This window comes from Coregonus clupeaformis, chromosome 21, assembly GCF_020615455.1.
Source record: "Coregonus clupeaformis isolate EN_2021a chromosome 21, ASM2061545v1, whole genome shotgun sequence".
Lineage (NCBI taxonomy): Eukaryota > Metazoa > Chordata > Actinopteri > Salmoniformes > Salmonidae > Coregonus > Coregonus clupeaformis.
The window spans coordinates 18,042,390-18,159,724 of NC_059212.1; the positions used below are offsets into that span (position 1 = coordinate 18,042,390).

A 117,335-nucleotide genomic window follows, 5' to 3' on the forward strand; every position below is an offset into this window, starting at 1 on the left:
CTACATCTCGTAAACTGCTTTCAACACTTGAGCAGCTTCCAGTCTTAGCCTCTGAATACTAATGTCTGATTTGTAGGCCCAGTTCAAGCTGGTCACAGGAAGTAGTGCTTGTCTAGTACAGTGCCTTGCAAAAGTATTCATCCCCTTGGCGTTTTTCCTATTTTGTTGCATTACAACCTGTAATTTAAATTGATTTTTATTTGGATTTCATGTAATGGACATACACAAAATAGTCCAAATTGGTGAAGTGGAATGAAAAAAATAACTTGTTTCAAAAAATTCTAAAAAATAAATAACAGAAAAGTGGTGCGTGCATATGTATACACCCCCTTTGCTATGAAGCCCCTAAATAAGATCTGGTGCAACCAATTACCTTCAGAAGTCACATAATTAGTTAAATAAAGTCCACCTGTGTGCAATCTAAGTGTCACATCATCTGTCACATGATCTCAGTATATATACACACACCTGTTCTGAAAGGCCCCAGTCTGCAACACCACTAAGCAAGGGGCACCATAAAGACCAAGGGGCTCTCCAAACAGGTCAGGGACAAAGTTGTGGAGAAGTACAGATCAGGGTTGGGTTATAAAAAAATATCAGAAACTTTTAACATCCCACAGAGCACCATTAAATCCATTATAAAAAAATTGAAAGAATATGGCACCACAACAAACCTGCCAAGAGAGGGCCGCCCACCAAAACTCACGGACCAGGCAAGGAGGGCATTAATCAGAGAGGCAACAAAGACACCAAAGATAACCCTGAAGGAGCTGCAATGCTCCATAGCGGAGATTGGAGTATCTGTCCATAGGACCACTTTAAGCCGTACACTCCACAGAGCTGGGCTTTACGGAAGAATGGCCAGAAAAAAGCCATTCCTTAAAGAAAAAAATAAGCAAACACGTTTGGTGTTCGCCAAAAGGCATGTGGGAGACTCCCCAAACATATGGAAGAAGGTACTCTAGTCAGATGAGACTAAAATTGAGCTTTTTGGCCATCAAGGAAAACGCTATGTCTGGCGCAAACCCAACACCTCTCATCACCTGAGAACACCATCCCCACAGTGAAGCATGGTGGTGGCAACATCATGCTGTGGGGATGTTTTTCCATCGGCAGGGACTGGGAAACTGGTCAGAATTGAAGGAATGATGGATGGCGCTAAATACAGGGAAATTCTTGAGGGAAACCTGTTTCAGTCTTCCAGAGATTTGAGACTGGGATGGAGGTTCACCTTCAAGCAGGACGATGACCCTAAGCATACTGCTAAAGGAACACTCGAGTGGTTTAAGGGGAAACATATAAATGTATTGGAATGGCCTAGTCAAAGCCCAGACCCTCAATCCAATTGAGAATCTGTGGTATGACTTAAAGATTGCTGTACACCAGCGGAACCCATCCAACTTGAAGGAGCTGGACCAGTTTTGCCTTGAAGAATGGGCAAAATCCCAGTGGCTAGATGTGCAAAGCTTATAGAGACATACCCCAAGAGACTTGCAGCTGTAATTTCTGCAAAACGTGGCTCTACAAAGTATTGACTTTGGGGGGTTGAATAGTTATGCATGCTCAAATTCCCTGTTTTTATGTCTTATTTCTTGTTTGTTTCACCCCAAAAAATATTTAGCATCTTCAAAGTGGTAGGCATGTTGTGTAAATGAAATGATACAACCCCCCCAAAAAAAAAAATCCATTTTAATTTTGCCTTGGGGGGGTGGGGGGTGAATACTTTTGCAAGCCACTGTATGTCTGGTCTTCACAAAAGGAGAGATAAGGAAAACAGTGAGCTCACAAACCGGTGATGAATGAGTGTTTTAAACCCAGTAAGTCCTCTCTGATCAGGGCGACAAGACAACCAACCCTTTTATTATTCAGTTTAGAACAAATAAGTAACCTAGGATGTAATTACTATCGCCTTGGTAGAAACGTGAATAACACTGAATGAATGTGAAACAATTCAGCCAGTAAATAGCCTAAGCCTAGGCTTCCTCTCACAGCATTGTTTTACACCAAACTCTGTAGAGTTCAGCACAGGCCTGCCTTAGTTGTACAGGCTACTCTTAGCTGTGTTGTTATCCACAACAGGCCTAGAGTAGACAGAGTGCCTCCTGTGCTGAAGATGATGTTCTCTTCTCTTTAACATATTAATACCCCCACTCATATACCATGCCCAGCAGAGCAGATGGCACTGCCCAGCAAGCCACCCCTCTCTCTCTCTCACTCTCGTTCGTTTGTTTGTTTGTTTGTAGCACTGGCTGGTAACATTTTATCACTGTCCCCCTCCACATTTCAGCCAAGAATGTGCCAGTTGATTTCTAACACAGGTTGTACAGTGCCTCTTAACTGCTATATTATTGCATCCTTTTCAAGTAGGCTATAAGACAGTAGGGTTCAATAACATATTAAACCCTTCTACTTCTCTACCACCCAAAAAAACTGGAAAGTGAGGTTCTATCTATGCCCTGTTGGACACAAACCTCTCGACTGAGAGATCTCTCTCCCATAGACCAAGGGAAATCCTCTATAGATGGGCTAGATGATGACGGTATTGGGTCAAGGCCTAGACGTTCATATCAGTGACACACACACCTCCACACAGTCACACTAGTGTGCACACTCAGGACCACGGTCTCTGTAGAGCAGACTAAGCAAAAAAATAAACTTCCCTTTTTCAGGACCTTGTCTTTCAAATATAATTCGTAAAAATTCAAATAACTTCACAGATCTTCATTGTAAAGGGTTTAAACACTGTTTCCCATGCTTGTTCAATTAACCATTATCAATTAATGAACATGCACCTGTGGAACGGTCGTTAAGACACTAACAGCTTACAGACGGTAGGCAATTAAGGTCACAGATATGAAAACTTAGGACACTAAAATTGGCCTTTCTACTGACTCTGAAAAACACCAAAAGAAAGATGCCCAGGGTCCCTGCTCATCTGCGTGAACATGCCTTAGGCATGCTGCAAGGAGGCATGAGGACTACAGATATGGACAGGGCAATAAATTGCAATGTCCGTACTGTGAGACGCCTAAGACAGCGCTACAGGGAGACAGGACGGACAGCTGATCGTCCACGCAGTGGCAGACCACGTGTAACAACAACTGCACAGGATCGGTACATCCGAACATCACAGGTACAGGTACAGGATGGCAACAACAACTGCCCGAGTTACACCAGGAACGCACAATCCTTCCATCAGTGCTCAGACTGTCCGCAATAGGCTGAGAGAGGCTGGACTGAGGGCTTGTAGCCCTGTTGTAAGGCAGGTCCTCACCAGACATCACCGGCAACAACGTCGCCTATGGGTACAAACCCACCATCGCTGGACCTGACAGGACTGGCAAAAAGTGCTCTTCACTGATGAGTTGCGGTTTTGTCTCACCAGGGGTGATGGTCGGATTCGCGTTTATCTTCGAAGGAATGAGCGTTACACCGAGGCCTGTACTCTGGAGCGGGATCGATTTGGAGGTGGAGGGTCCGTCATGGTCTGGGGCGGTGTGTCACAGCATCATCTGACTGAGCTTGTTGTCATTGCAGGCAATCTCAACGCTGTGCGTTACAGGAAAAACATCCTCCTCCCTCATGTGGTACCCTTCCTGCAGGCTCATCCTGACATAACCCTCCAGCATGACAATGCCACCAGCCATACTGCTCGTTCTGTGCGTGATTTCCTGCAAGACAGGAATGTCAGTGTTCTGCCATGGCCAGCGAAGAGCCCGGATCTCAATCCCATTGAGCACGTCTGGGACCTGTAGGATCGGAGGGTGAGGGCTAGGGCCATTCTCCCCAGAAATGTCTGGGAACTTGCAGGTGCCTTGGTGGAAGAGTGGGGTAACATCTCACAGCAAGAACTGGCAAATCTGGTGCAGTCCATGAGGAGGAGATGCACTGCAGTACTTAATGCAGCTGGTGGCCACACCAGATACTGACTGTTACTTTTGATTTTGACCCCCCCTTTGTTCAGGGACACATTATTCAATTTCTGTTAGTCACATGTCTGTGGAACTTGTTCAATTTACGTCTCAGTTGTTGAATCTTGTTATGTACAAATATTTACACGTTAAGTTTGCTGAAAATAAACGCAGTTGACAGTGAGAGGATGTTTCTTTTTTTGCTGAGTTTATATCTTGAAAACTTGATTGGTGACATGCAACATTTTTTGGGACCATGTCAACAATGGACTAATGAAACAAATACCAAAATATAGTTTTTGTGTGGACTATTCCTTTAACTGGTGTTATTCAGAAGTCTCCTCAATATAGCCTATTTTGCTATCCACATAACGCAGATCTGATTTTAACCGTTTAGTGTTAGAATGTGTTGGTAGTTTGGTCTAACTACTCAACAAGCTACATGACTAGTCCACAGATAAGGACAACCTTGGTCAGATATATTAGTCTATTTTGTTACTACTACGGCTGTCTGATCGAAGGCAGTCAAGATGACCCCTCTCATGATCTCAGTGTTGTAAAATATTGGAGCTAACCTCAAGTCCTTCAACCCTCTAGTCTAAATTGAAGACTTTACGTTTTTATAGGCTGATATGATGCCGCCGCAGGCTTGTAAAAACAGTCACGGCAGATGTTTTGAAGTCGCAAACGATCTAGGACATATTTCCACCAGATTGTGTTCTCATGCAACGGAGGACAGCATGTGAATAGGGGGGCGCAATCCTTCCTGCTGTCCTATTTAGCCTGGCTCTCTATGTCTTGCTCTCCTCCTCCCCCTCACCGACTCCTCAGCACAGTCCTGCCTGTCACAATGATGCCTGGCCATACAGCACTGACTGTTGATTAAGGGCCAGGCAAAGTCTTAGATCTCTGCCTGTCCAGATGTTGTAAGAGAACATTGCATGATTTACAGAGAAAAAATTATACCAAAAAATATACAATATTGCATGAACAATCTGAAGCTCAGGACAAACGTTTTGTCAGTGCCATCATCTGAATGGGAGGGAGCACGAAGTAATCTGGTGGCCCACGATATATAGGCCTAATACAAATAAAGTATACCTAGATCCTTCAGGGGGTATGCCTCAAAATGTATGAGAAATAAAATACACAGGAATATCAGAATAAACAATACAAAAAATAACATACCAAGGCACAGAGTCCAAACATGAACATACATACCTCAATACTGTATTCACTGTTTACTCGGTTCCAAGATATCCTCTTTAGCACAATCTTGTCAATGTGAACTGCTGCAGGAAGAAAGAAGACCAGGGTTATTTTTTTGAGCAATTCATTGCAGGACATTAGCTTTGAAAATGAAAATAGTTTCCTTAGCCTCATGGCAAAATGTGTAGAATAGCATGAGTTAGCTATAAAACAGCAACTATTTTAACCTGAGCTTCAGATTGTTTATGCAATATTTTATGCCCCATGGCAAAAATGTGTAGAATTGCAGGAGATTTGCTTTAAAACAGGAACATTTTGCACATTTTTCTCTTTGCCCCATGGCAGAATGTGTAGAATTGCAGGAAGTTAACTGTTTTCCAAAAACCTGCAGTACGCCACTGTGTTCATCTCAATGTAATTTTGATTACTGTTAAAAATACAGATAATTTAAAATATATCCTGTCTATTGTATCATATCTGACCATTTGTTTGGGTCTCTTGTTTCACCTCAAATGCACTAGGCTCAAATACATCTTGTTTTGAACAATCCTCTCAACATGGGAATGAGAGACCTCAGAGGACACAATGACAAACAGGATTGAGACTACCTTCTCTCTGGGATGATCTCCGGTTGGGGAGCTGATTGGGAATACAGCAGGCCGACTGACCCATGTCAGTGCTCCTGGGGCTGAGGTCCTCCCTTCGAAGGGCATGCTGCTTCTGCTGCAACCAGGAAAGTGAAGAGATGGATGGTTTAGTATGTAATTGTGCTTTCTCCCCCAATCAAGTTTCAAGTTTTAATGTCACATGCACAAATACAGTGAAATACCTTTCAATCATAGTCCCACCAAACAACTGCCCCCTTACAGCACTGAACAACTGGAACCAATACTAATTTTATTCTCTCCGCATGCTTTGAGAAATACTTTTTTTTCTTCTTATTTTCAGTTTAATTTCTATTCATAAGTCAGCTCCATATGGATTAGAAATACTGCCAATCCACAGGAATGTGTAGGCAAACTAACTGTCTGAATGAGACAAGTCTTTATGCTGAGAGCCAGCCAAGACGGCATTACAGAATGCCCCTTTAAGAGAGCAGTCAGACAGACAGATGAGCAAGAGGATGTCTGTCTCATTAAAACTCTTGGCTTTTTCACTGGATGAGAGAAAGAGAGGGAGGGTGAGAGAAAGAGAGATAGGGAGAGAAAGAGGTTTCTCCAACACAATGCAAAGTTAGATCACAATGCAATCATAAACAAGAATGCCGGGTGTTCGCATTCCTATAGGCTAGCTAGCTGCTGTGGACAAGATGACAGAAGACACAGTAGCCATGGCCAGCATGTCTGCTAAAGCCAGATAAGCTCTCTCTCTATTCTCCTGGTGCACAGGGGGCAATTCCATGGTAACGGAATTACACTGAAATCAGATTTTTCACTTTAAAATGTATACCAAACAAACACCATTGATTTCAAAGTTTAACAAACCATACAACTACGTTTAACCATTTCCACTGAACATTTTACAAAAACACATTTACAGAAAGAACTGTGCAGATACAAAGTTCGGTAACAGAATAAAACTGGGATAGTTTACCGTAATTCTGTTACCAAAATTTTTATCTGCACAGTTCTTTCTGTAAATGTGTTTTTGTAAAATGTCCAGTGGAAATGGTTAAAAGTAGTCCTTGTGCATAGAGTTGTATGGTTTAAAATCAAATGGTGTTTGTTTGGTATACATTTTAAAGTGAAAAATCTGATGAAGAGTGATCAGATGAATTGCAAAGTCCCTCTTTGCCATGAAAATGAACTTAATCCCAAAAGAATAACATTTCCACTGCATTTCATCCCTGCCACATGTCAGTGATTCTCTCGTTAACACAGGTGAGAGTGTTGATGAGGACAAGGCTGGAGATCACTCTGTCATGCTGATTGAGTTAGAATAACAGACTGGAAGCTTTAAAAGGAGGGTGGTGCTTGAAATCATTGTTCTTCCTCTGTTAACCATGGTTACTTGCAAGGAAACACGTGCCGTCATCATTGCCTTGCACAAAAAGGGCTTCACAGGCAAGGATATTGCTGCTAGTAAGATTGCACCTAAATCAACCATTTATCGGATCATCAAGCACTTTAAGGAGAGGTTCAATTGTTGTGAAGAAGGCGTCAGGGCGCCCAAGAAAGTCCAGCAAGCGCCAGGACTGTCTCCTAAAGTTGATTCAGCTGCGGGATCGGGGCACCACCAGCGCAGAGCTTGCTCAGGAATGGCAGCAGGCAGGTGTGTGTGCATCTGCACGTACAGTGAGGCGAAGACTTTTGGAGGATGGCCTGGTGTCAAGAACGGCAGCAAAGAAGCCACTCTCCAGGAAAAACATCAGGGACAGACTGATATTCTGCAAAAGGTACAGGGATTGGACTGCTGAGGACTGGGGTAAAGTCATTTTCTCTGATGAATCCCCTGTCCGATTGTTTGGGGCATCTGGAAAACACCTTGTCCGGAAAAGACAAGGTGAGCGCTACCATCAGTCCTGTGTCATGCCAACAGTAAAGCATCCTGAGACCATTTATCTGTAGGGTTGCTTCTCAGCCAAGGGAGTGGCTCACTCACAATTTTGCCTAAGAACACAGCCATGAATAAAGAATGGTACCAACACATCCTCCGAGAGCAACTTCTCCCAACCATCCAAGAACAGTTTGGTGATGACCAATGCCTTTTCCAGCATGATGGAGCACCTTGCCATAAGGCAAAAGTGATAACTAAGTGGCTCTGGGAACAAAACATCAACATTTTGGGTCCATGGCCAGGAAACTCCCCAGACCTTAATCCCATTGAGAACTTGTGGTCAATCCTCAAGAGGCGGGTGGACAAACAAAAACCCACAAATTCTGACAAACTCCAAGCATTGATTATGCAAGAATGGCTGCCATCAGTCAGGATGTGACCCAGAAGTTAATCCGCCAGGGCGGATTGCAGAGGTCATGAAAAAGAAGGGTCAACACTGCAAATATTGACTCTTTGCATAAACTTAATGTAATTGTCAATAAAAGCCTTTGACACTTATGGAATGCTTGTAATTATACTTCAGTATACCATAGTAACATCTGACAAAAATATCTCATAACACCGAAGCAGCGAACTTTGTGAAGACCAATACTTGTGTCATTCTCAAAACGTTTGACCACGACTGTAGTCATATGGCCATGCATTCAAGACTGTTCTTGGAAATGAAACAGTGCTTTGAATTACTACTTGGCATGAAATGTTTGAACCTCTTTACTTACCCCACAAGCCTATTCACAGTACATGCTATTACAGTCTATTCCTACATCAATTATTTGGCCCCACTTTAGCAGAAATAAATTGCTACATTGTGCCATCTAAACTAAGATGACTGAAATGGAGAATAGTTGATTCTATATAGACTTTGATTAAAAAGTAATCTGTTCATTCCTATGGCTAAGGTGGCCAGTAATATTTTAGAAAAAGGGGTGGTCTTTGTTTTATAATACATATAGTTAATTATTGTCAAAGTAACTGTCCAGAAAGTTTTATTGGGGCCCCCGGAGGGTGCATCTCAATAGTCCAGTAGTGAATTCACTGGCTTTCTTCTCGTTTCCTCACCTGTAATGATCTAATGACATTGGATAGTAAATGTGGTGGAAGCCAATCAGAGGAGTTAGATCCTTTCACCTGCCCAGTTCAATCAAGTCTGTGACAATAAGGAGTGGGTAGCTAAGGAGGTAAACTAAGGAGAGGAGGTAAGATGAGGAAGCCACCTTAAATTCACTTCAGTCAATCACGGGAATCCGCCCTAACCCCGAGACTATCAACTCTAATCACAAGACAAGAAAGCCCTTCCTCCCGCGGTCCCAAATACTACGAGTTTGTTTACAATGGCGGTCACTATAAACATGCCACTGTCAAGTGGTGTTTACCTGGACACTCGTGCGTTTGTGGCTATCCATTATCTCCTCTATGGCCCGTTCCACATTGTCCAACTGGTGTCTGACAGTATCCCTCTGGTAAAAAGGGAACGCAGGGTGCAGCGAGGCCATGGAGAAAAGCAGCGCCAAGTGCTCCAAGGAACCCGACTCTGCCTCCAGTGGAGTCGCGCTGGGATGCACCACACTTCCAGAATCCATTCCAACCTCGCAAGGGCAATGTTGATCAGGTACATTCTGAGTGTTCGCACCACGTGGAGATAATGGAACGCCATGATAAGTATTTAAGTACAGCGCTGGATCTATATTTCTCAAAGCACGATACAGTGTGTCCGCACATTCTCTGTTTCCAGATCGCAAAAGTGACAGGTAGACAAGTAGTTTGGAACGCACAACAGGGTCGGCAACGTCCTTAAGGAGGGCCAAATCGGTTTGACAGTTTGCCGTTATCTCAAAGTCCCGGAGGACGTGGACATCTTTCCGTGCAAGGTCCTCAAGACAGGATCCCAAAAAGCGAATCTCAAGTGGTTGACACATATGAAGTAGTCCGTACATAAACTCTATCCGCTTTGCTGGGCTGAGGTGCAAGCCGAACCACTCAAACACAGCCTTCTTGTCAATTTGCGACAGGCGATATGACTCCCTCGTTGAACGTTTGAACCGGTGGCTCACGCCACAGTATGGAACCGAATCAATACTGTAACTGTTGCAATCGGTATTTTCCTGCTCGTCTTCGACGGTATGGTCTCCTTCTGCTATTCGAATGGGCAGCTTCATTTTCAGCATGATCAACTCTCCGGCAGGACTTGTTAGCGATGATCAATTCATTCAAATGTATCGGAACTTTACACCATACTCGTTCAGTTCACATCCGTACACTGCAGCGGAGTTGATTTTATGTGATATTCGACGGAAATTACTGAGATTATAGCTAGCTCAGTAACTCATTTTCAAGACTATTCTGCCAGCAGCACAAACGATTACGTCAATTTGTATGGTAATAAATCCTCCAAATTAAAGGCCCGTATTTCTAAACATTGCAATGTGGATCATTATACTGAACAAAAATATACACGCAACAATTTCAAATATTTTGCTGAGTTACAGTTCATATAAGGAAATCAGTCAATTGAAATAAATTCATTAGGCCCTATTCTATGGATTTCACATGACTGAGCAGGGGCACAGCCATGGGTGGGAATGGGACTTCTTCTTCGATGAGGTTTAATGGCGGTTGGCATCCAATTTGATGCATTACCGCCACCTACTAGACTGGAGTACAACTCCCTTATATTTTGCTTGGAAAATAAAATAAATACCCTACCATCTAACACTGCACTCACAAATTCAAAAATAGTATTAATAATTAACACCACCCTACTCCACTATTTAAATATACTCATTCCTACCTCATGCCCTCAACCTGAAATGATGGAACATTACCACTTAACACTCCCCGTTACTCTTCTGATGTCAAGTCTCGCACACCCAAATACCTCTCTGCAGTTGCCACCACAACCTCAATTTTCTTAGACTTACGCTCCATCCCTGCAGTACAATTAATAACCATTGCTATAAATGCTAATAATCCAATCTTACGGAAACATACATCACTTGTTGGCCTATCCGTCTGTACTGGTACATATCTACTACTCTCACCACTCCTCCCCCTTGACCCATCTTCCTCTACTTTCCTCACTGCCTCAGCATATGACAACTTATTCACTACTCTTACCCTGGAAACCTCAACCTGCCTCTCTCGCATGGGACATTTCTGATCCCCAGCCCCATGGGCACCCCTACAATTAGCACATACCATTACTTTCCCCAATGCTACACATTCCTTTGTCTCATGCCCTTCTGCACATTCTCACACCTTGGAACCTCACTCCTACACACTGCTGCCACACGGTGGGCATGGGACGTCATAGGCCCACCCACTTGGAGCCAGGCCGACCCACTAGGGAGCCAAACCCAGCCAATCAGAATGAGTTTTTCCCTACAAAAAGGCTTTATTACAGACAGAAATACTCCTGAGCTTTGCTTCTTGATATGCCACACCTGTCAAGTGGATGGATTATCTTAACAAAGGATAAAATGCTCACTAACAGGGATGTAAACAAATTTGTGCAAAACATTTCAGCAAAATACGTTTTTTGTGCGTATGGAACATTTCTGGGTTCTTTTATTTCAGCTCATGAAAATGGAACCAGAACTTTACATATTGCATTTTAGATTTTTGTTCAGTGTAATTCAAAAGATATTTCATTTTAATCAATGTTTTTATTGTGCTTATAAGCAAATGCAAGAATGACTTAATGGAAACTTACAAATATGCTTCTAAAAACATATTTAAGACAACTATTGAAAATACAATGTTCAGATTGTTATGTTCACAACATTGGGCTGTAGAGAACTATTCTATGTGCTGAGGTGAAAGTGGGGATCAGAATACTTAGTAGAGTCTCTGTGGTGTTATTACTTGGGGGACTGAGGTCTAAATACCCAGCAGCACTTTCTACTCCATCCACACCATTGGTCCCAATGCAATACACTATGGGACCAATGGAATACACTATGGGACCAATGCAATACACTATGGGACCAATGGAATACACTATGGGACCAATGGAATACACTATGGGACCAATGGAATACACTATGGGACCAATGGAATACACTATGGGACCAATGGAATACACTATGGGACCAATGGAATGGGTGGAGTAAAAAGTGCTGCTGGCTATTTAGACCTCAGTCCCCCAAGTAATAACACCATATATAGACCCTACAACGGAGTATTCCCAACCCCACTTTTACCTCAGCACATAGAATACTTTTTTCTCTATAAGCCAATATGTAATTCCATGTACATTGTATTGCAGTGAATGGAGTGGGTGGAGTAATGAGTCACCAGCACATTGTATTAAACCCGTTGCCCAGCACAAGAGACCAATTTACGTTTTGCAGACTCAATTGAGTTATTCCAATTACATATATTTGTATTTTATTAAAAGTATATTTATTTAAATATACCCTACACGATAGCTTTCAACATACCAGTATTGGTGTAAACTTTCTAAACAAATTCTGGTATAAATAATACAATATATTTTTTACATTTTTTCAGAGGTGGTTGCAATCACCTTAGAAAAAAGTAAATGGATAATTTGATATACTTAAACATATATTGTATTATTTATACCAGAATTTATTTAGAAAGTGCCAAATTAAATTTAAATTCCCAGTCTAGCGTGTCTTTGCAGGGGGGACTCTTATTTTGAAAAACAAAAATCAGCGATCGTGCTGCCAAGATTATTTTACCTTTATTTAATTAGGCAAATCTGTTAAGAACACATTTGTATTTACAATGAAGGCTAAACCCGGACGACGCTGGGCCAATTGTGCGCCGCCCTATGGGACTCCCAATCACGGCCGGTTGTGATATAGCCTGGAATTGAACCAGGGGGTCTGTAGTGACGCCTCAAGCACTGAGATGCAGTGCCTTAGACCACTGCGCCACTCCTCCCATCTTTCAGTAGATGCTGCTGGGTCCTAACTTCATCCAACCGGGAACCGGGTCGTGACAATGGTACACCCTACCTCACTGCACCCAAGTTATATTCTCTCATGAAAGCCAACAACATATTTTTTTAAATAAATGTTTCAGTGCTGTCACAATACATTATTATTCTATTCTATAACATTTTATTTAATTATATATTATTTTCTATATGTTTCATGAAACTGTTAAACGTGCAATTCACTGAAATATATTCGCACACAATATAGTTTTCAGATACTATAACTAGATATAATTAATGTAAATAAATTGGGTTGTATTATTATGCATGAGTTTTCTTATCTTTGTCAACAGGTGGCAGTATTTCATTACAATCCACTAGGCCCTGTAGTCTGCTACAGTAGATTACACCAAACACTGTGTAGACCTACACTTGTCTTGAATAAATGCATTATCAAACACTACTAGGTAACTTACACATTTCAGCCAAAATGTGATCAATTGGTATACGTGGATAGACTTTTTAAATAAAACACAAATAAATATTTGACAGATGGGATTCACACCTCAAGGATGGCCCAGTTGAGTATGCCAGCAGCAGGTTGTGAGGGGAGAAGAAGGTGGCTAATGCTAAGGTTTGTTGCGATGTTATATGAATCATCATTTTAAGTTTTGTATGATCTACTAACTGCAGTACGAAAATATATGCACTCACTACTGTAAGTCGCTCTGGATAAGAGTGTCTGCTAAATTACCACAATGTAAAATGGGAGCTTCGGATTCAGCAGCAAGGTCTTTTAACCATCTGTTCCACAAAATGCAACCAGATAAACAAGCAAGTATGTTTGACCTATAAAGCAGCATATAATTTCAGCAGCAGATTTGACTCTACAGTGCCTCTCACAGGTGGCTGCAGGCAGGCATGCTTCAGAGGCTGGGTGTAACCCCTCCCCTATAATCCACATCCCAACCCAAAGCCACTAGGCCCTCATTGAGAAGTCTCAAGTCCACGTCACAGTTTGGTGTGGTATAAAAAGGCTTCCAGGAACATCTATTCATGTCTGCTAGCTATGTTCCAGCCTGTCATCTTGTACAGCAGGGAGTAAGTAGCCTGTTGGAGTAAATCTAGATGTGCTGTGTTACTGCAGGACTGTTTGCATTTACATTGATGAGTGGCATATTGGCAGCTGATGAGTAAAGAGTGAAGGTAAGAGAAGGATAACTGTCTTAATAATTGTCAAAGTTTCTCCCAAAAATGTATTGGGGTAATGGGCAAAAGTCAAATAAATATTCCTGTAAAACATGTACAATCTTGTTCACTTATTCAAAGTGCAGTTTCGGGTGCAAAATTGATTTATCGCATACAACTTTGAAAGTTATTTTATATGTTTTGCTTTTATTGGCTTAATCATGTTTTGCTGGCTTATTACGTATTTACTAAAATATATATTTTGCCTTTACAGTTTGTATCCCCCATCTTCATTTTAATTCAAGGAGGACTTTGCAGTACTGTTGATCAACAATGAAGACATGGATATTAGGATCAGTATTAACATGGATGTTCCTTCCACATCTGAGGGGAGATAATTTATTGGAAGATGTCGACATTCAAGCAGGTAAATACATTTTATTCATTTTTATGTATTGCAATTAATGATAATTATCAACATTGTGCCTGCGCTTTCTAACTAATATTACTACTGTACACAGGCCTATAATGTAAATATTGTCATATTAATGCAGATTTATAAAGACTGGTTTTGATGTCTGTAGCCAGCGAGGTGAATCACGTGGTGGGTAATATTTATTATTTCCTTGATTCCAGGCTGTAGCACAGCTTCAAATGACCTGGTTTACATAATCGACGGTTCCTCCAGCGTGGGCACTCCAGACTTCGACTTGGCCAAACGATGGCTGGTCAATATCACCAGCGGCTTCGACGTGAGCTCCCGTCACACCCATGTGGGCGTGGTCCAGTACAGCGACACGCCCCGTCTGGAGATTCCGCTGGGCAAACACCTGAGCAGCCAGGAACTGGTCGGCGCCATCAACACCATCGGCTACCTGGGGGGCAACACCCAGACGGGCAGGGCCATCAAATTTGCCACGCAGCACGTCTTCCCGTCCTCCAACCGCACGCAGCCTGCCAGGAACCGCATTGCCGTGGTGCTGACGGACGGCCGTAGCCAGGACGACGTGGTGGACGCGGCCGTGGAGGCCAAGGCCCAGAATATCATCCTGTTCGCTGTGGGCGTGGGCAACGAGATCACCAACTCCGAGCTGGTGTCCATGGCCAACAAGCCCCCCTCTACGTATGTTCTCTACGCTGAGGACTACAGCGCCATCGGTAACATCCGAGACGCCATGGAGCAGAAGCTGTGTGAGGGTGAGTCTGGGATCCTGAGGGTAATGATAGCTTAGATAGCTTATTTTGAGACATTTCCATAATGCACAGCGCATGTGTCATGAACCTCCAGGATGAAATAACTGTGGTCTAAGCTGACTTGCTCTGTATGTCTCTGTCTGTCTGTCTCTCTCTCTCTCTCTCTCAGAATCTGTGTGCCCCATGCAGATCCCTGGAACAGCGAATGTAAAGGGATTTGAGCTGCTGTCTAGAATGCAGATCGACATGAAAGCAAAGAAAGTCCAGGGCTCGCTGATGTCAGAGGCTTCCTACCTGCTTAGCCCCCGACTGGACCTCACCGACAGCACCAGGTAGGGGGACCGACCATTTATACACACACACATGCTCTGGCAGTAAACTCCTTACAGCTCACACACTTCTACATACAGTATAACCCATTTTTATTGTTCCTCCAGGGCCATCTTCCCTGAGGGTCTGCCTCCCTCCTATGTGTTTGTGGCCACTCTGCGCCTGAAGAGCCCCACCAACCATGTGAAGTTGGACCTGATCAGAGTGCTCTCCCAGGACGGGCTGAAACAGTTCGCTGTGACCCTCAACGGACTGGACAAGTCTGTCACCTTCACCAGCACAACCACCAGTGTCAACAAGAAGGAACAGTGTGTCATTTTCAATGACAGAGGAATTAAGGTCTATAGAAACACACTGACATAACGACCCCAACACCTTTGGACTGGTTTCCTGGACACATTAATCCTAGTGCTGGACTAAGAAGCATATAAAATGGATGGCTTAACCTGTGTCTGGGGGAACCAGCTCTTTATGTTTTGAAGTGGTAGTTACCTACTCAGTAAGTTTTACTTTTTCTACAGAGACTCTTTGACTCAGAGTGGCACCAGCTGAAGCTGCTCGTTAAACCCAGACGTATCATCTGTTACCTGGACGACATGCAGATCGAGGAGCACCTACTAGAACCTGTATTTCCCATCTACATCAACGGAAAGATACAGGTCGCCAAGAAGGTCAAGATGGAAGCAACTGTTCCTGTGAGTAACAATGGGTGATGAGCAAACTTGATGAAATGCAATAACCATATATGTACAAATAATGGTTTGCTTTCATTGTAAGGGAGCTTCTATATTTAGCTTAACTTTAGTTGACTATAATGACACAGTAACATGGCTATGTTCGTCTTGGAATCCTTCTTTAGATCGAGATACAAAAACTGAGGCTTTACTGTGATCCCGAGCAAAGTGAGAAAGAGACAGCGTGTGAAATATACTCTGTGGTGAGTGTAATGATACTGTAACTACGAGACTCATCATTTACTTCCATATGTCACTGACGGTTGCAGTTAAAGGCGGGGGGGGCCAAATATAATTTTATCTTCATATCATTATCTCTCTCTGTGTTTATTTCTATACAGGAGGATGACAGGGTGAGTTGTCTGTCTTTACATTACATTGTAATTATTACATTACATTTGTACACTTGTTGGGTTGTTCCTGTTATATTAAACTGTTTTCTGCTCCCAGTGTCCTCTGGACAGACAGCCTGCAGCAGTGGAGAGCTGTAACTGCCCTCAGGGGAAACCTGGGCCTCCTGGTCTTCCTGGGCCTATGGTGATAATTAAATCATAAATAATTAAACTATAAATTGATTGAGAGATTTATGACAAAATAGCTCTACAAAATGTAAACTCCATCAGATGGATAACTGTATGTAAATCCCTACTTTATAGCCTGTCTGTTTGAACCCTGTAGGGCTTCCGAGGTGAGAAGGGGAGGGAGGGGCCACCTGGTCCTGACGGTAAGCCTGTGAGTACTGGCTATCTATCTTACCTATATCTGATTTCAAAACATGAGGATCAATCATACAGTATGGTGATTCTGATGATAAATTCAATTGTTGCTCATTTTCCTTGTGAAGGGGAAGCCAGGTGAACGTGGAATACCAGGAGAACCTGGGAAGAATGGGAACAATGTGAGTGAATATATGTCACTACAATTTCTGCATTTGGTTGATTATAATTACTGCCACTGTTTGTAATGTTGGTTTCATTATTCAACTTAGGGCGAAGCGGGCATACCAGGACATAAGGGTGACGCAGGACTCAACGGGGCCAAAGTAAGCATAATGTGACCGGTTCACAAAATACTGTAACAAATTATTTTCATATCACATAATTCTTTGCATGGCTCATCTTGCTATAAGATCTAAAGGCCCCAGGCCTAAACCATGTTACTGTAGTTTTGAAATGCCTTTGCGATTGAGCTGATTCATCCTGCCTGCAGGGTGACACGGGAGCACCAGGCCTTGAAGGCAGACCTGGCCCTCCAGGACCTACAGTGAGTCATGACCCTTTAATAAGGCGTAATAATAGAGACACACACACACACACACACACACACACACACAGGCTGTGGGAGCAGCTCAGCGTAATAGGCAGACTACTAAGCAGGTGCAAGTAGTGTAGTCATGAATGATAAAAACAAAATGCCAATATCCAGTTTAATTTAGTGTTTGTATGTACTGTACGCGTGATAGACTTATTCTCAGACTACTTTAATAACACATTACATACTCAAAGGGGTAGTCAGGTCTCAAAGACCATGTAATGGTGGCGGTGCCAATGGACAAGGGTTTAAAAAGACTGTTTCCATTGTAGGGACCTGAGAGACAACTTAAATTGGAGGCCACAGGAATTCCAGGAGAAAAGGTAAGAGACAAACTTTTTCTCAAATATTTTATGGCAATTGAATGTAGTGCTATATTTTGTTGACTCTTTAATACAGAAGACATTTTCTCCAACATCTTCATATGTACAGGGAAGTCCAGGTGAAGCAGGAGCTCAGGGACCACCAGGGGAGCATGGACCACATGTAAGCTTGTATACACCTATTATGTATGCTGAACTTCATGGTCATATCTGTGTAAGGTGTGGAACTGTCTGGTATTCAACAGCATCTTCTTCATAGCTGTATGAGGAGTGCTAATTATTCTGTACTAGGGTTGGACGATATCTGGGGAGACCTCTTCTACGATATGTTACTCCAAATATTGCGATATCCGATATAATAATTTTGCGCCGTTAATGACTAGGTAATTGCAGACTGTGCCATTTTTGTGCTTATTTACGATATTAAAGTCACATTCTCATTAAATAATCTTAGTATGGTGGGGGGGGGGAAAGCTTTATTAATTCATTTAAACTTCATTTTCAACATATAGATACAGCCTAACTGATAAAACTGAACAGTTTTGATTTGTGAAGTTCAAATAGAGGATAGTCTTGCACATCACGATATATCGTCTTGCACTTTGCGATATAACTTCAGTGTCAAATATCACAATATTTAATCATATGTTGGCCCAACCCTATTCTGTACAACAAAACATCCAATGACAACAGTACAGTATCAGTTTACTTGTTAGTCAGAGGGAAGTCCAGTGTTACAATACAGCATTTTATAACTGAAAGGATGTTGTTTTTCTGTGCAGGGGGACACAGGGCCAGCAGGAAAGGATGGCTTTGTTGGACCAGCTGGAGTGAAGGTGAACTGATATTTCATTTCACATACTTTCATAAACAAGTGACATGGCATAATCTGTAGGCGATGGCAGATGTGACAAGCAAGGGACTGAGAGCACAGTGACATCTTGTTAGAGATGTTGGTCCAAGATAGGACAAACATATCTGTTTTTGGAGGTTTTCAGAGGGAATATTTGTGGTTAATCTTTCCTTTCCCTTTAGAGTTGGTGGTTCCATAGGAGGAGGTTTGAAATGTTACAGTTTCACTCATAGTTCTATATAAAGAAACTTCCACAAGCTAGTCTAGGTGGCAGAACGTCTGTATAAGCTATTTCTAGAGTTGAGGTGGTGGGTGCAGGAGGTAGGGAAATTGTTAGTTCACTTGTAAACATTGACAATAATATGTTTATTTGATGTTCATTGCCTTGGTTGGATTTGAACTGTATATATGTTCAGTTATTTTTTTGTTGTTGTGTGGATGGGGATAATTTCATTACCCCATTTGTGGATAATGACTTATTTTAGCTACACCCTATAACCTTGTGTTTTAATTGGATTTTGAACTAATGCTTTCAACTACTGTAATGCAGGCTATATTCAATGAATACTCATATGCCGGTCAGTACCTAGTAAACTAGCCTTAGACTTAAGAGGTTTATTTTTCCTGAGGGAACTTTGTGGTGTGTTCACTGGATCTGTAGTGGATCTAGGAGATCCAGGGACACAAAGGATCATTTCAGCTTCCAGTAGTAGTATGTGTAACCTGTTTCCCTGCCTGGCTTGAGTTGGGGCTCCAATAGCAGGGGTGAATGCTGCGGAGCCGAGCGTGGCTTCTGTTCCTGCAGTCTATTTTCAGAGCTCTGCATCTGCCCCAGCATCTGTTTATCGCCCAGGGACCATCTCCCTTCCTTTTGGAGTGGTGGAAATTAGTGACACCCTACCATTTACCGGCTTATTAAACTATGCACACTTACCCGTAAAATAGCTTTGATAAAGGTCTTGGCCCATTAAGATGTTTGTTCTTGTCTGATAATTGGAGAAGGAACGGTTTTGTGAGGGATGTGACATTTGCGCTTTGTAACCATGAAAAGTACAAGTTAAACCTCAAACTGGTTTACTGAAATTGTAAAACACCAGGGATGCCACCATTGATTTAACTGTAAAAATCTCTTGTACACAGATAATATTTCCCTTGGTGGAGTGACATTATTTTGAGTGTAGTTTGTAATTGCAGTGAGTCACTATGCAGGTAATCATGGCTAATGGTCATCCTATCACTCAAATTCATTGAAGGAATAATTATTTTTGGAACCCCTTGGCATATTATCAGCTAAATGTGTCCTAAATATGTATTTTTGTATATATATACACTGCTCAAAAAAATTAAGGGAACACTAAAATAACACATCCTAGATCTGAATGAATGAAATAATCTTATTAAATACTTTTTTCTTTACATTGTTGAATGTGCTGACAACAAAATCACACAAAAATTATCAATGGAAATCAAATTTATCAACCCATGGAGGTCTGGATTTGGAGTCACACTCAAAATTAAAGTGGAAAACCACACTACAGGCTGATCCAACTTTGATGTAATGTCCTTAAAACAAGTCAAAAGGAGGCTCAGTAGTGTGTGTGGCCTCCACGTGCCTGTATGACCTCCCTACAACGCCTGGGCATGCTCCTGATGAGGTGGCGGATGGTCTCCTGAGGGATCTCCTCCCAGACCTGGACTAAAGCATCCGCCAACTCCTGGACAGTCTGTGGTGCAACGTGGCGTTGGTGGATGGAGCGAGACATGATGTCCCAGATGTGCTCAATTGGATTCAGGTCTGGGGAACGGGCGGGCCAGTCCATAGCATCAATGCCTTCCTCTTGCAGGAACTGCTGACACACTCCAGCCACATGAGGACGTCGGGCCCTGTGGACGTCGGGCCCTCATACCACCCTCATGGAGTCTGTTTCTGACCGTTTGAGCAGACACATGCACATTTGTGGCCTGCTGGAGGTCATTTTGCAGGGCTCTGGCAGTGCTCCTCCTGCTCCTCCTTGCACAAAGGCGGAGGTAGCAGGCCTGCTGCTGGGTTGTTGCCCTCCTACGGCCTCCTCCACGTCTCCTGATGTACTGGCCTGTCTCCTGGTAGCGCCTCCATGCTCTGGACACTACGCTGACAGACACAGCAAACCTTCTTGCCACAGCTCGCATTGATGTGCCATCCTGGATGAGCTGCACTACCTGAGCCACTTGTGTGGGTTGTAGACTCCGTCTCATGCTACCACTAGAGTGAAAGCACCGCCAGCATTCAAAAGTGACCAAAACATCAGCCAGGAAGCATAGGAACTGAGAAGTGGTCTGTGGTCACCACCTGCAAAACCAGTCCTTTATTGGGGGTGTCTTGCTAATTGCCTATAATTTCCACCTGTTGTCTATTCCATTTGCACAACAGCATGTGAAATGTATTGTCAATCAGTATTGCTTCCTAAGTGGACAGTTTGATTTCACAGAAGTGTGATTGACTTGGAGTTACATTGTGTTGTTTAAGTGTTCCCTTTATTTTTTTGAGCAGTGTATATTTTCCCAACCTTCCCTCTCATTTGGATTACAAGCCAAGGTCCCCAAATAACTCTTAAAGCAAAACCCCAGCTCCTCATCCCCAGTCCCAGTCCCACCCCCAGTTCCAGCCTGCTGGATCCAGTGCATGATTAGCTAACCGACTGATGGGGGGTTTGATGTGGTGGCCCAGATGAAAGCCTGCTTGTCGGGTTGGGTTTTCACAGTGCGGCATGGCGCTGCAGCAGGCTTGGCTGCTGCACTCTGTAATCACGGCCCTGAAGCTTACAGGACACAGTGGCTGTAAAAACCAGCCACACCATACTTTAGATGTCGGAGAGGTTTGGTTTAACCAGCCAGCATACATGCCTTGACAACAATAGGAAAAAAGGCTATCAGTACTAGGCTACACTTGGATCAAAATGCTCAGAGATGCATGCATAAAATTCCCGGTAAAACTTGAATGAAAGTTACATGTGAGGTGAAATCCCATAAAGTTTTGGGTAATTGCTATCCTAGATGAGTAAAAATGGTTATGTGGAAAAAATGTCATAGTTTTAAGTTACAAATGATTCCTGTTGTAATTCAGAAAACAGCTTGTTGTGAGGTCCAAATCAAATAAGTTTTCATGTGATTTTTCATGCACAGGAAGGAACAATGTTCCACCCCATGTGGAATAAAGCATTCTATTTGACATGGATGTTTTGGCAAGATTGGGCAAAGATGAGTATTCCGCTCTTGCTTTTGAGGCTGTGCCTTACTCTAAAGCAGGGCTCTCTAGCCCTGTTCCTGGAGAGCTATCTTCCTGTAGGTTTTCAATCCAACACCAGTTGTAACTAACGTGATTCAGATTATCAACCAGCTAATTATTAGAATCAGCAGAGAGGTAGAGGCAAAGCGAGAGGGATAACTGGGCCCAAAATATGTCTTCTCCAGCTGGTGCCGTTTTTTTGTTCTTCACTCACCAAGCAAGGAGTTTTTGTATGGAGGTCAATGAGAGAGTGTTGAATTTGGTTAACAAAAAACGTAATGGCTTATTTGCTACGTGTGTCTTATTTGATCGAATAGAAGTTAAGTAATGATTAGGTTGTTAAGAGTGTACTGATATAAGTAGGACACGTGACATCCCGGCAACTTTGAGAAAAAAACACTTTATATAGAAGTTGTGCCTGTTGTTTACACGCGTATCTGCCCTTTCATTGGCTATAATGTTCCCACCTGATCTTGCCTCCTCCCGACTGCTTTCCATTTTTGAAGACTTTTTAAAAAACATTATTAGAGCGGCCACTGGAGTATCTGGTCAATATAATGGATAATCTGTGGAATTAAGTGCGCTAGATTAGGATTGGATTGAAAACCTACAGGAAGCTAGCTTTCCAGGAACAGGGCTTGAGCCCTGTTTTAGAGTAAGGCGCAGCCTCAAAAGCAAGAGCGGAATACTCATCTTTGCACAATCTTGCCTAAACATCCATGTCAAATAGAATGCTTTGTTCCACATGGGGAGGAACATTGTTCCTTCCTGTGCATGAAAAATCACAATACTTTGAAGAGATTAGACATCTTGGAAGAAGTACCTAAGTGACGTGGTCCTCTGTAGCTCAGCTGGTAGAGCACGGCACTTGTAACGCCAAGGTAGTGGGTTCGATCCCCGGGACCACCCATACACACAAAAAAAAAAAATATGCACGCATGACTGTAAGTCGCTTTGGATAAAAGCGTCTGCTAAATGGCATATTATTATTATTATTATTACTCATGCTCAATCAAGTTTTGACCATGACGTGTGATTGATGTGATTTACATGAGCATTTTCAACAGTCTTTCAGACTTTCATTTTGCATCACCAACATTTAGATCAAAATAGACAGATTCCGTGTATTGACATGAAAGGTTATGTTGATGGTTAAGTTGATGACTGACTTGTGTGAGCTTCGCAATTAACATACATTTAAGGTTACACAATTAAAACACAGCTGATTACAGAACATGTTAATTCTGAATGTGAGTACAGTAATCAATGCTATATTTAAAACACACAAGACAAGAACCCAATTCAACATCCAACACCCTTTTTACTAAGAGTGTTCCAAAATAGGATTCCAGTGTCTTAAAAATGTAACTAATGTCTTGTAATTTGGTGAATCACATGAGTAACATTGTGATATAGTATTCATTAGTTTTTGGTGCTATGTCATTTGAGATTTTGATAAGAGTCTTTCTTGATTTTTATGCCTTAGCCTTTTATGCCTTAGCCTTTATGTAATTGAACATGCATCATTGCAGAGATGTAGAACACTGGACTAATTGTAGTTAGCGTGGCTAAAACTGAAGAGCATTCAATACATTTGACGGTAGATATGAACTCCTTTTCTAGATATCTCCCACACTGTGTTGGTTACATGTTTTGAAAGCCATAATCAACACTTGTCATCCTCAATATTTACAGCCATTATAATTTTACCAAGTATTTTCATAAGATCATACAGACCTCTTATGTTCCTAATGATAGGCTCTTTGTGGCACGTGTGTCTGTTTAGATGTTCAGGAAGGCAAAGCACTTCAAAAGCAGCCCTCCGTGTGTCAGGACCTATAAACCTCCTTTATTGTTGAAAACCTTATTGAGCAGCGGGTACTGTGGTTTATATCATAAACCTATGTTGGAGGTGTATGAGTGTTTGAGAAGGATCATGTCTTTCTTCTCTCGTGCACTCTGTTCTACTGCTGCACTCTATGCTCGCCTTGGAGCATGAATGAAATATGATCACCATAATAGTGTGTATGTTGTGTTAGTTAGGATTTCGAACAAATTTTTTGTTAAGAGGGATCTTTGATAAGAGTGCTAGTTTTAAACCTCAGTGACGGGGTATGGCAACCCCCAGCTTGAGGCGATCATCTGTCTCAAACCTCAATGGATATTTTCACACGTTACAGTAGCTGTTTCAGAGTATATCAAGTATGTGAATATCATACTTCTGTTTTATTCTGTTTAGGGTGAGAAAGGAGATGTTGGGGTTCCTGGTGGTGATGGACAGATTGGAGTTCCGGTGAGTCATCATTGTTCAAATGAAATGTTATTTCTAAATAAAAGCTGGACACATTCACTAAGCCAGTCCATTTACTAATCATCCTCATCCACTCCTATGCATTCTACTACCTGCTCCTTTTAAATGATCATAGCAGCTATGTTTTTCCAATGTAACATATACAATAATATACACTAAAACCATGGATGGTTTATAAAGTAACCTAAATGACATTAAGGACTTTTAACTCAAAATAGTAATGGTGTTTGCGTTGATGTTTCTCCAAATGTGGTGTTCATCCAACCACAGTGTTTGCTAACTCCAGGATCGGTAACACTTTGTTTGGATAGTCCATCTGTACATGCTCTACAGACTATCAGTAATATTTCAACTAACTATCCACTATCCATTTTGTATACATCTGGCCCTTCATTGGACACTGTGTTAACAAACCTCCAAACGAGCTTCAATACCATACAACACTCCTTCCGTAGCCTCCAACTGCTCTCAAACACTAGTAAAACTAAATGCATGCTCTTTAATCGAACGCTGCTGGCACCCGCCCGCCCGACTAGAATCACTACTCTCGGCGGGTCTGACCTAGAGTACGTGGACAACTACAAATACCTAGGTGTCTGGTTAGACTGTAAACTATCCTTCCAGACTCACATTAAGCATCTCCAATCAAAAGTTAAATCTAGAATCAGCTTCCTATTTCGCAACAAAGCCTCCTTCACTCATGCTGCCAAACATGCCCTCGTTAAACTGACTATCCTACCGATCCTTGACTTCGGCGATGTCATTTACAAAATAGCCTCCAACACTCTACTCAGCAAATTGGATGTAGTCTATCACAGTGCCATCAGTTTTGTCACCAAAGCCCCATATACTAGCCCCATATACTACCCACCACTGTGACCTGTACGCTCTTGTAGGCTGGTCCTCACTACATATTCGTCGCCAAACCCACTGGCTCCAGGTCATCTATAAATCACTGCTAGGCAAATCCCCGCCTTATCTTAGCTCATTGGTCACCATAGCAACACCCACCCGTAGTATGCGCCCTAGCAGGTATATCTCACTGGTCATCCCCAAAACCAACACCTCCTTTGGCCGCCATTCCTTCCAGTTGTCTGCTGCCAATGACTGGAACGAACTGCAAAAATCTCTGAAGCTGGAGACTCTTAACTCCCTCACTAACTTTAAGCATCAGTTGTCAGAGCACCTTACCGATCACTGCACCTGTACACAGCCCATCTGAAATTAGCCCACCCAACTACCTCATCCCCATATTGTTATTTATTTTGCTCATTTGCACCCCAGTATCTCTATTTGCACATAATCTCTTGCACATCTATCATTCCAGTGTTAATACTAAATTGTAATTATTTTGCACTATGGCCTATTTATTGCCTTACCTCCATAACTTGCTATATTTGCACACACTGTATATATTTTTTCTGTTGTATTTTTGACTTTATGTTTTGTTTACCCAATATGTAACTCTGTGTTGTTTTTTATCGCACTGCTTTGCTTTATCTTGGCCAGGTCGCAGTTGTAAATGAGAACTTGTTCTCAACTGGCTTACCTGGTTAAATAAAGGTGAAATAATAAAATAAAAATCCCTAACCCTAACCTTATCCCTTATCCTAACCCTAAACTTAACCCTCTTGCCCTAACCTTTATTCTAAACCTTACCCTAACCTTAGCAAGCGTTGCTTATCAACAGATGGTTTGTTGATAGTATGACCATCTGTAGAGCATCTACAGATGGACTATCCAACCAGGATCCACACTTGGTGTATATATGACCCCAGGATCCACACTTGGTGTATAGGAAACTATTTACACGATTAAACATAAGAAAATGTCTATGCTTATTTGTCTATGCTTATTATCATCCGACAGAAAAATTATAATACAGATTGATCTAGCACATAAAATAATAAACATTCTCCTGACCCTGTCCACAAATAAATATTTTCAGCCACATTTCCTCCTTGTCCACAATGGGAGCATGAAAACCTTGAGTAATATATAGCTAATGTTTTAGTGTGGTACTGTGGCCCCTGGCCAGAATCTGAACCAGCTGGCAGAGGGACCACCAATAACCACCCCCATCTGGGTAGAATCTATCTTTGGGTTAAACCTTTCACTAAAAATAATTTTGGCCAAGTGCTAAAAAGACCTCATAGCATCTGTGTGTAATCCATACGTAGCCTACACCCACTAACTACCTTATTCTACTAAATAAGCTTTAGTGGTGATCTCTAACATCCTTAATTCCCTTTTTCCAAACCATATAAATATTATGAGAACCACTATGATGTAATAATCAGTCTCCTCTTTCAAAGTCTTTGGAAAGTATTCAGACCTCTTTTTCCACATTTTGTTATGTTACAACCTTATTCTAAAATGGATTAAATTGTTTTTTCCCACTCATCAATCTACACACAATACCCAATAGTGACAAAGCAAAAACAGGTTTTTAGAGATTTTTGTAAATTTATAAAAAATAGAAAACTGATACCTTATTTACATAAGTATTCAGACCCTTTGCTATGAGACTCTAAATTGAGCTCAGGTGCATCCTGTTTCCATTGATCGTCCTTGAGATGTTTCTACAACTTGATTGGAGTCCACCTGTGGTAAATTCAATTGATTGGACATGATTTGGAAAGGCACACACCTGTCTGTATAAGGTCCCACAGTTGACAGTGCATGTCAGAGCAAATACCAAGCCATGAGGTGGAAGGAATTGTCGGTAGAGGTCCGAGACAGGATTGTGTCGAGGCACAGATCTGGGGAAGGGTACCAATTCCTGCAGCATTGAAGGTCCCCAAGAACACCGTGGCCTCCATCATTCTTAAATGGAAGAAGTTTGGAACCACCAAGACTCTTCCTAGAGCTGGCTGCCTGGCCAAACTGAGCATTCCATTCCAGCCATTACAACGAGCGCCTTTCCTCCAATAGCTCCTCACACCAGCCTCCACTGCTCTCCATTTAGTATACAAGGTGTATATGATATCAAATGAATGATTAATGCAGAAGTACACCTAGTCCTAGAGGCTAATCAAAAATACTTTAGTACGTTGGCGGCTCCTCCAGTTCTCACCTCAGTACACCTCGGGACGATCTTTCCTGTTTTGAAACTAATTTAAAGAGACCACTAAAAGGCCACCAGGTGGAGACAGATGATATATAAACAACTATTTGTCTTTCTATCTGGTCTCAATCTAATGCAAATGCTGGCCTTGGTTTGTTAGAGCTTGTCACAGACAACATATTGAAATGATGCCGGTCTGTTTGAGCATGTATACAGCAACTAATGTGTTCACCAAAAATAGCAAGAGGAGTTTGATAAATAGAGTCTGTGGTCTGGGTCTGGCGCAACATAAAACCCTGTGGCTCAACATGTAGCTAATGTAGCCAGTGCCATCGCATGACCTCAGCCATTCTCCAATCAAGCTCAATCAAAGTATTTGAAAGAAAACAAATATATTTGAACTTAGGTGTGGTGGCCAGTGCCCTCAGATGCCCTTCAGCCATTCTGCTGTGCCTCTCTGCCTATAATTACAATGTTCCTGTTTATGGGGAAATCAAGTAAAATCTAACTGGATTGAAAAATGAATGAAAGTCCTAATGAGCCAGTCAGCCAAGCCATCCTACAGCTGTAATTTAAAAGCCTGCAATGCATCAGGAGGAGTGGAACTAACAGTTTATGTTGCGCTCTGCTAACTTTAATCATCATCATGGCTCCCTCCCTAAGTCCTATGAGTGCCATTACTTACTGTAGGAAATGGGTGAAAGCTCTGACTGGGTGTAAACTAGGTGGATATTGTGGTCACCGCCAGCCGAGTAAACATGTGAAATGGAAATAGAAAGTGGGCCTCTAATTTCATGTGCACAAAATCATCATCATACAGCTTTCTTCCAGTTTACAGGATATTTCAAGAGCATTAAGAGACACTCAACTGTGCTGAAATAGAGCTGTAGAAATTATACATGTTTATTGATATAGATATTTGCCTATGTTTTTTTCATCGTTGTCCTGAGTGTGATATCTCTGTTTTTTGTCATTATCTTCATAGGGAATCCGAGGCCTTCCCGGGCAAATGGGGCCTGCTGGACCTCAGGTAATAAACAGATCAAACTTGTCATTTATCATTTTAGACAATATAATCCAGTATTTGGCCATGTCGCCATCAATGACTTGATTGGCTCATCCTCTGTGTCATCATGACTTTGCCCTTCCTGCTAAGACAGCAAATTACTAATTCAATATTCAGTGTAAGAGTAACTGTAAAGACTTGTAAAGTGTGTTGAGAACAATGTAAAATGCATTTTGAATAAACTTGACTTCACCTTGTTTTTGATAAGGGGGAGAGAGGCCCACCCGGACAAGAGGGGCTGGTAGGACCAAAAGGACCTCAGGTAGGTGACTGATCGGACCTGAAAGTACAGTATGCTTGATGATAATTACATATTTTCTTCTCTTACACTATGTTCACCCTATTGACAATGAAATAATTATTTTGCTGCTCCATAATGCTCCTCTGCAATATTCAGAGTGAGATCCTCCACAAAATAGGAATGTACAAATGTAAGCAGGAACTGTACTGTGCATTCAAGTTTGTCATTGATGAACCTCAACTATTCACTTTGCTGCCCTCAATTGGAATGTCACGATGTTGCAACTCTGTGGTTGAATTGAACTGTGGTTTTTCTTGAGCAGCCAACTTGTTGCTTCTATCCGACTTGTGGCTTACATGACCACTTTAGAAGAACTGAAAAGCAAATGAGGACATGGGGACAATTATATTGTCATGTGATTTCAAATCATTCTCACATTCTCACCATTTTATTCACCAATTGTTTTCTGTGTATCTTTCCATTTGTCTTGGTCCCTATATCATGGTGTGATAAAAGTAACTCTTTGTCTCACCTTTTTGATCTATAATAAAGTCTAGTCCTCAGAATTTCACATGATTCAAATCACATTATGTTCATGAGGTTCATTTCATTATGCCTTACAGATGATTATGCCATTGTTTTAAAAACGGAATTTTCACTCATGTACAGGGTCTTCAGGGTCCGATTGGTCCACCTGGAATTTATGGACGTGAAGGTTCAAAGGTAACCAGTGAACATTTACATTTTAGTCATTTAGCAGACGCTCTTATCCAGAGCGACTTACAGTTAGTGAGTGCATACATTTTCAACAATTGCCCCTACTGTATTTCCCCTACCTTTAGTGAGTGTGTCTGAGCTGCATGTACTTTGTGTGTATGTATGTATTCTATTATATACATGTGCTTTTTGTGATGTAGTTTGTGTGTGTTCTGGGAGTGTTAATGTGTTTGTTAACACGTGTCTCTACATGTGTAGGGGGCCCAAGGTGTGCGTGGATCAGAAGGACATCCTGGGACACCTGGACTGAAAGTAAGTATTTTTCAGCTGTTTGGGTATAGGTGAAATATACTATATACAGTATTCTAGTACTGGGGGCTGCAAATTGTTTTTTTCCATACAGGATTCACCTCAGGCAGAAGACTTCGAATTGGGATATCATATCTCTCAGCATCATTATAACTCACAATACATATCATTGTTTTACTGCTGTAGGCCTATGGTTCATGTGCTTTTGGCCTTGTGCCATTCAATACTAACAAGTAGAAGTCCCCTGAGAATAAAATATAAATTACAGTACTGTACATGGAAAGGAAATAAGTTATGTTCAGTGTGTGTGGCTTCATTTCAGTGTGTGGTCCTCTGTAGCTCAATTGGTAGAGCATGGCGCTTGTAACGCCAGGGTAGTGGGTTCGATCCCCGGGACCACCCATACGTAAAAATGTATGCACACATGACTGTAAGTCGCTTTGGATAAAAGTGTCTGCTAAATGGCATATTATATTATATTATATTATATATTTTGCTCTCTGTCACAAATACAGAATCAAACTACTTGAATGTACATGTATGATTGTTATACAGTAGTGGAATTGTTATATTTTGTTGAAGCTATTATAAAGAATGGGTTTCCTGTTTATTCTCCAGGGAGTGGAGGGAGAGCAGGGGATTCAAGGGTTACCTGGTGACAGAGGACTGCCAGGGTTCAAAGGTCACAAGGTAATGAATTACAAAACTGTAAACACTTTCACATATGCTTGATTCAGTAAGTGCTTACGTATAAACGACATTACAAAAGTAACTTAACTAGAGTAGAGTATGGCTTTTTGGTTTATTAATTGTTGTTATCATATGACTGACTATAGATAACATGTCTGTCATTGTTTTCAGGGGGAAACTGGCGAACCTGGTCCCAAAGGAAGCCAGGTATAATATAATACAGGAAATCTGAAATGTTTGTTATATTATGAGCAACAGTATTGAATTGTGTTTTTCATCGCCACCCTTACTCTCCTGTTTCTCCAGGGTGAGAGAGGCAACAATGGAGTGCCTGGGAACAGTGGGGCAGACGTATGTAGCGTTTAACCTTTCACCTCTCAACTCTGTTTAGGAGGCATGATACTGTAACTAAAGGGTATTCATACTGCCTTTTAGGCCATCCATTTATTTCAGTTTTTTTTATCCTTATGTTGTGTATGATTGCCACTGCAGGGAGAAGCTGGACTCAAAGGAAGCAAAGGAGAGGTGAGTTGAATTAGTTTGATCTGATTCATTTCATCTTAGAGTTGATGTTCTACTTCATCCTTTCATTTGACATAGGTAGAAGTTCCATTTACAAATGTAACTTCTTGTTTGTACACTGAGTAATTGAGAAGTCCACCTATATATATATAGTACAGAAGGTATATTTTGAAGACGTACAAATCGCACGATTTGTCCTACCATGCTAACACATAGAAACAAAGTCTGATGAAGAGAATGGAAATGTGTCTAGTGGTCAGTTCTGCATAGTCGCCTCTACTCTCTCATGAGAACCTCATGGTCTATGACAAGGAACAGACACATTGCACATATTCAATGAAATTGAAAAGATATTGAACAGAATGACACCATCCTATACAGACATTGCTTTCAAAAATAAAGTGAATTCAACAGACCGCTGTCTGTTTTCGTATTATTGTATGTTTGCAAACTATCTATAACACCAACTGAATTAGCTGTGATGTTGTACCCCACCAGAAAGGCCTATCAGGAGATACTGGAGCCAGAGGGCCGGCAGGGAGGAACGGGGACGTGGGTCTGATGGGAGCTGCTGGGCCTCGCGGCTCTCCTGGACAAGATGGGTTACCAGGGCAACCAGGAGAGCTGGGATACCCAGGCAAACCTGTAAGTGGACCACATCTTGAGTCGAAGCCATTTGCCCGAAAATGTCAATAGAGTCATTACCAGCTCATTAACTACCAGCATACTGATGTGAATGTATTGTCTTTCAGGGGAAGCCACCAACTGATGACCACTTGATGAAGCTTTGCGCTAATGTACTTCGGAGTAGGTTCCCTGCTATTTTTATTTTATGCATGAGCATGACCATTATAAGTTGTATGGATTCTTGAAGATTTTCGACTGTTACAAATAATAGACTTCAAAATGCTAGCTAGGAATTTAGGCATTAGACAATCATCCATTGTTTAGTTTTTTCACCAAGTGCACATATCCATGCCATTTCAAAATAGTGACGATGTTGGTAACTGTAGGTGTATGCATACAGTAGCATTCTGTTGAGCTATGTGAACAGCAACATGCCCCTTGGAAACATCTGGGGCCTGAATGCAGCTTTCATTTCTGCAATTTTGAGAAAAAAACACATCCTCTGCAATGTACATGGTTTCCCAATCACTGTCTGGGCATGAGTCAGAACAAGTTGCTATTTTTGACACGTAACACACCTACAGTAGTCCTGAAACTAAATAAATAAATAGGCTTACTGTACATTGCAACTATGTACTGTATGTCAATACAGAAACAAGACTAGCTAGAATTGTGTGCTGTTTTCCCCTATCCAGATCAGCTGCCGCAGCTCCTGGCGATGATGGCACCAAAAAGTCAATGTGGGCAGTGTGAGACAGTGAAGGGGCCACCTGGTGAGCAGGGCCCTGCCGGCCCCAAAGGACCCAGTGGAACACCAGGGTACCCTGGCACGCCCGGCTTACAGGGTTACCCAGGACAGCCAGGCCTGATGGGGCCTCGTGGGCACAAAGGTAACACTGCGCTAGTGTTTGGGTCACAGGGATTTACGGTCAAAGAACTCGACTTCTCCCTGCTGTTGGTGTGAATTGGAATTCCATGGTTTTGGATTAAGTAACCTTGCTGACTTTTTTGCTATGCTCTTATGTGCAGGTGATATTGGACCAATGGGGTTAAAGGGGTCCAAAGGAGATGGAGACACAGGGTTGACAGGTCCTCCCGGCCCATCAGGTAAGAATCCCCCACTTCTTGTAGGAATGTTGAGTGCTGCTATTCATGTTTTCACAAACAAATGTATACCAGTCATCTACAATTGAATACTGACCAACATACTGTATGACCAGTTGATCAACATACGTAGAAATCTGTAGATTGTCCCTGTGGATGTCAGGGACATGAGATAAACAATACCACTCTTAATGTCTTAATCTCCCATCTCTGCAGGTCTCCAGGGGCCTAGAGGCAGTGACGGGCACGGCATCTCAGGGCCTCCAGGTGAACCAGGGAAGTCAGGAATCCCTGGCATCCCAGGGAAGCGTGGCCCTCCTGGGGCCAATGGCGTATGTGACCCCACCTCCTGCTACCAGGCTATTCTCAGAGAGGAACGCTACAGCAAAGGACCCAACTTCTAGGTCTCACAAGGAAAGCAGGACATTTTAAGTTTGACATTTTGAGACTAACTAAGTCAAGGACTGCTCACTGAAAAATCAAGGGCTGCTGGAGTGAGTGAGTTAACCCTTTGTTTCATGTGGGGTGATCCACTCAAACTTGAGGGAAAGAAACAGAGGATATAGGGCAACAAAGTGACGCAAATTTGTATCCAGCCAAACAGGGTTGTTTGACACTGTCTTCAGGCCAGGGGTGATTCAGCGAACAGGCAGAAGTGATAAGGACAAGTGATGATTAGGGATATTATTACCCATTCACTGGCGCATAACATCCAAGGGGCAATGTTGTTTTTACTGTCAATCAGTGTAGAGGAGGTATAGAGACTTACCATGAGAATTGCACTGCCTTAGTTAAACTACCTCTTTGCTGGATCCAAAGCATTAAACATGATATGGAGTGACAGGTAGCAATTGTGAAAAAGTTTTCTCCCAAATGATTTACTGTATGTTCAAGAACAACACTAGGAACATACGACTCTGCATCAAAGTCTTTCACTTTAAAACAACTAGCTCTTCACTACAATGCTTTTTTAAGTAACTACTATATTTTGTATATGTTGAAATTACTTTTATAAGTAATTTATTTTCCTTTACAATCAAGCTTGTTAGTCATTCATTTGCTTCACTTCTACGGGTATAAACATATTTATTGTCCTACTAGATAGGTTTGTTACAGGTTCACAACTTCTGCATTTTCCCCTCAGTGTTCAGTGAACCTCCTGCTGGATGGAAACTAGCATGTTTACTGTCAGTATGCGTTGTCTGTCTGTAGTAACCATGAAAAGTTTTACATGATTAACTTCCATCTATCTTATTTTGAAAACTTTTTTGAGTTGACATTTTATTACCCCCCCACCCACACATTTGTAAAAAATATATCAGATGGGCTATTTTCATACAGTTTGTAGTATACTTTTAGATATTGTTGGCCTGTTACAATTGCCTTTTATTATTTTGATATCCACATTTCAAAACAAATGTATACATTTCTACATGTATTTTCTTATCAGAGAAAGCACTGTTGACTGTGAAGTCTTTTTTTTAATAAACTTCTGTTATAGTCTTGTTAATAAGTTGAATCCCATGTTACAACCTTTTTATGATTAAGATGAATAAGGTTCCAGTAGTTCCTCTATTGAACAGTGTCAAGACAGCCCTTTGTTAGGGAGGCTCTAAGGCTGGAGTAGATCACATATCTCTAGCAGAAGCAACACCTCTCGAACACAAAGCTTCAACCTTCTAGCACTGACACTTTTAACAGGAAAACAACGCTCCCTTTCTGACAATCAAAACACCACGACCTAGAAAGGTCACATTGGTAAGTTGTTAAAGTATTGCTATAAGTATACAGTCCACTTGCAGATTGTAGAGTATTTAATAAGAAATTAAAATGAGTAGTTTCTGGTATTTACTTAAAATTGAAGTTAAAGAAATGAAAGCATAAAGCTAAATACTGTGTAACTACCGGTTTATCTTTCAAACTGCAAATACATAGGAGGTAATAGCAGATCAGAAAATAAAACATATTTACAACCTCTAAACAGGTTTAGAGACTGACAACAATGGCAGAGTACAACGACTTCTTGGCTTTTTACAACGATGAAAATGACACGGATCATAACGGCACAGACCCCAGCTATGTTGTGGATGAACTGGTGAGTCTTTGTGCCACAGCTGCCGTGAACAGATTTGGAGCCAAGTTCAACCCAACATTCTGCACCATCAATTTCCTGTTGAGCATCATTGGGAATGGGCTGGTTCTGTGCATTATCTGCAAATATGAGAAGCTCACTTCCGTCACCAACATCTTCCTCCTCAACCTGGTCATCTCTGATCTGCTGTTCGCCTCCAGTTTACCCTTCTTGGCCATTTACTACTACTCTGAGTGGATCTTTGGCCCGGTCATGTGCAAGCTGGTGGGTAGCGTGTACTTCATAGGATTCTACAGCTCCGTCCTCTTCCTCACTCTCATGACCTTTGACCGGTACCTGGCTGTGGTCCATGCCATCAACTCTGCCAAATGGAGGAGGAAGATCTACGCCTGTGTCTCCTCAGCAGTTGTGTGGTGTATCAGCCTTCTGGCCAGTGTCAAGGAGTTGGTTCTATACAACGTCCGGAAGGATCCTCGAGCCGGACACCTTTGTGAGGAGACTGGCTTCTCCAAGGAGATCATGATGAAATGGCAGCTTGTTGGATACTATCAGCAGTTTGTGATCTTCTTCCTGTTTCCCTTGGCTATGGTCATGTACTGCTATGTTAGAATCACGGTCCGAATCATGTCAATCCGGATGAGTGAAAAGTGCAGGACAGTCAAGCTGATTTTTGTGATTATATTCACGTTTTTTGTGTGCTGGACCCCATACAATGTTGTGATTCTGCTGAGGGCCCTCCAGTTCTCCACCAGTGATGATTCTGAGCCGTGTTCTGAAGTGCTTGATTACGCTCTGTATGTCACTAGGAATATAGCATACCTCTACTGTTGTGTGAGCCCTGTCTTTTACACATTTGTTGCGAAAAAGTTTCAGAGTCACTTTAGGAAACTACTTGCAAAGCACATCCCATGTCTGAAGAGACATATCCTGACTAGCCAAAGTAGCAACAGTAGAAGAACTTCTCAGAAAAGTCCACATTCCATTTATGAATACGAGAGAACAGGAACTGGTCTTTAAAACAGAGAGTATTGATGTGCAGTGTTTGACTTGGAGTGAAATAGGTTCCGGTACTCATTTTGGGTGCCGGTACTGTTTATATTTAGGTGCAGGAACTCCACAATACTTTTGAGCTAATATTCTATAAGAGGAACAGGAGCTCAAGCAGTAGAACATTTGAGGTGCCGGTGAGCTCCTGCCCAGGTCAAAAATATGCCATTTAGCAGACGCTTTTATCCAAAGTGACTTACAGTCATGCGTGCACACATTTCACATACTGGGGGTCCCGGGAATCAATCCCACAATCCTGCCGTTGGAAGCGCCATGCTATACCAATTGAGCTACAGAGGACAAGCACTGTTAATGTTCTCAGGGAATTTCAGAGCAACACAATGTGTACAATTATGTGTAGTTTTGCTTCTGACTTGATGTACTCAACATTTGTTGCTAAATTGTAAGTTAAAATACAAATTACATTTTGAATAATTTGATTCTATACAAGAAAGTGTACATTCTATTTGCTTCAGGAGCTTAAGCTGTTACTATCTCTGAATCTTTGCATGAAATTGTTGATAAAATAAATAAAGAGTCTTGAAATAATGTATTTATTTGTGGCATGTGGTTCTGAATGTTGAGCAACTGAATGTCAGTCTACCTGTTGAGAAATATGTATATTCTATGCTCTATCATACTCTATTTAGGCCTATCATACCATCTTCTAGTTGCCCTAACTATTGTGAAAGAAAAGAAACTACTTCTCCACTTTAGGTATTTTCAGAGCAGCCTGTTCTTGGTATTACTCAGACCTCCCTATTCACACTTCTCAGAAACTGCTTGAAGAGCATCCTGTTAGTCATCCTATTATTCATATTTCACTTTGCTTAACATTTAGGGACAGTTTGCCCGGACAGAGATTATGCCTACACTCTTAGAAAAAAGGCTTCCAAAAGGGTTCTTCGGCTGTCCCCATAGCATACAGTGGGGAAAAAAAGTATTTAGTCAGCCACCAATTGTGCAAGTTCTCCCACTTAAAAAGATGAGAGAGGCCTGTCATTTTCATCATATGTACACGTCAACTATGACAGACAAATTGAGAAAAAAAAATCCAGAAAATCACATTGTAGGATTTTTAATGAATTTATTTGCAAATTATGGTGGAAAATAAGTATTTGGTCACCTACAAACAAGCAAGATTTCTGGCTCTCACAGACCTGTAACTTCTTCTTTAAGAGGCTCCTCTGTCCTCCACTCGTTACCTGTATTAATGGCACCTGTTTGAACTTGTTATCAGTATAAAAGACACCTGTCCACAACCTCAAACAGTCACACTCCAAACTCCACTATGGTCAAGACCAAAGAGCTGTCAAAGGACACCAGAAACAAAATTGTAGACCTGCACCAGGCTGGGAAGACTGAATCTGCAATAGGTAAGCAGCTTGGTTTGAAGAAATCAACTGTGGGAGCAATTATTAGGAAATGGAAGACATACAAGACCACTGATAATCTCCCTCGATCTGGGGCTCCACGCAAGATCTCACCCCGTGGGGTCAAAATGATCACAAGAACGGTGAGCAAAATCCCAGAACCACACGGGGGGACCTAGTGAATGACCTGCAGAGAGCTGGGACCAAAGTAACAAAGCCTAACATCAGTAACACACTACTCCGCCAGGGACTCAAATCCTGCATTGCCAGACGTGTCCCCCTGCTTAAGCCAGTACATGTCCAGGCCCGTCTGAAGTTTGCTAGAGTGCATTTGGATGATCCAGAAGAGGATTGGGAGAATGTCATATGGTCAGATGAAACCAAAATATAACTTTTTGGTAAAAACTCAACTCATCGTGTTTGGAGGACAAAGAATGCTGAGTTGCATCCAAAGAACACCATACCTACTGTGAAGCATGGGGGTGGAAACTTCATGCTTTGGGGCTGTTTTTCTGCAAAGGGACCAGGACGACTGATCCGTGTAAAGGAAAGAATGAATGGGGCCATGTATCGTGAGATTTTGAGTGAAAATCTCCTTCCATCAGCAAGGGCATTGAAGATTAAACGTGGCTGGGTCTTTTAGCATGACAATGATCCCAAACACACCCCCCGGGCAACGAAGGAGTGGCTTCGTAAGAAGCATTTCAAGGTCCTGGAGTGGCCTAGCCAGTCTCCAGATCTCAACCCCCATAGAAAATCTTTGGAGGGAGTTGAAAGTCCGTGTTGCCCAGCGACAGCCCCAAAACATCACTGCTCTAGAGGAGATCTGCATGGAGGAATGGGCCAAAATACCAGCAACAGTGTGTGAAAACCTTGTGAAGACTTACAGAAAACGTTTGACCTGTGTCATTGCCAACAAGGGGTATATAACAAAGTATTGAGAAACTTTTGTTATTGACCAAATACTTATTTTCCACCATAATTTGCAAATAAATTCATAAAAAATCCTACAATGTGATTTTCTGGATTTTTTTTCCTCATTTTGTCTGTCATAGTTGACATGTACCTATGATGAAAATTACAGGCCTCTCTCATCCTTTTAAGTGGGAGAACTTGCACAATTGGTGGCTGACTAAATACTTTTTTGCCCCACTGTAACTCTGTTTGGTTCTAGTGTAATGGGACATTTTAATTGTATGTGTACACATAACTGAGTATTACATTTACATGACGCTCTTATCCAGAGCGACTTACAGTTAGTTAGTGAATACATATTTTTTTATACTGGCCCCCCGTGGGAATCGAACCCACAACCCTGGCGTTGCAAACTTGTGCGCCGCCCATGAGTCTCCCGGTCGCGGCCGGCTGCGACAGAGCCTGGATTCGAACCAGGATCTCTAGTGGCACAGTTAGCACTGCGATGCAGTGCCTTAGACCACTGCGCCACTCAGGAGTAGAGTATGTGACTAACCTTGTCAAACTGTGTGAAACTGTCCTATTATCATCTCCTGTTCTTGGGAGTATAATCCTGTGTTGCAAACCAGCTATACCTGTATCCTTGTATAGATGAAAACAGAACAAAGTTCTGCCCAAGGACAGGAACTATAAAGATGTGCTTATCACCCAATGCTTCAGAATTCAGACTGTCTGCACTGCACTGTGTAACTGCTATTCTCCTGAGCTCAGAAAAATAAAGAATCTTAGTTTGACTTGGACTCCAGCAAATCCTTATTTTATAATATCCACCACACTAGGTAGAACCGTTTTGGGTTCCATATAGAACTCTCTGTGGAAAGGGTTCTCCTATGGGGACATAGATATAAACTATTTTTCTAAATTGTAGCCCTAGACTAAAAAGCATGTTCAATGAAGGTTCTCCATTGAACATGTTTTTAGTCTAGGACTAGGCTTAATCTGTGTCCGAGAAACCAGCCCTAACAATATTACAAAATCATTCTTCAGTGGAATTGTACATCAGTCATTTACCAGATGCTTATACTGACTCTTCAAGGGAGGTGAGAAAACACGTACCGTTAGCTTTACAAAAAAATTGCCTCCTTTAAAAAAAGTGTTAGCGTTGCAGCGACAGTGCAAGAAAGTAAGCGAGCCAGCTCTCAGATGGAGAAAGTAAACAGACTTCTGTGAATGTCAGAAGCACAAGTTAATTTTGGTCTCAGGGAGGGTGATGCAACACTTAATGGGCACATGGTGGCACTATTCACCATAGTACAAATGAAACATAAGCCTGGCAAGCAAGGCTTCTATAACACAGAGGAACTATATCTTCATTAAAAAGTGACACATAGGCCTACTTAAGAATGTATAAATGATTTCAGTATCCAAGGCTTCACAATATCTAGTAGCCCATGGTCTATAATTGATACTCAAAGGTATGGAAGCCCATTCCCGGCAATAATAATAAAAAAAAATGATACTATCAAAACATTTCGAGATACTATCTAAAAATGTCGATATACGTAAATCAAAATTTCGAGATACTGTCTAAAAATATCTAGACACTAAGTCGAAATTTTGAGATACGTAAGTAAACATTTTGAGATACGTACGTTTTCCTGGGACCCAGAGTTTTTCCTGATCTGGTAGGCTAACCCAGTGGTTCTCAAACCTCTCTTCTGGGACCCCCAGCCAGTTCATGTATTTGATATATTCCAAAACTAGCATACCTGATTCAACTGGTCAACTAACCCTTGATTAGGTGAATCAGGTGAAGTAGTTCAGGGCTAAAACTAAATTGTGAAACGTCTGGGGGTCCCCGAGGAGAAGTTAGAGAACCACTGGGCTAACCCAACCAGGTAAAACTCTGGACCCTAGTTGGAGAGTATGACATAGTAATAAATCAGCTGTAAAACGGTTTTATATGGGCTATGATGGGACCAGAGTTTTTCTAATCAGGTCATATGGTTAAAAAAAAAATAAAAAAAAAGAACAACTGCGATTGGACAATAGAACTATAAGGGCTGAGTTTGCTTTAAGTAGGGTTGCATCAACTAGGCCTTTGCATCTGTAATTAAAAAGTTACTCACACAGTATGTCATCATTATTGTGTTGATTGATTAATTAATTCCAATCAATAATTTTGGATTGATAAGGTCTAGGTAGCCTAGCCACCCAAAGTTAGAATATAGAACAAATTTGATCACATTCACATTTTCTCTGAACACAAAAAAATAGGCCTATTTTAGGCTATAAATACACAGCTTAGGCAATAAATACATTACATTACTTTGGTTCCCCTGGCCAGAGGGAGTCAGAGCACATAGGCTTCTCTAGACTACCAGCAGCTGTGGTTGTTATCAGTAGGCTACAGTTGATCAGACTGAAGCACAGATTAATTGTGCATGAGTTGAGGAATCATGTGGCAAATCAGTCTAAACAACAGTATTTTTCAACACGTTTGTGTCAATATTTTTTTATTGAACCGAATCTAAAGTGTTGGGGCAAATACCAGCTCTCCACACATTTGTGGTGCTGTGCTGAACTTTGCAAGGTGGATAGATGGAAATTGCCACATAATGCTACAAATGAAGATAATATTGACATTTTTAGGAAAAATTAAGTGGTGGGGGAATGGGCTTCCATACTATGGACATACTGTACATTTGTGAAATATATACACTGAACAAAAATATAAATGTAAAGTCTTCGTCCCATGTTTCATGAGCTGAAATAGAAAATCCCAGAAATGTTTAATATGTACAAAAATATTATTTATCTCAAATTTTGCTGAGGAGTATTTCTGTCTGATTGGCTGGTCCTAGCTCCCCAGTGGATGGGCCTGGCTTCCAAGTGGGTGGGCCTATGCCCTCCAAGGCCCACCCATGGCTGCACCCCTGCCCAGTCATGTGAAATCAATAGATTAGGGACTAATTTATTTATTTCAATTGACTGATGTCCTTATATGAACTGTAACGCTGTAAAATCTTTCAAATTGTTGCATGTTGCGTTTATATTTTTGTTCAGTATAATTACGTAATTTAGATATGCGTGCGAGTACATTTCTTTAATTTGTGCGTGATGCGTGCATGGGCGGGGGCAGCGAAACAGAGGCTGAATTGATGTAAAATGGTCCGCTATTGGTCGAAGCATTGTGGTACCCAGGAGAAAGACTATTGCACAGCAGCATCGCCGTACGAATGGTCCGAAAATCGGCTGACAAACCTGGAACATGGCCCAACGGAGGATATGCGATATCCTATTCTTAGAACACCAAAACATGAGAAATGCCATAAGAATTTGAAGGTTCATCTATAGTATGATTCAAAGGCAGGTGACACTGACCCAGGTACGTTTAAATAAATGTATTTGTCTATCTGTGAATAAGATAGTCGTGGCTAAATTGATACGTGCCCGTGTCTGAATCGATCTCTAGTTAATTTTGATGCATGGGATCACGAGTTCTATGTGATACAAAATACTGACTGAGGTTGACGCCTCATGTATTTTCTCAAACGAGATTGTTTCCACGGATGCTGTAAATATATGGCCAGCCACTAAAATTCGCCCCTGTACTGTAGCTTACTACTATGGCTGACTATGGATGGTCTCGTAGTGTTCATTGATATTAGAAAGTGAGTATTGATTTAGGCGTTCCATTCGGAGAGTCTGTTTTGATCGAGTCTGTATAACCAAGTCAGAGTAGGTAAATCCTATAGGGATGCCCCACCATAATATGAGAGAGCGAGAGCGAGAGCGAGCGAGAGAGAGAGAGAGAGAGAGAGAGAGCGAGAGAGAGCGAGAGCGAGAGCGAGAGAGAGAGAGTGTGTGTGTTTGAATCTAAAATACAACACTACATAGGATGGAGAGGTGAGATAAGGTGGAAGGCAAAATTTGTAATTTACTATAGTACTACTGCTAGTACTACTGGAGATAGAGAGACTGTTTTCATCATAAGAGGCAGTCAGTGCTCACAAGTAGCAGTAATAGCAGTAATCCTGATCGGTAGGAGAGAGATTGACCAGATTACTATTGATTCACCTGTGACCGCCAAAGACTCACGCTACCATGTAGAAGGGGGACCCGCAGTCTATTGATCCATGTTAAAATCACCAATGTGGAGGAGACAGCTTGTTCACAGTGAAATCTCTATGAATACAAGAAAGGCACATATGGGAAATCAAGCTAATATTGCTGCTAGAGTTTCAGTGTCTGTTGTCATATTGTCGATCAAGTAAAGTAAATGAAATACATTTTATTTTCCATGCGTGGGTTGCCCCCATATATTAATACAGCATTTTCTTTACTTGCTTTTACTCAGTGTAAGTCAAGTGGGATAGTTCAGTGTAAAGAAAATATAGCAAGTGATATAGTTATGACAGAGACACTGACCAGAGTTGCTGACTTATTAAATACAATACAACAAGGAGACATAACCACATAACACCCTGTTTAATCCTACCTCTATCTCTGCATGTCTTCCAATTTCTGGTTAAACTCTCCATGTGGATATGTAGCGATTTACACTATTTTGAACTATTTCTTTGTTTGTTCCTCAAGCTCCTTCAGGCTTTTGTCTAGTCAGGATCCACTTGTAAACCCTCTGTGTTCTCTGCTGCCTCCAATACTCACTTATCTCCCTGCCTCATAAAAGTTGGAGAGGGATTGTATTTCCCTGCCTGCTAACTGTCTGCAGCCATTATACACATGGCTTACATTTGGAATGGATTTGAGGGCCTGATAGATCACCCCTGTCGCCTCTTAGTGGCTGGCATATATTAGGCCTACTTTGGTTTTAGCAAGACAAACTGTCATGTATTTGAAGGAGAATTGATCTATTTGATACACCTTACTGAGTACATTTAATCAAAATCTCTGTCCATGCTGAGTGTGCCATGGAGTAGTAACAGTAGAGCTCCTAAATGGATGAGATAGAGTGGAGAGCACTTTTACAAAATCCCCCAAAATACACCTTCCCGCTGCAGTCCTGCTTGGTTTAGCCCTGTGGATTTAAATGAGCAGAAGGAAGTAGAATGCTGAGCCACCACTCAATACATAGTTTAAAAATGCATTGCGTGAGTCATCTAACCAACCAGCTAGGCAGCCCAGTGCAGAGCTGCATTAGGAGGACTGAACACTGCTCCTTGACTGGAAGGATATTTATGATGTTGCTGCTAATCCAGTGCAGTGAAGAAGACACTCAGTATCTGGATCTCAGTATCTGGATACAACAGAATGCTATATAGGCTGCTTTTACACAGCCTAATTCTGATGTTTTTTCCACCAATTGGTCTTTTGACCAATCACATCAGATCTTTTCACATATATTTTTCAGAGCTGGTCTGATTGGTCAAAAGACCAATTAGTGAAACAAATATCAGAATTAGGCTGCCTGTCTGAACGCAGCCATATTGTCCTAGCTGTGTTCCCATGGTAGCACACTGCACGCTGCGATCAGCTATGTGGTTTGTTTAGCATCACGCTGCTGATTCGCTGTAGTGTAATTTGTGATGCTGTGATGATAGTGCACCAGGTCCTATTCTTCAGATTCGTCTCAGTGAGTGAATCCAATTATATTAAAATCATGAGCTTTATGTGGAGGTAGGTAGCCTACAGTATGGGATTAATTACAGTGTGGCATATCCATGCATCATGATGGCAACTGTCCAACCTTTAAAGAAAATAGGCATATTTTCTTTTTATAGCAAGACTTCTCCACAAAACTTATTTGTATTTCACTCAACCTTTTTTCTGTATTTAATCAAAAGGGATTTACAACTCTCCTTCATTGTACTAGTATAATGATATTGTTATAATGAGTTGGCAGCCTTTAAATAAGATAGGGATGGGAAATTATACTGTCTGCATTTATTAATTGGTTTGGAGCTCCTGTGAAAGATGAGCTACTGTATTATGTAAGTGCACTAATATGTCCTCAGTTGCTGCACAGTGCAGATAGTACAGGGAAGCTGATGAGTATTTTCTCTGACTGGTGTTTAAATATGAAGCCGATAATGTATAGCTTAACCTTTTCTTCTAACTTGTTTATTTGTTTTTGCTTATTCACCATTTTAATATTTTATCTACTCAACTATTCTATCTACTTAATTATTCTACTTAACCTGCACACACAGCAGAGAATGACAAGTACAATTGTCACATTCATCCCTGCTCTTCTCGTTCTCTTTTGACTTCCTCTCAAATATGTCTTATACAGTGTGTGTTGTGTATGGTGGCATTCCATCCAGACAGAGGTTGTATCAAGGCAGGCAGAAGACAAGTGACCATGTTGCTGAAGAACAGTGGCAGAGTTGTTGAAGAGGATGCTTGGCAGCTGCATGGACTTCCACACTGGAGGGCCAGAGAGTGGCTCAAATAAGACAGGCCATTGAGGGGTCATTGTGTTGGTAGATTGTTCTCAGCGCGGAGTGGGGGTCTTGTCTATTGTGTTGGCCAGCTGCCCGGGCAGACAGACTAACAGATATATCTTCATCTTTCACTGAGCCAGCATTGACTTAGTAGTGACTGAGTAGAGACACTGTGTGTGTTTGTGTGTGTGTGCAAGCGTGTGAGTGCATCTGTGTGTGTGCGCTAGTGGTTTGTTCAACCGTACCCGCCCGCAATTGCTAACAACCCACACACAACCACCCGACTAAATGTGATAAAGTGAAAATGTGAGGCCCGCACCCGACCCTTACGCGCTAATATACAAAATGCGCTGTAGGCTACAGTCAGAGATAGCAGAGCAATTTTGGTAGGCTATTTGTTAGTAAACTTGTCTAAAATTAGATACTGTACATGCAGCTTCTCTTCTGTAATTATATGTTGCCCTAGAAGACTAAAGAAACCCTTGCTCACCAGAATAATGTCATAAATCGATAGAATGAATGCTTCAATCTAGTTGACATCGGTAAAGTTTTCTTTGTCATCTCTGCTTCTTTCATGTAGCAAAGACGTTTAGGAACCGGGGAGTTAATGCAATAGCAAAACAAAAAAAATTTTTTTTCTGTGCAACATTTCCAAATGACATCAGTTTGACCATTTGTAAGGAAATAGAAAGCTGTGAAAACGACCCAACATGTTTCTGATAAGATTTCAGTTAGGTTTGGATGCATATTTTATGTGATTGAAATTGTGGTGTCGAGACAACGATGCTGATATGCTGTGTAGGCAAGAAATCCGCGGACACTGTACTTGATTATAAAGGTTTATTATATCGAAGGTTCCAGCGTCAATTTACAGATTTCTGCAGAAATCCGGAGAACAACTAACCCAATCTAAAAATGATTATTCTCCCCGTCCTTTGTTGAAAACCTGATATATATCCTATGTAACATAAGATGGGTGGTTTGAATAGACCAATCCCTGGCTTCCACATATCCAAGTCTCCTCTGTTCCAGGGGGCCCCTATAGTAATGCTTTCCAGATGTTTCAGCAAAGCAGAGTAAAATTCCTCTAACACACCATTTGCAAACGTCAGCCAAAATTATAAACTGTTCAGATACTACAAAATACTATCAGCTTTTATGATGCTGATAAAGATAGAACCTCTACAGACCCTATCTAACTGTGCATTAGCATGCTCTCAAGATGCTGAAAGAAAGAAATCATATCTCTCCACTCCTGATCCTTAGTCCAAATCTAGCCTACATCAAATAAAATAAAATCACATTTTTTATTTGTCACATGCGCCGAATACAACATGTGTAGAATTGACCGTGAAATGCTTAATTACGAGCCCTTTCCCAGCAATGCAGAGTTAAAAAGTAAGAAAAGATTAGCAAACAAAAAAAGGAACTAGTAACACAATAAAATAACTATAATGGTTTGTACGCGGTAAATTGCTGCTTGCCGCTCCGGCCGCCCAGAGTGGCTCGCTTGTGGGTGTACTGGCAACATATAGCAGCACGTTCGACTGTGCGTCAAGGATTCAGCATAGCAAGTCTGTATGAAGGTCTGGTTATTAAATGGGTAAATAGTTTAATCCATTTGTTATTTAATGAATTTATTCACAGGTAAATAGTGAGATGCTCTAAACCGCTCTGGTGACAAACAAACTTTGCTGCCCTATTTCCAATCGTCCACATGTCTGGGAGAACCTATTCAAGTAAGTAAATACATATTTATTTCTTTTTTAAACAATGTATTATTAGCTAACTAGCTACAATGCAGGCTAACTCAAATGAGCTGCCAACGTAGCTAGCTAGCTATCTAGCCAACTTTACATACTGTATAGCTTGCTAGCTAGCTAAGTGAATTAGATATCACCAGCTACCTAACTTTTAGCTAGCTATCTTGATGTATTTATAATTGTAAAAACAAACTCAAAATGCATTTGTAGGTAGCTAGCTAACAGCCATGGAGAAGGGTGAAAGGATAGCAGCCCCAACTGTCAAAGTGAGAGAGTAGGCTATTATGGATAGGGCAGGTACTTTTGTGTAGTTCCAGTCCCTAGAAGTGAGGACAGAGATAATAGTAACATAATATTCAGGGCTGTCTAATTTGAGTATAATTGAGTCTGTTTCTTGTGATGTTTTCTGTCCTCAGATACAGAGAGCTGTGAAAGCCTGTCTGCAGATGAAGAGGTCCCAATGAATATGAAGAGCAGTGGTTCTCAGTCCTGGTCCTGGGGACTCAAAGGGGTGCACATTTTTGTTTTTGCCTTAGCACTACACAGCTGATTCAAATGATCAACTCATCATCAAGCTTCAAGTGGTATTTATGTATTCATTTGTGATGCTATCCTTGATGTGATCCTGCTGTTGTCATATGTGTACACATGCATCTATCTATCCAATATTATCATGATTTGTTATAAGATATATAATACTTTAGTAATCCACAATGACCTGGTGATGTAAAAGTCTTATAATGACATTATCTTCCATATTCCTACAGATACCTTGCAACTGGAGATTCCTTCAAAACGATTGCCTACAGTTACTGTCTAGGGCACTGCACGGTTGGGTGACCAGGGCCATCTGGGACTGCCTCCTGGGGAAATTCAGGTGTGTGAAGGCTACCTGTGTCCTGCATAACTTCATGACAATGGACACGAGGACCAGGAGGAGATCTGCAGTTCACCGACGTGTGCCAGAGGAGAGGTCTGCTACTCTGCAGGATGTTTCAAGGATGGGGGCCAACAACACAGCACGGGAGGCAATCCATGTGTGGGAGATCTTCACCTCCTACTTCTTCGAAGAGGGTGCTGTTCCCTGGCAACACCATAGACTACACTATGCACAACCAAAGGCTCTTTTAAGAGCCATTCACATTTCAATAAGAGTATTCTTCCATTTACTTAGCTATGTCAACTGCAGTTATTCAATTGATTTCTACTTGCTGTTTAGGTAAGGGTGATGTCTGTACAAAAACAAAACAGGCTCCTTTAAGAGTCACCCATATTGAATTTTTTTTGTACAATTAGACACCCTATAACCCACAGCTACACACTCGTGTATCAATCTGATTGATGGATTGTGTTGTGCAGTAAGCAGGCTCAGGTGTATAACTGTGGCTCCTTCCACCTTCAAATAATAGGCAAGAGGACCAACCATGGAGAATAGTAAGACACTTAATTATTTATATTTATATAACTACGCTATATTGTTTGTCCTCGTGTGTCTGTGCATGTTTTTCAGTATAAAGTACTCTGCAGCCACTTAGTGTGGACAACAGGTGAGGCAACACACACAGATTCCTGTTGAACACGGTCTCTTTAACTACCTTATTTTCTCAATAACAGTCTCTCTCCTTCACTTCATCCCTCTCCCCCTTCTCCCTAAATCCTCTAGGTTATATCAGCTGTGTCGGTGAACCCCTCCCGCATCTGACCTGGCTACATAGAGGGCACTGCATCTTCAGAGGTGAGAGGTCACTTGGTCGGGTCAACAGGAAGTATTATTAAAGAGATGCTTTACATTGAAATACAGATAGAGATGTAGTAGTCCCAGAGTTAATGATCCAAGGTCAGTTTTGCATTTCACCTCCTGATGATTATGATGACTGACAGTGTTAGCATGATTAAGCCTTGTGTTTTTTTTTATTCTATCTCTCTCCATCTGTCTCTCATCTGCAGGTATGTTTTGATGTGAGAGAGGATGCCAACCCCCAGTCCCGTCATCGCCACCTCACCCGCTCTTAAGATAACCTTTGGGCCAACTGGGGGCCCAAGGCAGGTCAGGAGACACCACTAGAGACACTATTATGTAATTGTGATGAACTGAGAGAATATGAAGTTTAGTAGCGCTGCAACATTAATCATATGCAGTCTTCCCTGCTCCTCTGTTCTTCCCTCTTTCCCTTTCTGTATTTTACACTCTTTCTCACACCTCTCTCCCCACCTCCTCTTTCTTCCTCTGTTTTTATAATGCACACCAGATGTGCATTGAAGTACAGATTGAACTTTTATTTATAATATATATTACAATTATAATATTTATAATGCGTGTATTATGTATTTAGAACACTTGGATAATTAACTTCTTCAATAAAGCATTTCACATTCTCTACTGGTTGAAATTAAGTCTCTCATTTTATGAAATACTACACCTATCCTGTGTCCTCAGATCAGTGCAAATGAAGGAAACTAGATATTGAGATGAACCGGTTTTAGAGTATTTACATGATGCATAGGAAGTGTAGTGTACTGTTTTTTAAATTCTGTTTCTGTATATATGAATTACAAATCAGGCTTTAACTAGTTAAATCATGTTTCTAGTCTATTGCATAGTTACAATGTGTAACCGTTGGACCAGGACCAGGATTGGTAAACACTGTTGAAGTGTATAATTCAGGGGCGCAACTTTCACTGGGGATGGGGGACATGTCCTCCCCACATTCTGAAATTGCATTTTATCATTGGAATGTGATACAAAACGAGGCAACGGTGTGCTTTAGGACCATGCGGATGCATCCAAGCAGTCGGGTAGGCTGTTTGGAGTGTTTATCTGACTGGATAAAAATTATATTATGCTACATGGCTAGCTACACATCCATAGGCATACAGGTATTTCTATCCTCCACTACACAATAAGCAAGCAAATAGTTAGCTAGCTATGTTACTTCAGCTGCATTGCATGTCAAATATCTGCAAGACAAGCTTACAAAATTCTACATTCAATTTGCAGTAAATGCTTTAGCAATCTAGATTCTTTATATCCACTGTTTCACCAGACGACAGCCTGGTTTGCTGGTTTTCTCAGGAGTTGCTAAAACATTAAACAACACGAATGACAATTTCATTCTCATGTCACAACGCCCATAAAGTTAGCTAGTCCGCTAGCTTGCTAAATAGCCATTTACGTAAATTAACTTTATGACCAGAAATATGCACTTGGGAAATGCTGAATGTTTTCACCGCCTCCCACGCCACATTCGTGCTGCCCAACAGTCCCCAGCCCACTCTGCTTCTCACCACTCCTTCCACCCTGCACGGCACTGCGTGCTAGTGTACATAAAGGGTAACGAGGCTATATACAAGGAGTACCAGTACCGAGCCAATGGGCAGAGGTACGAGGTAGTTGAGGTAATTGAGATACATTTGGTGTATCATTTTATAACCGAAGGGACTGCGGGTTTACGACTATCACTAGTGTGCACGTGTATGTGTGTATGTGTGTGTGTGTGAGAGAGAGAAAGAGAGAGAGAGAGAGAGAGAGAGAGAGAGAATAGAGAGAGCGAGAGAGAGAGAGAGAGAGAATGTTTATTTATTTTCCCTTTTGTACTTTAACTATTTGCGTATCATTACAACACTGTATATAGCCATAATATGACATTTGAAATATCTCTATTCCTTTGGAACTTTGTGAGTGTAATGTTTACTGTTCATTATTTTATTGTTTATTTCACTTTTGTTTATTAGCTATTTCACTTGCTTTGGTAATGTAAACATATGAGAGAGCGAGAAAGAGAGAGGCAGCACACTCAATCACCTCTGAACAGTCTGAGCAGGATAGGGCCCTGGAGTGTTCCTCACTCTTAGCACTGTGCTGCTGTTACGCCCCTGAAAAAGGGGATAAATAATCACGAGAGTGATGCGGTTATGTTTCCTCACTGATGCGGTTATGTTTCCTCACTGACAACTTTAGTGTAATGAGGAAAAGACCGCAATTTCCCCGGGAACTTGGGTGTAGACCAGAGCAATCGATCTCAGGCTCATAGATTAAGAGCATTTAGTAGATCACAGATTAACACTTTTACCCTTAAATTAGGCACCACAAAATAAAGTAATCAATATAACGTTTACACATTCCTTTTGCAATTTTAACTTTTTAACACAATTATATGAATTTGATCAATCTTTATGAACTAGTACTGAATGCATGACTGAATGCATGATCTTTTTAACCTTAGATATTTTAAGATCCTCACATACCATGAACTTACTAATACCTTTTAGTGTATAACAGGCTATGAGTATTTCCTTCAACCTGTCACACGCTCCCTGACAAAATAAATGTTGTCCCAACATTACCAACATTGTCTTCTTAAACAGTCTAAATGCACTGGACGTAGAAAATCCTCTTCTGTAAGCTAGTACTTGAGCAGAGGTCAAAGTTCACAGTTAAAATAGAACCAATAAGTTATATTCACAGTCCATATCTGTTGACCAGCTATATAAACAGTCCATAAGCAGTCTTTTCTCATACTATTGTCAACAGTCCATCAGTTTTAATGATCTATATGCATAGTCAGCAAATTGTCTCTTGTGACAGTCTGTGAAATCAGTCAGTAGTCCATGGTCAAACATGTCAACTCTGTAGCCTCATGTTTGCTGAAGTCCATACATGTAGGGTGGCTGAAGGTAATATCGCTGTAGTGATGGCAGCCATGGAACCAGTCCTGGTGCAGGGTAGACAGGGAACAACTGTGGCTGGATACTGTAGCAGGAAGGGATACCAAGCTGATCATAGGTGATACGTCTTGGAGGGTGTCTCTCTCTTTGTGGCAGCTGGTAGGCTGGTTCCTCAGGTTCAGCAGCAGCAGTTAATGAAGGAAAGGCACTTAGTGGACGATCATCAGGCAAATTTTCAGCAGGCAAGTTAATCTCCTCAGCAGGCAGGTCTTTAACTGTTGTTGTCTCCTCCAGCTGCTTTTCAACAAGAGGCTGTGCTGGTAACGTATCAGGAACTGGCACTGCAACTGTCTGTTTCACTGGTGGGGGCCTGTGTTCCGACTCTCTCGCTGGTTCAGCATACCTCTCCTCAGGTACTGTAGGAGATGTGGGGACCTGTAGCGGCTCATGATGAAGGTCATATTCATCCTGCTGTCTTCATCTGAATCTAGAGGCAGTGATGCAGGCTGATGTCTCTTTTTTTTCTTACTTTTGTCATCTTTAGTCATTTCTGGTTGTGTCTCAAAAGGTAAGTGGTCACAGGACATGCACAGGTTTCTGCGCAGGACCCGGGAGCATCCCCTACCCTTTTCTGGTCTCAACTCATAAATCGGCAGGTCTGAACCCATTTGTCTCACTGCTGTGTGAATTTGATCTTCCCAATAGTTACGGAGTTTGCCTGGTCCTCCTCTTGGTGTCAGGTTTTTAATCAGAACTCGCTCGCCAGGCTGTAGCACTGAACTCCTAACTTTAGTGTCATAGTACTTCTTACTTCTTTCAGCAGCTTTTTGAGCATTTTCATTTGCAATGGCGTATGCTTCTTCCATCCCTCATTTCCAGTTCTCCACGTAGTCTCACTGGTTACTGGAACCTGCCTCTGTGCACAATCCAAAGAGCATATCAACTGGAAGCCTGGGTGATCTCCCAAACAGAAGATACAATGGTGAATAGCCAGTCACTTCGCAACAGGTGCAGTTATAGGCATAAACCAGTTTGTTCAGGGACTCCTTCCAATTTGACTTTTGCGTCTCAGTTAGTGTCTTTAGCATTTGCAACAATGTTCTGTTCATTCGTTCCACTTGACCGTTCCCCATCGGGTGGTAGGGTGTTGTTCTGGACCCCGCCATGCCACTGAGTTTCTTTAACTGATGGAACAACTGATTTTCGAATTCTCCCCCTTGGTCATGTTGGATGCGGGCGGGGAACCCAAACTTCAAGGCAAAGTCATTGAAGATGAGATTTGCAGCAGTTTTTCCTGACTTTGATGTGGTGGCGTAGGCTTGGGTGAAACGTGTAAAATGATCAACAATCACGAGGATGTACTCATATCCCCCTTTGCATCTGTCGAGATGGAGGAAATCTATACATACCAGTTCAAATGGCTGTGTTGTCACAATGTTTGTCAGAGGAGCTCTTGTTTCATGGCCTGGCTTTTTCTGCTTGACACAGCTACAAGTTTTACATTTACATTTACGTCATTTAGCAGACGCTCTTATCCAGAGCGACTTACAAATTGGTGCATTCACCCTATAGCCAGTGGGTTAACCACTTTACAATAATTTTATTTTTATTTTATTTTTTTATTTTTTTTGGGGGGGGTAGAAGGATTACTTTATCCTATCCCAGGTATTCCTTAAAGAGGTGGGGTTTCAAATGTCTCCGGAAGGTGGTGAGTGACTCCGCTGTCCTGGCGTCGTGAGGGAGCTTGTTCCACCATTGGGGTGTCAGAGCAGCGAACAGTTTTGACTGGGCTGAGCGGGAACTATGCTTCCGCAGAGGAAGGGGAGCTAGCAGGCCAGAGGTGGATGAACGCAATGCCCTCGTTTGGGTGTAGGGACTGATCAGAGCCTGAAGGTACGGAGGTGCCGTTCCCCTCACTGCTCCATAGGCAAGCACCATGGTCTTGTAACAGATGCGAGCTTCAACTGGAAGCCAGTGGAGTGTGCGGAGGAGGGGGGTGACACATAGTCACATAGTGCTCGATGTCAGATTGCATATATGGCCAGAAGAAGCGGTCACGTACTAGTGATACAGTGCGGTCAGTACCTTGGTGTCCCATGTTATTGTGCAACTCTTCCATCACTTTACCTTTCTACTGCTCTGGTAGAACTAACTGCTTGCGGGCTGTAGTGATTCTGTACAGAATGCCATCACTGTCTATTGTCAATTTGTCCCATTCTCTGAATAGGCATTTTGTCTTTGGACTAGATTCCTTTTGCTCTTTAACTGGCGGTTTGGAACCAGACAGTTTGAAATCGAGCACAGGACAGATGACCGGATCAGACTCTTGTGCTTCTCTTATCCCATCTTTTGGAATCGAGCTGATTGTTGCAGTGGTTGTCTCACCTTCAGCTGATACTGACATAGATGCAGCTGAAAGTGACCAAGGTACAACAGACTCTTTCTGTAACTCAACTGCTTGTATTGTGGCGGCAATGGTGTCTGGTGGAAGCTCCTCAGAACATTCTCTCATCAGTGACTCTACATCCAGTGGCATCCTCGACAAAGCATCTGCATCACTGTTCTCTCTGCCTGGCCTGTACTTTATTGTAAAGTGGAAATCAGCCAATTCTGCAACCCACCTGGAAGTGGTTGCATTCAGTTTTGTAGTAGACAGAATGTAGCTGAGCGGGTTGTTATCGCTGTATACAGTGAAGGTCGGAGCATAGTACAAATAATCGTGGAACTTATCAGTGATTGCCCATTTTAGAGCTAGAAATTCTAGCTTACCAGAGTGGTAGTGCTAGTTCTTCTCAGCTGCTGTTAAGGTTCAAGAACCATAAGCAATGACCCTAAGCTTCCCATCTTGCTCTTGATAAAGAACTGCTCCCAAGCCTTGGTGTGACGCATCAGTGTGTACAACAAATGGCTGAGTGAAATCAGGGAAACCTAAGACTGGTGGGTGAAGCAAACACTCAATCAGCTGTTCAAGTGCCTGTTGATGCTGGTCAGTCCACAGGATTGGCTTGTTTGAGGGCACCACATGACTTACTTTCTTTGTTTTTGTTTTCCGTGGGTGGTCAGGTAATTTCTCTGAATCTGCTTTCAGGAGGTCATACAGACAGCTGGCCCTCCTAGAAAAGTCTTTGATGTACTGTCTGTAGTAAGTGAGTAAACCAAGCATTTTTCTGAGCTGGCCTACAGTCTCTGGTCTGATTTCTTTCAACGCTCTTACTGCTTCAAAATCGGCTGGGTCAACTCTGCTGCCCTCTGCAGACACTATTCTGCCCAAATAACGGACCTGGGGTTTAAAGAGATCACACTTACTTGGCTTGAGTTTGATGCCGTACTCTCTGAGACGCTGCAAAACTTTTCGCACATCATTCACATGGCTGTCGAAAGTTTTACTGAAAACTAGCGTGTCGTCCAGATAAGGAATGCAGATGTTATCCCGGAGCCCTTCCAAACATTCCTCCATACAATGCTGAAAAGCTGCAGGAGCGTTCATGAGGCCGAATGGCATACGTATCCACTCATAGAGTCCCCACGGGGTCACAAATGCTGTCAGTGATCTGCTTTCTTCAGAGATGAACCCCTGGTGATACGCTTTTCCCTGATCTAAGAGGGAGAACCAGGAATTACCACCTAAACTGTCCATGATGTCCTGGACCCGAGGGATGGGCTGGCGGTCGGGATGTGTCTTTCTGTTCAGGTCTCTGTAATCTATACACAACCGGAGGGTCCCGTCCTTCTTTCTAACGCACACGACAGGTGAAGAATATGAAGAGTTTGACTTCCTAACCCAGCCCTGGGTTATGAGGTCATGAAGGTAACCCTTCATCTCCTGATACAGTGGCCTGGGCACTGACATGTATGTGCGCCTGACTGGTTCAGAGTCCTTTAGAGAAATAGTCATTTTCAATCGTTCAATGCAGCCAATGTCATTGTCTGATCTGGAGAAGGAGTGACACTCTTCTCTAAGCATTTGCCTAACAACCTCTCTCTGCTCTTCGGTTAGGTGACTTAAACCTACTGTTGGATCCCACTGTTCAGTAGCAGTACATGGGGTTCGAACGCTGGTGTGATTCACTGTGGCTGGGGTGACAGCTTTTTCAAAGACTTGGGTAGGTAACACAGTCATAATTGTTTGTACTGTACTGATTAGTGTGCGTCCTAGCAGGGCAATGTTGTGGTCAGTGGGGTTAGAGACATCAAGCATGATAACTGGAAAAACACCTTTACTGACTCTGACTAGTGTGTCAAAGAACTCAAGTTCATCTGGCCACTGCAGGTTCAGGTCTGGCTGGAAAAGCATTGTCATGTCCTCTTTGAAAGGCTGGGAAGCTACACGGCACTCAATCTGAATGCTACTGTGTTTTGGTACAGCAATCTTCTCTTTCTTGGTTTTCACTGCATATTCATCTGTCTGTATAAAAGCTCTCACCTTGTTTATTTTGAGGCTTGGGAAAGCTTTTTTCACTGTACTGTACCGTTTAGTCTTTTCGGTCATTGTCAGGATGTGCTCGATAACATTGAAACCTATGATGGGATGAGATAGGTGACAGCCTTTCATTACCAGCACTGGGATGATCAGTTCCTTTGTTTGGTCAGTTTCAGAGGCTAGCCGAAAAGTTGTTTCAATCATCCCAGGTACGGCATTTCAGTGTCATTTGCTGCAGTCAATCTTAGATCATCAGGTGAGTCCAGCATTTCTGAAACATCCCTCAGCCTTGCGTTTGGGAGAGATTCCTCTTTCCATCGTTCATCAATGACCGATACCTGAGAGCCTGTGTCCCATAGGGCTTGGAGGTGGTGGCGATTCAGGTGACACTCAATAAGGCACTGTTTGCCGACTAGTGAGGTGACCTTATGGGGGTGGCAAACTTGAGCTAGGGATGGTAAAGAGTGGGCATTTTCCTCTGTACAGGAAAGCTTTTCACTGGTAGAGTCAATTTTCAGGTGAGTGCATTTTCCCTTATGTTTAGTCCAATGTTGGTTTTGACATCCTTTGGAACAGTACAGTGTTTCTTTACATGATGAACATTGTTTCAGGTTCTCAAATGAATCTTCTCTGGCACAATTTGCAAATTTCTGGGACTTTTTGGTAGCTACGGTTAACACTCGTCCCTCAGCGGTAACCCTTCCCCGTTTAAAAGGGGCCTCTTTTGATGGTCTGACTCCCCGGATTTTACATCCAGCTTGAAAATGTTCTCCACTCCCACATCTTAAGCAGTGTGTGCAGCGTGCATCTGTTCTGGCCTGCTGGCAGACAAAACACCTCCTTGGAGCTTGAGCAGAGCGGTTGGTATACAGGTTAGGTGCATATTGATGCTGCGCAGGGTCAGGTGCTTGGGGCTGACTGTAGTTGCTGTAATGCTGCTTCTGGGAAACAGGTGGCTGGGGGTCCCTATCTGGCCTTCTAACTGGAGGTGGGGCATAGGCGTAAGGCGGTGACTGAAACATAGGCTGCTGTAATGTCTCCTTAATCTGAGCAATCTCTGCACTGAGACCTTTTAGGGAATCTACACCTGTCTTAAGTTCAGCTAACTCTGTTAACAGTTCTGCGGGTATCTTAGCTTTGGCTTCCTTCACAGGACACTTTGCAGATGGCGTATCTTCTAACTGGACTACACTTACAGTTGTAGCAGGCTGTGGGGCATTAAACCGCTTTTTGTTTCGTCTTTCTATCTCATTAGCACAAGCAATGTTAAGCTTCTCTAGCAAAACCTCATCCGATGTTTCGCTATCTAGCAGGAGAGGCTGCATGTCTATCCTGATACTGTCACTCTGGAGACCTGTAAGGACTGTGTGTAAACACATGCACTGGACTAGAGCAGGGTCATACCCTGATTCTGACTCCTGGGACGCAAATAGTACTTTCTGCCTCAAATCTAAGACGCACATCAGGAAGCTTTGAGGGGTCTCCTTGCTATGCTGTGCTTCTGAAGCTAGCTCTTTGTAAAGCTCTGTTGCACTCTTCTCTTGGAAGTGGGAACGCAGGATGCATCTAAGTGTGGGAAGAGTTAGCTGGGGTTTACCTTCCAAGTAGCTGCGTAGCTCTGAGCCTGGAGAAATAGCCCTGATTACCGCATCTACTATTTCTACCTCAGGATAGCCTCTGTTAAATCCATTCTCAATCTGATGGGCAAGGCTGGAAAAAGTCAGTTTATCTTTCTGGCCCGGTTCACCTATCTGACCAGAAAATTGTAACTCCTTGCGCCAGTATGAGGCGGGCTGTGCACTGGGTGAGGGCTGCATGCTCCCCTGAAGATGGGCAGGGGGTTGGGGCTGGCGCAGAGAATCACTGGCTTTTCCGGCTGTTTCAATATCATGGTCAGTTTGCCCTGCTTTGTTATCTATGCCACTAATCATCTCTGTCATTTTGTCTTTAAGTAGCAACAATTCCGACATGCCGCCATCGTCTAACTCTGCAACTTCCTATCTTTCAAGGAACATCATAATGTGAGTCATCAATGATATGCGGGATTTGTCTTGAACATCTCTTCTCTGTTCGCCTGTTATGTCAAGGAAATCACATACGTCTAGTAACTTTTCTTTAGTCAGGGTGTGCAATTCTCCTACTACCTCTTCCTGTAGTTCTTCCAAGGCGGTTGTCATGTTGACAGGAGGAACTTTTACTGTGCAGGAGTTGACTCTGAATTAGATGGTCCTTACTGTCTCTGATGGTCTCTCAATGGCCTCAGTTGTCACGTACTTAACCACCAACTTCCATCTCCCCTCGAACAGCAACACTTTCCTTACTGCAGCCTGCCTGGGTTGTTATGTGGGGATTTAGCTGGCTCGGAATTCAGCGACCAATATGTGGAAACCGGACATCTGAGCAGCAATCTCAGCGGAGCCTCCAAAATGTTACGCCCCTGAAAAAGGGGAGAAATAATCACGAGAGTGACACAGTTATGTTTCCTCACTGAGAATTTTAGTGTAATGAGGAAAAGACCGCAATTTCCCCGGGAACTTGGGTGGAGATCAAAGCAATCGATCTCAGGCTCATAGATTAAGAGCATTTACTAGCTCACAGATTAACACTTTTACCCTTAAATTAGGCACCACAAAATAAAGTAATCAATATAACGTTTACACATTCCTCTTACAATTTTTACCCTTTGTACGCTTGACGGGTTTTAACTTTTTAACACAATTATATGAATTTTATCAATCTCTATGAACTAGTACTGAATGCATTATCTTTTTAACCTTAGTCACACTGCTCCCTCTTCACTAACTGGGCATTGTTGTCTCTCCACCCACTCAGAAGCTATTGCTACAAAGTGGATAGCTCCACTTTCTCTGCAGGATTGTACAAATCACTACCTGTTAGTCTGCCCAGAGATAACCAACAGAATAACACACCTGCAATGTTCTTAAAGATGGAGATAAAGGTTTTGATTGGACTTCATCTACAGTATGCATCTCAAAAACATATAATAGCAATGCTAACATGTGGCCTCCCTAAACTCTCTCCAATACTAGCTCTCCATACTCCCCATTCACAGTTTCTCTCCTCGTCTTTCCTCTCCTCTTCTCCAGAACTTGTACCAGAACAGGTTTCTGGGACTCGGACTAGCAGGTATGGCATCCCCGTCTCGTTCGTCCCAGAACCGCCGGCGCTGTAAGCACCCGATCCGCCACAGCTACAATCCCGAGCAGTTCCCTAATGTCAACTTCCAGAACGGCTTTCCCGAGGACGTGGCGACCATGCACCGCTCGACCAGCGACACAGACCTGGTGACATCACACAGCCGTTCCACGCTCACCGTCAGCACCTCGCTCTACGCCATCGGTCAGACCCAGGACATCCTCATCTGCTGGGACATCAAGGAGGAGGTGGACGCTGGGGACTGGATCGGCATGTACCTCATTGGTGAGCACTGCCATAAAAAATGTTAGAACATTTTTACAATGGATTTTCATAGAAGCAATAAGTAACAGTAGATGATAGAGGCAGCTAGAGACAGTGAGATGAAGAGCAGTTTGTTTCCAATCTTGTAAAGCTGTTACACATACTGCATGTGATCTTCTTTGAAGTTGCTTGTGAGGAAGAGGAAGAAATGTCTAGGACAGGAACCAGAATGTCAAGTCTACAAGGGACTGTATGTACAGTACATAGAGTGCAATGCGATGACTCCGGTCATGTCCGGTCATGTCAGGTCTGCATTCCCTTATCATTTGAGGTAATCTAAAGGTGTTGATGTGGTGTCCTGATAAGGTGTTGTGGGGCTCAGACACAGTTAATGTAACATATCCACAGGTAACTGACAATGCTTGTGTGATAATGTAATGTGACTTTGTATCTCACCTTTCCTCCCTCTCTTTCCTCTCTCTCAGAAGAAGTTTCGTCTGAGAACTTTCTAGACTACAAGAGCCGCGGAGTGAATGGTTCCCACAAGGGCCAGATAGTGTGGAAAATTGAGGCCAACTCCTATTTTGTGGAGTGTAAGTGCATTTCTGGAAATACATCCAAAACCAGCTACATTACAGTACACAACATCCCCCACAAACTGAGAGAGCTGTTTTATAACGGATGTAGCATCTAGCGCTCAGAACAGGACACTGCTTCGTCAGGGCATATTGCATATCTTTACATAACACTGAAACTATCTCATAACTATTTTGTTTCTCATTACCATTGTGACCATTTTGTATCATGCATATCTGCAGACTTCCATAAGTTTCAGGATTTCCTTGTAGAATCACAAATCCTTCTTACTCTGCACAGATGAAAGCAAGTCTATTAGGCAAGGGATTCCCATCAATAAAATAATTTACATCATTTACACAGCCAAATGATCCCATTAGTTCCACTAGACTAGAACCCACACTGACTGTATAGTACAGTAGGCCCCGGTGTGGACAGCTCTGCTTAGACACAAAGTGGATCTATGAGTAATTACCATAGGGCTATCCTCCTCTCATCTGGTCCTGCTAATGTAAGGCTTTGTTATCTGTGGGTGATTTTGTTATTTAGCTAACACTGCTTATTGCTTATTTACCTAAAGTAAGACTCATCCCTCAAAGAGCTCCTCCCACCTCATCAGTGGGGACAGCTCATTCGCAAGAATCAGATATCAATCAATATTTTAGCCAATACCATTCGCTGGTGCCTGTGTGCCTCCCTGTAGGCTCAGTGGTGTTGATTCTAAAGCATCTCAATTTAGCTACCACAGTAGATTAGCAGCTTGGAAAGCAGCCACTGAGATTCTTATCTCTCTGTGTAATTAAAGTGAAAGTATGATCTGTCTGTGTCAGACTCTCCGCTGCTAATAACCATGTAGCTGAGGACAGTCAGCTCTCTCTCTCCCCCAGTTTATTGGCATGCTGCTCACAACAGCTTTCTTAGGTCACGCTGGTGTGGCTCTGGCCTGTTTTTGAGAGCTGTCCAACTGTGAAACGTGATAAAGGTGCCAATAAACAGAGAAATAATGTATAATGCAAACAGTAGGTCATTCTAAAAAGAAAGGACAATCTCTCTCCTGTTCATAAACTAACCCATGTCCTCTCTCTTCTGTCATCTGTCTCTTCTTTCCTCTCAGTGGAGACCAAGATCTGTTTTAAATACTACCATGGTGTGAGCGGGGCACTGCGTGCCACCACCCCCAGTTTGACTGTGAAGAACCCCTCGGTTCCGGTGAGTGTGTAGGACTACTTAGACCCAACCTGGTATTAGTGCTACATGGGCTCTATGTGTTCATATGGGCTTCTCAAAGGGCACTGAAGGTAAGAGATGGTGGGTGAATTACAATGGATCTACTGTATGTCTTTCCATCTCAAGGATATATTTTTCCATTGTCTGGGTTGAAGCTTATCACTAGAGCCTAGAGTGGTCAGAAACAAATCCTGACTGTTCCAGAAAGGGGTCAGCATCTCATCTGTTGTCCAGTGTTACCTGGATTACTAGGGGTTATCAGACGTGACATAAAGGGAAGCTATATTGGGTTTAGCAATCCATTAGATTGGTTAGCCTTCTTTTCTCATTGACTGGAAAAGAAAATCCTGAAATTGAAAGAGATCTACAATAGCACTAAGTGTAAATTATTATACGCTTATTGGCTGGATGACATTGCCTGTCCTGAGAGAGATCACGCACAGACAGACAGTATGTACAGTCTAAGAGATAGACAGACAGATAAGCCACAGCCAGAGGTGAACAGAGAGCTGGAGGGGAATCAGAGAATTTCCTTGTGTTGTCCCTGTTGTGGAGTATACTGTAGTAGAGGTCCCCTGTGGGCACTTAGTCCCAGCTGTCTGCTGGAGGCCCACTGCAGCCAGGGAGTGACATGCATCAGCCCAGGCCTAGTCACTAGTCCTCCTAGAGATCACACCCAGAGGAACAATCTCAGAGAAACACATCAATGCCACAGCCTGTCAAATGTCATTGTATTGTTACTGCTGTGATGGTGTGTGTGTGTATGCGTTCGTGTGTTTGCATCTGATCCGTATCCCGCACTCCCATCTCTCAGTGGCCCTCCATCATCTCTCAGTGGCCCTCCATCATCTCTCAGTGACCCTCCATCATCTCTCAGTGACTATTTTCCATTAACCCGCCTGCCTGCTATAAAGACCCTTAGGCAGGCTTATACCTGTGGAGGAGGAGCAGGGAGGAGAGGTGCTGTAAAGGCTGGCGCTGATGTGACTCTCTCTCTCTCTCTCTCTCTCTCTCTCTCTCTCGCTCTCTCTTTCTCAACCTATCTCTCTCTCCCTCTCTCTCTATTTAGGTGTTTAAGCCCATCACCAATGAAGAAGTCCCCCAGAGCACAGGCAGCAGAAGACTCATTAGCTTCTCCCTCTCAGGTGAGCATGGCCCAGCACCCCCCACCACCCCGTTACCCTGACAACACATCTCTACAGGGTTGGGCCAGCACACGTGCCAGCATCATTGTGGCAAAGGGCAACACACAGCTTGCATCTCCATAGCAACTCATCCCAGGATTCAGATACAGTACTATCATCCATCTGGAGTACATCATGTTCATAACAGGAAGGAATGTTCTGTGCCAACTGCCAACTGGCATGATACAGAATGCTAGCAGTTAGAGAAATATCGACAAACCCACACTTACATGACGGTGACGAACAGGATTCCTTTCTCCTAACACTTCCATACTTAAATGGGGCTGTTTCATTCCCAAACGCTGCATGAAGAAATACATCACATCTGTAGAAATGTCACAAAAGCATCCTAACAAGTAAGGTTGTGACTCATCATAGGAAAAGCACAGTGAGTCTATTGTGCTAAGTGTTTCTGACAGTCCTGAGTTGAGTTGGATTCCTAACTGTGAGGGATGCAGCAGCAGTAGAGGCGGTATGATCCAGTTCCATCTTATTCACAGTGAGGTAGTGCAGACGAAAGGTGGGTGTGACAGCTTGCTAAGTCATGTATCCAAACGGTTCTCTCCCCCATGGGAGATGTCAGGAGGAGGCAGATGTGATTTCAGACAGCAGCTCTTCCCCCTTCGTCTTCAGCTTTGATCAACACAGGCTTACAAATACTAAACAAACAGACTGACTGTAGTTGTCCCTGTCTAGTCCCAGATCACTAGATGGCTATGCTACTGTATGACATGGCTGTCACAAATATTAGAGAGCAGAGATGGAGAGAAGTTAAAGTTAAATGCCATGCTATGCAAAATAATAATTCTGTCTAGACTTATTTTTCAGGGTGAGTTTATGCCCATCTATTGTAGAAGTACAGCATACTGTGGCAACACATATTTAACAGGATATTGAACTGAATTGATTTGCAGAGCTAAAAGGAACATTCTCTTTCTCAAGGACATTCCTGCTGCCTGCACTCTGCTCCTCTTTGTCAGAAGTATGGGATTTTCTTAAGCCCTTAAAGGTGTCATTTTAAGGGCCTTTTATCCTCCTTGTGTCCTCCTCTATACTCTCATCGTCTCTGGTAGATTTCCACGCCACGGGGCTGAAGAAAGGGATGTTCTTCAACCCTGACCCCTACCTGAAGATCGCCATCCATCCCGGCAGGAATAGCATTTTTCCGGCGCTGCCACACCACGGCCAGGAGAAACGCTCAAGCATCGTTTGTAACACCATCAACCCCCGCTGGCAGAGAGAGGTGAGAGGAGGGCCCTGACAAGGCTTTATATGCTATGTGTTCCTATGAAAAAGAGAGGAACCTTGAGTATGCTCTCTGTAACAGGGCAATAAAGTCAGGCAGAGTGACCGTTTTAGGGAGCTCTATACAATATGTTATACTGGTACTGTTTACCTGGAACCATATGGAAACACTAACTGGGATGTACAGTATTTACACAGGTGTAACCAACGTTGGTTTTATTGTTTTTACAGAGAGAGAACAAGTGCTGAAAATCGGTTACAACAGTTTTGGTTTGGATGTGATGAGTTGGTACCACTATCCCTGCAATATATACTTTTTTTAATATACACTGAGTGCACAAAACATTAGGAACACCTGCTCTTTCATTTATATTTACATTTACATTTACGTCATTTAGCAGACACTCTTATCCAGAGCGACTTACAAATTGGTGTATTCAACTTATGATAGCCAGTGGGACAACCACCTATTTATTTATTTTTTTCTTGTTTTTTATTAGTTGTTGTTTTTGTTTTTTGGGGGGGAGGATGGGGGAAGAATTATTACTTTATACTATTCCAGGTATTCCTTAAAGAGGTAGGGTTTCAAGTGTCTCCGGAAGGTGGTCAGTGACTCCGCTGTCCTGGCGTCGTGGGGGAGCTTGTTCCACCATTGGGGTGCCAGAGCAGCGAATAGCTTTGACTGGGCTGAGCGGGAACTGTGCTTCCGTAGAGGTAGGGTAGCTAGCAGGCCAGAGGTGGATGAACGTAGTGCCCTCGTTTGGGTGTAGGGTCTGATCAGAGCCTGAAGGTAAGGAGGTGCCATTCCCCTCACAGCTCCGTAGGCAAGCACCATGGTCTTGTAGTAGATGCGAGCTTCAACTAGAAGCCAGTGGAGTGTGCGGAGGAGCGGGGTGACATGAGAGAACTTGGGAAGGTTGAACACCAGACGGGCTGCAGCGTTCTGGATAAGTTGTAGGGGTTTAATGGCACAGGCAGGGAGCCCAGCCAACAGCGAGTTGCAGTAATCCAGACGGGAGATGACAAGTGCCTGGATTAGGACCTGTGCCGCTTTCTGTGTAAGGTAGGGTCGTACTCTGCGAATGTTGTAGAGCATGAACCTACAGGATCGGGTCACTGCTTTGATGTTAGCGGAGAACGACAGGGTGTTGTCCAGGGTCACGCCAAGATTCTTTGCACTCTGGGAGGAGGACACAATGGAGTTGTCAACCGTGATGGCGAGATCATGGAGCGGGCAGTCCTTCCCCGGGAGGAAGAGCAGCTCTGTCTTGCCGAGGTTCAGCTTGAGGTGTTGAGCCGACATCCACACTGATATGTCTGCCAGACATGCAGAGATGCGATTCGCCACCTGGTTATCAGAAGGGGGAAAGGAGAAAATGAATTGTGTGTCGTCTGCATAGCAATGATAGGAGAGACCATGTGAGGATTTGACAGAGCCAAGTGACTTGGTGTATAGAGAGAATAGGAGAGGGCCTAGGACTGAGCCCTGGGGGACACCAGTGGTGAGAACACGTGGTGCGGAGACAGATTCTCGCCACGCCACCTGGTAGGAGCGACCTGTCAAGTAGGACGCAATCCAATAGTGAGCAGCGCCGGAGATGCCCAACTCGGAGAGGGTGTAGAGGAGGATCTGATGGTTCACAGTATCAAAGGCAGCGGATAGGTCTAGAAGGATAAGAGCAGAGGAGAGAGAGTTAGCTTTAGCAGTGCGGAGAGCCTCCGTGACACAGAGAAGAGCAGTCTCAGTTGAATGACCAGTCTTGAAACCTGACTGGTTTGGATCAAGAAGGTAATTCTGAGAGAGATAGCAGGAGAGTTGGCTAGAGACGGCACGCTCAAGGGTTTTGGAGAGAAAAGAAAGAAGGGATACTGGTCTGTAGTTGTTGACATCAGAGGGATCGAGTGTAGGTTTTTTGAGGAGGGGTGCAACTCTCGCTCTCTGATATAGACTGACGAGGTGAATACAGGTGAAAGCTATGATCCCTTATTGATGTCACCTGTTAAATTCACTTCAATCAGTGTAGATGAAGGGGAGGAGACAGGTTAAAGAAGGATTTTTAAGCCTTGAGACAATTGAGACATGGATTGTGTATGTGTGACATTCAGAGGGTGAATGGGCAAGACAAAATATTTAAGTGCCTTTGTCACGCCCTGACTCTGGGGACTCTTATTTGTTAAGTCAGGGTGTGTATTTTCTATGTGGTCTAGATCTATGTTGGCCGGTGTGGTTCCCAATCAGAGGCAGCTGTCGCTCGTTGTCTCTGATTGGGGACCATACTTAGGCAGCCTTTTGGCACTAGTGGGTTGTGGGATCTTGTTCTGTGTGAGGTATGTTTTGTGTTCTACCTTGGACTTCACGTTTCGTTTAGTTTGTTGTTTTGTCGTGTTGTTTATTAAGTTAAAATAAACATGTACGCATATCACGCTGCACCTTGGTCCGTCCCGTTTATGAACGATCTTGACAGAAGATCCCACCCGACCTGGACCAAGCAGTGTGCCGAGGAGGAGCAGAGAGGATGGACTTGGCAGGAGATGAGAGAGGATCTGGCAAGAAAGATGGAGGCCCTGATCAGGGTGGAGAGGCAACCCCAAGAAAATTTTTTGGGGGGGCACACGGTGTGGACGACGAGGCAGCAGGAGGCCGCGACAGGGCGGATCTGCTGGTTAGGAGAGGAGGCCACCAGATTACGGGGGCTATTGGTTCAGAGGGAGCAGAAGGAAGGTGTAGAGGCACGGCGAGAGGAGCTGGTTAGGCAGCAGAAGGAGCGGGGGTTAATAAAGGAACCCAGTCCCGTTCCTCGCACCAAGCAAGTGGTGCGTGTCGCCAGTCCGGTCCGGCCCGTTCCTGCTCCCCGCACTAAGCCAGTGGTGCGTGTTCCCAGTACGGCCCGACGCGTTCCTGCTCCTCGCACCAAGCCAGTGGTGCGCATCGCCAGCCTGGCCCGGCCTGTTCCTGCTCCTCACACCAAGCCAGTGGTGCGCGTCGCCAGCCCGGCCCGGCCTGTTCCTGCTCCTCGCACCAAACCAGTGGTGCGCGTTGCCAGTCCGGTCCGGCCCGTGCCTGCTCCTCGCACCAGACCAGTGGTGCATTTGTCCAGTCCGGCACGGCCCGTGCCCGGTCCACCGGTGCCTGGTCCGGCACCGGTCAGCTGCTCCACTCCGGAGCCAGAGCAGTCCGCTCCACCGTTGCCTGATCTAGTTCCGGTCAGCTGTTCCACTCCGGAGCCAGAGTAGTCCGCTCCACCGGTGCCTGATCCAGTTCCGGTCAGCTGTTCCACTCCGGAGCCAGAGCAGTCCACTCCGCCGGTGCCTGATCCAGCTCCAGTCAGCTGCGCCACTCCGGAGCCAGAGCAGTCCGCTCCACCGGGGTCCAGTCCTGCTCCGGTCAGCGGCTCCACTCCGGAGCCAGAGCAGTCCGCTCCACCGGTGCCTAGTCCAGCTCCGGTCAGCGGCTCCAGTCCAGACCATGACGTCAGCCCCTCTCCAGGTTCGGGGTCTCCCACACCAGGGTCCAGACAGGGCCTGGCGTATCGTGGGAGGAAGGAGAGGGGAAGTAGCGCGCCGAGGTCCAGACCAGACCAGGAGCGCAACAGGGAGGCGAAGAATGAGAGGTCGTCACGCCCTGAGCCGGATCCGCCTCCGAGGCGGAATGCCCACCCGGCCCCTACCCTGTTATGTTTATGTGGTCTAGATCTATGTTGGCCGGTGTGGTTCCCAATCAGAGGCAGCTGTCGCTCGTTGTCTCTGATTGGGGACCATACTTAGGCAGCCTTTTGGCACTAGTGGGTTGTGGGATCTTGTTCTGTATAAGGTTTGTTGTGTTACGTTAGGACTTCACGTGTCGTTAGTTTATTGTTTTGTCGTGTGTTTATTCGTGTAAATAAACATGTTTGCATATCACGCTGCGCCTTGGTCCGTCCCGTCCGTCAACGAGCGTGACAGCCTTTGAACGGGGTATGGTAGTAGGTGCCAGGCGCACTGTTTTGAGTATGTCAAGAACAGCAACGCTGCTGGGTTTCTGGGTTTTTCACGCTCAACAGTTTCCCGTGTGCATCAAGAATGGTCTACCACCCAAAGGACATCTGGCCAACTTGGCACAACTGTGGGAAGCGTTGGAGTCAATATGGGCCAGCATCCCTGTGGAATGCATTCGACACCTTGTAGAGTCCCTGCCCCAACGAATTGAGGCTGTTCTGATGGCAAAAGGGGGTGCAACTCAATATTAGGAAGGTGTTCCTAATGTTTTGTACACTCAGTGTATATGAATGTGACAGTAACTATATTAACTTGAGGAACAATGTGTATTGTAAGGGATGCTGATATCTCATTAAACCCATCCGCTGTGTTCCTCCTCCTCATCATGGGGGGATTTACATTTACACTGCTAATGAGGAGAGTGCTTTGGAGGACAGACAGACAGCCAGAAAATGGGTCAAACAGGCAGGCATGCAGGCAGAGATAGACAGAGAGGGAGCGAGAGAGAGAGAGCGAGAGTAGAGGAAGGTAGAGGGGGTAGGAGGATGAATGGGAAAGGGGGGAATTTTCTTTTTCATGTCTCTTGGAGAGAGGGAAGGGAAAGGAAGGTTGAGGGACTGACAGACTGACAGACAGACTGACAGACAGACAGACTGACAGACTGACAGACAGACAGACAGACAGACAGACAGACAGACAGACAGACAGACAGACAGACAGACAGACAGACAGACAGACAGGCAGGCAGGCAGGCAGGCAGGCAGGCAGGCAGGCAGGCAGGCAGGCAGGCAGGCAGGCAGGCAGGCAGGCAGGCAGGCAGGCTTATTAACATTTGACTTGTTTAGGGAGGTGTATTCCCCTCCCTGCCTGTATCTCCTCCTCCTGAACACAGCAGTACTCCCCCCCTCTTTATATACCTCATCATTACCCTTCTTCCACTTCCTGTAGTCAGCAGACAGTGTCTCCTTCTGATTCAGTGGCTTTGGATTCATAAGCTATTTCAAGGACAAGAAGTCAAAATGCATTATCATTTATAATGTATGAATTATACATTTACACCATGACTCAGAGTTTCCTCATGTGATAATCCTCTTTTATAACCATGCTGGTAAAAGTTACCTCTCTCTCCCTATAATAGGGTATTACTGGGTTACCGGTACTCATTTAGCTAATGGTTCAATTATGTGGCGTCACCCTGAAAGGGCAGGAAATATGTCACAGACCCAGCTCTGCTTTAGCACAGAATCAACAACCCTTCAGTATATTGAGGGGAAGGATATAGCAGCGCCACTCTGTATGATTTCTGCAGGCTTCATGCTGGGTCTGACTGTATAATTAAGAGTTTAGCTAATAGAGTAGGTCCCTCCCTCTTCGTGTCTCCCTCTTGTACCTTGAAAAGATCCAGGGCTTCTGTGAGGAAGGCTGAAGGCAGCGGAAAAGTGCACCCTACTCCCTCACCCTCCCCTGTTTGATATTCAGATCAGGCGCAGCCTTCCTTCGCTCCCTCAAGACTCCCTGACAGAGAGAGTCATGGGAGTACAGGTAAGGGCACACATCAGTACAGGCTAGGGTTTTATATAAACCACAGCACCCCACCACCACCACCATTCTGCCGCTCAGGCACAGTGTGCATCCCAAATGGCACCCTATTCCCTAGTACACTACTTTTGACCAGCGCCCATCTACTATATAAGGAATAGGGTGCCATTTGGGATGCAGCCAACCTCACGCCATCATCATGTTCTATTCTCAGCAGCTGAAACACTTTTCAATAATAGAGCTCCCTGTTTGTCTCCCAAATAGCACCCTATTCCCTTTATAGTGCACAACTTTTTACCACGGCCCACTCTGGTCAAAAGTAGTGCACTATATAGGGACTAGGGTACTATTTGGGATGTAGCCACTCTATCTCCTTATAGGGCTCCAGGCTCACATCTCATGACTGTATGCATGCTGCGATCGCAAATGAATATTTATTTCTCATACCATTCTTCGTTCTTGCATAAACATGATGCTGAAGCTGAGTTCTATTTCTGGGTGTTGTTCATGGTGCAGCAGCGTGAGGCAACCCTCGTTTCCAAAGGTTAACGATGGGTCCCGGCTGTGGCGCTTCGATTAATTGATCCATTATGAAGGCCTTTTTATAGCATGTGCTGTGTTCCATCCAGACACATACAGTGCCTTCGGAAGGTATTCAGACACCTTGACTTTTTCCACATTTTGTTACGTTACAGCTTTATTCTAAAATTGATTAAATAAAAATAAAAATCCTCAGCAATCTACACACAATACCCCATAATGACTAAGTGAAAACAGGTTTTTAGATTGTTTTGCAAATGTATTAAAAATAATAAACAGAAATACCTTATTTACATAAGTATTCAGACCCTTTGCTATGAGACTCGAAATTGACTCGAAATTGATCATCCTTGAGATGTTTCTACAACTTGATTGGAGTCCACCTGTGGTAAATTAAATTGGTCGGACATGATTTGGAAAGGCACACACCTGTCTATATAAGGTCCCACAGTTGACAGTGCATGTCAGAGCAAAAACCAAGCCATGAGGTTGAAGGAATTGTCCGTAGAGCTCCGAGACAGGATTGTGTCGAGGCACAGATCTGGGGAAGGGTACCAAAAAGTGTCTGCAGCATTGAAGGTCCCCAAGAACACAGTGGCCTCCATCATTCTTAAATGGAAGAAGTTTGGAACCATCAAGACTCTTCCTAGAGCTGGCCGCCAGGCCAAACTGAGCAATCGGGGGAAAAGGGCCGTGGTCAGGGTGGTGACCAAGAACCCGATGGTCACTCTGACAGAGCTCTAGAGTTCCTCTGTGGAGATGGGAGAACCTTCCAGAAGGACAAACATCTCTGCAGCACTCCACCAATCAGGTCTTTATGGTAGAGTGGCCAGACGGAAGCCACTTATCAGTAAAAGGCACATGACAGCCCACTTGGAGTTTGCCAAAAGGCACCTAAAGACACAGAACATGAGAACCAATATTCTCTGGTCTGATAAAACCAAGCGTCACGTTTGGAGGAATCCTGGCACCATCCCTACGGTGAAGCGTGGTGGTGGCAGCATCATGCTGTGGGGATGTTTTTCAGCAGCAGGGACTGGGAGACTAGTCAGGACCAAGGGAAAGATGAACAGAGCAAAGTACAGAGAGATCCTTGATGAAAACCTGCTCCAGAGCGCCCAGGACCTCAGACTGGGGCGACGGTTCACCTTCCAACAGGACAATCACCCTAAGCACACAGCCAAGACAACGCAGGAGTGGCTTCGGGACAAGTCTCTGAATGTCCTTGAGTGGCCCAGTCAGAGCCTGGACTTGAACCTGATCGAACATCTCTGGAGAGACCTGAAAATAGCTGTGCAGCAACGCTCCCCATCCAACCTGACAGAGCTTGAGAGGATGTGCAGAGAAGAATGGGAGAAACTCCCCAAATACAGGTGTGCCAAGCTTGTAGCATCATACCCAAGAATACTCGAGGCTGTAATCGCTGCCAAAGGTGCTTCAACAAAGTACTGAGTAAAGGGTCTGAATACTTATGTAATTGTTATATTTCCGTTTATTTTGAATTTTTTATAAATTAGCAAACATTTCTAAGACCTGTTTTTGCTTTATCATTATGGGTTATTGTGTGTAGATTGATGAGGGGAAAAAACGATTTAATCCAATTTAGAATAAGGCTGTAACGTAACAAAATGTGAAAAAAGTCTGAATACTACCTGCAGTACATCCATCAATTTATGTTAGCTAGCACATAAAGTCACTGAGACAAACCTATCTTGTCCCAATATGCCTTATGACTAAGATTTGCCTGATTGGTCTACTATCTGTTGACAGATCTGTTGTTTTACTTTAACATTTTACTATTAGCCTTTCATGTTTTTGACGCTTTGCCCAGGTTGTTTGTGCGTTTGTGAGAGCCAGATATCGCTAGTTTAAAACAGTTTATATTATTTTATTATGCTGATTAGATTACCACGGGGGTGTGGACACCGACTCTAGGGGTTAAATTAAGGAATCTCTTTTCACTTGTGACTCATTGTTTGGGTTTAACAATCAGGCCAGACTCACCCAGCCATTACATTACAGCCTGTGGCCTACAGCAACAGTGAAAGTTAACCATCCTGATAATAACTAACACAGGCCCATTCCCCTACAGTCATTGGCCCATACAGATAGGCCTCTCTGCTTGTGATGATGCTGCAGGTTGCAGGCTCAGAACACACTGACCTTGAATCACCACACTACCACACTAGTCACTAAGAGAGTGGTGATATAATCCATGATTAGTATGACTACCGCCCAGTGACGGTCGGTGCCGTTTAAGATGAGGAGGATGATACATGTTTTTATGAGCATGGCCTTATTTCTATTACAGCATATTGGATGACTCATTCATATTCCATTCACCCAGCTCAATGTAACATGGATAGGTTTAGGCTACTTACTACTTTTCCCTATACCCATCATGAGGTTGCTACAACCTAGCCTATGAATGAAAGTTTACAACGTAGGTGCACAGTTCGAGAGAAATTTGAGTAATCAAGGTGACAGACACTGACACATTCAATACCGCCTTGCACAATCTTGCCTCCATCTAGCTGATTTAGGGTGTAATCATTAGTCTAACAGATGCAAACAAGAGTTTCTATTGGACAAATTCAGGTATGTTTATCTCCGTTTCTTTACGCTTGCTTCCTTTTAAGAAACTTTTTCAGAATGGTGCTACCCTACAGAGTGCTGTTGAGGCAACTGTAGACCTTCATTGCAAAACAGTGTGTTTTAATCAATTATTTGTTGACTTTAATATATTTAGTATCGTTTTATCTCAAAATGATCACTTTTTTAATGTTTCACTATTTTTATTTTTATGATATTCACTGAGGAGGATGGTCCTCCCCTTCCTCCTCTGAGGAGCCTCCACTGCTACTGCCTCTTCTACTATTGGTACTACCACTACCGCAGATCCTACAGTGAGGGAAAAAAGTATTTGATCCCCTGCTGATTTTGTACGTTTGCCCACTGACAAAGACATGATCAGTCTATAATTTTAATGGTAGGTTTATTTGAACAGTGAGAGACAGAATATCAACAGAAAAATCCAGAAAAACGCATGTCAAAAATGTTATGAATTGATTTGCATTTTAATGAGGGAAATAAGTATTTGACCCCTCTGCAAAACATGACTTAGTACTTGGTGGCAAAACCCTTGTTGTCAATCACAGAGGTCAGACTTTTCTTGTAGTTGGCCACCAGGTTTTCACACATCTCAGGAAGGATTTTGTCCCATTGCTCTTTGCAGATCTTCTCCAAGTCATTAAGGTTTCGAGCATGACATTTGGCAACTCGAACCTTCAGCTTTCTCCACAGATTTTCTATGGGATTAAGGTCTGGAGACTGGCTAGGCCACTCCAGGACCTTAATGTGCTTCTTCTTGAGCCTCTCCTTTGTTGCCTTGGCCGTGTGTTTTGGGTCATTGTCATGCTGGAATACCCATCCATGACCCATTTTCAATGCCCTGGCTGAGGGAAGGAAGTTCTCACCCAAGATTTGACGGTACATGGCGCCGTCCATCGTCCCTTTGATGCGGTGAAGTTGTCCTGTCCCTTTAGCAGAAAAACACCCCCAAAGCATAATGTTTCCACCTCCATGTTTGATGGTGGGGATGGTGTTCTTGGGGTCATAGGCAGCATTCCTTCTCCTCCAAACACGGCGAGTTGAGTTGATGCCAAAGAGCTCCATTTTGGTCTCATCTGACCACAACACTTTTACCCAGTTCTCCTCTGAATCATTCAGATGTTCATTGGCAAACTTCAGATGGGCCTGTATATGTGCTTTCTTGAGCAGGGGGACCTTGCGGGCGCTGCAGTATTTCAGTCCTTCACAGCGTAGTGTGTTATCAATTGTTTTCTTGGTGACTATGGTCCCAGCTGCCTTGAGATCATTGACAAGATCCTCCCGTGTAGTTCTGGGCTGATTCCTCACCATTCTCATGATCATTGCAACTCCACGAGGTGAGATCTTGCATGGAGCCCCATGCTGAGGGAGATTGACAGTTCTTTTGTGTTTCTTCCATTTGCGAATAATCGCACCAACTGTTGTCACCTTCTCACTAAGCTGCTTGGCGATGGTCTTGTAGCCCATTCCAGCCTTGTGTAGGTCTAAAATCTTGTCCCTGACATCCTTGGAGAGCTCTTTGGTCTTGGCCATGGTGGAGAGTTTGGAATCGGATTGATTGATTGCTTCTGTGGACAGGTGTCTTTTATAGAGGTAACAAGCTGATATTAGGAGCACTCCCTTTAAGAATGTGCTCCTAATCTCAGCTCGTTACCTGTATAAAAGACACCTGGGAGCCAGAAATCTTTCTGATTGAGAGGTGGTCAAATACTTATTTCCCTCATTAAAATGCAAATCAATTTATAACATTTTTGACATGCGTTTTTCTGGATTTTTTTGTTGTTATTTTGTCTCTCACTGTTCAAATAAACCTACCATTAAAATTATAGACTGATAATTTATTTGTCAGTGGGCAAACGTACAAAATCAGCAGGGGATCAAATACTTTTTTCCCTCACTGTATATCTATTGTATGTATACATTATGGACTACTTTTACATCCCATTACTATATGACCTGTAATTTAGGACAATGATACAAAAATTATGCAAACATGCTTGCTGTATGCATTAGGCAGGCAGGGGGTTAACTGCATACATGTACTGTATATACTGTAATACTGAGCCAGTGATATCTGATCCACTCCTGGTTGTTCTGTTACAAGTACAGTACAGAACAGAACAGTACAGAACAGTACAGTACATAACAGTACAGTACGGAACAGAACAGTACTGAACAGTACTGAACAGTACAGAACAGGACAGTACAGTACAGTACAGTACGGAACAGAACAGTACAGAACAGTACAGGACAGTACAGTACAGTACAGTACAGTCATAGAGGTCAGTTCATGTAGAGCTATAGAGATACCTGGAGGGATGCCAGTGCATTGCTCATCTGTCATAGAGATCACGGGGTGAATAAAAAAACGTACAGTTTCATATTTTCTTTACCTTTACATTTTGCCGTCACTGTCATTTGAGGTTACACAGGGTTGGGTAATGCATTGTTTCATGTGTATTTTTTCCCTCCATTCCAAAGTTGTACTTATTCTTACTCGTCTTACTTTGAGTTCAGCACGATGGATAGCTCCCTCTTTGTTTCCTATAGCTGCAAGTATTTTCAGCACTACTAACAACTACACACAGTGACAAGCAGCTCTATAACACTGCACACATACTTACATACAGCACCTATACAAGCATTTAAAAATGGATGCTATGTCTTTCTCTCTCCCCTCAGCACTTCAACTTTGTATCTCTGCCCACGGATGTTCTGGAGATCGAGGTGAAAGATAAGTTTGCCAAGAGTCGTCCCATCATCAAACGTTTCCTGGGCAAGCTGTCCATGCCTGTGCAGCGGCTGCTGGAGAAGCATGCTATTGGGTATGGCTCAGGAATAAACAGGACGCTCATAGGTTTATCAGGATAATCAAATGCTTATGAATAGATATTTGGGAAATCCTTTACAAGCGCCATCTAAAGCAGTAACACGTCTCTCTCTTGAATTCCCCCCCCCTCCCTTCTCCCTCATCCCTCTTCTCTCTCACCCTCTGTCCACCTCCCTCTCTTTCTCTCCCTTTCTCCCTCTCTCACCCCACTTTTCTCACTCTCACCTCCCCTCTCTATCTCTCACCTCCCCTCTCTCCCTCCCTCCCCCTCCCCTCTCTCTTTCCTCCTCCACAGTGACCGTGTGGTCAGCTACACACTAGGCCGAAGGCTGCCAACGGAACATGTCACTGGACAGCTGCAGTTCAGATTTGAGATCACTTCCTCCATTCATCCAGGTTCTTCTTTCTCTCACACACATCATCACCTGGGTTCAAATAGTACTAGTTTTCCTTCAAATACTTTAGCTGCACTTGATCGAACTTGCCTGGCGTAATGGCGTTAAGGGGATAATCCCAAAGGTGCAAACCCCACCCATCTGTTTCTCTCAGCAGGCTCAATCAAACGCTCAAAGCTTTTGAACAGAAACACATACTATTTGAACCCAGGTTTGTTCACATCCTGTTTGTCTTCTTCTTCTCATTTAGGTTAAAGTAGTCTGTTTCTTAATACAGAGGTAGGAAAATGAGAATATATAATATCTACTGTATGTCTGTCTGTAAATATCAACTGTCATATCTAGGTGTAGACAAGCAGATATTAAGCATAGGTTATTCTGGTATTGTCATGTGCCATATTGTCATGCTGCCTCGATTTATAAAATATTTTCTATTCATTGACATACCATAGCAGAAACAGAGTGGTCTATTAAGAGTTAATAGAATGTGAGTTAATGTGGATATGCCCCACTGTGTGGCAGCCAGGCCCCTGACTGGGAGGTAATGAGCTCTGTTCTCCCCCTGCAGATGATGAGGACATGTCTCTCAGCACGGAGCCTGAGTGTGCCGCTGTGCAGGAGAACCAAGTGGAAGGCCAGTCCTCCCAGGCCCAAGGCCAGGTCGAGGACACCATGAGCCTGGGTCCGGGGGCTCCTGAACTCCCCATGGATAAGGAGGAAGACACTGGAGCTCCAGAACTCCCTATTAGAGGGGATACAGATACTGATACTCCCATGGAGGGGGATCCAGCAGGGCCTTCGGGTTCAAAGCAGCCCATAGATGGAGACTCAGGGCCTGGCTGTTCCAGAGCTGAGGACCTAAAAACAGAACCAAGCAAACCAGAGGTCCATGGGGCTCAGGGGGTGGCTGTTGTGGCTGTAGCTGTTGCTGCAGAGAAGCTACCCACGGTAGAGGAGAACAGTGAGGAAGGGGACCAGCAGACCCCCTCTAGTCCTCAGCCTGCTGTCCCAGTGGAGCAGAGGGCTTTTGGGAAGGAGGCTGTGTGGGCAGAGGGTGCGGACAGTGCCCCAGCAGAGGGTCAGGTCAGCCCTGCAGTACACTCTGCTGTAGTGGAGGACATGGAGAGTGCAGCGTATGCAGCTTCTGGAGGGTCTGTCTCTGAGCCAGCAGGACAGCAGGCAGTGGGGCAGGAGGAAGGGGAGGGGGACTGCTGCTCCCTGCGCATCAGGACCACCCCTAGGCGTAAGAACCGGCCCTGCTCCCTGCCCGTGTCTGAGCTGGAGACAGTCATCGCCTCGGCTTGCGGGGAGCCTGAAACCCCTCGCTCACACTACATCCGCATCCACCACCTCCTCCACAGCCTGCCCTCTGCCCAGCCAGGTACCCAGGAGGACGGGGAGGGAGAGGAGGCTGAGACGGAGCCAGATCCAGATCCAGACCCAGACCCAGACCCAGACCCAGACCCAGACCCAGACCCAGACCCAGGCCCTGACCAGCTCAGCCCCAGGGACCAGGAGGGCTCAGAAGAGGATGAGAAGGCTGAGCCCCTGACCCCTGGCCCCAGGAGGACGCTGCCCCGCAGCCTGTCCATCGAGCGTCTGTCCGACCTAGCCCTGCTGCTGGACAGCGAGGGCCGCCACCCCCAGGGCCAGGTCAGGGGTCACCAGAGAGTGTCCGACGAGGATGACATGGAGCCATGCTGCAGTAACTCATGCTACGAGGGTCGAGGAGGTCACACCCGGGCACCTCTACTGGCTGCAAGCAGGACATCTGAGGGGAGCAGCGCTTTCTCCTCCGAAGAGGACGAGGACATGGAGGTGAGCGGAGCGGAGAGCAGGGAGCCAGGAGATGGGATGCCCCAATGGCAAGAGGCCCCATCCACGCAGGTCCAGAGCCCCCAGAGCTTCATGGGAAATGGAGAATCACCCGTGGCTGGGCCCAGTGGGAGGATAGGACGTGAGTTGTGTTCCTCACTGAATACTAACTTGAGATATCATATCAAATCAAATAAAATGTTATTTGCCACATGCACCGAATACAACAGGTGTAGACCTTACAGTGCAATGCTTACTTACAAGCCCTTAACCAACCATGCAGTTTTAAGAAAAAAAGTGTTTAGTAAAAAATAGATAAGTAAAAAATAAAAATAACTAAGAATTAAAGAGCAGCAGTAAAATAAAATAACAGTAGGGAGGCTACAATAACAGGGGGTACCGGTACAGAGTCAATGTGCGGGGGCACCGGTTAGTCGAGGTAATTGAGGTAATATGTACATGTGGGTAGAGATAAAGTGACTATGCATAGATAATAAACAGTACCAGCAGCATAAAAGAGGGGGTGGGGTGGGGGTGACAATGCAAGTAGTCCGGGTAGTCATGATTAGCTGTTCACGAGTCTTATGGCTTGGGGGTAGAAGCTGTTAAGAAGCCTTTTGGACCTAGACTTGGCGCTCCGGTACCGCTTGCCGTGCGGTAGCAGAGAGAACATTCTATGACTAGGGTGGCTAGAGTCTTTGACCATTTTTGGAGATGTAGTTTGGATAACTTAGGGTATACTGACCTGTTTTTGTCATCCCATAGGAGATTGTCCCTTACCTTCCAGTCATCCTCCAGTTAGCCAGCTTCCTGCTCTGCGTCCTGATTCCCATCACTACCCCACCATCGATGAACCACTGCCACCAAGTAAGCATTTGGTATAAATGTTGTCTGAGTCATATCATGCATATTCCTTGTTGATGAACAATACATACCAAGACAAAACAAATCATACTAAGAAATAACCATTGTCTCCCCTGTGTGTGTGTGTGTCAAATTAAATTAAATTGTATTTGTCACATGCTTCGTAAACAACAGGCTTAGACTAACAGTGAGATGCTTACTTACGGGCCCTTCCCAACAATGCAGAGAGAGAAAAAAAGAGAAATAATAAAATAAATAACACTAGGAATAAATACAGAATGAGTAACGATAACTTGCCTGTATATCCGGGGTACCAGTACCGAGTCGATGTTCAGGGGTACGAGGTAATTGAGGTAGATACAGTTTGTACATATAGCTAGGTATAAAGTGACTAGGCAACAGGATAGATAATAAACAGTAGTAGCAGCATATGTGAGTCAAAAGAGTTAGTGCAAAAAGGGTCAATGCCGATAGTCCAGGTAACTATTGGTTAACTATTTAACTAACTATTTAGCAGTCTTATGGCTTGGGGGTAGAAGCTGTTCAGGGTCCTGTTGGTTCCAGACTTGGTGCATTGGTACCGCTTGCCGTGCGGTAGCAGAGAGAACAGTCTTTGACTTGGGTGGCTGGAGTCTTTGACAATTTTTAGGGTCTTCCTCTGACAGCGCCTGATATAGAGGTCCTAGATGGCAGGGAGCTCGGCCCCAGTGATGTACTGGGTCGTACGCACTACCCTCTCTAGCGCCTTGCGGTCGGATACCAAGGAATTGCCATACCAAGTGGTGATACAGCCAGTTAAGATGCTGTCAGTGGTGCAGCTGTATAACCTTTTGAGGATATGAGGGCCCATGTCAAATCTTTTATGCCTCCTGAGGGGGAAGAGGTGTTGTCGTGACTTCTTCACGACTGCGTTGGTGTGTGTGGACCATGATAATTCCTTAGTGATGTGGACACGAAGGAACTTGAAGCTCTCTATCCGCTCCACTACAGCCCCGTCGATGTGGATGTGGGCGTGCTCGGCCCTACGTTTCCTGTAGTACACGATCAGCTCCTTGGTTTTGCTGACGTTGAGGGAGAGGTTGTTGTCCTGACACCACACTGCCAGGTCACTGACCTCCTCCCTATAGGTGAGCAGGCCAACCACCGTCATGTCGTCAGCAAACTTAATGATGGTGTTGGAGTCGTGCACGGCCACTTAGTCGTGGGTGAACAGGGAGTACAGGAGGGGACTAAGCAGGCACCTCTAAAGGGGCCCCGTGTTTACATTGACATTTTAGTCATTTTGCAGACACTCTTATCCAGAGCGACTTACAGTTAATGCATTCGTCTTAAGATAGCTAGGTGGGACAACCACATATCACAGGCATAGAAAGTACATTTTTCCTCAATAACGTAGCTATCAGTAGAGTCAGAGCTAGGGGGTGTGGAGAGCCTCCGTTACATAGAGAAGAGCAGTCTCGGTTGAGTGACCCGTCTTGAAGCCTGACTGGTTAGGGTCAAGAAGATCGTTCTGAGAGAGATAACGAGAAAGTTGATCAGAGACAGCATGCTCAAGTGTTTTGGAAAGAAAAGAAAGAAGGGATACAGGTCTATAGTCAGATGAATTAAGTGTTGGTTTCATGAGGAGGGGAGCAACTCGGGCCATTTTGAAGTCAGAGGGGACGCAGCCAGTGGTCAGGGATGAGTTGATGAGGGAAGTAAGGAATGGGAGAAGGTCTCCAGAGATGGTCTGGAGAGGTGAGGAGGGGATGGGGTCAAGCGGGCAGGTTGTCTGGTCGGCCAGACCTTACTAGTCACAGGATGTCATCTGGAGAGAGAGGGGAGAAAGAGGTCAAGGCGTAGGGTAGTTCTGTGTGAGTGAGACCAGTGGACTCAATAGGCTGAGTGAATGAGTAGCGGATGTCGTCAACCTTTTTTTCAAAGTGGTTGACAAAGTCGTCCGCAGAGAGGGAGGAGGGATGGGGAGGGGGCGGATGATTGAGGGAGGAGAAGGTGGAAAATAGTTTTTCTAGGGTTAGAGGCAGAAGCTTGACATTTTGAGTGGTAGAAAGTGGCTTTAGCAGCAGATACAGAGGAAGAGGAGGTAGAGAGGAGGGAGTGAAAGGATGATAGGTCCTGGAAGTTTAGTTTTCCTCCATTTTCACTCAGCTGCCCTCAGCCCTGTTCTGTAAGCTCGAAAAGAGTCACTCAGCCACAGAGCAGGAGGGGAGGTCCAGCCGAAAGGGAGGAAAGGGGATAGTGCATGTCATAGGATACGGAAACGGAGGAGAGTAGGGTCGAAGAGGCGGAATCAGGAGACAGGAGTGAGAAGGATTTTTAATAGGAGAGGAGAGAGTAGTGGGAGAGAGCGAAGATTGTGACGGCACATGACCATCTGGATAGGTGCTGAGTGGTTAGGGTTGGAGGAAAGGGAGACAGAAAAGGAAACAAAGTAGTGATCAGAGACCTGGATGGGGGTTGCATTGAGATTAGTAGGCGAACAGCCTCTAGTAAAGATTAGGTCAAGCGTATTGCCTGCTTTGTGAGTTGTAGAGGATTTGGAAAGGGTAAGGTCAAAAGAGGCGGGGGGGGTGGGGGAGAGAGAGTTGGAAAGAAATGAATCGAAGGCAGATGTCGGGAGGTTGATGTCGCCAAGTACGAAGAGTGGTGCGCCATCGTCAGGAAATTAGCTTATCGAGGTGTCAAGCTCATTGAGGAACTCTCCAAGGGCACCTGGTGGGCGATAGATGACAATAATGTTAAGCTTGAGTGGACAAGTGACAGTGACAGCATGGAATTCAAATGAGGAGATGGACAGGTGAGAGAGGGAGAAAATAGAAAATCTCCACTTAGGAGAAATGAGGAGACCTGTGCGACCACCACGATGACCAGATACTCTCGGACTATGAGAGAAAACATAGTCAGATGAAGAAAGAGCAGCTGGAGTAGCAGTGTTCTCTGGGGTGATCAATGTCTCCGTCAGGGTAAAAAAGTCAAGGGACTGAAGGGCAGCATAGGCTGAGATGAACTTTGCATTCTTGACCGCAGATCAGTAGTTCCAAATGCTGCCAGAGACCCGGAATTCCACATGGGTTGTGCATGCAGGGTACACTAAATTAGAAGGGTTGCAGCCAAGGGGTGGGGAGCGTCTGTAAAGCCTAGAGGGAGAGGTGTGAACATGTATAGAAAACACACACATAGTTGACAAAGCTACAAAAGAGCAAAAAGGGATAATCTGTAAATAACTAGGTAAGATACTCAAGTGAGAGAGTGGGAGAGCCTTCCTTGAATAACTCTGCGGAACAACTCGGCAAACCATCTTTGTTTCGGCTACGGTTTTAGTTTTGCGACAAAACCGCCGCTGACACGACCGCCACTTACAGCTGCCGCTGAGAAACCAGGGGAGACTGAAGAACTAATTGCGAATTGCCTAGCAGAGGTGGAGAGCACTCCTTCCTGTACTAATTGCTGATTGCCTAGAAGAGCTGAAACGACTCCCTGTCCAATATAGCCACTGATTACCAAAACAATTTACAAATTGCCCTCCCTGCCCTTTGATCCTGGTTGATGTGTCAACAACTATCTACAAATGATGAGCAGTCAGCAGTTCACACACCAAGAAAGCCATTGGGAAGACAGGCAGCACTTAAAGTAGATGGCCCTAGCTAGCAAAAAGACAGTTCTAGACCACAACAGATAAAGACAATATAAATTATACTTACCATTCCTGGAGATATCAGGAGTCCTCTAGCTATAGAATGAAGCACACTGAGGTGGAGCCTGAGAAGCTGATTATATACACTCAGAAAAGAGATGAAACAACTCCCCCTCCAATACAGCCACTGATTACCAAAACAAGTCACAAATTGCCCTGCTACGGCTATGGAGAGCGAGAGCACACAGTTGTCCAGAACAGCTGGTGCTCTCATGCATGGTTCAGTGTTGCTTGCCTCGAAGCGAGCATATCAATCAAATGTATTTATAAAGCCCTTTTTACATCAGCACGTCACAAAGTGCTTATACAGAAACCCAGCCTAAAACCCCAAAGAGCAAGCAATGCAGATGTAGAAGCACGGTGGCTAGGAACAACTACCTAGAAAGGCAGGAACCTAGGAAGAAACCTAGAGAGGAACCAGGCTCTGAGGGTTGGCCAGTCCTCTTCTGGCTGTGCCGGGTGGAGATTATAAGAGTACATGGTCATTAAGGCTAGATCGTTTTTCAAGATGTTCAAACGTTCATAGATGACCAGCAGGGTCAAATAATAATCACTGTGGTTATAGAAGGAATTTAGCTCGTCTGGTAGGCTTGCGTCACTGGGCAGCTCGTGGCGGGGTTTCCCTTTGTAATCAGTGATAGTTTGCAAGCCCTGCCACATCTAACGAGCGTCAGAGCCATCGTAGTAGGATTCGATCTTAGTTCTGTATTGACATTTGATGGTTTGATGGCTTGTTGGAGATCGTAGCGGGATTTCTTATAAGCATCTGGATTAGTGTCCCGCTCCTTGAATGCGGCAGCTCGAGCCTTTAGCTCAGTGCGGATGTTGCCTGTAATCCATGGGTTCTGGTTGGGATATGTACATATGGTCACTGTGGGGACGATGTTGTCGACGCACTTATTAATGAAGCCGGTGACTGATGTGGTAAACTCCTCAATGTTATTGGACAAATCCCGGAATATATTCCCGTCTGTGCTAGCGAAACAGTCCTGTAGCTTAGCATCCGCTTCATTGGACCACTTCTGTATTGAGCACATCACTGGTACTTCCTGTTTGAGTTTTTGTAAGCAGGAATCAGGAGGATAGAGTTATGGTCAGATTTCAGATTTGCCAAATGGAGGGCGAGGGAGAGCTTTGTATCCGTTTCTATGTGTGGAGTAAAGGTGATCTATAGTTTTTCACCTCTAGGTGACATGCTGGTAAAAATGAGGTAAGACAGATTTCAGCTTACTTGCAATAAAATCACTGGCCACTAGGAGCGCCGCCTCTGGATGTGCATTTTCTTGTTTGCTTATGTGTGTGTGTGTATGTGTGTGTGTGTGTGTGTGTGTGTGTGTGTGTGTGTGTGTGTGTGTGTGTGTGTGTGTGTGTGTGTGTGTGTGTAGACTGGGAGGCGCGTGTGGACAGCCATGGTCGTGTGTTCTATGTGGATCACATCAACAGGACCACCACGTGGCAGAGACCCACTGTAGCAGCCACGCCCGACGGCATGAGGAGGTCTGGATCCGTTCAGCAGATGGAACAGCTCAATAGAAGGTGAGTGAAGGGGTAGAGGGTAAGAAAGAGGAGAGAGCTAGGGAGACACCGTTTCTGTAGTCATGTTGTAGTCACTACAAGGTATAACACACTTGTTTTGTAGTCATTACGATACTTTTGGGATTGTTTCTTCATTGTATGTTCAAAAAGCACAACTGAAAACATACACTATATAGGGCCATTTGGTGGTTGTAGGAAGAACGTAAAGCTTTTTTGTTTTTTTGATGATTTTCATAGAAATGGTTCTGTTCTTTATGAGTATTGGGGAGTTTTGTATTAAGATCAAATTATTGAATCTCTTTGATACCTAAATATTTGTGCTGAACATTTGATCTGTGCTGTGGCTGCTTGCTATGTAAGGTGTGATTTTTTATGCTTATATTAGAGCCATTACTAGAAGAACTCTCCATCAAATGCCTGGGATATTCTGAATGGAGAAAAAATAACTAAGTCTCGACAGTAATAATCAAATGAGAAATGTGCAGAACAGGCTGTGAATAAGTGTTATTGCATAAGTGTTATTTTACAACTGCAGTGCATGAAATCTCTTAACGGGATTGGAGACCCAGAAAGCGAGGGAGGAGAAATTCATTTAAATGCTTATTGGAGGAGAGGACAGGGCCTGCCCTTGCTGCGCTGGTGGAATTCCCTGTGTGTGTCTGGAATGAGAAGCGTGTCCAACTGGAAGCATGAGCAGTGGACAGTGTCGGGCTGTGTCAGATATCTTTTTCTTTGTCAGACCTCACGTGTAGAAGACTAATATGGTAGTATAATCCATTGATCAATGGTCTCAAATTCAATTCCTCTCTCTCTGGGGCTTTGTGAGTATTAGCTTGGGTTCTGCCCCTCTCTCTTCTCTGGATGAATTAACATTGAATTCAATATGAAAAGTCAATATTCAGTGCAATACAATTGTATTTTATCCCTTTACGGGCAATTAAGAATCTGCACTAAATATCACTGGCAGACAAATTATGACCTTTCAAGCTGGATTTGACTGCATAAACTCAATGAGTACGGTTACATGCACACAATAATGCGATTATTGTGGATAGTCAGATTAATATAATAGTTCGATTAAAACGTTTACATGCTTTGCAAGATTTCCCTAATAATTCTGTTTACATGGACACATCTGAAATCAGGCTACCTGATGGCACTCTGATAAATGCAGAAAATCTGATAAATGCAGAAAATCGCCAATCAAAATAAACGTTCTACCACAGCAACCATGTTATTTTTTTATCAGCGTATGCTTACTTCGGTGTTGACCTTATGCCGATTAAGATAAGCAGAGTAAGGTGTTTACATGACTATTGCATATTCTGCCTACTGCCATAATCAGTTTAAAATCGAATTATTACTGTGCATGTAAACGTACTCAGATAAGAGATAGTATATGATAAGTCATAATCACTAGTGTCTTGCACACTTAAAGGAATGGTCTATATGCAGGCACCGCTGCTCTGACTTAAGGATGTTTAGTAAATGTGTGCTGGTGTGTTTGTCAGGTACCAGAGTATACAGAGGACCATGGACACAGACAGGAGTGAGGATGAAGGAAGCAGAAGCAGGAGTGCGAGAACAAGCCTCAATAACAACAGCAGTGAGACAGACTCTCCTCCAATGGCTAATGGTAAGTGGGACCACACCACAATGTCTCAATTACAGAATGCAATAAGCTGAAGTGCTATTTAAGTGTAGTCTTGCTTTGTAAAACTCATGGGTATACACAGAGCCTGTTTAGTGAGAGACTTTTCAAAGTACTACATACAACATTGTACACGACAGTCACCATTCAGTTAATTTTCCTTTGTTTTCTCCTGGTGTCTGTGTGTAGAGCTGAGAAGAGACAGCTCCTCCTCCTCCTCCTCCTCCTCGTCTCCAGTCAACAGTCAGAAGATCACAGCTCTGCTACAGAGCCCAGCGGTGAAGTTCATCACACACCCAGAGTTCTTCACTGTCCTCCACGCCAACTATGTGAGTACCTGTCTCCCCAGTGGACAATTATAACTATACACAGTCAGCATGGCTCATCTGACAAATAAGCATAATTTCCCTTTGAACAGCAATACCAATGCTCAGTAACATATTGTAGTCTTTAGTAACAGATGCTGAATATTCTTCCATTTTGGTTCAGATTGGTTGCGTATGGTGTTTCCATGGTCATGCAGTGGTCTTCTTCTCTTCTCAGGGGGCCTATCGCATGTTCACCAGCAGCACGTGCCTGAAGCACATGATCCTGAAGATTCGTCGAGATGCTCGTAACCTTGAGAGGTACCAGCACAACAGAGACCTGGTCACCTTCCTCAACCGCTTCGCTGACGCCCAGCTGGAACTCCCCCGGGGCTGGGAGATCAAGACTGACCCTCAGGGCAAGGTACAGAGACAAAGATCCTTAGTTCATCCACAGCTAACTCACCCACCTATTCACATAAGGGCTGTGGGAAAAATGGGGGGGTGGGGTGGGTTGAATAAGTATTCTAATTATTCTTTTGATTTGGTATTTGCCTTCAGATCTAGCAGTGTTTAGATTTGTGTTTCTAACTTTGGTAAGTTTTTACCTGTAACATCTTCTCTTTGGTCCAGAACTTCTTTGTGGACCACAACAGCCGAGCGACCACGTTCATCGACCCCAGAATCCCGCTGCAGAACGGTTGCCTGTCCAACCACCTGACCCACAGGCAGCACCTGCAGAGACTACGCAGCTACAGCGCAGGAGAGGTCAGGAGAGTCAAACAGCACACAGAAGACATTTCCTTGTTTTTAAGTGTTGTAACTGTTTAATTGGGGCCAATCATGTATTAGAATTATGGAAATATGGAATTGAATTTATGTATTTGCTTGTTTATAACTGAACCTTTTTTCATATGTACTTTTTCAGGCCTCTGAGGTCTCCCGTAGTCGAGGTGTGGCCTTGTTGTCACGGCCAGGGAACAGTGTGGTGGCAGCAATACGGAGACAGCATCCTCCAGACCCAGTACCACAAGGTGAGTACTGTACATACACAAAGAACACAGTCATAAATCACATTTACCATATCGTTTCTGTTGTAAGTCTAACTGTCTTCTGAATTCAATGTCTTCCTTCCACTCACAGCTTATAATGAGAAGATAGTGGTCTTCCTGCGTCAGCCTGGAATATTAGAAATTCTAACGGAGCGCCAGCCAGCCCTGTCCAGGAACCATTCCCTGAGGTAGATAAACACTGGGGGATGAATTTGATTTATTTTTCATATGAGGACCTTGTAGATTCAGAGAATGTGAATATTTCTCACTCACTGCTGTATTGGTTCCTTAAATACTTCCATAACTGAACTTCCCTTTGGGAACTACTCATGTAATTACAGTGTAACAAGTCTTGTAATTACTTATTATTACACCTTACTTATAGCAGTAACGCTAACCTCACCCCTACCCCTAGCTTTATGTACACATCCTGGTTCAACCCTATCCCGAGCCTCAACCACAATCCTAACCCTAGCTTCATGTCCACATCCTGGTTCAACCCTAACCTTAGCCTCAACCACAACCCTAACCCTAGCTTCATGTCCAGATCCTGGTTCAACCCTAACCCGAGCCACAACCACAACCCGAACCCTATCTTCATGTCCACATCCCGGTTCAACCCTAACCCTCAACCATAACCCTAACCCTAGCTTCATGTCCACATCCCGGTTCAACCCTAACCCTAACCCTAGCTTCATGTTCAACCCTAACCTCAGCCTCAACCACAACCCTAACCTTAACCCTGAAGTAACCCTAAGTACAGTGTAATAATGAGTACTTGTTACACTGTAATTATAGGAATAGTTACACAGTATAAAGGGTTATAAAGTTATTATATTATATGTCAGGTTTGATAAAACACACATACCCAGTCTAGTCCAGATTATAGTGTATGTGGCATTGCAGGGAAAAGATCCACTACATCAGAACAGAGGGAACCCAAAGACTGGAGAAACTGGCATGTGATGCAGACCTGGTGATACTATTGAGGTAGGATGCAACTGTTCATATTACCCGTGAATAAATGTTTTGTGTTGTAGTATTGTAATTATCTTCACGTTTGTGACTTTTTGGATCTCCCTGCAGCTTGTTTGAAGAGGAAATCATGTCATATGTTCCACCCTCCTTCCATCCTGGCTTCAGCTTCTCTCCTCGTTGTTCACCTGGGTCTTCACCACAGAGCTCTCCAGGTGGGTTTACACTATTGGCAAATGGAGCTGTAGTGGGTTGAAAATGTACACCCAAGAACATTTGGTTAATTCACAAGAATTGTTAAAAAAAAAACATGTCACAGATGGTTATCCTGGTGTTGTGTATGTGTCTTATGTCATGGAGTTGAATGTGCTTGTCAACAGGAATGTCGAGAGCGAGAGCGCCTGCCCCTTACCGGAGAGACTTTGAGGCCAAACTGCGCAACTTCTACAGGAAACTGGAGGCTAAAGGCTATGGCCAGGGCCCAGGAAAGATCAAGTAAGGAAAACTGTCCAGTAACATGATCACTCACACCTTTTTCAAATACAGTTACAGCTCTATACAACCCTACTGTTTCTAAGAAGCTTTAGGAATGTGTATGCAAATTAGCACCATGCTGTATATCCATGTCTGTGTTGCTCAGCATCCTATGATTGTTGTGTTCCAGGCTTATCATCCGGAGAGACCACCTGTTGGAGGGTACCTTTAACCAGGTCATGGCCTACTCACGCAAGGAACTACAGAGGAATAAGCTTTACATCACCTTCATAGGAGAGGAGGGGTACGCCAAAGCTTCTTCTATTGACCTGAACACAGACATTACAACAAAGAGGGACTTTGATCCTTGGAGTTCAACCATTGCATGAAAGTGCATGTCTTTACAAATATGGAATTCAATTCAGTTACTTGAAAAAGTAATGCATGTGTCAAGAAAGAAACCCCTCTTGTCTTTTAAAGAATGAACTGCTCATTTTGGGGAGATATAGAGGATAGTGCATGTCTGTTTCATTCTTCTGACTGCTACTGACAGATAACTCTGGTCTTCTCTTCTCATGCCGTCAGGCTGGACTACAGTGGGCCGTCCAGAGAGTTCTTCTTCCTGCTGTCTCAGGAGCTGTTCAACCCCTACTACGGCCTGTTTGAGTACTCAGCCAACGACACGTACACCGTCCAAATCAGCCCCATGTCCGCCTTCGTAGAGAACCATCTGGAATGGTGAGGAGGGCATCTGCTTGTCCTGTGTTTAAACTTCCTTCAAACTCATGAAACCTGGGTTGTGTTCATTAGGTACCAACGGGAAGAAAACTGACTGTAACTGGGAGGGACTACCTTGACTTGTCTATTAAGAAACACTATTTTTCGTGTTCCATTGCAAAGCATTTTCAAATGTTTTCCATTGTCCTAATGAACATGACCATGGGCTTGTTCTTATTTGTTTACCTATTGGAGGCAGAAAATGAATGGCTTTCATGGAAGTCTCATGTGATGAGACCTAAACACTTTCATTGCATTGAATTTGTAGTTGTGTGTGAGACCTGTCTCTGTGTGTTTTTGTGCAGGTTCCGGTTTAGTGGGCGTATTTTGGGACTGGCGTTGATCCACCAGTATCTCCTGGATGCCTTCTTCACGCGGCCCTTCTACAAGGCTCTCCTCAGACTGTGAGTGTATGTCTGTCTGTCTGTCTGCCCGCACACACGCCTGTCTGTGTCTCTGTCTGTCTGCATTGGCCTTAACAATTATTCTGTATGGAAAAATGTCTCTGCCATGTACACAAGAAAGAAAAATAATCCATAATTGATTAGTGTGCAATCAAGCATAAATGTCGCCAGTAGTTTGAGGCTTAACACAGTCTAACCCAGATTGACTTTCTAGAGTGAGAACTAATGACAAGTCTCTTCAGATAGGATGATGATAGGCTACGACAACTGACAGAATCAGCATTCTTTACATTTACACACAAAGCAAATGTACCTCAGGCTAGTGAGTGAGTTAATCACTCCCCTTGATTGACTTTAAGACAATGGATTGCTTTGTGCAGTAATAGTTAGTGAACCCCACAGCAGTTGTGTGAAATAAATATGTTTACCTGTGCAGAGCCACTGACCTGAGTGATCTGGAGTACCTAGACGAGGAGTTCCATCAGAGTCTACAGTGGATGAAAGACAATGACATCACTGACGTGCTGGACCTTACTTTCACTGTGAATGAGGAAGTCTTCGGACAGGTATGTGTGAAGTACTAATACGTACAGTGTCTACACACATACACCCAAAGCAAGCTGAAGTACTGTATAACATGTTCTTTTTTTTTTTTTACAGTGTGTATCTTTCAGTATACTGTACACTTTCATGGGGACTTTTCTATTGTAAGGTGTGTCTGTATTGTTACATGGATATTACTCTATTTGTGGGCAGGTAACAGAGAGAGAGCTGAAGTCTGGAGGGGCCAACATTAATGTGACAGAGAAGAATAAGAAGGAGTACATTGACCGCATGGTGAAGTGGAGGGTGGAGAGAGGAGTGGTCCAGCAGACAGAGGCACTGGTCAGAGGCTTCTATGAGGTACAGCAAACACTCTCAGGGCAACAACCATTGGCCATGGCATGATTTCCCCCCATTATTTCCAATTTGGTTTATTGTTTTTCCAGCCTTGCTATGATTTAAGAGGGTTTTCACTTTGCACTTCAAATATGATTTCTTCAAGTTTCTTAGAATGCAATAGAACATGACTATCAAATGAAATCAACAAATGAATGATGGGAGCAATGTGTCTAAATATGTGACTGACTGGCTCGATTCAATCCTATGTAGCAAAATTTGAAATTGTGTTTTTTATATTGGATCAAAGTAGAGACTCAGAGCTAGAAAATGTTATATCATACACTGCAGTTGAGGAACAATGGGAAAGTAATTCTGCTTTGAAAGTTGATAAACTTGTAACCCCACTTTTGAGAAAATGCGCCTTGAATGTTTTTGTACACCTACTGGAGAGCTCTTCTTTGTCTACACCCATTCATTTACATTTACATTTTAGTCATTTAGCAGACACTCTTATCCAGAGCGACATACAGTTAGTGAGTGCATACATTTTCATACTGGCCCCCCGTGGGAAACGAACCCACAACCCTGGCGTTGCAAGCGCCATGCTCTACCAACTCATTCAGCATCGTTCACACCCTCTTAAGCCTTAGCCCCACCCATATCTTTAAGGATTCACATTTGAGGCCATGTGCTAAACAGAGTGAGTAAGGTAGTGTAGTAAACAACCAAAGATTTCAAGACTAAAAGTGTAAAACAACTGTCTCCGGATTTCATCTTCAAACTAAGGGCAACCATAGCAGTAGTAGTGCATACACCAAAAAAAGTATGCACGCATGACTGTAAGTCGCTTTGGATAAAAGCGTCTGCTAAATGGCATATTATATTATTATTATTATAGTGAAAGTAGTAGCAAAAAGTACACTTTATCTAGTCCTTGGCCTATATCCTAATCTGACTTTGGTGCAGGTCATGTTGTTCTTCACATTACCGTCTCTGGTAAACACACACTATATCAAATAAAATCAAAGTTTATTTATCACATGCACAGGATACAGAAGGTGTAAACGGCACAGTGAATTGGTTACTTGTATATTTGCATAGTAGCAATATCAAAAATAGAAAGTGTCCAGATAAATATTTTATATATTTTATAATTATTAGATGATTCTTACCCAGACACACTTGTCTAAATTGATGGGTCATGTGAAATAAATGCTATAACCACCCCCCAGCCACATCTAGCTAAGTGGATGGGTCACTATTGTCTAGACATGTACACATGTTCATGAAATAGAATAGATTACCGTAATCACCCCTAGACACAACTGGCTAACTTGATGGGTCATGTAATCACCTGGCAAAGTCTTATGTTTAGACATGTAGCTTGCTAGCTAGCTAAACAATGAACCTAATGATGCTTTCAAGACAACTGGGAACTTGGAAAATATGAGGTCAAATCATGACGTCAGTGATCTTCAGTTCGGAAAGTCTGGGCTCTAGAAAGAGGCCCAAGTTCCCTAGTTGGAATTCTGTGTTGGATGACCGTTGAAAATGATTTTTCCCAGTCGGAGCTCGTTTTTTTTCCCCGAGTTCCCAGTTGTCTTGAATGCACTGAAGTCGGAAGTCAGAGATTTCTGAGTTCCTAGTTCCCAGTTGTTTTGAATGTGGCAATAATCTCAACCCATACTGATTGTCATAGCTAGCCACCATGCATGAATCTGCAGGTAGCTAAAGCTAACCAACTAGGTTCAATGTTAACTAGCTAGCTAACATTATGCTATAACTAGCAATGCAAATGTATTTCTGAGATACAAATAATATTACTACACAGATCATACACGTAATGTTACCTAGCGAGCCAGCCAGCCAGCTAACGTTAGCTAGCTAGCTAACAGTACGCTTTAACTTGCAGTGAAAACGACTTTCTGACAAAATTAGAAACATATCATATCTGAAAATGTAGCTAGCTAGACTCTTACCCGTATACATGGATGAACGCTTCTCCCTCTCTGCCCTTAGTTTGAAGATGAAATCCGGAGACAGTTGTTTTATACAACAGCCTTCTGTGTTTTCTTTTCGACTCCCTCCAGAATTCTCTACATCTCCTTAGCCATCAAACTCTGTTTCCATATGGAATCATGTAGTAACCAAAAAAGTGTTAAACAAATCAAAATATATTTTATATTTGAGATTCTTTAAATAGCCACCCTTTGCCTTGATGACAGCTTTGCACACTCTTGGCATTATAACAACCAGCTTCATGAGGTAGTCACCTGGAATGCATTTCAATTAATAGGTGTGCCTTCTTAAAAGTTAATTTGTGGAATTGATTTCCTTCTTAATGTGTTTGAGCCAATCAGTTGTGTTGTGACAAGGTGGGGGGGTATACAGAAGATAGCCCTATTTGGTAAAAGACCAAGTCCATAATGGCAAGAACAGCTCAAATAAGCAAAGAGAAACGACAGTCCATTACTTTAAGACATGAAGGTCAGTCAATACGGAAAATCTCAAGAACTGAAAGTTTCTTCAAGTGCAGTCACAAAAACCATCAAGCGCTATGATGAAACTGGCCCTCATGAGGACCGCCACAGGAATAGAAGACCCAGAGTTACCTCTGCTGCAGATAAGTTCATTAGAGTTACCAGCCTCAGAAATTGCATCCCAAATAAATGCTTCACAGAGTTCAAGTAACAGACACATCTCAACATCAACTGTTCAGAGGGGACTGTGTGAATCAGGCCTTCATAGTCGAATTGCTGCAAAGAAACCACTACTAAAGGACACCAATAATAAGAAGAGACCTGCTTGGGCCAAGAAACATGAGCAATGGACATTAGACCAGTTGAAATGTATCCTTTGGTCTGGAGTCCAAATTGGAGATTTTTGGTTCCAACCGCCGTGTCTTTGTGAGACGCGGTGTGGGTGAGCGGATGATCTCCGCATGTGTAGTTCCCATCGTAAAGCATGGAGGAGGAGGTGTTATGGTGTGGGGTTGCTTTGCTGGTGACACTGTCTGTGATTTATTTAGAATTCAAGGCACACTTAACCAGCATGGCTACCACAGCATTCTGCAGCAATACACCATTCCATCTGGTTTGGGCTTAGTGGGACTATATTTTGTTGTTCGACAGGACAATGACCCAACACACCTCCAGGCTGTGTAAGGGCTATTTGACCAAGAAGGAGAGTGATGGAGTGCTGCATTAGATGACCTGGCCTCCACAATCCCCCGACCTCACCCAATTGAGATGGTTTGGGATGAGTCAGACTGCAGAGTGAAGGAAAAGCAGCCAACAAGTGCTTAGCATATTTGGGAACTCCTTCAAGACTGTTGGAAAAGCATTCCAGGTGAAGCTGGTTGAGAGAATGCCAAGAGTGTGCAAAGCTGTCATCAAGGCAAAGGGTGGCTATTTGAAGAATCTCAAATATAAAATATATTTTGATTTGTTTAACACTTTTTTGGTTACTACATGATTCCATATGTGTTATTTCATAGTTTTGATGTCTTCACTATTATTCTACAATGTAAAAAATAAAAATAAAACCTGGAATGAGTAGGTGTGTCCAAACTTTTGACTGGTACTGTATATAATTATTTCTCACAACTATCTACGCGCTCTCCACCTCTTACCTTTTCCCTTCGCTTGTGGACTTCAGTGCACAACACATCAGCTGTCTGTGACCAGACCTTCATATCATGACCGCTAACCGCTGCACACAGCCTCTCTCTCTCTCTCTCTCTCTCGTTCAAATGCCTCTCCTGTGAAGTAGTGACGTGTGACATATGCCTAGTTTCCTGAAACGAGTCACATACAGTATGTTCTATGTTCCTGCAATATTTCTCCAGGTGGTGGACTCACGGCTGGTGTCAGTGTTCGATGCCAGAGAGTTGGAGCTGGTCATTGCTGGGACAGCTGAGATAGACCTCAATGACTGGAGGAACAACACAGAGTATAGAGGAGGTGAGCAGACTGCAGTGAAGCACATCACTGGACATTACCTAATGGAGAATCTTCAATGAACATGCTTTTAGTCTAGGACTATGGTGACTGTAGTAGGTACGGTAATCTAGCCCAACGTGTTTTATGGATAATATGTGTTTGTGAAAGGCATGTGATATAAGGAGCACATTTAATTGTGAAGACACAGGCCACATTCCCTTGTTGAACCAGCCCCCCTGTAGCCTGTAGCCCTTGGTCCTAAACTGTATATGCTATAGCCATCTTTTCTATGGCATGTCAACAATAAAGGAGTTGGCTACTGCACATCCGGTATGGGACCAGCTACCACCCCTGTACCCCGTCTGTAACATGCCTTCTTCATTGGCCTTCTCCATTGCAGGCTACCATGACAGCCACATAGTGATCCGGTGGTTCTGGGGGGCTGTGGAGCGCTTCAACAATGAGCAGAGGCTGCGTCTGCTGCAGTTTGTGACGGGCACCTCCAGTGTTCCCTACGAGGGCTTCACTGCGCTACGGGGCAGCAACGGCCTGCGACGCTTCTGTATAGAGAAGTGGGGCAAGATCACCGCTCTACCCAGGTAATATACAGTAAACTCTCTACCCAAGACTATAATTGTATGATTACATTCTGCTATTACAGGTCTGTACATGCTTTGGATTCAAACTTTCCTAATTATGTTAACCTTCAAACCCCTGCATAACTTTCACATACAACATATTTGGCGAAAAACTATTCAGTTGAGGTGGTTGTCTAATGCTGATGATCTACAGTATATCTATCTTCCAGGGCGCACACATGCTTCAACCGTCTGGATCTCCCTCCGTACCTGTCCTACACCATGCTCTATGATAAACTGCTTATCGCTGTGGAGGAGACCAGCACCTTTGGCCTTGAGTGAAGGAGAAAGACATCGTCCCAAATGGGACCCTATTCCCTATATAGTGCATTTAAGTATTGCACTAAGGCAAAGATCATCCACTAGATTCAGCCACGTGACAATTTCTCCTTGAGCAGATGGTCAGGGGGCCGGAACATACTGTAATTACAAATAATTTGTATACTGCAAATTGACCGCAAGAAGCCCAAACAGATATAATATTTGACTAAAACAATCATTTCAAATTTTGCTTACATTTGTATATGTTCACAATATCTCTCTATTATGTGTGGGAATACTTTGGAACAGATTTACAAAGTTAAAATGACTAGGAGCTGATTTGCTGGTGTTTTTACAGTCTTTTATTCCATTTAAATAAAATCACGTCCCGCCAGTTGGTGAACCCTGCACTAGGGAATAGGGTTCCATTTAGAAAGCAGTCAAGATCTTACTGTCGGATCCTGTGCCTCAGGACTGAGGACTCTACTGTATGCAACACTCCCTTTTTACTGTACATTTCAATACAAAGACTGTACATTTCTCTTTTTTAACTATCTATGTACAGTGTACAAGCAAAAGGAAAAGCCAACCACCACCGCATACATTACTCACCTGTTACAATGTACCTTTGTTAAGGGGATATTGCATAAAGGAACCAAGCTGTATGCAATAGCTCTTATTTGGCCTCAGCCTATAACGGTACTCAGGGCCTTGACTCAACACATCACACCAACGAATAGGCTAGTCCATCTCTCACAGTGCACCTTGCACCAACAGCCTCAGCTAGCATCGTCACATGATCTATCACCAATCAGAACCACCATTATCACTAGAAGAAATGCCTCAACTCGCATTATAAGAGGGAGAGAAATTCCTCAAATTCTGTCACGTGAAGAACCACTACAACCAACATTATATCATAACGTTGTGTTCCAACTTCAGCAATTCCACTTCAAATACTGCTGCCACTGGGATTATCCCAGGATATGACATCAGCAAAGGACTGGCTCACAAAATGGCTGCTGAAGAGTATTACTACTAAAATAATAACCAAAGCATATTGTCCGTAAAGAACTTTAAAGAAATTAAAGTTTTTACCAAGATTTTGTGAACATTGTGATATGTCAAGAGAGATTCAATAGTATAGCAAGACCCTCCCACAATTGCAAAATGACTGTTTGAGGATTCTAAGGATACTAGTTGTTATACTGTACTGTAACTTAAGTCAAAACTATTTGTTATCACGAAATATGTGGAATTGACATAAGCCTTGATGTTGATTGGGAAAATCACACAAACCTCAGTTTCACTGTAAGTGATTAGAGTGAAGGGAGGTGAAGAAACCCGCTTTATCACCAATGTCTGATCAGAAGAATAACCTTTCGACGTGCTCCATGTGAAAACGTATTTTTCCCCTCTTGATTTTGAGAACCATTTGATGTTTACATGAGGTGCGTTTTCTCTTGTTTTAACACACTTCAGTCAGGATATTATGAATGTTTCATTATCACAAAATTTATTTGTTTCATCTGTATATTGTAGACTGTGTATAACACCACAGATTATTTTGGAAGTTGTAAAAAATATGTTAATGTGTTTTTTACATGATTTTTTCAAGCATGGAAAACACAACAGGACATATTGAAGTTTTTTTTTATCCAAGAGAGAGATGATTTGAAGTAAATTTGCAGGTATTGTGTTTAGATTGTACTGGATCTTATTCTTCCTGAATATTTGTTGTACTTGTAAGGAGTTGATACTTAGTAAGTTCACCTGAAATATGTATACCACTATTCAAACACAAATCTATTATATTTTTAAATGTTTATAAATGTAACACCACTTGCAATTGTTATACAATATAGTTTTTGCTGAAAGAAATACAGTAGCATACAATGCTGTTGACCTGTTACCGCTTGTGTTTTAGCAGAGTTAACATGTTTGATTTTGTTTCAGTTTATGCCTGTGTGTCTACCCTTGCCCACAGACATACAGTGAGGGAAAAAAGTATTTGATCCCCTGCTGATTTTGTATGTTTGCCCACTGACAAAGAAATGATCAGTCTATAATTTTAATGGTAGGTTTATTTGAATAGTGAGAGAGAATAACAACAACAAAATCCAGAAAAACACATGTCAAAAATGTTATAAATTGATTTGCATTTTAATGAGGGAAATAAGTATTTGACCCCTCTGCAAAACATGACTTAGTACTTGGTGGCAAAACCCTTATTGGCAATCACAGAGGTCAGACGTTTCTTGTAGTTGGCCACCAGGTTTGCACACATCTCAGGAGGGATTTTGTCCCACTCCTCTTTGCAGATCTTCTCCAAATCATCAAGGTTTCGAGGCTGACGTTTGGCAACTCGAACCTTCAGCTCCCTCCACAGATTTTCTATGGGATTAAGGTCTGGAGACTGGCTAGGCCACTCCAGGACCTTAATGTGCTTCTTCTTGAGCCACTCCTTTGTTGCCTTGGCCGTGTGTTTTGGGTCATTGTCATGCTGGAATACCCATCCACGACCCATTTTCAATGCCCTGGCTGAGGGAAGGACGTTCTCACCCAAGATTTGACAGTACATGGCCCCGTCCATTGTCCCTTTGATGCGGTGAAGTTGTCCTGTCCCCTTAGCAGAAAAACACCCCCAAAGCATAATGTTTCCACCTCCATGTTTGACGGTGGGGATGGTGTTCTTGGGGTCATAGGCAGCATTCCTCCTCCTCCAAACACGGCGAGTTGAGTTGATGCCAAAGAGCTCGATTTTGGTCTCATCTGACCACAACACTTTCACCCAGTTCTCCTCTGAATCATTCAGATGTTCATTGGCAAACTTCAGACGGGCATGTATATGTGCTTTCTTGAGCAGGGGGATCTTGCGGGCGCTGCAGGATTTCAGTCCTTCACGGCGTAATGTGTTACCAATTGTTTTCTTGGTGACTATGGTCCCAGCTGCCTTGAGATCATTGACAATATCCTCCCGTGTAGTTCTGGGCTGATTCCTCACCGTTCTCATGATCATTGCAACTCCACAAGGTGAGATCTTGCATGGAGCCCCAGGCCGAGGGAGATATTATTATTACAGTTATTTTGTGTTTCTTCCATTTGCGAATAATCGCACCAACAGTTGTCACCTTCTCACCAAGCTGCTTGGCGATGGTCTTGTAGCCCATTCCAGCCTTGTGTATTTCTACAATCTTGTCCCTGACATCATTGGAGAGCTCTTTGGTCTTGGCCATGGTGGAGAGTTTGGAATCTGATTGATTGATTGCTTCTGTGGACAGGTGTCTTTTATACAGGTAACACGCTGAGATTAGGAGCACTCCCTTTAAGAGTGTGCTCCTAATCTCAGCTCGTTACCTGTATAAAAGACACCTGGGAGCCAGAAATCTTTCTGATTGAGAGGGGGTCAAATACTTATTTCCCTAATTAAAATGCAAATCAATTTATAATATTTTTGACATGCGTTTTTCTGGATTTTTTTGTTGTTATTCTGTCTCTCACTGTTCAAATAAACCTACCATAAAAATTATAGACTGATCATTTCTTTGTCAGTGGGCAAACGTAAAAAATCAGCAGGGGATCAAATACTTTTTTCCCTCACTGTATGTGCTATGACATGATGAAAATGTAATTTACTCAAAATGGACGTCATGTTGGAGTGTCTTTTGTCAGTTCCAGGTTGCCATGCCACACCCTTTAGGACTGACCCCACAGGGTTGCTTTATTCATTTGCCCTCATGTTGTCATTTAATGCACATATGCTATAGCGACTTTATCATAATAGGATATGACAGCTGTTATAGTCTGCAAATGCCATGCCTTAACATGAAAACACTGTATATGACAACATGCCACTGTCACACAGACATAAGCCTATAACTGAGTTGATTGCAGACCAATTGAATAATTGTATATGTCCTATCTTTTCATGTGCATTGTTATAGTAGTTTGATATTAGAAGAGAGACACCAAACTGACTTTGAACACTACTGTACTTAAATGACCTGTGTTTCTGATCAAATATGTTGGCTTTATCTCATGTCCCTTTCCTTTAACAATTAAGATTTTGGAATGTATAATGAGTGCATTTATAGTTGCTATTATACAATTGGAAGGCTGTAAGATAAAGTGTATACAGGAAATGTATAACAATTTATAATATACTTAGTAAGATGTTCCTGAAAGCATTTTGAAATGGCAAAATGTCAGATATACAGTACAAGATTGAAGGGCGTTATTAATGTATTTTTATTTATTTTCTACACTATGTTTTTGTGCAGTATGCTTTAAGTTACTGTTGAAAATGTGTCTCATGCTATGCACATGTTGTGTGGTGAAGAACAAGAAATGCAATTTTCAAACATCAATCTGTTGCCTATTTTGAAAATATCTCACATGATATTTCCTCTTTGAGAGATTTCAGCTAGTGAACGTTTTACAACAATTATTTTGTTCTCAGAAACCCTCTCACAGGTCTACATGTTTCACTGTCTGTCCCCACTATGTCCTCCTAGATTTTCTTGTCCAGACAGTATTCTTTGGTTGTCTGTTGGGCTCACATGCAGTAATTCTCAGGCTGCGCTTTCAATTCAAGCAAATATACTGTTAACGAATGTCAATTAAAAAATACTTCGTAAAGCACCTACTTTCATCTACTAGTTTTATGAGTGTCAAAGAATAGTGATATGTCCCCAGGATATGTTAGCTGACATTCTCTTTTACCACTAGAGAGCACTGTGACCCATCCAAAGTGTGGCAGAGCCACTGACACTAAGGTAAAATATTATTATAACTAACCCCCTTTCATATGTGGTAAGGTCATAGCAATCTCAGATGGGAGTGGATTTGATTTTAGATTACAAAGCCTTTTGAATTGACCTATGCCTGCATCAGAGTTTCTGCATATTTTTTGAAGGATTGGGATAAATACACCCTTTTAAAATACCTCTTAAAAAGGTCCAATGCAGCTGTTTTTATCTCAATATCAAATAATTTCTGGGTAACAATTAAGTACCTTACTGTGATTGTTGTCCCCCATGGGAAATCAGGGAAGGGACGGTGAATCTGTCTCCTTCCGTACGTTCGTTTGTATGTTCGTTAGTCACACGCAATATCTCAGACAGCACTGGGCCGATTTTGACGAAACTTGGGTGAATGATGCATCTTGCCATAGAGATCAGGCATTTATAAAATGGCACTGGCCCAAGGGGGAGCGCTGCATCTTTCTTGGGTGATGACATTTTACTGTTGCCTTGTTTTCAATTAAAATTGTCAAAAATAAACATAAATAGCTTCTTAGCAATAATTTAGCGAGGACTGTCTAGGACTGGTCTGAGTGAAGGACCTAATTGGAGGAGCCTAATGGGAGGGATATGTAACCTGAAAGTTAGCTGTTATTGACAGAGAGGTTTGCCGCCAGGCAGGGCTGCCGGAAAACGTGTGGCGAGCAGGATTTTGCCCCAGCACTTTTCAATTAGGTGGGGCAGCGGCCCACCACTTTTGATTTGGTTTAATAACAAATGTGGACGCAAAAGCTTTGAAAACAGGGACAAAATAGGCCTACAGTTTTTTAGACTGACTTGCCTTCTAATTTGTTAACTCATGCACTATTGCCGCGTTCACGTGCTAGTCGGAAGTAGGAAACTCACAGAAATGTCAGAAACTTTGAACATCCCACGGAGCACCATTAAATCCATTATAAAAAATTTGAAATAATATGGCACCACAACAAACCTGCCAAGAGAGGGCCGCCCACCAAAACTCACAGACCAGGCAAGGAGGGCATTAATCAGAGAGGCAACAAAGAGACCAAAGATAACCCTGAAGGAGCTGCAAAGCTCCACAGCGGAGAATGGAGTATCTGTCCATAGGACCACTTTAAGCTGAACACTCCAGAGAGTTGGGCTTTACGGAAGAGTGGCCAGAAAAAAGCCATTGCTTAAAGAAAAAAATAAGCAAACACATTTGGTGTTCGCCAAAAGGCATGTGGTCCTCTGTAGCTCAGCTGGTAGAGCACGGCGCTTGTAACGCCAAGGTAGTGGGTTCGATCCCCGGGACCACCCATACACAAAAAAAATTATGCACGCATGACTGTAAGTCGCTTTGGATAAAAGCGTCTGCTAAATGGCGTATTATTTATTATTATTATGTGGGAGAAGGTACTCTGGTCAGATGAGACTGAAATTGAGCTTTTTGGCCATCAAGGAAAACGCTATGTCTGGCGCAAACCCAACACCTCTCATCACCCGAGAACACCAACCCCACAGTGAAGCATGGTGGTGGCAGCATCATGCTGTGGGGATGTTTTTTCATCTGCAGGGACTGGGAAACTGGTCAGAATTGAAGGAATGATGGATGGCGCTAAATACATGGAAATTCTTGAGGGAAACCTGTTTCAGTCTTCCAGAGATTTGAGACTGAGACGAAGGTTCACCTTCCAGCAGGACAATGACCCTAAGCATACTGCTAAAGCAACACTTGAGTGGTTTAAGGGGAAACATTTAAATGTCTTGGAATGGCCTTGTCTAAGCCCAGACCTCAATCCAATTGAGAATCTGTGGTATGACTTAAAGATTGCTGTACACCAGCGGAACCCATTCAACTTGTAGGAACTGGAGCAGTTTTGCCTTGAAGAATGGGCAAAAATCCCAGTGGCAAGATGTGCCAAGCTTATAGAGACATAGCCCAAGAGACTTGCAGCTGTAATTGCTGCAAAAGGTGGCTCTACAAAGTATTGTCTTTGGGGGGGGTGAATAGTTACAGTGAGGGAAAAAAGTATTTGATCCCCTGCTGATTTTGTACATTTGCCCACTGACAAAGAAATGATCAGTCTATAATTTTAATGGTATGTTTATTTGAACAGTGAGAGAAAAGCCAGAAAAGCGCATGTCAAAAATGTTATAAATTGATTTGCATTTTAATGAGGGAAATAAGTATTTGACCCCCTCTCAATCAGAAAGATTTCTGGCTCCCAGGTGTCTTTTATACATACTCTTAAAGGGAGTGCTCCTAATCTCAGCGTGTTACCTGTATAAAAGACACCTGTCCACAGAAGCAATCAATCAATCAGATTCCAAACTCTCCACCATGGCCAAGACCAAAGAGCTCTCCAAGGGTGTCAGGGACAAGATTGTAGACCTACACAAGGCTGGAATGGGCTACAAGACCATCGCCAAGCAGCTTGGTGAGAAGGTGACAACAGTTGGTGCGATTATTCACAAATGGAAGAAACACAAAATAACTGTCAATCTACCTCAGCCTGGGGCTCCATGCAAGATCTCACCTCGTGGAGTTGCAATGATCATGAGAACGGTGAGGAATCAGCCCAGATCTACACGGGAGGATCTTGTCAATGATCTCAAGGCAGCTGGGACCATAGTCACCAAGAAAACAATTGGTAACACACTACGCCGTGAAGGACTGAAATCCTGCAGCGCCCGCAAGGTCCCCCTGCTCAAGAAAGCACATATACAGGCCCGTCTGAAGTTTGCCAATGAACATCTGAATGATTCAGAGGAGAACTGGATGAAAGTGTTGTGGTCAGATGAGACCAAAATCGAGCTCTTTGGCATCAACTCAACTCGCCGTGTTTGGAGGAGGAAGAATGCTGCCTATGACCCCAAGAACACCATCCCCACCGTCAAACATGGAGGTGGAAACATTATGCTTTGGGGGTATTTTTCTGCTAAGGGGATGGACGGGGCCATGTACCGTCAAATCTTGGGTGAGAACCTCCTTCCCTCAGCCAGAGCATTGAAAATGGGTCGTGGATGGGTATTCCAGCATGACAATGCCCCAAAACACACGGCCAAGGCAACAAAGGAGTGGCTCAAGAAGAAGCACATTAAGGTCCTGGAGTGGCCTAGCCAGTCTCCAGACCTTAATCCCATAGAAAATCTGTGGAGGGAGCTGAAGGTTCGAGTTGCCAAACGTCAGCCTCGAAACCTTAATGACTTGGAGAAGATCTGCAAAGAGGAGTGGGACAAAATCCCTCCTGAGATGTGTGCAAACCTGGTGGCCAACTACAAAAACGTCTGACCTCTGTGATTGCCAACAAGGGTTTTGCCACCAAGTACTAAGTCATGTTTTGCAGAGGGGTCAAATACTTATTTCCCTCATTAAAATGCAAATCAATTTATAACATTTTTGACATGCGTTTTTCTGGATTTTTTTTGTTGTTATTCTGTCTCTCACTGTTCAAATAAACCTACCATAAAAATTATAGACTGATCATTTCTTTGTCAGTGGGCAAACGTAAAAAATCAGCAGGGGATCAAATACTTTTTTCCCTCACTGTATGTGCTATGACATGATGAAAATGTAATTTACTCAAAATGGACGTCATGTTGGAGTGTCTTTTGTCAGTTCCAGGTTGCCATGCCACACCCTTTAGGACTGACCCCACAGGGTTGCTTTATTCATTTACCCTCATGTTGTCATTTAATGCACATATGCTATAGCGACTTTATCATAATAGGATATGACAGCTGTTATAGTCTGCAAATGCCATGCCTTAACATGAAAACACTGTATATGACAACATGCCACTGTCACACAGACATAAGCCTATAACTGAGTTGATTGCAGACCAATTGAATAATTGTATATGTCCTATCTTTTCATGTGCATTGTTATAGTAGTTTGATATTAGAAGAGAGACACCCGAAACTGACTTTGAACACTACTGTACTTAAATGACCTGTGTTTCTGATCAAATATGTTGGCTTTATCTCATGTCCCTTTCCTTTAACAATTAAGATTTTGGAATGTATAATGAGTGCATTTATAGTTGCTATTATACAATTGGAAGGCTGTAAGATAAAGTGTATACAGGAAATGTATAACAATTTATAATATACTTAGTAAGATGTTCCTGAAAGCATTTTGAAATGGCAAAATGTCAGATATACAGTACAAGATTGAAGGGCGTTATTAATGTATTTTTATTTATTTTCTACACTATGTTTTTGTGCAGTATGCTTTAAGTTACTGTTGAAAATGTGTCTCATGCTATGCACATGTTGTGTGGTGAAGAACAAGAAATGCAATTTTTCAAACATCAATCTGTTGCCTATTTTGAAAATATCTCACATGATATTTCCTCTTTGAGAGATTTCAGCTAGTGAACGTTTTACAACAATTATTTTGTTCTCAGAAACCCTCTCACAGGTCTACATGTTTCACTGTCTGTCCCCACTATGTCCTCCTAGATTTTCTTGTCCAGACAGTATTCTTTGGTTGTCTGTTGGGCTCACATGCAGTAATTCTCAGGCTGCGCTTTCAATTCAAGCAAATATACTGTTAACGAATGTCAATTAAAAAATACTTCGTAAAGCACCTACTTTCATCTACTAGTTTTATGAGTGTCAAAGAATAGTGATATGTCCCCAGGATATGTTAGCTGACATTCTCTTTTACCACTAGAGAGCACTGTGACACATCCAAAGTGTGGCAGAGCCACTGACACTAAGGTAAAATATTATTATAACTAACCCCTTTCATATGTGGTAAGGTCATAGCAATCTCAGATGGGAGTGGATTTGATTTTAGATTACAAAGCCTTTTGAATTGACCTATGCCTGCATCAGAGTTTCTGCATATTTTTTTGAAGGATTGGGATAAATACACCCTTTTAAAATACCTCTTAAAAAGGTCCAATGCAGCTGTTTTTATCTCAATATCAAATAATTTCTGGGTAACAATTAAGTACCTTACTGTGATTGTTGTCCCCCATGGGAAATCAGGGAAGGGACGGTGAATCTGTCTCCTTCCGTACGTTCGTTTGTATGTTCGTTAGTCACACGCAATATCTCAGACAGCACTGGGCGATTTTGACGAAACTTGGGTGAATGATGCATCTTGCCATAGAGATCAGGCATTTATAAAATGGCACTGGCCCAAGGGGGAGCGCTGCATCTTTCTTGGGTGATGACATTTTACTGTTGCCTTGTTTTCAATTAAAATTGTCAAAAATAAACATAAATAGCTTCTTAGCAATAATTTAGCGAGGACTGTCTAGGACTGGTCTGAGTGAAGGACCTAATTGGAGGAGCCTAATGGGAGGGATATGTAACCTGAAAGTTAGCTGTTATTGACAGAGAGGTTTGCCGCCAGGCAGGGCTGCCGGAAAACGTGTGGCGAGCAGGAATTTTGCCCCAGCACTTTTCAATTAGGTGGGGCAGCGGCCCACCACTTTTGATTTGGTTTAATAACAAATGTGGACGCAAAAGCTTTGAAAACAGGGACAAAATAGGCCTACAGTTTTTTAGACTGACTTGCCTTCTAATTTGTTAACTCATGCACTATTGCCGCGTTCATGTGCTAGTCGGAAGTAGGAAACTCACAGAAATGTCAGAAACTTTGAACATCCCACGGAGCACCATTAAATCCATTATAAAAAATTTGAAATAATATGGCACCACAACAAACCTGCCAAGAGAGGGCCGCCCACCAAAACTCACAGACCAGGCAAGGAGGGCATTAATCAGAGAGGCAACAAAGAGACCAAAGATAACCCTGAAGGAGCTGCAAAGCTCCACAGCGGAGAATGGAGTATCTGTCCATAGGACCACTTTAAGCTGAACACTCCAGAGAGTTGGGCTTTACGGAAGAGTGGCCAGAAAAAAGCCATTGCTTAAAGAAAAAAATAAGCAAACACATTTGGTGTTCGCCAAAAGGCATGTGGTCCTCTGTAGCTCAGCTGGTAGAGCACGGCGCTTGTAACGCCAAGGTAGTGGGTTCGATCCCCGGGACCACCCATACACAAAAAAATGTATGCACGCATGACTGTAAGTCGCTTTGGATAAAAGCGTCTGCTAAATGGCGTATTATTTATTATTATTATTATGTGGGAGAAGGTACTCTGGTCAGATGAGACTGAAATTGAGCTTTTTGGCCATCAAGGAAAACGCTATGTCTGGCGCAAACCCAACACCTCTCATCACCCGAGAACACCAACCCCACAGTGAAGCATGGTGGTGGCAGCATCATGCTGTGGGGATGTTTTTCATCTGCAGGGACTGGGAAACTGGTCAGAATTGAAGGAATGATGGATGGCGCTAAATACATGGAAATTCTTGAGGGAAACCTGTTTCAGTCTTCCAGAGATTTGAGACTGAGACGAAGGTTCACCTTCCAGCAGGACAATGACCTTAAGCATACTGCTAAAGCAACACTTGAGTGGTTTAAGGGGAAACATTTAAATGTCTTGGAATGGCCTTGTCTAAGCCCAGACCTCAATCCAATTGAGAATCTGTGGTATGACTTAAAGATTGCTGTACACCAGCGGAACCCATTCAACTTGTAGGAACTGGAGCAGTTTTGCCTTGAAGAATGGGCAAAAATCCCAGTGGCAAGATGTGCCAAGCTTATAGAGACATAGCCCAAGAGACTTGCAGCTGTAATTGCTGCAAAAGGTGGCTCTACAAAGTATTGTCTTTGGGGGGGTGAATAGTTACAGTGAGGGAAAAAAGTATTTGATCCCCTGCTGATTTTGTACATTTTCCCACTGACAAAGAAATGATCAGTCTATAATTTTAATGGTAGGTTTATTTGAACAGTGAGAGAAAAGCCAGAAAAGCGCATGTCAAAAATGTTATAAATTGATTTGCATTTTAATGAGGGAAATAAGTATTTGACCCCCTCTCAATCAGAAAGATTTCTGGCTCCCAGGTGTCTTTTATACATACTCTTAAAGGGAGTGCTCCTAATCTCAGCGTGTTACCTGTATAAAAGACACCTGTCCACAGAAGCAATCAATCAATCAGATTCCAAACTCTCCACCATGGCCAAGACCAAAGAGCTCTCCAAGGGTGTCAGGGACAAGATTGTAGACCTACACAAGGCTGGAATGGGCTACAAGACCATCGCCAAGCAGCTTGGTGAGAAGGTGACAACAGTTGGTGCGATTATTCACAAATGGAAGAAACACAAAATAACTGTCAATCTACCTCAGCCTGGGGCTCCATGCAAGATCTCACCTCGTGGAGTTGCAATGATCATGAGAACGGTGAGGAATCAGCCCAGATCTACACGGGAGGATCTTGTCAATGATCTCAAGGCAGCTGGGACCATAGTCACCAAGAAAACAATTGGTAACACACTACGCCGTGAAGGACTGAAATCCTGCAGCGCCCGCAAGGTCCCCCTGCTCAAGAAAGCACATATACAGGCCCGTCTGAAGTTTGCCAATGAACATCTGAATGATTCAGAGGAGAACTGGATGAAAGTGTTGTGGTCAGATGAGACCAAAATCGAGCTCTTTGGCATCAACTCAACTCGCCGTGTTTGGAGGAGGAAGAATGCTGCCTATGACCCCAAGAACACCATCCCCACCGTCAAACATGGAGGTGGAAACATTATGCTTTGGGGGTGTTTTTCTGCTAAGGGGATGGACGGGGCCATGTACCGTCAAATCTTGGGTGAGAACCTCCTTCCCCTCAGCCAGGGCATTGAAAATGGAGTCGTGGATGGGTATTCCAGCATGACAATGCCCCAAAACACACGGCCAAGGCAACAAAGGAGTGGCTCAAGAAGAAGCACATTAAGGTCCTGGAGTGGCCTAGCCAGTCTCCAGACCTTAATCCCATAGAAAATTTGTGGAGGGAGCTGAAGGTTCGAGTTGCCAAACGTCAGCCTCGAAACCTTAATGACTTGGAGAAGATCTGCAAAGAGGAGTGGGACAAAATCCCTCCTGAGATGTGTGCAAACCTGGTGGCCAACTACAAAAACGTCTGACCTCTGTGATTGCCAACAAGGGTTTTGCCACCAAGTACTAAGTCATGTTTTGCAGAGGGGTCAAATACTTATTTCCCTCATTAAAATGCAAATCAATTTATAACATTTTTGACATGCGTTTTTCTGGATTTTTTTGTTGTTATTCTGTCTCTCACTGTTCAAATAAACCTACCATAAAAATTATAGACTGATCATTTCTTTGTCAGTGGGCAAACGTAAAAAATCAGCAGGGGATCAAATACTTTTTTCCCTCACTGTATGTGCTATGACATGATGAAAATGTAATTTACTCAAAATGGACGTCATGTTGGAGTGTCTTTTGTCAGTTCCAGGTTGCCATGCCACACCCTTTAGGACTGACCCCACAGGGTTGCTTTATTCATTTACCCTCATGTTGTCATTTAATGCACATATGCTATAGCGACTTTATCATAATAGGATATGACAGCTGTTATAGTCTGCAAATGCCATGCCTTAACATGAAAACACTGTATATGACAACATGCCACTGTCACACAGACATAAGCCTATAACTGAGTTGATTGCAGACCAATTGAATAATTGTATATGTCCTATCTTTTCATGTGCATTGTTATAGTAGTTTGATATTAGAAGAGAGACACCCGAAACTGACTTTGAACACTACTGTACTTAAATGACCTGTGTTTCTGATCAAATATGTTGGCTTTATCTCATGTCCCTTTCCTTTAACAATTAAGATTTTGGAATGTATAATGAGTGCATTTATAGTTGCTATTATACAATTGGAAGGCTGTAAGATAAAGTGTATACAGGAAATGTATAACAATTTATAATATACTTAGTAAGATGTTCCTGAAAGCATTTTGAAATGGCAAAATGTCAGATATACAGTACAAGATTGAAGGGCGTTATTAATGTATTTTTATTTATTTTCTACACTATGTTTTTGTGCAGTATGCTTTAAGTTACTGTTGAAAATATGTCTCATGCTATGCACATGTTGTGTGGTGAAGAACAAGAAATGCAATTTTCAAACATCAATCTGTTGCCTATTTTGAAAATATCTCACATGATATTTCCTCTTTGAGAGATTTCAGCTAGTGAACGTTTTACAACAATTATTTTGTTCTCAGAAACCCTCTCACAGGTCTACATGTTTCACTGTCTGTCCCCACTATGTCCTCCTAGATTTTCTTGTCCAGACAGTATTCTTTGGTTGTCTGTTGGGCTCACATGCAGTAATTCTCAGGCTGCGCTTTCAATTCAAGCAAATATACTGTTAACGAATGTCAATTAAAAAATACTTCGTAAAGCACCTACTTTCATCTACTAGTTTTATGAGTGTCAAAGAATAGTGATATGTCCCCAGGATATGTTAGCTGACATTCTCTTTTACCACTAGAGAGCACTGTGACACATCCAAAGTGTGGCAGAGCCACTGACACTAAGGTAAAATATTATTATAACTAACCCCTTTCATATGTGGTAAGGTCATAGCAATCTCAGATGGGAGTGGATTTGATTTTAGATTACAAAGCCTTTTGAATTGACCTATGCCTGCATCAGAGTTTCTGCATATTTTTTGAAGGATTGGGATAAATACACCCTTTTAAAATACCTCTTAAAAAGGTCCAATGCAGCTGTTTTTATCTCAATATCAAATAATTTCTGGGTAACAATTAAGTACCTTACTGTGATTGTTGTCCCCCATGGGGAAATCAGGGAAGGGACGGTGAATCTGTCTCCTTCCGTACGTTCGTTGTATGTTCGGTAGTCACACGCAATATCTCAGACAGCACTGGGCCGATTTTGACGAAACTTGGGTGAATGATGCATCTTGCCATAGAGATCAGGCATTTATAAAATGGCACTGGCCCAAGGGGGAGCGCTGCATCTTTCTTGGGTGATGACATTTTACTGTTGCCTTGTTTTCAATTAAAATTGTCAAAAATAAACATAAATAGCTTCTTAGCAATAATTTAGCGAGGACTGTCTAGGACTGGTCTGAGTGAAGGACCTAATTGGAGGAGCCTAATGGGAGGGATATGTAACCTGAAAGTTAGCTGTTATTGACAGAGAGGTTTGCCGCCAGGCAGGGCTGCCGGAAAACGTGTGGCGAGCAGGATTTTGCCCCCAGCACTTTTCAATTAGGTGGGCAGCGGCCCACCACTTTTGATTTGGTTTAATAACAAATGTGGACGCAAAAGCTTTGAAAACAGGGACAAAATAGGCCTACAGTTTTTTAGACTGACTTGCCTTCTAATTTGTTAACTCATGCACTATTGCCGCGTTCATGTGCTAGTCGGAAGTAGGAAACTCACAGAAATGTCAGAAACTTTGAACATCCCACGGAGCACCATTAAATCCATTATAAAAAATTTGAAATAATATGGCACCACAACAAACCTGCCAAGAGAGGGCCGCCCACCAAAACTCACAGACCAGGCAAGGAGGGCATTAATCAGAGAGGCAACAAAGAGACCAAAGATAACCCTGAAGGAGCTGCAAAGCTCCACAGCGGAGAATGGAGTATCTGTCCATAGGACCACTTTAAGCTGAACACTCCAGAGAGTTGGGCTTTACGGAAGAGTGGCCAGAAAAAAGCCATTGCTTAAAGAAAAAAATAAGCAAACACATTTGGTGTTCGCCAAAAGGCATGTGGTCCTCTGTAGCTCAGCTGGTAGAGCACGGCGCTTGTAACGCCAAGGTAGTGGGTTCGATCCCCGGGACCACCCATACACAAAAAAATGTATGCACGCATGACTGTAAGTCGCTTGGATAAAAGCGTCTGCTAAATGGCGTATTATTTATTATTATTATTATGTGGGAGAAGGTACTCTGGTCAGATGAGACTGAAATTGAGCTTTTTGGCCATCAAGGAAAACGCTATGTCTGGCGCAAACCCAACACCTCTCATCACCCGAGAACACCAACCCCACAGTGAAGCATGGTGGTGGCAGCATCATGCTGTGGGGATGTTTTTCATCTGCAGGGACTGGGAAACTGGTCAGAATTGAAGGAATGATGGATGGCGCTAAATACATGGAAATTCTTGAGGGAAACCTGTTTCAGTCTTCCAGAGATTTGAGACTGAGACGAAGGTTCACCTTCCAGCAGGACAATGACCCTAAGCATACTGCTAAAGCAACACTTGAGTGGTTTAAGGGGAAACATTTAAATGTCTTGGAATGGCCTTGTCTAAGCCCAGACCTCAATCCAATTGAGAATCTGTGGTATGACTTAAAGATTGCTGTACACCAGCGGAACCCATTCAACTTGTAGGAACTGGAGCAGTTTTGCCTTGAAGAATGGGCAAAAATCCCCAGTGGCAAGATGTGCCAAGCTTATAGAGACATAGCCCAAGAGACTTGCAGCTGTAATTGCTGCAAAAGGTGGCTCTACAAAGTATTGTCTTTGGGGGGGTGAATAGTTACAGTGAGGGAAAAAAGTATTTGATCCCCTGCTGATTTTGTACATTTGCCCACTGACAAAGAAATGATCAGTCTATAATTTTAATGGTAGGTTTATTTGAACAGTGAGAGAAAAGCCAGAAAAGCGCATGTCAAAAATGTTATAAATTGATTTGCATTTTAATGAGGGAAATAAGTATTTGACCCCCTCTCAATCAGAAAGATTTCTGGCTCCCAGGTGTCTTTTATACATACTCTTAAAGGGAGTGCTCCTAATCTCAGCGTGTTACCTGTATAAAAGACACCTGTCCACAGAAGCAATCAATCAATCAGATTCCAAACTCTCCACCATGGCCAAGACCAAAGAGCTCTCCAAGGGTGTCAGGGACAAGATTGTAGACCTACACAAGGCTGGAATGGGCTACAAGACCATCGCCAAGCAGCTTGGTGAGAAGGTGACAACAGTTGGTGCGATTATTCACAAATGGAAGAAACACAAAATAACTGTCAATCTACCTCAGCCTGGGGCTCCATGCAAGATCTCACCTCGTGGAGTTGCAATGATCATGAGAACGGTGAGGAATCAGCCCAGATCTACACGGGAGGATCTTGTCAATGATCTCAAGGCAGCTGGGACCATAGTCACCAAGAAAACAATTGGTAACACACTACGCCGTGAAGGACTGAAATCCTGCAGCGCCCGCAAGGTCCCCCTGCTCAAGAAAGCACATATACAGGCCCGTCTGAAGTTTGCCAATGAACATCTGAATGATTCAGAGGAGAACTGGATGAAAGTGTTGTGGTCAGATGAGACCAAAATCGAGCTCTTTGGCATCAACTCAACTCGCCGTGTTTGGAGGAGGAAGAATGCTGCCTATGACCCCAAGAACACCATCCCCACCGTCAAACATGGAGGTGGAAACATTATGCTTTGGGGGTATTTTTCTGCTAAGGGGATGGACGGGGCCATGTACCGTCAAATCTTGGGTGAGAACCTCCTTCCCTCAGCCAGGGCATTGAAAATGGGTCGTGGATGGGTATTCCAGCATGACAATGCCCCAAAACACACGGCCAAGGCAACAAAGGAGTGGCTCAAGAAGAAGCACATTAAGGTCCTGGAGTGGCCTAGCCAGTCTCCAGACCTTAATCCCATAGAAAATTTGTGGAGGGAGCTGAAGGTTCGAGTTGCCAAACGTCAGCCTCGAAACCTTAATGACTTGGAGAAGATCTGCAAAGAGGAGTGGGACAAAATCCCTCCTGAGATGTGTGTGCAAACCTGGTGGCCAACTACAAAAACGTCTGACCTCTGTGATTGCCAACAAGGGTTTTGCCACCAAGTACTAAGTCATGTTTTGCAGAGGGGTCAAATACTTATTTCCCTCATTAAAATGCAAATCAATTTATAACATTTTTGACATGCGTTTTTCTGGATTTTTTTGTTGTTATTCTGTCTCTCACTGTTCAAATAAACCTACCATAAAAATTATAGACTGATCATTTCTTTGTCAGTGGGCAAACGTAAAAAATCAGCAGGGGATCAAATACTTTTTTCCCTCACTGTATGTGCTATGACATGATGAAAATGTAATTTACTCAAAATGGACGTCATGTTGGAGTGTCTTTTGTCAGTTCCAGGTTGCCATGCCACACCCTTTAGGACTGACCCCACAGGGTTGCTTTATTCATTTACCCTCATGTTGTCATTTAATGCACATATGCTATAGCGACTTTATCATAATAGGATATGACAGCTGTTATAGTCTGCAAATGCCATGCCTTAACATGAAAAACACTGTATATGACAACATGCCACTGTCACACAGACATAAGCCTATAACTGAGTTGATTGCAGACCAATTGAATAATTGTATATGTCCTATCTTTTCATGTGCATTGTTATAGTAGTTTGATATTAGAAGAGAGACACCCGAAACTGACTTTGAACACTACTGTACTTAAATGACCTGTGTTTCTGATCAAATATGTTGGCTTTATCTCATGTCCCTTTCCTTTAACAATTAAGATTTTGGAATGTATAATGAGTGCATTTATAGTTGCTATTATACAATTGGAAGGCTGTAAGATAAAGTGTATACAGGAAATGTATAACAATTTATAATATACTTAGTAAGATGTTCCTGAAAGCATTTTGAAATGGCAAAATGTCAGATATACAGTACAAGATTGAAGGGCGTTATTAATGTATTTTTATTTATTTTCTACACTATGTTTTTGTGCAGTATGCTTTAAGTTACTGTTGAAAATGTGTCTCATGCTATGCACATGTTGTGTGGTGAAGAACAAGAAATGCAATTTTCAAACATCAATCTGTTGCCTATTTTGAAAATATCTCACATGATATTTCCTCTTTGAGAGATTTCAGCTAGTGAACGTTTTACAACAATTATTTTGTTCTCAGAAACCCTCTCACAGGTCTACATGTTTCACTGTCTGTCCCCACTATGTCCTCCTAGATTTTCTTGTCCAGACAGTATTCTTTGGTTGTCTGTTGGGCTCACATGCAGTAATTCTCAGGCTGCGCTTTCAATTCAAGCAAATATACTGTTAACGAATGTCAATTAAAAATACTTCGTAAAGCACCTACTTTCATCTACTAGTTTTATGAGTGTCAAAGAATAGTGATATGTCCCCAGGATATGTTAGCTGACATTCTCTTTTACCACTAGAGAGCACTGTGACACATCCAAAGTGTGGCAGAGCCACTGACACTAAGGTAAAATATTATTATAACTAACCCCTTTCATATGTGGTAAGGTCATAGCAATCTCAGATGGGAGTGGATTTGATTTTAGATTACAAAGCCTTTTGAATTGACCTATGCCTGCATCAGAGTTTCTGCATATTTTTTGAAGGATTGGGATAAATACACCCTTTTAAAATACCTCTTAAAAAGGTCCAATGCAGCTGTTTTTATCTCAATATCAAATAATTTCTGGGTAACAATTAAGTACCTTACTGTGATTGTTGTCCCCATGGGAAATCAGGGAAGGGACGGTGAATCTGTCTCCTTCCGTACGTTCGTTTGTATGTTCAGTTAGTCACACGCAATATCTCAGACAGCACTGGGCCGATTTTGACGAAACTTGGGTGAATGATGCATCTTGCCATAGAGATCAGGCATTTATAAAATGGCACTGGCCCAAGGGGGAGCGCTGCATCTTTCTTGGGTGATGACATTTTACTGTTGCCTTGTTTTCAATTAAAATTGTCAAAAATAAACATAAATAGCTTCTTAGCAATAATTTAGCGAGGACTGTCTAGGACTGGTCTGAGTGAAGGACCTAATTGGAGGAGCCTAATGGGAGGGATATGTAACCTGAAAGTTAGCTGTTATTGACAGAGAGGTTTGCCGCCAGGCAGGGCTGCCGGAAAACGTGTGGCGAGCAGGAATTTGCCCCAGCACTTTTCAATTAGGTGGGGCAGCGGCCCACCACTTTTGATTTGGTTTAATAACAAATGTGGACGCAAAAGCTTTGAAAACAGGGACAAAATAGGCCTACAGTTTTTTAGACTGACTTGCCTTCTAATTTGTTAACTCATGCACTATTGCCGCGTTCACGTGCTAGTCGGAAGTAGGAAACTCACAGAAATGTCAGAAACTTTGAACATCCCACGGAGCACCATTAAATCCATTATAAAAAATTTGAAATAATATGGCACCACAACAAACCTGCCAAGAGAGGGCCGCCCACCAAAACTCACAGACCAGGCAAGGAGGGCATTAATCAGAGAGGCAACAAAGAGACCAAAGATAACCCTGAAGGAGCTGCAAAGCTCCACAGCGGAGAATGGAGTATCTGTCCATAGGACCACTTTAAGCTGAACACTCCAGAGAGTTGGGCTTTACGGAAGAGTGGCCAGAAAAAAGCCATTGCTTAAAGAAAAAAATAAGCAAACACATTTGGTGTTCGCCAAAAGGCATGTGGTCCTCTGTAGCTCAGCTGGTAGAGCACGGCGCTTGTAACGCCAAGGTAGTGGGTTCGATCCCCGGGACCACCCATACACAAAAAAAATTATGCACGCATGACTGTAAGTCGCTTTGGATAAAAGCGTCTGCTAAATGGCGTATTATTTATTATTATGTGGGAGAAGGTACTCTGGTCAGATGAGACTGAAATTGAGCTTTTTGGCCATCAAGGAAAACGTTATGTCTGGCGCAAACCCAACACCTCTCATCACCCGAGAACACCAACCCCACAGTGAAGCATGGTGGTGGCAGCATCATGCTGTGGGGATGTTTTTCATCTGCAGGGACTGGGAAACTGGTCAGAATTGAAGGAATGATGGATGGCGCTAAATACAGGGAAATTCTTGAGGGAAACCTGTTTCAGTCTTCCAGAGATTTGAGACTGAGATGGAGGTTCACCTTCCAGCAGGACAATGACCCTAAGCATACTGCTAAAGCAACACTTGAGTGGTTTAAGGGGAAACATTTAAATGTCTTGGAATGGCCTTGTCTAAGCCCAGACCTCAATCCAATTGAGAATCTGTGGTATGACTTAAAGATTGCTGTACACCAGCGGAACCCATTCAACTTGTAGGAACTGGAGCAGTTTTGCCTTGAAGAATGGGCAAAAATCCCAGTGGCAAGATGTGCCAAGCTTATAGAGACATAGCCCAAGAGACTTGCAGCTGTAATTGCTGCAAAAGGTGGCTCTACAAAGTATTGTCTTTGGGGGGGGTGAATAGTTACAGTGAGGGAAAAAAGTATTTGATCCCCTGCTGATTTTGTACATTTGCCCACTGACAAAGAAATGATCAGTCTATAATTTTAATGGTATGTTTATTTGAACAGTGAGAGACAGAATAACAACAAAAAAATCCAGAAAAGCGCATGTCAAAAATGTTATAAATTGATTTGCATTTTAATGAGGGAAATAAGTATTTGACCCCCTCTCAATCAGAAAGATTTCTGGCTCCCAGGTGTCTTTTATACATACTCTTAAAGGGAGTGCTCCTAATCTCAGCGTGTTACCTGTATAAAAGACACCTGTCCACAGAAGCAATCAATCAATCAGATTCCAAACTCTCCACCATGGCCAAGACCAAAGAGCTCTCCAAGGGTGTCAGGGACAAGATTGTAGACCTACACAAGGCTGAAATGGGCTACAAGACCATCGCCAAGCAGCTTGGTGAGAAGGTGACAACAGTTGGTGCGATTATTCACAAATGGAAGAAACACAAAATAACTGTCAATCTACCTCAGCCTGGGGCTCCATGCAAGATCTCACCTCGTGGAGTTGCAATGATCATGAGAACGGTGAGGAATCAGCCCAGATCTACACGGGAGGATCTTGTCAATGATCTCAAGGCAGCTGGGACCATAGTCACCAAGAAAACAATTGGTAACACACTACGCCGTGAAGGACTGAAATCCTGCAGCGCCCGCAAGGTCCCCCCTGCTCAAGAAAGCACATATACAGGCCCGTCTGAAGTTTGCCAATGAACATCTGAATGATTCAGAGGAGAACTGGATGAAAGTGTTGTGGTCAGATGAGACCAAAATCGAGCTCTTTGGCATCAACTCAACTCGCCGTGTTTGGAGGAGGAAGAATGCTGCCTATGACCCCAAGAACACCATCCCCACCGTCAAACATGGAGGTGGAAACATTATGCTTTGGGGGTGTTTTTCTGCTAAGGGGATGGACGGGGCCATGTACCGTCAAATCTTGGGTGAGAACCTCCTTCCCTCAGCCAGGGCATTGAAAATGGGTCGTGGATGGGTATTCCAGCATGACAATGCCCCAAAACACACGGCCAAGGCAACAAAGGAGTGGCTCAAGAAGAAGCACATTAAGGTCCTGGAGTGGCCTAGCCAGTCTCCAGACCTTAATCCCATAGAAAATCTGTGGAGGGAGCTGAAGGTTCGAGTTGCCAAACGTCAGCCTCGAAACCTTAATGACTTGGAGAAGATCTGCAAAGAGGAGTGGGACAAAATCCCTCCTGAGATGTGTGCAAACCTGGTGGCCAACTACAAAAACGTCTGACCTCTGTGATTGCCAACAAGGGTTTTGCCACCAAGTACTAAGTCATGTTTTGCAGAGGGGTCAAATACTTATTTCCCTCATTAAAATGCAAATCAATTTATAACATTTTTGACATGCGTTTTTCTGGATTTTTGTTGTTGTTATTCTGTCTCTCTGTTCAAATAAACCTACCATTAAAATTATAGACTGATCATGTCTTTGTCAGTGGGCAAACTTACAAAATCAGCAGGGGATCAAATACTTTTTTCCCCTCACTGTATACACACTCAAGTTTTCAGTTTTTTTGTCTTATTTCTTGTTTGTTTCACAATTTTTTTTATTTTTCATCTTCAATGTGGTAGGCATGTTGTGTAAATCAAATGATACAAACCCCCCCCAAAAATCCATTTTAATTCCAGGTTATAAGGCAACAAAATAGGAAAAATGCCAAGGGGGGTGAATACTTTCGCAAGCCACCGTATAAACGTGCTGCGTTCAAACAGTTAGCAAGTCGGACATTTCTGAGTTTCCTATTTCCGACTAGCATGTGAACGTGGCATTTATCCTTATTATCAGAGTGCTGCAGGTTGTGTGTGTGTTGACCAATCAGATTCACGGAAATCACAGGTAGTGTGGGTCGGGCATGGAGCACCTCTATATATAGCAGAGCACGCTTTCCACTTTTCTCCAGTATTATTTTAGTAAATGGGAAAATAACTCACTCCAGACAGGCACAAGCAAAAACTCTTTACAGAAAAGTTGTAGCAACCCTTCACCTAAACATTAGTGATCTGACATGCTGTATCAGTCTGATCAACTGTAGGTCTAGCCATAGCTGCAGGAAGTAGGGGTGCTTAGGGTGCTGCAGAACCCCCTGAAAAATCATATAATCTAAAGACCTGCCTTAACGAAATAATAATGCATTTATTTGTGATGTAGCATGGGGTGTTTTTTTTCTTCCTATTCTAATGGTAGGCCTACCTAAAACCATCATAAACACAACCAAATGATGATTTTTTTGCAATAGCATATATGAAATGTATTTATTACATTATAATGCATTGGCTCAGAAAGGGATTGCTAGATGCCCATCTTCTCTAGTGTTAATAGTCGGAGTATAGAAGCACACGATTTTGTAAGACTCCGGGCCAAAATTTGACAAAGCTCTAACCAAAGAACATGTGTGCGATGGCAAGCACAGAAGCACGCGTGTGGCCAGTGTAGTCAGCATATAACTTTTGCCGAGCGCAAGCCGCTCCTATTCATGGGCATGAGCACACCGGCTCCACTATTAATTT

The 117,335-nt window shown here is 43.1% G+C and overlaps 4 protein-coding genes and 1 long non-coding RNA gene across 7 annotated transcripts in view; 3 read left to right on the forward strand and 2 right to left on the reverse strand.

Moving 5' to 3' along the window:
• zcchc2 (zinc finger, CCHC domain containing 2) overlaps positions 1 to 10,119 on the reverse strand; it is a 17,115-nt gene extending 6,996 nt beyond the window's left edge. For 2 of the 3 annotated variants that reach the window (XM_045206231.1, XM_045206229.1), the window contains exons 1-3: positions 9,050 to 10,119; positions 5,729 to 5,843; positions 5,133 to 5,203 (exon numbers count right to left, since the gene is read on the reverse strand). In XM_045206231.1, the coding sequence (XP_045062166.1) occupies positions 5,133 to 5,203; positions 5,729 to 5,843; positions 9,050 to 9,841 (978 nt within the window). In that variant the 5' untranslated portion in view covers positions 9,842 to 10,119. The remainder of the gene's footprint in view (positions 1 to 5,132; positions 5,204 to 5,728; positions 5,844 to 9,049) is intronic. The other variant, XM_045206230.1, reaches the window with a different exon arrangement.
• Positions 10,120 to 14,062: 3,943 nt separating this feature from the next.
• On the forward strand, positions 14,063 to 33,698 carry si:ch211-106n13.3 (vWFA and Collagen domain-containing protein). Its single transcript, XM_045206079.1, has 29 exons — positions 14,063 to 14,194; positions 14,404 to 14,964; positions 15,131 to 15,293; positions 15,399 to 15,630; positions 15,813 to 15,986; positions 16,151 to 16,228; positions 16,367 to 16,378; positions 16,476 to 16,562; positions 16,704 to 16,757; positions 16,870 to 16,923; positions 17,014 to 17,067; positions 17,235 to 17,288; positions 17,609 to 17,659; positions 17,769 to 17,822; positions 18,442 to 18,495; positions 24,017 to 24,070; positions 28,141 to 28,185; positions 28,430 to 28,483; positions 29,132 to 29,185; positions 29,438 to 29,491; positions 30,107 to 30,178; positions 30,350 to 30,385; positions 30,485 to 30,529; positions 30,671 to 30,703; positions 31,199 to 31,345; positions 31,453 to 31,507; positions 32,023 to 32,217; positions 32,357 to 32,434; positions 32,648 to 33,698. Exons 1-29 carry the CDS (start codon positions 14,101 to 14,103, stop codon positions 32,833 to 32,835), a joined length of 2,886 nt encoding a protein of 961 aa, XP_045062014.1. The 5' UTR covers positions 14,063 to 14,100; the 3' UTR covers positions 32,836 to 33,698.
• A 289-nt stretch (positions 33,699 to 33,987) lies between these two features.
• Positions 33,988 to 35,648, forward strand: ccr12a (chemokine (C-C motif) receptor 12a). Its single transcript, XM_041841213.1, has 2 exons — positions 33,988 to 34,189; positions 34,416 to 35,648. The coding sequence occupies exon 2, from the start codon at positions 34,434 to 34,436 to the stop codon at positions 35,538 to 35,540; it is 1,107 nt and encodes a 368-aa protein (XP_041697147.1). The 5' UTR covers positions 33,988 to 34,189; positions 34,416 to 34,433; the 3' UTR covers positions 35,541 to 35,648.
• A 5,450-nt stretch (positions 35,649 to 41,098) lies between these two features.
• On the forward strand, positions 41,099 to 94,124 carry hecw1b (HECT, C2 and WW domain containing E3 ubiquitin protein ligase 1b). Its single transcript, XM_041842160.1, has 28 exons — positions 41,099 to 41,246; positions 58,221 to 58,554; positions 59,019 to 59,126; positions 60,224 to 60,318; positions 61,406 to 61,481; positions 62,594 to 62,763; positions 74,112 to 74,254; positions 74,555 to 74,655; positions 75,223 to 76,611; positions 77,235 to 77,336; positions 82,413 to 82,563; positions 84,075 to 84,199; positions 84,404 to 84,543; positions 84,758 to 84,943; positions 85,153 to 85,287; positions 85,448 to 85,553; positions 85,663 to 85,759; positions 86,478 to 86,561; positions 86,658 to 86,761; positions 86,927 to 87,041; positions 87,211 to 87,324; positions 87,606 to 87,758; positions 88,103 to 88,201; positions 88,638 to 88,767; positions 88,958 to 89,104; positions 92,931 to 93,045; positions 93,425 to 93,623; positions 93,833 to 94,124. Exons 1-28 carry the CDS (start codon positions 41,217 to 41,219, stop codon positions 93,942 to 93,944), a joined length of 4,860 nt encoding a protein of 1,619 aa, XP_041698094.1. The 5' UTR covers positions 41,099 to 41,216; the 3' UTR covers positions 93,945 to 94,124.
• On the reverse strand, positions 84,915 to 85,531 carry LOC121535273. Its single transcript, XR_005994725.1, has 3 exons — positions 85,440 to 85,531; positions 85,128 to 85,271; positions 84,915 to 85,004 (listed from the first exon to the last, which is right to left on the reverse strand). It is a non-coding gene; the product is annotated as an uncharacterized LOC121535273 (long non-coding RNA).
• Positions 94,125 to 117,335: the final 23,211 nt, after the last annotated feature.

Bases quoted from the DNA above. Each gene is read 5' to 3' on its own strand.
- si:ch211-106n13.3 (XM_045206079.1), top strand. From the start codon at position 14,101: ATGAAGACATGGATATTAGGATCAGTATTAACATGGATGTTCCTTCCA. The intron at 28,186-28,429 runs GTAATAAACAGA...GTTTTTGATAAG, and splicing joins TGGGGCCTGCTGGACCTCAG to GGGGAGAGAGGCCCACCCGG. The intron at 30,386-30,484 runs GTATAATATAAT...CTGTTTCTCCAG, and splicing joins CTGGTCCCAAAGGAAGCCAG to GGTGAGAGAGGCAACAATGG.
- ccr12a (XM_041841213.1), top strand. From the start codon at position 34,434: ATGGCAGAGTACAACGACTTCTTGGCTTTTTACAACGATGAAAATGAC.
- hecw1b (XM_041842160.1), top strand. From the start codon at position 41,217: ATGATTCAAAGGCAGGTGACACTGACCCAG. The intron at 84,200-84,403 runs GTAAGTGGGACC...GTCTGTGTGTAG, and splicing joins CTCTCCTCCAATGGCTAATG to AGCTGAGAAGAGACAGCTCC. The intron at 86,762-86,926 runs GTGGGTTTACAC...GCTTGTCAACAG, and splicing joins TTCACCACAGAGCTCTCCAG to GAATGTCGAGAGCGAGAGCG.